Source organism: Haliotis rufescens, unplaced genomic scaffold (assembly GCF_023055435.1).
Source record: "Haliotis rufescens isolate VD_foot unplaced genomic scaffold, xgHalRufe1.0.p SCAF_4, whole genome shotgun sequence".
Lineage (NCBI taxonomy): Eukaryota > Metazoa > Mollusca > Gastropoda > Lepetellida > Haliotidae > Haliotis > Haliotis rufescens.
The window spans coordinates 56,482,251-56,601,733 of NW_025964112.1; the positions used below are offsets into that span (position 1 = coordinate 56,482,251).

General features: G+C 41.4%; 4 protein-coding genes across 8 annotated transcripts; 2 read left to right on the forward strand and 2 right to left on the reverse strand.

The window, feature by feature from the left end:
• Nucleotides 1–35,310: 35,310 nt before the first annotated feature.
• LOC124114586 (phospholipid phosphatase 1-like) lies at nt 35,311–59,440 on the reverse strand. Of its 2 annotated transcripts, none has more exons than XM_046475229.2 (6): nt 59,232–59,440; nt 41,446–41,600; nt 40,449–40,735; nt 39,165–39,222; nt 38,478–38,654; nt 35,311–37,332 (listed from the first exon to the last, which is right to left on the reverse strand). In XM_046475229.2, exons 1-6 carry the CDS (start codon nt 59,290–59,292, stop codon nt 37,189–37,191), a joined length of 882 nt encoding a protein of 293 aa, XP_046331185.1. In that variant the 5' UTR covers nt 59,293–59,440; the 3' UTR covers nt 35,311–37,188. The 2 variants fall into 2 exon arrangements, with proteins under 2 accessions (XP_046331185.1, XP_046331175.1); XM_046475219.2 differs by lacking the exon at nt 59,232–59,440 and adding an exon at nt 52,493–52,750.
• LOC124114578 (uncharacterized transporter slc-17.2-like) lies at nt 53,056–75,511 on the forward strand. Of its 3 annotated transcripts, none has more exons than XM_048381773.1 (11): nt 53,056–53,179; nt 63,386–63,511; nt 64,678–64,904; nt 66,004–66,237; nt 67,233–67,320; nt 68,201–68,296; nt 68,916–69,049; nt 70,672–70,821; nt 72,447–72,579; nt 73,121–73,362; nt 74,925–75,511. In XM_048381773.1, exons 2-11 carry the CDS (start codon nt 63,466–63,468, stop codon nt 75,360–75,362), a joined length of 1,788 nt encoding a protein of 595 aa, XP_048237730.1. In that variant the 5' UTR covers nt 53,056–53,179; nt 63,386–63,465; the 3' UTR covers nt 75,363–75,511. The 3 variants fall into 3 exon arrangements, with proteins under 3 accessions (XP_048237730.1, XP_048237732.1, XP_048237731.1); XM_048381775.1 differs by having other exon boundaries at nt 70,678–70,821; XM_048381774.1 differs by lacking the exon at nt 53,056–53,179 and adding an exon at nt 62,013–62,306.
• Nucleotides 75,512–76,306: 795 nt separating this feature from the next.
• On the forward strand, nt 76,307–79,597 carry LOC125372398 (vesicular glutamate transporter 2-like). The gene is made up of 3 exons (XM_048382303.1): nt 76,307–76,665; nt 77,207–77,448; nt 79,011–79,597. The coding sequence occupies exons 1-3, from the start codon at nt 76,548–76,550 to the stop codon at nt 79,446–79,448; spliced, it is 798 nt and encodes a 265-aa protein (XP_048238260.1). The 5' UTR covers nt 76,307–76,547; the 3' UTR covers nt 79,449–79,597.
• A 5,060-nt stretch (nt 79,598–84,657) lies between these two features.
• Nucleotides 84,658–110,371, reverse strand: LOC124114499 (sialin-like). 2 transcript variants are annotated; one of them, XM_046475144.2, is made up of 12 exons: nt 109,934–110,371; nt 97,742–98,124; nt 96,955–97,208; nt 95,846–96,079; nt 94,410–94,497; nt 93,703–93,798; nt 92,239–92,372; nt 91,354–91,497; nt 89,740–89,872; nt 88,656–88,897; nt 87,342–87,601; nt 84,658–87,303 (listed from the first exon to the last, which is right to left on the reverse strand). In XM_046475144.2, exons 2-11 carry the CDS (start codon nt 98,121–98,123, stop codon nt 87,353–87,355), a joined length of 1,956 nt encoding a protein of 651 aa, XP_046331100.2. In that variant the 5' UTR covers nt 98,124; nt 109,934–110,371; the 3' UTR covers nt 84,658–87,303; nt 87,342–87,352. The 2 variants fall into 2 exon arrangements, with proteins under 2 accessions (XP_046331100.2, XP_046331057.2); XM_046475101.2 differs by having other exon boundaries at nt 84,658–87,601.
• Nucleotides 110,372–119,483: the final 9,112 nt, after the last annotated feature.

Genomic DNA, 119,483 nt, shown 5'->3' on the forward strand with positions numbered 1-119,483 from the left:
TCTTGTTGGGTTTAAAAATTATTTCAAACACTGCTGTAGAAGGAACTCACAGTCATCAATATTTCATCTGCCGGGCAAAAAATACAAGAAATTGTTTTTCGATGGTAATGCATTTGATACGGGTATGGTAGTTACAGTTCTGGTTACTAGTTATAGTAACGTTTTTATAACGTTTTGTTAACGTTTGTACGTTTGTACGTATGTACTCATATTCAATTTTCGAGTTGTTACGTTCCCAAATTGAAACAATATGTCAACCCAGAAATCTGTACCTAACAATATTTAGTGTGAAACCAACAAACAAACAGCAATTAACAATCGTATTACATAATTAACTAGGTTTACAAATCAACACAAATTACTGCAGCAAACAATAAAGTGGTCGTACCATAATCAATGGCAATATATAACATGATGGCAGTGGTCAAATACAAAATACAGCGGTGATAGCAAAAGTCAGTGATAATAATAATTAGTCCCGACATCGCGGCGACAGTGGTCAAGCTTCCGAGATAGGCTAGGGAGGGAATCAGGGGTGATGAATGATCCTTACACGAAAGCTGGTCTTGATGTGAGAACAGGCGTGAGAGAAACGTTAACAACTTACTTACTTACTTACTTTGGAGATTCAACGTGCGCTTTCCGACTGATGCGTATTTCGCACACGGTAAACGTTAACACGTTCTTGTCCCCTTATATACAGCCCGACCAACTACTGGAAATTTCTATACAGTGCCAGTCTACCAGTCTAGCGGCACTAGAGCATCAAAGAGGGTCCACGGTATAGCGGAAGTTAAAACGTCACACTTGCATCTAAATATAGTAACTTCCTGACGACTGCTTACATTAAATACATGTAGTACCACACTCCTGAAAACCAATCACCGCCCATACACAATGCAATGAGTGTCTACCGAATCTTACCAGAAACAATGTAACACAGTTACAAACATTGTTCAACAATAAAATACACTGCCACATAACAGAGTGTATATTTTCTTTTGTCCGGCAGTGTTTATGCGAATACAGAGGTAGTAGCTTACAAGCATCAATATTTCAACTATATCAGGTGTAGCATTCGCTCATCCTTGCGAAGGCCCGGGTTCGCTTCCCTGTATGTTTTTGTGTGACGGGAGCCACTGCTGGGACAGGCTACGCTCACCTCTACGCGAACACCTGGTATCATCACCATTTGATAGTGATTCTTAACTGCCTGATCACGAAATGGTCGGAATCGTATACTCGACTTTGTTTGCGTTTGGCAGATGAATTTCTTATGAATATGGAAAGGGTATGTAGCTTTTATTTACAATGTCCAAAACAAACAAAAATACAATATTTACAAAAGCCCATTACTGGTATCTTCAGCCTTGATAATGCTGGAAAAAGTGGCGTAAAACCATTCTCACTTTCTTTGTGCAGCTCCTATGACAAGTATGGGGTACTGGGGACCTGTTCGGCTCTGGGGTCTCCAAAGCGGAAATATATTTGTTTGTTTGTTGTTTATCGCCTCACTCAGCAATATTCCAGCTACATGGCGGCATATCGAGTCCCGGCATATCGAGTCTGGCAATCCAGTGATCGACATCATGAGCATCGACCCATGCAATTTGGATACGATGACATGCATCAACCAAGTCAGCGAACCTGACCACCCGATCCCGTTAGTCGCTCCTTACGACAAGCATTGTCGCCTCATACAAGCATGGGTTGCTGAAGAGCTATTCTACCCCGGATCTTCAGGGAAGATATGTTCCATGCCGCCATGTCACTGAGCCTCACTACCCGAGACCGCCTCCGTGGCCTAGTGGTAGAGCGTCTGCCCGGAGAGTGGACTGTCGGGGGTTCGACATACCATAAAGACGTTAAAAGATGGTACTTGTTGTTCCCTATATGGCGCTCGGCATTAAGGACCTAAAACAAAGACTGGTCGGCTCGGAGTCAGTATACTGTGTCTGAGTGGGGTATTCGTGTAAAACTCCGGCATGGTATCTCAGTGGGCTAGCACCATAAAATCGGCATCAGTCCAGACTAGTACAAGCAGCCACACACACACGTCGCTATATAGGCGCAATAATCTTGGACGCGACGTTGAACCCAATTTCACCTCACCTCACAACTTATCTATTTTTAAAAATGATGTTGGTCTTTTCCAGTTGGGATTCCTCTTAAAAGTATAAAAATGCAACGCAACAACCGTTTATTTAGGGCCACTCTTGAATATCCGTATTCAATGTATTCGTGGTGATCAACGTGAGGAAATACTTTAAATTTAAAGTCCGAATTTAGAGTGAGTGAGTTGGGTTTAACGCCGCTTTTAAAGTATTCCAGTTATATCGCGGCGTGTCAGCTTAATGTGGGAGGAAAGCCCGAAGTGATGCAGGTCTCAGACGTTTACCACTTCGGTGAAACCCACGAGCACGCTATATAAGTGCATTAATCGTGAACGCGACGTTAATCCCCAATTCACCTCACCCCACCTGACCACCCGATCCCAATTGCACTCGACGCTTTCGACATGGAAAGGCTGTTTCGGATCTTTTCTGTTTGTTTGTTTGTTTGTTTGTTGTTTAACGCCGCACTCAGCAATATTCCAGCTATATAACGGCGGTTTGTAAATTATCGTGTCTGAACCAGGCAATCCAGTGATTAACATCATGAGCATCGATCCACGCAATTGGGATACTATGACATGCATCAACCAAGTCAGCGAGCCTGACCACCCGATCCCGTTAGTCGCCTCTCACGACAAGCATAGTCGCCTTTTATGGCAAGCATGGGTTGCTGAAGACCTATTCTGCCCCGGATCTTCACGGGGCCGGGTCTGTCATAACCCTGAATGTTCACCTGGGTCACTGAGTATTAATACTCGCTCCTAACATAAGGACGTGCACCTTTAACGAATGATAATGTGTTAGATATTTCTCAGCCGTCTCAAGGGTAATGGTTGTGCCTTCATCAGGTTAACGCCAAGTAAAGAGTACAGCTCTAATAAATAACAAATGGAATGAAATTACCATCTTCCTCATTCTAAAAAAGACTTTGCCAAGGTAACACAGTTGCCAAGTTCATGTCTTGTGGGGTCTTTTAATGTCAATGTCTCAACAATAACTGTAACATTGGAACTTTTTAATATATTTTAAGTGTCTAATTTCTCAATTATTCTGTGGACACCTACCTCAACACTTGACAGAAGTGAACTTGTTTTGACAAATAAATAATATTGAATCAAATATCAGTTATGTTTCAGAGAATTTTAGACGTTGGCTCATCGGGGACAACATCGGTGTTTCTGTTTTAAAACAATGATGCACGGAGCGGTTGTCTCTGTTACTGCGGCTGACGAGTTGAGTTTAACGCTGCTTTTAACAGTATTCCAGTTATAACACGGCGTGTCAGTTTAATGTTGGGGGAAAGCTCGACGTGATGCAGGTCTTAGACGTTTACAACTTCCATGAAACCCACGAGCATGGGTATGGTGCTGACAAACCTAGAAACATAATCGGGGCGAACCGGGATTCGAACCCACGATTATAGGTTTCTGGCGTGGGCAAGGGACTCATCTCTGCGAAAAAAAATTTCATTCATCGAGTGATGGAATATTAGTAATGACGTTGATTTTTAGGACAACATTTACCTGTAAGTTGTCAGAGGTAGGTCAGGTGTGTTTTTCAAATGACACCTTCAATTTATTGAAGATTTTGATATCTTAGTTCCAATTACTATCAGAATGTGTGTTGGAATATATATGTAATGTTACTTGAATTTGACCTTGACATGTAAGTTGACAGAGGTAGGACAGGTATGCGTGCACTTCCGGGTTAGAATTGTCCCCAGCAACATATGCTTGTCGTACAAGATGTTGAAATGGATCGGGTGGTATAGCCTGGTGACTTGGTAGATAGTGTCTCATCGTACCCACACGATGCGGATCGTTGCTCATAGCATCAATCACTGGGTTGTCGGGTCTTAATTTCATTATCTACAGGTCGTCGTCATATAGCTGCAATATTGCTGAATGTGGCGTTTAACAACAGCAAACAAACAAATCATCACTGATCTGTGACCAAAGGCTTCATGACTTTTCTGAATATGGTCACCATTTGTAAAGAAAATATATTCTTGTACATGTTCTTCTTTGGATATTGACGTTTGAATACACCATGCAAGGACACGACGACCAGTATGCTCATAACTCGAGGATTGTATTGTTGGGTGACAAGTTTGTCTTTAGGTCATCAGGGAGTGTCAGCTCACCAGCCACGACTAACTACATTACGTCTTCGTTCTTTGACCTTTCAGCCATTCCGGCCGTATTCCCAGACTGGTTGGTCCGACTGTGTTTGGTGTTAGCGATATAGTTTGTCGCTGTCAACTCGAATGCTTAAGTGGAACAATGAACAGAAGCGTTACTGATACGTTAGCTTATTCTATGAAACGATTCTATTGGCTGAAACGTTACTTAGCACTGAATAAAAGCGACAATATTTCATGAGAAATCTCTGCCCAATTGTAGATTCCTACCATGTCATGAGTATGTGTTTATGAATCGCTATCAAATAGTGATAATACCAGGTGTTCACGAAAAGGTGAGCGTATCCTGCCCACAAACCCGTCACAAACACATGCAAAGGCAGGTCAAAGCATTGGAAATTTGGAAATGTCCTCCACGTCTACCATTAAACCTTTTCAAGGGATTTCAGGCGTAAACTCTATATTATATTATACTATCTTAACGTTATATATAATTGTTTTTTTCTCGCAATAGATTTAAAGAGGGGTCAATGAAAAATTAGGAATAGTAAGAGGGAGCTATAAATAAAGGAAAGATAAGAGTGGAAGGAGGATGGAATAGAGAGAGGGTGTGTGTGAAGATGGAAGGGAGATGGAGGAGGGGAGTGGGAGGAAGGATGGCGGTACGGAGCGGGACGTTGTAGCCAAACGTGGAATTGTTGGCGACACTTCCGCCGTGCGGACAGGATGTCGTAAAAAAGCCATTTGAGGCAAGCACTTACGTGATAAAATAGGACTTTCGTCTGGTTGTTCATTAACACAAGTTCAGGGTATACTGCATCATTGTAATATGCTCGTCGTCTTAAAAAGTTACATAAATCCTAAAGAATTATATTCAATATCAGTATACAAAACACCCAAGACACTAGAACCATGAAAAACATAATAATTTGACAATGATTAGGAACTTCCTTTATGGTAAGCTGTGTTTCGGGACAACGGTTGAAGTGTACATTGGGTTTGTCTTAACGATGCATATACAACACTAAACTAGTTTTCACTCAACTTTTGGAAGAAATAAATCGATTGAGCGATTGTATGGCACAGATGCTATTTTTAAAACATCATCCTGTCAGAACATATTCCCCCTTGTTCTGTAAACAGATATGTTAAATGCTCATGTTAATGACAATACAACTGAAACCATTGATGAGAATTCTGTTTAAAACAAACTCATTTATTTCTTTAAAATAACTTCATCCTGAACAGAAAAGTATAAATACACTAAACACAAGTACACTTGTTAATTCCTGTACCATACGAAATCTTAAATGATTTCTCATACATTATATATTAAAATATAATAATTTTGAATAATTTAAACTTTTCGTTGATTAAAAACATATATTTTTAAAGATCAACGACAGACTCTTAATTTTGAAAATACCATATAAGTATCTCATCTAAGTTTCACATTGTTTAAGGAATGACATGAAGTAACTGATATTGCTAGGTTGGTAAAAAATACATTAGTAGATTCAACAGGTTTTATTTTTCTTAATGTGAAACTATTAATAATTTTCGACTAACTGAAACAAAAATCAGTGGCAACAGGAACTGCTTAGTTTACAGAAGTTGTTGTATCTTGGCCCCTATTTTCGCCATCGTTGACTCGATCTAAGTGAATTGAATTTATTGAATTCATATCGTTATTTCAAAATAATTACTATTGAACAGTATACAACGTGTGCGTATTCACGAAATGTAAGTTGTGAATGAAGAACCATATTGTACTGGGCTTTGTTACGCGTCGACTTCAACGCACAATAAGTTAACCCAGAAATGTATGCGCAAAAGAATTCAGTGTGAAACCAACAAAGAACAAAGAAATGCTGTACAATCAACCATTATATTACAAAATTGTTCGACCATTCGACCATTTTCTAAAGGTCACAGCGAAACAATTTGCTAAACTGACTCTAAAAAAAGTCTTTTTTGTATATCCCTCACATCATGTAATATCCACGACAAAGGATTTCTCTATTGCACAATTCCTTCTATGTGTGGCTCAGAACGCATTGGCCACCCCTCGTCTTTCCTTAAACATGCATGTTCCATATGTATTTGTTTGTTTGTTTGTTTGTTTTTGTTTTTTGTTTTTTGCTATATGACGGCGGTATGTGAGGTGAGTGATAACACCAGGTGTTCGCGATATGGTGAGCGTATCCTGCCCCATCGCTGGCATCTGTCACAAACACAACCAAAGGCAATTCATTTGCTTACCAGAGAGAACACGGAGACGTAAGTCAAAATAAGGAATTGCATCGGACATTATTTTTGTCACCGATGCGTTAAATATGGAAAAGTCCTCCCCGTGCCCACCATAAACTTTCTGCAAGCTTTACTGATATGTTGAAACCCTGATCAAAGAACTTGTTAGAAGGGTGCATGACGCGCTTTGACATCTTCATAGAAAGAGTATGCTCGATTGTACCTCAAACGTTTTGGACTGTAAATACGACAGGCTGAAGCTGCAGGAATATTGCTCGACATCAAGAGAAGGTTGACAATTGGAAAGTCGAGAGTTTCTCACCATTCTGAATCTTTACGCATATATCAATATATGAAACACTTGAGGATATTCCACCGGTCTCTTTTATTTCTGGTTCAGGTAGGTAAATCGGTGGAAGGGAATTAGCTATATGATAGTTATATCAGATTATCGATATACCTGAGGGTAAAGCTGAACTTCTTGTATAGATTTCCTTGTTTTAATTTTGTCAATCAAAGCAGAAATAAAGAAACACGTCAGCGTAACCGGAAGCACAATTGGTGGTATGGCCTGGTGGGGATGCCTACTTCGTGCCTACATGTCTTATTCCCTAATTACACATAGATGTTTTCAGTATGGAAGTCCGACTTTTCACAGACTGTTTCCAAGGAATGAAGTTGTGCCGTCAGTTGGTCGTGTGGGACAGTGGTGTACACCACCATAGCGTATCGCGGGGAGCTTTAAGCTACACTGTATAGTAAGGGTGATGCACTTAGTTCAAATGTGAAGTCATTTATTCCGTATAAATGGCCATGAGGCTAACAGTACAACATGTGTAAAATATGGGACAATATAATGATACGGCGCTACTAACATGATTCTATTTTCTTTCACAATACATTCATAGTATTTCTTATTTTAAAGACTTTATCAAGGAAAATACAGAGCTTAAGTAACTTATCATAATCAACCATGTTCAACAAGTTGATAAATTTGTACATATTTAGTTGATAATAATAATAAGTTGGAAGATATTTAAGACGTAAATGGTTATAAGCCGGACATACCAACACGACATGGAGTTCATCTTCAACTTGTGCGTTACAATCATGACAAGATGATGGTGTTTGGTACTTTCTGTAAGATTTACACTGAAACCATGAATATTACAACGTAGCTTTGTCAGGCATCTCCGTAAACCTGCATTATTGATAAATAAGTATTTCTCGGGATTGTAGTCATGTTTAATCATTGAATAGAATTTTAAGTATCTTGATATGGATATTTTATGGCTCCACTCTTGGAAATATACATCTTTACATGCACTAAGTTCAAATGTATTATCTTAATCAATGTTATAATACCACAATGTGCTGACAGCGCTATACGTAGTACCACAATGATCATCCGTGTAATTATACTTTCAGATTGATAGTCAATTATAGTGACTACAAGCCTCCTACTGTGATCAACTTGGATCCTTAGATGCACCACAGACGTTCTATCTGGATTCATACACCATCTGTTCTGTCCGTTATAAAAGGCCAAGAACCGGTTACAATAAGAACATGTGCCCTCCCGCCTTGAAGGCTGCTTCGGGATGTCAGCACCGAACTACTTTATCATACCGTTACCTCTCGCATGAGTGTCTCGGCACAGAATAAGTCGGAATGATATCTGATACTGCATTGTGAACAGGCTCAACTCTACCAAACCACAAGACGTCACGGAACAGTAAGAAAGCTGACCTGTCTGTTAAGGAACCTATCTGGTCTAGACCTTTGCGTCACTGATGAAGTGGGTTATAACTCTACAATAAACAACAATTAGGTTTATCGCCATTACGCTCCAAAAGAGGCTTGTCGGAACCAACATGCAACTCGAGCAGCACTGATAGTCGGCGTGAAGTTCTTATTTCGTAATGATAACGAGTTGGTTTAGGGTTATTTATTAGCTTCTTGTTAGTGTTCGCATTGGCTGTTAAGTAGGGATGTTTTTTAGTGATGTGCTGTTCGTCGATTTCCTGTTGTTCTAGGGCTCGGTTCCATAAAGAGATATTAGCACTACCTCTGGCGTTACGTCCATGCGTCAATACAGACTTACGGTCCTTTAAGTGCAACGGCCGTTTCTGAAACTATGGGAAGTTCTCCGAGGTGTAAAGTTAGCTCAAAGCGTCGTATGGCCAACACTTTATTTCCTTGTTGTTATACAGAAATTATTGCCAGATTGTCTTGACTTCAGATCCACATAAACAACGCGAGGTAAAAGAAACTAAACACTTGAAAATTGAAATTGACCGAAAATTAAAAACGTTATCGAAACGTTACTTGGCTGAACAGTGGCCGAAACACTGCAAACTTAAGATCCAAAACCTAACTGCGATCCCCTTATCACATACATCCGCATCTCATGACATTTGTTTCAGCATTAGCCAGCATCAAACATGGGTGTATTCCTTCTTTCGCCCGGCAGATTATGTTTCGCGATTATATCATCGTATGAAGTCATACATTTACAACTACAGTAAACTACGGTTATAATGAACTCGAAGGGACTACTAATTTTAGTTCGTAATAACCGTAGTTCGTTATAAGCATGCAAACAGCATTTATACAACAAATGGTCGGGACTAAACAAATAAGTTCGTTATATCAGTCAGTTCGTTATAAGCGTTATCGTTATAAACGTAGTTTACTGTATTTGAATTGATTTGTTTCTCTTGGGTTATATGAATAAGTCTGTGAATCGACGATGCTGATAATATGACACACACACGCGCGCGCGCGCGCGCACGCACGCACGCACGCACGCACGCACGCACGCACGCACGCACACACACACACACACACACACACACACACACACACACACACACACACACAAATACACCAGTGTCAGTTTTCTCTTAGTTTTCTCAGGCTGTAAGTTAAGTCTACTGCCTTCTTCACCCAATGTTGTCTTGAGAATCACACAGTGAGTGAGTGAGTGAGTTGGGTTTAACGCCGCTTTTAACAGTATTCCAGTTATATCACGGCGCGTCAGCTTAATGTGGGAGGAAAGCCCGAAGTGATCACAGGTATCAGACGTTTACCACTTCGTTGAAACCCACGACAAACCTAGAAACATAATCGGGGCGAACCGGGATTCGAACTCACGATCATAGGTTTCCGGCGTGTCCAAGGGGCGCAACTCTGCACAGCGAATCGCGGCGCCTTAGACGAATGGGCCACCCTAGTCCTGCACCATGACCGTGGAATATATTTATTTTATGAAAAAAACATAATCTAGAAATGCATACAAAAGCAAGTCTTGCCAGCTCAAGCTAGCTCTGAAATCAGCATAGGGAATTTTATTTTTATTTTTAGAGTCAAGAACGATATTGTGTAATATAAGATTTCAGAGACTAAATGTATGTCTAGGGCAACCCCAACAACCTGAGAATCACACAGACATGACGCAGAATAGAACTTCCATCATGATTCAAACAAGACACACAGAGTTGCCTCGAGACTTCACATGTCTGTTGCGTCCGATCAATCAGCTACATAAGTGTGTTACGTTGTTGAAACGTCCTAACTGGCGACACAATACTCGTTATACGTGCACACGAACATGTTGAGAATGTGTGACAATCAATGTGTGACATTCAGTGATATTGAACAGAAGAAGCTGCATATGGGATGACCATTCGTCATTTCCTGGTGTGGCGAAGATCAAACCCTTTTAATGGACGTTTCTCAGTTGGCATTGCGCGCCTCATCATAATTACAATGGTTCAACGTCTTTCATTGATTGCAGTATTGTTGAATATCAGTCAACATTCGGGGTCAGGGTATGTCCACATTGGCCACCCGGCTTGGGAATATCTTAGAGATATTAAGCTATCAGGAACAGAAGGAGTTAATATAATGTGATATATATGTTAATATATGTGTATTGCACACACTTCAGTAGAAAGTTAGTTCAAGATAAAATCACATAGTGTGTACGTCAGTTACACACACACACACACACACGCGCGCGCGCGCGCAAATCTGTAGAGAGCACAGGCCTATAATCCTTAACGAAGAATAAAACATTATGTATCACTCAACCACTGACCCACTCGCCCACTCTCCTTAGCAACATCTCATACGCTCACTCGCCTATTCATCCATTCACCCACACTACATCTCGTACGCTCACTCACTCACTCACTCACTCACTCTTATTAGGGGTTAACATTTGGTTCGTGATAACTGTTAACTTTTTACTGTTTATATACAATATGGTTTCTCTGTCTCAATGTTGAAAGTATAAGGTGACCTTCACAGAGTTCGAGATACAGAAAGTCGAATAGATGACAATTATTTGGTAAACTGAAACTCGAACTATCCATGTAGAGAACCTTAAGCTTCATCACAGACAGCCCTCTGAAAGATGGTTTACTAAACCTTCGTGTTCCTCACAGTATCGATATTTTCCAAGATTGAAAAATATGCCCCCAAACCATCTTTCATTTCTTGTTTTGACACCTGGATTTACATCGTAATCGAAATTAAACCTCCAGCCACCGATGTTTTAACGAACAAGGCTATTGTGTGAGACTTTGTTTTTGCAGATCGATGGCAATAATAGAGTTTAAGGAACTGGCGTCCAACTGGATGCATCCGTTAATCAAGTTTTCTATAGCGACTAAAAATAATGCGGTTGTTACTTTTGCTTTATCTCATAATTTTCTGCGGCGAAAGTCATCAAAGGTTTACGTGTTAATCCGATTAAACAGCCGGTGTAGAATTATGTCAGTTGTCTTAAAAATCTAAGTCCCCGATACAGGTCAGATGGTACCGGTCAGAAAAATCAGTGGACAACTGTTGTTTTAGAAAGTCAACATTTCTGTCTACAATATCTACACTGCATGCATAGAAAGGGGAATGAACGAGTATGGTGTTTATTCTTTAATTTTATTCGCGGCGTGTCAGCTTAATGTTCAAGGAGAACCCGAAGGGAAGAAAAATTGACGTCGTTCAACAAGAGCACAGAATGGTGCGGATAGACCAAATATAAAGATTCGTAACGAATCTTTGAATCGAAACCATGATCCGCACTGCTAAAGGATAAAAATCGTGATGACGTAATATAATTTAGGAAAGATTAACGTATCTTCCCGAGGCAAGGGAGTTAACTGACTTTTATAGTCCAGTTTCCACCCTTGCAAAAAATAGGCTGGAATTACGGAGTTTCATTTTGGCTGGATTAACGAGTCTATGCATAGTCCAAACAAACGTAACGTTAGACATCCGGTCAGTAAACAACACGGGTTTCGGCCGACTGCAGGATATACAAAGCATGTGTACCGTCAACTGGTCGTCTGCAAATATTTTGTAAACATTTTCTAATGTTTTTAATCAAGGTGTTCAAGTGATTGCATGCACCTCGCGAGGTAGAACTTATCTTATTACAATATAGACCTTGATTGTCGATCAGATCGTCTTGACTGGACACCGCCACAAGTGATATGAGAGATGGAATCTGACTGGTCAATAGGAGAGACATAGAAGGGACATAACTCGTAATAGCCACTAGAGGTGCTATGACGCAGCCTAGTTCGGCAAGGGTGGAGACTGCACTTTTATAGTCAGTTAACACCCTTCACCCGGGAAGATGGATTAATCAGACAATGTTGTTCATCTAACATAGAATATGCACATGTACTGCATAATAGCATTATGTTTTGACGCCGTGCTCACTGAGAAACTGTCGTCAAGTGTCTCAACACCTGCGCCCCGAACGTGGATATGTTGTGTTGTACACGTGGCTGGAGTCCACGCCGTATTGTCATACATTGATGAATGAGAAGCAACTGTAAGGCACGGTAATCATAAAACATATAGCCTCTGACATAAAGCAAATTGGATTTCAGGCTGGCGAAGCTGAGTCCATATAGCTGTTCGTGATGTACGACGTGGCTACTACTAAATGACTTACTCTGATTAATATAAGCAGCTGATGTTGGCTCAGCAAATGATACTAAGAAGCCGATACTGACTACGTACCTGATATTGATTAAGTCTGTTTGTTTGTTTGTGTGTTTGTTTGTTTGTTTGTTGTTTAACGCCGCACACAGCAATATTCCCAGTTATATGACGGCGGTCACTAAATAATCTAGTCTGGACCAGACAATCCAGTGATTGATATCATGAGCATCGATCCGCGCAATTTGGATACGATGACATGCATCAACCAAGTCAGCAAGCCTGAAACTCCGATCCTGTTGCTGAAGACCTATTCTCTTATACGAATGTTACGGGACGCACCATACTGTCAGGAGTGCTTGGCCGACACCGCTGGACCTTTCCCGATCCGTAGGACTCTGTTACGAACGTATACGGCTGCGTCCAGACAATGACAGGACATTCCAGATCATTGAGGATAGTAATCCGACTGTTTCACTTTTCGCGTCGTAGCGCTGTCTGATCTCAAACGGGTGCCACAATCGGCACTGTGTGAAGCTGGCCTAAAGGATTCCTCGACCGCCTGTCCAAGAAATTCTGTAAATACATGACATTGTTCAAATCAGATGAAAAGAAATCAGTGATGGATCTGAATGAGCTTCACACATTGTACCATTGTGGGGAATTAAACCCGGGGCTTCCACGAGACGGGCGAACGTATTAACCACTAGGTTACCGCCCCGCCCCTATATATACGTTATTTGAAGAGTGAGTATGGTTTTACGCCGCTTATAGCAATATTCCAGCTATATCACGGCAGTGGACACCAGAAATGGGCTTCACACATTGTAACCATGTAACTGTACTCAGCCCTTCATTGTGACAAGCGAACGCTTTAACCACTAGGCTACCTAAACGCCCTGTACAGAGTCTGAAATGACATTGACAACGTAAGTACCATTGAAGACAACAGACAACATAAGGAAGCCTTCTTGTTCATCTAATGGGGGTTACAGCATTGTAAGATCTCAGGGGGCACGGGTGGCCCAGTCGTCTAAGGCGCCGCGATTCGCTGTGCAGAGTTGCGTCCCTTGGGCACGCCAGAAACCTATGATTGTGGGTTCGAATCCCGCCTCGCCCCGATTATGTTTCTAGGTTTGTCAGCACCATACCCGTGCTCGTGGGTTTCACCGAAGTGGTAAACGTCTGAGACCTGCATCACTTCGGGCTTTCCTCCCACATTAAGCTGACACGCCGTGATATAACTGGAATACTGTTAAAAGCGGCGTTAAACCCAACTCACTCACTCACTCACTTTAAGATCTCACATACTGAGGGTAACATTTCTTATCCCAAAACCAAGAAAGTTCCAGCTTCGAAGGGCAGCGTCCGTCATCACACTTGTCACTAGGGTTGCGACCGGGTACGAAAACTGAACTCGAGTACCCGTAGTTCAATGTTGTCCCACTTGTTTGTAATGCTTTTGCGAATAAAAGGTCATCAAACATCTATTGATCTATTCTAAGGTATTATGTTTTTTATTAAATGCCTGCATGGCTTACCTAAAACATTTGAACGTTTGTCCGCTTTGTCGTCCATTTTGAAGTGACTTACGAGTTACGAAAGGCGATTAGAGTTATCTCCCCTGAACGGGTACTCGAGTCCTGAAAATTGGATTCGAGTCCTAAGCTACCCGACCCGTTATCGGGTACTCGAGTACCCGTCGCAACCCTACTTGTCACAGGCGTCGCACACCTTTATCTGATTCACCCTGGTTGGGGTGGGGAGGTGTGGAGGGAGGGTAACAGATATTTATATATATGCTTTTGTAACCTCAAATGATATTTCCAAAAGATGGAATAAGAAATAACAGAAACGCCACCACCCGTCACCCCACACCACATAACGTAGCCACACCCACATACACATCCACACGAACTACAAACAAGCGCACCAACAGACCGACGCCTCACTTTGACGTCGAGCTAACCATTACCATATTACACCCGTGAAGATCCGGGGTAGAGTAGGTCTTCAGCAACCCATGCTTGCCGTAAAAGGCGACTATGCTTGTCGTAAAAGGCGACTAACGGGATCGGGTGGTCAGGCTCGCTGACTTGGTTGATGCATGTCATCGTATCCCAATTTTATGGATTCATGCTCATGATATCAATCACTGGATTGTCAGATCCAGACTCGACTATTTACAGACCGCCGTCATATAGCTGGAATATTGCTGAGTGCGGCGTAAAATAACAAACCAACCAATTCATAAAGGGACTCTTTGCAGTGAGTGAGTTGGGTTGAACGCCGCTTTGAGCAGTATCCCAGTTATATCACGGCGTGTCAGCTTAATGTGGGAGGAGAGCCGTAATTGAGCATTGCCGTCATGAGGATCAACCGGATTACCTTCTCGGATTGTATGACATCTATAAAGAAAGGATGTGATTGCTTTTTTGACAGTTCCTCGTAAAAGTAAATTAAATATTGATTATTAGTTTTTAAATATTTACGCTAAGATGACAACGTTATAATGATATCTAAGCGCACACCTTCACCAAGATCTTAATTTAATCATATATGTCTTCCGATTTCCGAAAGATTATTCATGTTAAGAAATATGTGTTTGATACTGTGTGTTTGTGACCTCACCATTTCAGGGTCATTACTAGGAAATACATAATTCAGTTTTCTTGATTTTTTTTGGCATTCAGTCAGTTTCCATTAAATCCAAAACGTGTGAAATTATCGTTCTTTGAGTGAATGGGTGTGGTTTTACGCCGCTTTTAGCAATATATCAGCCACATCACGGCGGGGGACACCAGAAATGGGCTTCACACATTGTACCCATGTCGGGAATCGAACCCGGGTCTTCGGCTTGACGTGATGAGCGAACGCTTTAACCACTGGGCTACCCGACCGCCTCCAGCAAAGTTGAGGGTTCACAACACAACTATGATTCCCGTATCACATACATCATCATCAAATAACCGTCTATAGTTAGAGGACCGCCTCCGTGGTCTAGTGGTAGAGCGTCCGCCCGGAGAGCGGAAGGTCCGGGGTTCGATCCCCGGCCGCGTCATACCAAAAGACGTTAAAAGATGGTACTTGGTGTTACCCTGTCTGGCGCTCGGCATTAAGGGGCTAAAACAAGGACTGGTCGGCTCGGAGTCAGTATACTGTGTCTGAGTGGGGTATCCATGTTAAACTGCGGCATGGTATCTCGGTGTGCTAGCACTATAAATCGGCATCAGTCCGGACTAGTACAAAGCAGCCACACACACACACGTGCATGCACGTCGCTATATAAGTGCAATAATCTTGGACGCGACGTTAAACCCCATTTCATCTCACCTATAGTTACATTTATTTTTATCACCGACATGATCAATAGGGTGGCATCTTCCCAAGAGAAGGGAATTAACTGACTATAAAAGTCCAGTTTCCACCCTTGCCAAACTAGGCTGGAATTCCGGAGTTACAGTTTGGCTGGACTGACGATTCTTTGCATAGACCAATCAAAATCGCGTAATGAACTAGACATGCAGTTCGTAAACAACACGGATTTAACGTGCAGATTTCGGTTGACTGCAGGGGCGGTCGGGTAGCCTTGTGGCTAAAAGCGTGCGCTCGTCATGCCGAAGACCCGGGTTCGATTCCCGACATGGGTACAATGTGTGAAGCCCATTTCTGGCCGTGATGTTGCTGGAATATTGCTAAAGGCGGCGTAAAACCATACTCACTCACTCACTCACTCACGGTTGACTGCAGGATTGGCAAAGCATGTGTACCGTGAGCTGAGCGCTGACAGATATTTGCCAATCTTTTCATGTTTGTGATCAAGGTGCTCAAGTGATTTCATGTACTTCGAGGGGAAGACCAATTTTATTACAATATAGATCTTGATTATCGATCAGATCGTCTTTGACAGGGCTGCCATTTTGTTTGAAGCAAATGCAAGTGATATGACAGATGGAATTTGATTGGTCAATAGGAGGGTCATAGAAGGGACATAACTCGTAATAGCCACTGGTTGCTACGAGCCTTGTTCGGCAAGGGTGGAAACTGTACTTGTATAGTAAGTTAACGCCCTTGCCTCGAGAAGATGGAGGGTAGTGTCGTATCACCGACATGATCAAGATGTAGGTACCGTATCACTGAGGTAATCGAAAGACACATTGCAAAGCTTCCCTGTCAGTCAAACATATCGTGAAGCTCGGAGTTGTGGTTATAGGAGAGCACGTGAATACAGATAATATGAGTCGTGCATATTGTGGCAACTTGGATGTGTGCTTGCCATATTTTAAAAGACATTTAGTTTCCGATGTCAACGTTTTGTTGCCATGACCTAAACTCGCGCCATGTGACGTCACTCCGACCACCTGGTGCAATCATTGTAACCTTTAGGTTCTTTTGTTTTGTCGATTCCTCGCCTTTTTGCATTTTCCATTTGTAACAGACAGATGTCTATTCATTTCACCATGACAATGGCATTCTTACTATTAAATGAAGCAAAAGACAAGGTGGGTGCTGATTGCATATGTTGAAATAAAAACACTGCACCAGCATCAATCACACGACTCGTTAAATGGCCCAGAGAAGTCTAATTCATGTGTATTTTCTCCTCTAATTCATATGAAAAAGTAACTTGTCTGACGAACTTGAATCTGTCGCATTTATCAATGGCTTTCGGCAGGGAAGAACGACCGTGAAAGATAGGGATGTCCAGTCCAAGGGGATACAGATGAGATCTATTGCACATGGATGCACAGTGCCGGTAGTGAGGCGTGGCCCGCTAAAGGCGACGGTCCCACAGGGTACACCAGGCCGATCAGTAACAGGGAGCCACATCCCCTCTCTGAGCTGACGGTAGCCAACAATAAAATCCATTGTGTTAACTCCTTGGTTAGGTGAGTGAGTGAGTGAGTTGGGTTTAACGCCGCTTTTAACAGTATTCCAGTTATATCACGGCGTGTCAGCTTAATGTGGGAGGAAAGCCCAAAGTGATGCAGGTCTCAGACGTTTACCACTTCGGTGAAACCCACGAGCACGGGTATGGTGCTGACAAACCTAGAAACATAATCGGGGTGAACCGGGATTCGAACCCACAATCATAGGTTTCTGGCGTGCCCAAGGGACGCAACTCTGCACAGCGAATCGCGGCGCCTTAGACGACTGGGCCACCCATGCCCCCTCCTTGGTTAGGGCCGTACATATTGTGTGCGTAGGTTCGTGGGCGTTTGGGTGAGTGCGTGAGCGTGTTGTGTGTTGGCATGCGTGTGTAGTGTTTGTGCGTTGGCTAGTAGTGTGTGGGCGTTGGTGTGAGTGCGTGAGCGTGTTGTGTGTTGGCGTGGGTGTGTAGTGTTTGTGCGTTGGCTAGTAGTGTGTGGGCGTTTGTGTGTGGTGTGAGTGCGTGAGCGTGTTGTGTGTTGGCGTGGGTGTGTAGTGTTTGTGCGTTGGCTAGTAGTGTGTGGGCGTTTGTGTGTGGTGTGAGTGCGTGGGCGTGCTGTGTGTGGCGTGGGCATGTAGTGTTTGGCTAGTAGTGTGTGGGCGTTGGTGTGTGGTGTGAGTGCGTGGGCGGTTTGTGTGTGGGTGTTGGTGTGTAGTATTTGGCTAGTAGTGTGTGTGCGTTGGTGTGTGATGTGAGTGCGTGGTCGTGTTTGGGAATGACTCCGTGGGCGTGTAATGTGTGTGCGTGGGCTTGTGGGGGAGTGAGTGAGTGAGTACATGGGCGTGTTGTGTGAGTGCGTTGGGGTGTTGTATATGCGCTTGGCTGTGTTGTGTGTGCTTGGTCATGTGGATGAGCGAGTACATGCTGTTTTTCGCCGCAATCTGCAACATTCAAGGGATCAAGAACAAGGATCCACGATGGCACAAAATAAGAAATATATCATCTACCGGAGCCGATCCGCTCTGACCAATGCTGCACCAACATTTCAATGCGGGCATGCGTGAGGCACTAGACCTGTTCTGCGATTCAATCCCCAAGGGAATACATTTGAGACCTTTTCCAGCCCGGAATCACGGACCCACGTGGGTCTGATGCTGTGTCTCACGTCCGTGTGTGCCTCCCGACTACACGCGGTCTCACACGTGTCTCACAACTCAATATGACTCAGTTCGGCATCCTTGTTGTGAATTTCAGTAGTGTGGTTAAAAGGGAATTGTAATTAGCCCCTCGCCCATGCTGCGTGTCTTCCTGAACAGAACTGTAGACAGTGAGTTCCCCGTAACCATCTATATGTTCAGTGTGTGGCCGGTTGGGATTGGGGTGGCGGTGCTTGTGTGTGTTTTCCTTTAATTAATTATGTATAACAAAAGATAATGGGAAAATAATTTTACCTTAGGTTTTTTAAAAAGAAATGAAATGAACATGCTGGATGTTATTAAAAATGTATTGTGAAAAGAAAACTATCCTGTTCATATTAATCTGTTTTACCCATTGTATAATTCAGGTTCGTGTGTGCACATTAAACTGTTTTATCCATGCTGGCATAACAGAATCTTTCTATCCACACTGTATTTAACAATACCTCATCAATGACCACACAATAACAGTTCAGTTGGTGTTTTGGGGAAGTTTGGAACCTCTTTTCCAGAGAGTGAGTATTACTTTACGCCGCATCAATATTATAGCTATTCGCACTAAAATGATTAGTTATATATATAAGCGTTTGAGCCTCATTATAGAATCACCTTACAATAAATCTAAATCAAAGAATCTTGGATTCCCAAGAAGAAAAAATCAATTTGCATTATCCTAAGATAACATATGTATTATCGACAAGTAATCTCTTCTGATCACCGTGACGAATAAAAGCAGCAAACACATAACTGATCCTAATCTCTGATGATCAATAAGATTATATTGACTAATCCTGTTCTTCCATGATAGCGCATTTATAATGCAATACTGTGTACATGACAATGCTACAAAAACAAATCGAAAACGAGCGTGGGCAGATCATGCAATTGTATGTAATCCTGGTAAGTGACTAATCGTGTTAACACATTGATGTGTCTGCCCAGCTCGTGAGGATGCAACAACCTGCTCGCTGGACACTGCCAGAACCGGCTTTGTCTGTTTTGGTGTCAGATACTATAGGTCAAATAGGATGTATAAAGATTGTTTTCTGTACTTTTTAATTTTTTTTCGTTGATATGTGAGTGAGTGGGTTGTACGCCGCTTTTAGGAATATTCCAGCAATATCACGGCGGGAGGCACCAGAAATTGGCTTCACACATAGTACCTATGTGAGTGAGTGAGTGAGTGAGTGAGTGAGTGAGTGAGTGAGTGGGTGGGTGGGTGGGTGGGTGGGTGAGTGAGTGAGTGAGTGGTCAAAATGTTGAATCGTCACACCAAAGACCAGGGTTCCATTTTCCACACGTGAAATTCTTAATCTCATGTTCCGCCGAATTGAATTAAAATAATTAAAATAGTTTCAGACCGCTCAGACAAGCGACGAAAGACAATGTTGAAAAACTAGTGTGTTTCAATTGCTTCTTAAATTGTTGGAAGGCGTCTTTTTCTGTTGGGCAAAAGTATGCTAGTCGGGGTCAGAATGTTTGGGGTTTTTTTCAGGAAATTACCATTCGTACATGATTCAAGGGGCGGCAATATCTTATTAGATAACTATGCCCTATAGATAAGGTACATTGTATTCCAATTGTCGAGGGGGCACGGGTGGCCCAGTCGTCTAAGGCGCCGCGATTCGCTGTGCAGAGTTGCGTCCCCCGGAATCCTATGATTGTGGGTTCGAATCCCGGTTCGCCGCGATTATGTTTCTAGGTTTGTTAGCACCATACCCGTGCTCGTGGGTTTCACCTAAGTGGTAAACGACTGAGACCTGCATCACTTGGGACTTTCCTCCCACATTAAGCTCACACGGCGTGATATAACTGGAATAATGTTAAAAGCGGCGTTAAACCCAACTCACTCACTCACCAATTGTCGAACCTTTTTATTGTTAGTAATCATGTATAAATATAGAGTTTCACATATATTTTTTAAGAATACCCGAAGAATATCTGAATAAAAACCGAATTGTTTTTATCACCATAGTTGACAGGGGGGTGTAACATGCAGTTTTAGGAGTAAATCTGTACCCCTGTACCAGGCCAAGGTATGAGACGTTCAACCATTACATCCACGCTACATATACAATTCTCTTCAAGTACATCACACATTTTGCTCAGTTCTACACTACTCTGCATATAGATCACATATAGTCGTCACTTGTACACTACTCTGCATATAGATGACATCTATTCGTCACTTGTACACTATGGCTGTAGATCACATCTATTCGTCATTTGTACACTTCTCTGCATGTAGATCACATCTATTCGTCACTTGTACACTACTCTGCATATAGATCACATCTATTCGTCACTTGTACACTACTCTGCATGTAGATCACATCTATTCGTCACTTTACACTATGCATGTAGATCACATCTATTCGTCACTTGTACACTACTCTGCGTGTAGATCACATCTATTCGTCACTTTACACTATGTATGTAGATCACATCTATTCGTCACCTGTACACTACTCTGCATGTAGATCACATCTATTCGTCACTTGTACACTACTCTGCGTGTAGATCACTTCTATTCGTCACTTTACACTATGCATGTACATCACATCTATTCGTCACCCGTACACTACTCTGCATATAGATCACATCTATTCGTCACTTGTACACTACTCTGCATGTGGATCACATCTATTCCTCACCTGCACACTACTCTGCATGTGGATCACATCTATTCGTCACTGTACACTACTCTGCATGTAGATCACATCTATTCGTCACTTGTACACTACTCTGCATGTAGATCACATCTAATCGTCACTTGTACACTACTCTGCATGTAGATAACATCTATTCGTCACTTGTACACTACTCTGCATGTAGATCACATCTATTCGTCACATGAACACTACTCTGCATGTAGATCACATTTACTCGTCACTTGTACACTTTGCATGTAGATCACATATAGTCGTCACTTGTACACTACTCTGAATGTAGATCACATTTATTCGTCACCTATCCACTACTCTGCATGTAGATCACATATAGTCGTCACTTGTACACTACTCTGCATATAGATCACATCTATTCGTCACTTGTACACTACTCTGCATGTAGATCACATCTATTCGTCACTTGTACACTACTCTGCATGTAGATCACATATATTCGTCACCTATCCACTACTCTGCATGTAGATCATATCTATTCGTCACTTGTACACTACTCTGCATGTAGATCACATCTATTCGTCACCTGTACATTACTCTGCATATAGATCACATCTATTCGTCACCTGTACACGACTGTGCATGTAGATCACATCTATTCGTCACTTGTACACTATGCATGTAGATCACATCTATTCGTCACTTGTACATTACTCTGCATGTAAATCACATATAGTCGTCACATGTACACTATGCATGTAGATCACATATATTCGTCACCTATCCACTACTCTGCATGTAGATCACATCTATTCGTCACTTGTACACTACTCTGCATGTAGATCACATTTATTCGTCACCTGTCCACTACTCTGCATGTAAATCACATATAGTCGTCACATGTACACTACTCTGTATGAAAATCCAATGTTCACGTAACGTGTACAATGCCCCGTGGATCATACCCCTGAGTCAGCAGTAGTGATGCAGGACCCCATATTAGATAAACCAACAACCATGGGTGTGGTGCTGACAAACCAAAAATAGTAATCAGGCCTCATCTGGGGTTCGAACCCGTGAACAGAGGACTCTGGTGCACCTCGTGGACGTATAAGGATATTTAGATGGGCCTATAGCTCGGTTTTCAAGGATATTCAGTTTGGATAATAGTTTTTCATGGGGGTGGTAGCGAATATTTACTCTTCACTAGCCTATTGTTGTATGTGTTTAATCAGCGACGGTTGGGAATCTACATCGCGTTTTCTACGTTTAGTAATTAAGAAAATAGCGTTAATAGTTGACATAAATTCTATAATTGGTTTTATTAAACTAGCTTCGTGAATTATACACTTGGGATTGTTATCATTCAAAGCACTGCAATGCTATGTTTAGGTATGAGAGTTATAATCATCTTAGCACTAAGATCACTTTGCGGAACAGGTTCCAGCTCAACTTACCAACATGCGCCTGCAACTTAGGGGATGGTGCACATCCGACTGGGGTATACGTGCGGTGCAGGTAGCAGAGGAACTGTAAGTTCCTATGTGCCCGAGTTGGATATCGTACTAAAGCTTCAGTTTGCCTGGTGTTGTTTCATAGTACAGACGTTTAAGAATTATCCACTTAGCTTTAAATCAATATCTGTAATATGATACTATTGGATATTTTACCGTTCGTTGTTGACACTGTTTTAAGATAATATAAAATTTGGAATGTTCCAATCACAATATGTCTTAAATACGTGGCGTTCCATCTCATCTCACTCAACACAAATCTCTCTCTACATCACCATAGGGTCGATCCATTCAGACACCGGGGATGACATTCATTAAGTACTCACTTATTCAGCATAGCAAACACGGGTTAATATCTATTAAAAATTCATTGTCTTTTATTGTTTTATTTTTATATGAATTTACATTTCTGAAGAATCGTTTTACCGATAAATAACACGGATTGAGAATGCACTTCATGGAAATATCGCATCTAATAGCTAAAAATTCTTTTATCGGGTTTAACTATGAAACAGACCAGGCGGTCTCATTAATCTCCTTATTTCTAGTTCTAGGGAATTGGATATTTGATGGTTATTACATACCTGAAGCTTAAGTTATACTTCTTGGCCAAATTACCTTGATTTGACATTGCCAATCCGAGCAGAAATTCCTATTCATATTCTTAAAGAAACAGATCCGCAAGAAGGGGAGTGTCCATGGTGATACTTATTTCTTGCCTAAATTTCTTACCCCGCATTTCACATATTGTTTTCTCAGTAAACCTCAGATGGCATTGGATATCACTTTTGTCAACATTGCCGTAAACCTCTGAAGGGAGATATAAGACTATCTGTGGTCACTATGCGTTGTAACAAATACTCTCTCTCATACCATCATAGTATTATAACATAGGAAACTGTGAACACCTTTACAGAAGGAGCCCATGAGATATGCATAATTTAATATATAAGCACAGCCTTTACAGTGTGAAAGTTATCACAAGTGTGTTTAGAAATTACAATTGTGTACACTTCAACACTTCCATGTTTTGGACTTTTGTTTTATTTTTTAGGTTTTATGGTGTTTTTAACTTATATTTGAACACGATCAAGTCTTTAACCCAAGCTGGTTGCAAAAGTACAAATACAGTAAACTATGGTTATAACGAACTCAAAGGGTCTACTAATTTTAGTTCGTAATAACCGTAGTTCGTTATAAGCATGTATACAGCATATATACAACATATGGCCGGGACTAAAACATCAGTTCGTTATATCGGTCAGTTCGTTATAAGCGTGTTCGTTATAAACGTAGTTTACTGTACATGGTAAAGATTCATCTTGGGTTACAGACATGATCATAGTTAGATTTAAAATTTGGAAAGTGGCCGTTTTCTCTCATGTAAGCCATTCTTTTGTACTTGGTCATGTAAGCAGTGCAAGACTTGCAGGTGTAAGAAACATGTTATACCTATATTTCAAAGTGGTTTCCGTCACTTTCCGTCATTTGAAAATTTGACATTTCCAGTGGGTCAAATTGGCAAAACGTGCACTCATATATTTACGATTTTTATGACTGTTTATTATAAACTGAAGAGCAAAGAAACTACCTCATAGTTGAGTTTATATGTTTCATTTGTAATCGGAAATATCTTTAGTTTGCTTTATAATTTTCAAAACATGAACTGTATTGGCCCTTAGTCAGCACTCAAAGAATACTTTTACCTGTTTTTTTTTGTTTTAAATATAATTTGATTTCAAACTTTTAAAAATTAAGAAGAAATAGCACAATATACAACTGCTGATGGGTATCTTAGACATCTCATATTTGAAAATATGCTTTTTACGGCACAAGTTTTCAACATTTGAAACATTTTGGGGATCTTGTGGTTGCAAATACATGTTTAACCCCAGTCTTCACTGAACTAATTTGTTTTTACACAAAATTACTTAGCCACATATTACTTTTTATAAACTGTTGCGGGAATGAGTGATGGTCAATCGACATAATCAAATTTAACAACATTTCTTTCAGTTTTCAATTACATAAAAAAACAAATTCCGTATACTTGTGTGTGCCCCCCAGTTTATTAATATTGACAATGTGACTTTAAACTTACTCAGATTCTTCTTCAATCACTAGAACGCGGCGAATGCATACAGCGAGTATTGTCAGAGTGGATGCAGTTATGAGAATGTATATATTTTCCACGTCATCTAACGGCGATGCCTCTTAGACAAGACTGTACCATGATTTAATTTGTTTTGGTGAACGGCTCATATATTAATTATGTTTAGTCTGCAACGCTCTCTTCCTTTATTAATATTTATACACAAACAAAAGGATTTCAGAATACTCGGATCCTAATTGGAATCCTTGGCTTCATCCACACCATAACGACCCCTTACGGCGTCGTGTTCGTGGCTTCACTGACTTTATAACGCACGTGGGCGGGACATGGGGAGGATTGCTGGAACTGAAATTATCAGTGGTACAGCTGAATCTCGCATTTGATTGGCTGTTTCAGCAACTACTATTTGCTGATTGGTTGGATGGTTCCAACAAATTGACGTAATTGTGACGTCAATCATCTGACGTCATGGTTGGAACTCCGTGGTAGCGAAGTCTCGAGTATTGTTACGAGGTTTTGCACAGGTAGATTATTGGGTTATAGAGATTACCAACTCCGAATTATGGATTGTACCACACTCGTTGATTAAAGTATCATTACCCCTCGAGAAATAATCGGTACTCCATTACGAAGACGGGAAACCTATTGAAAATAACTTTCCCGATATCCGTGACGTATAGTGGGGCAACAATACATGGATATCGGATAAATTGCATTCAAAGTTCAAAGTTTTAACGTTCAAAGAAAATTCCGGTTGTTTAACTAATAATTGACGTAATTGTGACATCACAGAGTTTCTGATGGAGGGGTAGATGTTGGGTTTGGGGTTTGCAATTACAAAGCACCTAAAGACATTAGCCGTTGGTTGTTAACACAACCTATACTTATGACAATTTCAAAGCATCAACGCACCCGGGGGAAGACGATCAAGACCAGATTGTCGTAACAGGCGACTGACTAACTGGATAGGGTGGTCAGACTCGGTGACAGGGTTGATTACGTGTCACTCTACCCGGAGGGCGAGTGGAGGCTCTCATGATATCAATCACTGGTTTTGTTTAGCCGAGCCTCGACTTATTACAGGTGTTATTGATGCTATATAGCTGACAGTGGCGTAAATTGATAAATAAAATAAAGTATGCAAACGTAGGTCTGAAGCGGCCTGAATCGATCATTTTACGGACGCTTCGTTTGCCCATCACAAGTATCTCATCACTCAGTGCTTGGTTGGTTGGTTTGTTGTTTAAGGCCGCACTCAGCAATATTCAGCTGTATGACGGCGGTGTGTAAATAATCGAATCTTGACCACACAATCCAGTGATTGACGCCACGAGCATCGATCCACACAATTGGGATACGATGACATGCATAAACCAAGTCAGCGGGCCTGACCACCCGATCCCGTTGGTCGCCTCTATCGACAAGCAAAGTCGCCTTTTACGGCAAGCATGGGTTGCTAAGACCTATTCTACCCCGGATCTTCACGGCTCAGATCTGCACATGTAGGTATTAGATCTGCACATGTTGGCATTAGATCTGCATATGTTGGCATTAGATCTGCACATGTTGGTATTAGATCTACATATGTTGGTATTAGGTCTGCACATGTAGGTATTAGGTCTGCATATGTAGGTATTAGATATGCACATGTTAGGAACACATGTAGGTATTAGATCTGCACATGTAGGTATTAGATCTTCACATGTAGGTATTAGATCTGCACATGTGGGGTATGAGAACTGCACATGTTGGTATTAGATCTGCACATGTAGGTATTAGATCTGCATATGTAGGGTATTAGGTCTGCACATGTAGGTATTAGATATGCACATGTTAGGAACACATGTGGGTATTAAATCTGCACATGTAGGTATTAGATCTGCACATGTAAGTATTAGATCTGCACATGTAGGTATTATATCTGCATATGTAGGTATTAGATCTGTACATATAGGTATTAGGTCTGCACATGTAGGTATTAGAACTGCACATGTAGGTATTCAATCTGCACATGTGGTTATTAAATCTGCACATGTTAGTATTAGATCTGCACATGTAGGTATAAGATCTACATAGGTTGGTATTAGATCTGCACATGTAGGTATTAGATCTGCACATATAGGTATTAGGTCTACATATGTTGGTATTAGATCTGCACATGTAGGTATAAGATCTACATGTTGATATTAGAACTGCACATGTAGGTATTAGGTCTGCAGATGTAGGTATTAGATATGCATATGTAGGTATTAGTTATGCACATGTAGGTATTAGGTCTGCACATGTAGGTATTAGATCTGCACATGTAGGTATAAGATCTACATAGGTTGGTATTAGATCTGCACATGTAGGTATTAAATATGCACATGTAGGTATTAGGTCTGCAAATGTAGGTATTAGATCTGCACATGTAGGTATAAGATATACATAGGTTGGTATTAGATCTGCACATGTAGGTATTAGATATGCACATGTAGGTATTATATCTGCATATGTAGGTATTAGATCTGTACATATAGGTATTAGGTCTGCACATGTAGGTATTAGAACTGCACATGTAGGTATTCAATCTGCACATGTGGGTATTAAATCTGCACGTGTGGGGTATTAGATCTGCACATGTAGGTATTAGGTCTGCACATGTAGGTATTACATATGCACATGTAAGTATTAGATCTGCACATGTAGGTATTAAATCTGCACATGTAGGTATTAGATCTGCACATGTAGGTATTATATCTGCACATGTAGGTATTAGATCTGCACATGTAGGTATTAGGTCTACACATGTTGGTATTAGTTATGCACATGTAGGTATTATATCTGCATATGTAGGTATTAGATCTGTACATATAGGTATTAGGTCTGCACATGTAGGTATTAGAACTGCACATGTAGGTATTAGAACTGCACGTGGGTATTAAATCTGCACGTGTGGGGTATTAGATCTGCACATGTAGGTATTAGGTCTGCACATGTAGGTATTACATATGCACATGTAAGTATTAGATCTGCACATGTAGGTATTAAATCTGCACATGTAGGTATTAGATCTGCACATGTAGGTATTATATCTGCACATGTAGGTATTAGATCTGCACATGTAGGTATTAGGTCTACACATGTTGGTATTAGATCTGCACATGTAGGTTTAAGATCTACATAGGTTGGTATTAGATCTGCACATGTAGGTATTAGATCTACATATGTTGGTATTAGATCTGCACATGTAGGTATTAGGTCTGCACATGTAGGTATTAGATCTGCACATGTAGGTATTAGATATGCACATGTTAGGAATAAATGTGGTTATTAAATCTGCACATGTTAGTATTAGATCTGCACATGTAGGTATAAGATCTACATAGGTTGGTATTAGATCTGCACATGTAGGTATTAGATCTGCACATATAGGTATGAGGTCTACATATGTTGGTATTAGATCTGCACATGTAGGTATAAGATCTACATGTTGATATTAGAACTGCACATGTAGGTATTAGGTCTGCAGATGTAGGTATTAGATATGCATATGTAGGTATTAGTTATGCACATGTAGGTATTAGGTCTGCACATGTTGGTATTAGGTCTGCACATGTAGGTATTAGATCTGCACATGTAGGTATAAGATCTACATAGGTTGGTATTAGATCTGCACATGTAGGTATTAAATATGCACATGTAGGTATTAGGTCTGCAAATGTAGGTATTAGATCTGCACATGTAGGTATAAGATCTACATAGGTTGGTATTAGATCTGCACATGTAGGTATTAGATATGCACATGTAGGTATTAGATCTGCATATGTAGGTATTAGATCTGTACATATAGGTATTAGGTCTGCACATGTAGGTATTAGAACTGCACATGTAGGTATTCAATCTGCACATGTGGGTATTAAATCTGCACATGTGGGGTATTAGATCTGCACATGTAGGTATTAGGTCTGCACATGTAGGTATTACATATGCACATGTAAGTATTAGATCTGCACATGTAGGTATTAAATCTGCACATGTAGGTATTAGATCTGCACATGTAGGTATTATATCTGCACATGTAGGTATTAGATCTGCACATGTAGGTATTAGGTCTACACATGTTGGTATTAGATCTGCACATGTAGGTTTAAGATCTACATAGGTTGGTATTAGATCTGCACATGTAGGTATTAGATCTACTTATGTTGGTATTAGATCTGCACATGTAGGTATTAGGTCTGCACATGTAGGTATTAGATCTGCACATGTAGGTATTAGATATGCACATGTTAGGAACAAATGTGGTTATTAAATCTGCACATGTTAGTATTAGATCTGCACATGTAGGTATAAGATCTACATAGGTTGGTATTAGATCTGCACATGTAGGTATTAGATCTGCACATATAGGTATTAGGTCTTCATATGTTGGTATTAGATCTGCACATGTAGGTATTATATCTGCATATGTAGGTATTAGATCTGTACATATAGGTATTAGGTCTGCACATGTAGGTATTAGAACTGCACATGTAGGTATTAGAACTGCACGTGGGTATTAAATCTGCACGTGTGGGGTATTAGATCTGCACATGTAGGTATTAGGTCTGCACATGTAGGTATTACATATGCACATGTAAGTATTAGATCTGCACATGTAGGTATTAAATCTGCACATGTAGGTATTATATCTGCACATGTAGGTATTAGATCTGCACATGTAGGTATTAGGTCTACACATGTTGGTATTAGATCTGCACATGTAGGTTTAAGATCTACATAGGTTGGTATTAGATCTGCACATGTAGGTATTAGATCTACATATGTTGGTATTAGATCTGCACATGTAGGTATTAGGTCTGCACATGTAGGTATTAGATCTGCACATGTAGGTATTAGATATGCACATGTTAGGAACAAATGTGGTTATTAAATCTGCACATGTTAGTATTAGATCTGCACATGTAGGTATAAGATCTACATAGGTTGGTATTAGATCTGCACATGTAGGTATTAGATCTGCACATATAGGTATTAGGTCTACATATGTTGGTATTAGATCTGCACATGTAGGTATAAGATCTACATGTTGATATTAGAACTGCACATGTAGGTATTAGGTCTGCAGATGTAGGTATTAGATATGCACATGTAGGTATTAGATCTGCACATGTAGGTATTAGGTCTGCACATGTTGGTATTAGGTCTGCACATGTAGGTATTAGATCTGCACATGTAGGTATAAGATCTACATAGGTTGGTATTAGATCTGCACATGTAGGTATTAGATATGCACATGTAGGTATTAGATCTGCACATGAAGGTATTAGATCTGCACATGTAGGTATTAGGTCTGCACATGTTGGTATTAGATCTGCACATGTAGGTATAAGATCTACATAGGTTGGTATTAGATCTGCACATGTAGGTATTAGATCTGCACATGTAGGTATTAGATCTGCACATGAAGGTATTAGATCTGCACATGTAGGTATTAGGTCTGCACATGTTGGTATTAGATCTGCACATGTAGATATTAGATCTGCACATGTAGGTATTAGGTCTGCACATGTTGGTATTAGATCTGCACATGTAGATATTAGATCTGCACATGTAGGTATTAGATCTGCACATGTTGCTATAAGAAGTGCAAATGTTTGGAAATGTTATTGTAAACTAACATTACACTTCTCTCGACAGAAATCTATAATCTAATTTGTTTGTCTGGTCCAGATTGTATTAATTTCAAGATGGAATCACATGGTTGAAATATTGCTGGCCTCCTACGAAGGCAACATGTACATAATTGAGTCTGGACGCACACGCACAAACTATCTAAAACAAGTCCAAATGGATGATCTCGATACCGTGTGTTGTGAACTGTCTGAACACTCAAGTGTTGCATGTTTGTGCTGAGTTTATGTTGAAACACCAAAACAGAAACCATTTGTGATACAAAAAACAGTGTTTTATTTCCAAACCGAAAATAATCAGGTGTGGTACAATCAAAAATGTACATTTCCCCATCACTGAAGTAACCTTGGCAACTGTTGCACTGGATGCCCTCTATTTCAACATCACGATGGGGTCGATCCATTTGGACACCTTGAAAACAATTCATTTAATATTCACTCATTCTCCATAACAAAAACGGGTTAAAATAATAAATGGTATTATCAAAATGGATTTTATTACAGAATAAAATGGAAGTACCGGTACACAAGATACACTCTTTTTCACAGAAAAGAAAAAAGGTGTGTTAGAGGATCTTCATTCAATGTACGAGTGAGCAAATATAGCTCCACGCCACATCAACAATCTGGCAGCTATTCAACAATCTGGCAGCTATTTTTATGAGAATTTAATGTATGTGTGTCTACATTGTACCCATGTAAGGACATCTTAATTTTCTGTATTAAGATTATATTATAAGGGTGTCTCATTTACTTTTTGTAAATGTGTTTTCACTTCTTTTGGAGTTCTAACAAAAAGTAGACATTTAAACATTTTAAGACCAGAAAATATATACCATATTCGACGTAATAAGCGCCCCGCTCTAATAAGCGCCCACGGCAATATTTGCTAATATATTGGCAAGTGAACAATCCCAATTAGCATCCCTCCGATTGATCAATGTACACAAGACATATTTATTCGTGTATAATACGCACCCGTGTTATATGCACCCTTAATTATGGGCAATTAATTTCTGGAAAAATATATCTGTCATATATAAACAGTTCAGACCGTCAGCATAAACCACGAAATTTATCTTTCAACACTGTTTTTTCCACCAAAATAATATTCTAATAAGAGCCCCCCATTTCTAATTTTGAGAGCGCCCTGGGCGCTTATTACGTTTGAATATGGTACTACTCAAAACAAGTCAATGAGTGAGTGAGTGAGTATGGTTTTACGCCGCTTTTAGGAATATTCCAGCAATATCACGGCGGGGGACACCAGAAATGGGCTTCACACATTGTATCCATGTCGGGAATCGAACCCTGGTTTTCGTCATGACGAGCGAACTCTTTAACCACTAGGCTACCCGACTGCCCCACAAGTCAATGAACATGGCTGTGTGTTGCAATACCCAACAGCAATGACAGATTAACTGCAGTCCTATGAAATCATTGGGTGTTTATCATCATTTGTGTCATATCCATATAATTATTGGAAGTAATTACTTACTTACATCTTCAATAATAAAAGTAAGAGAAATGCATCTGAACATGGTGAAATACTATTTCAATATCGAAAAATACTTTTCATCATCGCATACTGATAAAAACAAAGCAGAGGGTATTTGTTTGTTTGTTTGTGTAATGCCGCACTCACTAATATTCCAGATATATGATGCAGGCCTATAAATAATCGAGTCTGGACCAGACAATCCAGTGATTCACATCATGAGCATCAATCCACGGAATTGGGATACGATGACATGCATCAACCAAGTCAGCGAGTCTGAACACCAGATCCTGTTAGTCGCCTTTTACAACAAGCATAGTCGCCTTTTATTGCAACAGAGGGTATTGGAGTTGCTTCAGAAGTTTTTTAGGAGTCAGTTTAGGTGGACCAATTTTCAACAAATATGGAATAAAATTATCTTGGGTCCTTCATGGAAGGAATAAGCTTTTTATTAACAATTAAGAGAAATTGTGTTCACGTCGCCACGTTGGTGATTAATTCCACTGTACATACAGGATCTAAAACAAATTCACACGATCACAACAGCCTGTAAATAATCGAATCTTGACCAGGCAAAACATTTGAAGACAGCATGACCTTTCTTCACAGTTAGTCAGCTTCAGATTCGTTTGAGCTACTGGGTTCTATTCCGTTCTTGAATTTCACAGCTGTACATCATATTTTAAATCGAGTGACAATGATGTGTTACAGATACAAGCATAACCACCGTCAGCTGTTAAGGACATCTTACCGCCATTCTCTAGAAGCTTGCACTGGCTAAACATCTGGGTGTAACCATGCCAGTGGTTGAGTGGACATATCATCGCCACTTTGAACACTATTTCAGTTATGAAAGACGCAGTGTCAGCTTACACGTTTACCACTTTGTTGAAACCCACGACCATGGGTATGGTTTGTCTGATGTTTAACGCCGCACTCAGCAATATTCCAGCCATATGATGGCGGTCTGTAAATAATCGAAACTGGACCAGACAGTCCAGTGATTGATGTCATGAGCATCGATCTACGCAATTGGGATACATTGACATGCATCAACCAAGTCAGTAAACCTGACCACACGAACCCGTCAGTCACCTTTTACGCCAAGCATGGATTGCTGAAGACCTATTCTAACCCGGATCTTCACAGGTCACCATGTGTATGGTGCTGATAGACCAAGGAAAGTAATCAGTTGAAGCCTTTATCCGAGCTCACAACAAACAGATCTGGGTTGGGATAAGGAACGGAACTATGGCCATGCAGAGAACTTCAGCATTTCAGACGAAAAGGTCACTGTGTTACAGCTTGATGAGACGCTGCGCAGACAAATCCCAATAAAGCATAGCGTATCTGAATCTGTTACGTCTTTGGCAAGGTAAGTGACAATGGGTATATTTTCAATAATTATTTCCAGGATGGTCTCATAATTATTTCAGGATGGTTTCATAATTATTTCAGAATTGTTTCATAATTATTTCCAGGATGGTTTCATAATTATTTCAAGAGGGTTTCATAATTATTTCAAGAGGGTTTCATAATTATTTCAGGAGGGTTTCGTCATTATTTCCAGAATGGTTTCATAATTATTTCCAGAGGGTTTCGTAATTATTTCCAGAATGGTTTTATAATTATTTTAAGGATGGTTTCATAATTATTTCAGGATGGTTTCATAATTATTTCCAGGATGGTTTCATAATTATTTCAGGATGGTTTCATAATTATTTCCAGGATGGTTTCATAACTATTTCCAGGATGGTTTCATAATTATTTCCAGGATGGTTTCATAATTATTTCAGGATGGTTTCATAATTATTTCCAGTTTGGATGACATCCTATAAGCATGATAAGAATACATTTGTGTACAAACGTATTTTTGTCAATAATGACTTAGTTTGCGAGGTTGGACAAGATAAAGCGAGGAATATTTGGAGTGCTGTGACAATAAACTGGTTTGTAACGAAATATGGGGTTAGACATACGTCTTTGTATAAACCCATTCGTTAGTTGGTGAACATGCAAAATTAGGGACAAAAACAATAATATTCACATCTCTTCACATATCACAGAAAAGGGTTCAGGTACAAATATATTACCCGACTCGGCGTGATACAAAAGATAATCTCATTTATGTTCTTGAAGTGAATACATACAGAGACCAATCACACACTACAGGGCTCGATTTAACTACACAAAACATGCTCCAGTGCAACCAATTATTGAAAAGTGCAACTGACTATTTATTCTACATGCACCAAGTGCAAAAATTTCAGATTTATGTCTGACCTTTACTTTTCCACACAATGTCGATCAATGAACACATTCAATCACTCTCAGGTTTTAGCACCACACTACATCACTATTCCCCGTGTTATGCGTACTCTGTCATGCTTTCTGGGCTTGACATCATCAAACTGTGGGTACTTCCAAGATTACGTGCACATGTTCCAATGATGTTTTACAACAATACATAAAAAATGTATGTAAGATTGTGACAGTCATCTGAGATCAAAGATTTTTTTTATTAAGACTAGTTTATTCATCCATCACGTCTGTTTCATAACTTTATGGGACCAAGGTGCTACCGGGTTTGGTCAGGTGCACCTGGGTTTTCATGTCAACATGCACCTGGCAGGAGTTCAAAATCAAGTTCCTAAAATCGAGCCCTGCACTAATCTTACGCCACATGGAATAAATTCTGTTTCCCACCACTGTCGTTTACCTCAAAATGAATACTAGTATTAAGGAGAAAGTCATATTTGCTTGGAAACGCTTGAAACTATATAGCCACATGTATGTTTCTGTCATGTAATTGTCGCCACATTGGCCAAAATAAGTTTATTTATCAGTACCGTTACCATGGCAACTATAGTTTACATAGACAAGATTTGAATAAATTTAGAGATACAATTAGTGAGGCATCTGCTGAAACCTCATCTCGCTGCTGGGCTGCAGGATATTGAATACATTATTATTTGGATAACTGTCATTTAACTTTGGTAATAGGCATCCTTATCATACCTGTGTTTGGAGAAGTACTGGCATTAAAACAAAAGTATTCCCTCACACCACAACGAAACGAGGTATGCATTTGAGGGGTTTGAATATTAAATACAAAAAATACAAATACACTATGATTCTTATTGTAGGATCCAGCAGCGATGAGAAACACTTTTATTTGATGTGGCCTTAGGCAACAGTATTTCCTTGTCGGGGTAATAACAGTAACTGAACTGCATAAGGGAATACCAGGGTACCAGTATTGCATATGAGATTGTTACTTGTGAAGCAATAAATTAGGACAGTGAACAAACACAGACCAACAACAAGAGCTTCCTGAAACAAAATATTACCAAACTTTACATACAGCAAAAACCTTTAATGCGAACCAGTTGTCCTGGCATTTACTGTAAGGAAACGGCTGTACACCAAGCTCCTCCCAGTGACAGCCACTTCCTGGATCTCAACATACGGTAATGGTAGCGAAGGTGTCATACACTGAGATGGAGCTTGGTCTATACACCATAGCCCATTCATGGAGCTCTACGGAACTCATGACCATGTCACTGGCATCGTCCAAGGGCAAGGGAGTTAACTGACTGTAGAAGTCCAGTTTCCACCCTTGCTGAACTAAGCTGGAATTTCTTGTGTCATTTCTAGTGCCTGGGGTGGCTATTACCAGTTATGTACCTTCTATGTCCCTCCCATTGACCAATCAGATTTCACCTCTCATATCTCTTGTAATTTCTTCAAATGAAATGGTGGCACAAGATGAACACAATCTGATCGATAATCAAGATCTATATTGTAATAAAACGGGTCTTACTTCAGAAGCGTATCAAAACACATGAGCACCTTGATTAAAAACATGAAAAGATTTTGAAAACATCTGTTGATGCTAATTTACACATGCTTTGCAAAACCTGCAATCGACCGAAATCTGCATGTCAGTTTACTAAGCAGTCGATTTTGTAACACAATTTTGATTGGACTATGCATTGACTCGTTAGTCCAGCCAAAATATAACTCATAATTCCAGCCTAGTTTGGCAAGGGTGGAAACTGGACTTTTATTGTGAGTTATCTCCCTTGCCTCGGGAAGATGGTTACTGGGAGTCATGTGTTGAAAAGGAGCTTGTCTATGCACATGCAAAGGGACATCACTCCATCCTCATGAAGGCATATCACTCTATGCTCATTTTATCAGAAACCTGGTGACAGTATTTCTGTGTCAACCACATTCCACTGTAATAAATAGATACAGAACAATTTCATTAATACTACACGCAATCAGTCTCCATTAATGAAACAATGACACAATATGACAAATCTACTTCAGGATGGGCTGATGTCTAGGTCATCTTGTCTCTGTATAAGAATGTAGGGCACAAGCACAAGGACTTCTCATTAACAAACACATCATAGTTACTTACTAAGAAACATGAAACAGGAACAATGTTATTGATACCTCTCGGATGTAAACACTTACTGGTACAAAATTAGAGTATGAATCTTTCACTAGGGCAGATCAGTTTCTAGCAAACTGGCCACGAATTCTCAGTGTCTGAGTAAGGAATAAAAAGACAAAACAGCACACTCAGCAAGAAAGGGTTCGATGACATGGTACAAGTCATCATTTTAGCACTTTTTCCTGAGACGTGCACAGCTGTGTACTTTCAAAAACATATCTGGAAAGTATTTTACTAATGATGACAGATATAATAAATCAAAATGTAGGAGTTTGTACGCCGGATTTTCTTTTACAATTTACAGTTCTAAATCGGTTTCTAAAATTTGATACTTTTGTTCGAGTGTCAAAAATATAAATGAAGTGTGGCCGTGCATTAAATTGCTTGCAGTAAAAGTGCACGTTATCTGACATGGGTTGATCTTGCTATTGGTATGAAAATGATGAAAGTAATACACAGAAAATAAACAATGCAGAAAATCAAGTATGCATACAAAAAAGACGAAATGTTCTCTCGAGTAGGATTGTTCATTGAGTGAGCAAATATGGTCAACAAATATAAGAAACGAAGACACATACACATGAATTCAAAGTCTGTATGACACATGCCTGACACACACTTCAAGCCTACAAAAGACTTCTCGAATTAAGAATGATATATTGTAGTTGTCCTACATCAGTGTTTGTAGTCTCACAGTTCTTAGTTCAACCATTTGCGAGGTAACTGTTTACATAGTGAAATTGTCTCCCTTTGTTACAGTGTGGGTTACCTCCCTTACACCACTGTTCGTCGTGAAGTTTGAATATCCTCGTATTGTGCTGGCTCTTTCTTTTCGTATTTTGTCAGAGGAACTGGGCTTTTCTCATCAGACATTCCTTCCTCATAGTTAATCCTTTTCACATCATTGACATAGAGAACCTGTAAGGACACAAGCCGGAAACATTTGAGCAACACATTTGGTTTTGACCCAACTAAAGTATATTCTTCTTTGATGGGCATTTAGAAGTCAGAGTACTAAGTACGGATAAGAATTTATGGATGAACAACTTCTTTATTACGTTTCGGTGTTGGGTCGAACATCTTGCTTGATAATGGTGTTAGAACCTACACCGAAATGTCGCTCTTAATTGTAATAAAGAAGTTATTCATCCATAAATTCTTATCCTTACTTAAAGTATATTCCCAAAGCGGACTTACAGAGAATTTCTTGAATGACAGAATAAACAAAATCATATTGTTTTCGAAGATTGAAAGCTTTGAACTCCTTGAAAACATCAATAGCTCATACACTAAGGCTAAAAAATAAAATAGTCTTGGTACTCAGGCACTGCCCGCATCATTCGTTCTTATTTCCATTTTTATTTTTAAATAATCAAAAAATCCTCAAATATTCCAAGTCCAACGGTGGTCAAATACTGTATTCCAGTATTTTACTCATCAAGGAATACATTTATGTAGGAAGGCCCTTTCCCAGGTTGATTGTATATTGATTACACAACTGTTTATTTGTTAGATACTTGTTTGAACAACCAAAAAAAAAAAAGACACCACCCGCCCATATTTTCCAAAAACATTGCCTGAGAACCAATTCTTTTATCTTTCTAAGCCTAAGGGCATGTTAATGCTTTGATATTGAATTTAGATGAAATGATTTGTACATTTAGGAGACTGTATAGTGTGGTCACGTCTTTAGTAATTTGTTTGTTTGTTGTTTAATGCTGCACTATTCCAGCTGTATAATGGCAGCCTCTACATAATCGGGTCTAGACCAGACAATCCAGTGACCGATATCGTGGGCATTGATCCACCCAATCAGGTAGGTTGACATGCTATATCAAGCAGCCTCTTTAGTCGCTCCATACAAGCATCGGTTGAAAGGGATCAAATCTATCCATTAACCTCCAATAATGTGATTTCAAATTTGCCCTCACTGGTAAATTCTCACAAATTGTTGCACTCTCCAATTTCAAATTGGACCATGATTTTGTGGTCAAATCACTTAAAAGTGTGATCAACGTCATTCAGAAATCACTGTGTTGCCTTTGTGTTTATATTCCCCTTACCGTTAAAGCACTTGTGACTATTCCTAGAACAGCGCCACCTAGAACGTCGCTCCAGTGGTGCTTATAGTCGGATATCCTAGACACACAGACATATACACCGCCTAGAACTGCCCCAAACTGGAGTAGAGCTCGCAGCAGACGACAATTCTTCCTCGGCAGACGAATCTGAGTATACATCTGAAGAGCAGACGATAAAAAGTACATCAAATTAATCCAATGTTAAATGCTACCAGTCTTTCAAGGGGGTGGGGTGGCCGACTGCTAAAAGTGTTCGCCCATTACGTGGAATACCTGGGTTTGATGTTCCAAAGGAAACCAATGCTTGAGTGATTGGTTGAAGTTGATTACAAGCTGCATTTCCCAGTATTTCAGCAACATGTATGTGCAGAACGAACACACACAGACACAGACACAAATACATTTTCTAATTCATGATTCCACCTCTGTGTGAGGCAAAAACCGTAATGGAATATTGCTCAAGGCAACGTAAAAAATCACTCACTCACTCACTCATTAGCTGCCAAAGACTGGTACACAGCCATTGCTGCATCAAGCATTATTTACTAACAAGCTCACATCAGTTAAATCGACACAACACCTTTTCTTTACCATGTTTACAGCAAATGAGTTACAAGAGATGATAACATAATTGAAGTTAGCAATTTATATCAGCTAATGAATACTCACAATAATATACGTCATTGCAAAGGCAATGAATGACGAATGACCGGACGGAAAAGATTTCCTGGAAGTAAATAGTCAAATTATACAGCATTTTTATTATGTTTCTTTTTATTTGTTGCTTAACGCCGCACTCAGCTACATGATGGTACTCCGTAAATAATCACGTCTGGACCACACAATCCAGTGACTGACATTATGACCATCAATCTACACAATTGGGATACAATGACATGCATCAACCAAGTCAACGAGTCTGACCATCCTACCCCATTACTTGCCTCTTTACGACAAATTTGCTAAAGAGCAATTATAACCCGCATCTTCACAGGGGTAATTGTTATGGACAACAGTCGCAAATCTAAAAACAAAATAAACTTTACATCTGATAACATTGCACCATTGACTAAGTAAATGCATTTATACATATAGAAAAGAATGAATTCTCATGGACAGGAGGTGAGGTGAGGTGAGGTGAGGTGAGGTGAGGTGAGGTGAGGTGAGGTGAAATTGGGTTTAACGTCGCGACCAAGATTATTGCACTTATATAGCAACGTGCGTGTACGTGTGTGTGGCTGCTTGTACTAGTCCGGACTGATGACGATTTATAGTGCTAGCTCACTGAGATACCAAGCTGCAGTTTAACATGAATACCCCACTCAGACACAGTATACTGACTCCGAGCCAACCAGTCCTTGTTTTAGCCCTTTAATGCCAAGCACCAGACAGGGTAACAACAAGTATCATCTTTTAACGTCTTTTGGTATGACGCGACCTTCCGCTCTCCAGGCGGACGCTCTACCACTAGACCACGGAGGCGGTCCTCATGTACAGGAACAAAAGGAATAACCAGCTGTCAAACTTCAGATGTCAGTTAAAACAGACGGTAATGCTATAAAACTTTTACCGTATTCGATGTAATAAGCGCCTGGCTCTAATAAGTGCCCATGGCAATATTTGCTAATATATTGGTTAGTGAACAATCCCAATCAGCACCCCTTCCGATTGATCAATGTACACAAGACTTATTTATTTGCCTATAATACGCACTTGTGTGTAATATGCACCCTTAATTATGGGCAATTAAATTCTGGAAAAGTATATCTTTTGTATACAAACATTTCAGGCTGACAGCATAAACCACAAAATTTATCTTTGAACTCTTTTTTCACCAAAATAATATTCTAATAAGAGCCCCCTTTTTCAAATTTTGAGAGCGGCCTGGGCGCTTATTACGTCGAATACGGTATATCATTTTATAACTGGTAAACTGTAAGGGCCTCATCTTACTTGGCATCGATGATGAGCGCGTCATTCGTGCCTTGGCACACGTAGTCGACGATGTATCCGGCGCTGCAGTTGATCTTAGAGAAGTCAGGTTTGCAGATATCAAAGAAGTGTGGTCGCAGCCGACCCACCACCAATTTGACCACTTCCGTTGTCAGATAGCAGACCCCTCCTCCGAAAGATGCAACACCTATCTGGGCGAAGAGCAGCTTCCCGTACATATTGAAAAAGGTCCGCACACAGCTGAGGCCAGTCAACAAGTAGGCGTCTAAGGCCTCGATTGCAAAAATCTGAAACATACAAGTCAGTAAGTGAGTGAGTGAGTTGGGTTTACACCGCTTTCAACAGTAATCAAGTAATATCACAGCGTGTCAGATTAATGTGGGAGGTCTTAGACATTTACCACATTGGTGAAATCCTCAAGAATGGGTATGGTGCTGACAAACCTAGAAACAATTGGGGTGAACCGGGATTCGAACCATAGGTTTCTGGTTTAATACCCAGGATCTTGTACACCTAAGTGACGCAACTCAGTACAGCAAACTGCGGTGCCTTACACGACTTGGTCATCCATGCTCCTATAAGCGAGTGAATACCGCTCAACGATGCCTCAGCGATTTAGCAGTTATTCACTTGAAATAAAAAAGGTGAGGTGAGGTGAAATGGGGTTTAACGTAGCGTCCAAGATTATTGCACAGATTTGTGTGGCAGCTTGTACTAGTCCGGACCGATGCCGATTTAAAGTGCTAGCTCACTGAGATTCCATGCGGCAGTTTAACATGAATACCCCACTCAGACACAGTATACTGACTCCGAGCTGACCAGTCCTTGTTTTAGCCCCGTAATGCCAAGCACCAGACAGGGTAACAACAAGTACCATCTTTTAACGTCTTTTGGTATGACGCGGCCCGGGAATCGAACCCAGGACCTTCCGCTCTCCGGGCGAGCACTCTACAACTAGACCACGGAGGCGGTTTGAAATAAAAAAAACATTACGTACCAGTAACACCATGGGGAGGACACCGATGAGGGCAGCATCCACCATGGAGACCGTGTCGTCATGGTAGGGGTACATGAGAGACTGGTCATCGCAGAAGAACCCCCGCCCAAACGGTGTCACGTCAACCTTGAAGATGGCAATGGCAGCCACAAACACTGAAACATAATGGTGCCAGTTAGTGGTGCATGTACTCATGGTAGGCTTGTGGCCTCTGTATCACACTAATCGTGAGTAGTTGTTTTATTCATCAGTCACCAATATTTCACATAACACACCCGCCCCTGTGTGCTACAGTCGACATCGCATGTGAATCCTACATCAAGGTCATATGATCAGGTGACTATGCTTGTTGTAAAAGGCGACTAACGGGATCAGGTGGTCAGGCTCGCTGACTTGGTTGATACATGTCATTGATCCCAATTGCGTGGATCGATGCTCATGATATCAATCACTGGATTGTCTGGTCCAGACTCGATTATTTACAGACCGCTGTCATATAGCTGGAATATTGCTGAGTGCGGCATTAAACAACAAATCAACCAACCAAACCAAAAGCTTTATTGGATAAGTGGGTATGGTTTTATTGCTTTATGCAATATTCCTGCAATGTCACGGTAGGGGACACTAGACATGGGCTTCTCACATTGTACCCAGGTGGGTAATCGAACCCACGCCTCCAGGGTAACAAGTTAACGCTTTAACCACTAGGCTCCTTCATGGGTAGAGGAGATATAGTTTTTATCGCTCAGGGTTATACATGATGCATAGTTGTGTGTCCAAAGTACTCATAAACATATAGAATGGACAGCAGCAAATAATATATATTGCATCCATTGTACCAAATTCTTCACAAGAAATAGGGATTTCCTGTAATAAAAGTAATTATCGTATTCGACGTAATAAGCACCCCGTTCTAATAAGCGTATGGCGATATTTGCTAATATATTGGCTTATATATATTGGCGATATTTGCAATACGTATCACAAAACGCTTATTCAGGGTATTTCAGGGTAGGTTTATGAATCATCATGCATTGAACTGTTTGAATTTTCTGTATGCCGGTAAAAAAGAAAACATTCAACTTTATGGGTAACACCTTCTGGTATATCATGGTATATTGCATTAAGCAATGTTTCGATGTAGGTTAGGCAATCATAACTTTTTTGTATTTCTTAAGTTTACAGTAAAAAATTTCAAAAAAATATAAATACAATTACTCCTTTTATTATTATCGCCGATCTTCATAATGCATAAAAAGTTCAAACAAAAAAGATTTTGTTTCCTTGTTGAGTAGAAAGCAAAGGGAAGTCACTCTGATATTTTTAGCTGAGATCCTTCTCTAGTACCATCAAAGCTTGTCAATGCAAAGCGCAGTGGTGACAAGTTTAATCGTCGCACATGGTGCCAAAATATAAAAAATGTTCTTGAAAAATGGAGTTGTTTTGCTTTCGTTACTCCAGAATATTTTTCTTTATACCAAACAAAAGTCATGCAAAATAAATCCGAAATGTTTTTTGTTTTGTTTCCTACTTTGCCTACCTCACTTTTGAAATGAGTTTAAAGTCACCCGTAAACCAAGAAATAAAAATATGTTGCCTTAAAGAAAAAAAGCAAATAATCTAATTTTGCAGGTGCATCATCTCGTATTGATACAGAAAAAAATCTATCGTATTGTGGCATGAAAACTGGCGATGCACCGGTGCACCGGTCTATCATGTCAGGCCGACAGGAAATGGCTGATTATCCATATTATCATTACACAGTTATTGTTTGATCGACCGTTATCTGAGGGAATGGTTAGCAGCCTACGCAAAATATTTGATCAGTCTGCATACACGAGTACATGAATATCAAGAATAGTGCCTCGGAAGTGCAGCTCACCTGGAAAGTTGAAAATTGCTGTTAGCATTCATATTCAATTATCTTCTGCATTAACCCTAAGGACTAATAATGAACACTAAAATTCTATGATTTAAATAAAATATTATGTCAGTATAACAGGAAACACAATGTCATTGTTCAGCTTCTTCAGAATGGCAATTTCAGGAGAAGTGATGCATTTTGAGCGATTTTTGAGCTATAAATGCAATTTGAGCGATTACAAGAGCATGGTCAAAACACAAAGGTCATACATAACAAGGTGAAAATTTAACATATTGCAAAAATTGGAACATATCTCCGAGTCTTGCTACCAACTTACCCTGACTTTTAGTCAGGTCAGCTATAACAGATATATATAGGTATATAAGATATATCTACGTTATCAATAATTCTTTTATCATTTCGAGATAGGCCATCATTGGTGACATCAGCCTCTGTGTACTCTAAAGAAACATGACGGTACATTGTACTGGCTATATTTCAGCTATAAGACTGTGAAACAGCTTACTGTGAAAATAGGATATACACTCTTCACCTTTGGTCAAATCCCACAAGCAAATTTATGCAACTGACGTAGCAAAGATTATCATTAGATTCAAACATAGAACTGGATCCTGACAAAACTAAGGGACACGACCCTCTACTAAAATTCTTGTCCAATGCAAGTGTTGTAATACAAGATGTGTCAAAGCAGTAATAGCTGTAATTTAAAGTCAGTATTATGCAATCGAAAAGAAATTCCAATATCTCACATACTATCCATACATAACTCATGCCTATTATATAATAGTCTATACCTCATAGAGATCTACCACGGAGCACTGCCCACAAATTCTCAAAGATTGACTACGGCACAGTGCCTTCACCTTCTCCATGATCTACAATATTAAGTCTCTATACCTTTTCACAGACCTACTACGGCACAACACCTACACCACGTACACCTCATAGACCTACACGTAGACCCTAGACAGCAGCACAGTGTCTGTACTTTAACGAAGACCCAAGACAGCAGCACAGTGTCTATACTTTAACGTAGACACAAGACAGCAGCACAGTGTCTGTACTTTAACGTAGACCCAAGACAGCAGCAGTGTCTGTACTTTAACGAAGACCCAAGACAGCAGCACAGTGTCTGTACTTTAACGAAGACCCAAGACAGCAGCACAGTGTCTGTACTTTAACGTAGACCCAAGACAGCAGCACAGTGTCTGTACTTTAACGTAGACCCAAGACAGCAGCACAGTGTCTGTACTTTAACGTAGACCCAAGACAGCAGCACAGTGTCTGTACTTTAACGTAGACCCAAGACAGCAGCACAGTGTCTGTACTTTAACGTAGACCCAAGACAGCAGCACAGTGTCTGTACTTTAACGTAGACCAAAGACAACAGCACAGTGTCTATACTTTAACGTAGACCCAAGACAGCAGCACAGTGTCTGTACTTTAACTTAGACCCTAGACAGCAGCACAGTGTCTATACTCTAACATAGACCCAAGACAGCAGCACAGTGTCTGTAATTTAACGAAGACCCCAACAGCAGCACAGTGTCTGTACTTTTACTTAGACCCAAGACAGCAGCACAGTGTCTGTACTTTAACGTAGACCCCAGATAGCAGCACAGTGTCTGTACTTTAACGTAGACCCAAGACAGCAGCACAGTGTCTGTACTTTAACGAAGACCCAAGACAGCAGCACAGTGTCTGTACTTTAACGAAGACCCAAGACAGCAGCACAGTGTCTGTACTTTAACGTAGACCCAAGACAGCAGCACAGTGTCTGTACTTTAACATAGACCCCAGATAGCAGCACAGTGTCTATACTTTAACATAGACCCAAGACAGCAGCACAGTGTCTGTACTTTAACGTAGACCCCAGATAGCAGCACAGTGTCTATACTTTAACGTGGACCCCAGATAGCAGCACAGTGTCTGTACTTTAACATAGACCCAAGACAGCAGCACAGTGTCTGTACTTTAACGTAGACCCAAGACAGCAGCACAGTGTATGTACCTTAACGTAGACCCAAGACAGCAGCACAGTGTCTGTACTTTAACATAGACCCCAGATAGCATAGACCCCAGATAGCAGCACAGTGTCTGTACTTTAACGTAGACCCAAGACAGCAGCACAGTGTCTGTACTTTAACATAGACCCAAGACAGCAGCAGTGTCTGTACTTTAATTGACACAGCACAATATGTTTACTTTAAACCAAATCCTACACAGCACAGTGCCTGTACTTCAACACTGCAGTGCTTGATATAACTGATGGACAGTTTTCCCATGGCTAGTAACAATTACAATGAGCATGCTGGCTAGTCAAACTAGTGACAACCGGCCACCATTCTGCAATGTTGTGTACAACAACTTCTTAAGCTGCTCATAAATCAACATGAAATGAAGCAAATGGGAGCCAAAATTTAATCTCAGAGAGCAGGAAAAAACGTTTTAGGGGTGAGTAGTTCTAACATTTTCAGAGCACTGCTAGGTGGCTTCCCGGCATCAGGTTCAGGCACTTCTCACCTCCAGCATTTAGTTGTAGGCCAGTTAGTTTGGAGAAGGGCCAGTAACTTTTAAAAGGAGTAAGCCTGCTGACATTGTACAAGTTTGTTGTTAAATCTGTCTGCCTGAACTTCAGTGCAGACCCAAGTACCTATACCATAAATCAGACCCCAGACAGCAGCCAAGGTGTGAGATCCATACAACCATAGTGAGTTTAAGAGGAAATGACAGGAAACGTGTAACGAGATATGATGTTCATTTACTCCTGCGAACATTCTCAGTCCCCTTACCTATTAACACTACAAGTGCGTTCACAGTCCACTGAACATAGAATCCACAGTTTGAGGTTGGAGATCGAATCTCTCCTCTGGCTGTCCCAAGCATAAGTGGTGACACTTCCATCATTAGGATGTGGTAAACCCTAGGATGGGAATTCCTTTGAAAATGCTCCTCTTCAGAGATCGTGAATGCTGACAACAGTTTACTGGTATATTATGTAACTTGTGTATCAATCTCCTTGTGACGTGACAGCTACACCAATGCACATAGACCACATGCAGTATTGGCTAAAAAAAAGTACTTAAGTCCTTCACTCAGTACTTGGCACAAATGGCAACATCCTTTGTTTTCAGAAGGGGAAGAGGTTGTGTTTTTCAACTTAAGCAGTAAGCTCAGGAGGCAGTAAGACAACAAAGTCTACCAGCATGATGAGGAAAGCACTGTGTCCATGGACTCTGAGGATGGTGTGATGCAAGGTGAAGAACTTGACCCTTCCCTCTTGCCATTACAAGCAGAAAAAGTACTGAATCATGCTAATGCAGAGCATGGTGATTAAGATAACACTATTGTGATACATATTTCGTCACCACTGAACACTGATACTGTCCTACTGATAACACTACATGCAGATTGACCAGCACTCTTCCAAAGGCAACGGTCAGTTGATTATTGCACTGGATTACATGACAATACTTATTGTTTGAGCGGGTTACAACATTCATCAAGGGTGGATCCAGCATTCTTGAAGCGGGGGGGAGGGGGGAATCCATAATATCATAAATCCTCTCTCAAGGGGGGGGGGGGGGGGGGGGGATAGACATGTGGAGGATATTTCCAATTTGACACATCAAATGTCCCATGCAATTACCTACTTTGACTTGTACAATATGTTCCTGGGGTCTTTTTCAGCATAATTTGAACCACTCACAGCTTATGTCACAAACCTACTTTTACCCGTATATGTTCACAAAACACGTGCAGTACCAATGAAAGCTTCTGGGTTCGAATCAGGTGGAAAACAACATTGTAAACTATACACATTAGCCAGCTTCACTGAGTGCGCAATAATATGTATGTAAATATGTCAACTGGTTGAACAAGACACAGCCTTCTTGCTGAGGTCAATTTATAGTGACATCCTTAAAAAAGGACTCTGATAAATGTCTGAGAGACATGTTACATTCCCTTTTCAGGAGAGAAAAGGGGTATTTCAACCATGTACAAAACAAATTATTTCCCAAATTTAATTCATTGATCCTGATGTCCATCATAGATTATCCAATGTATCATCTCTCCATTACCTTAGGATAAATTATCTGGTCCTATATGCTATCATAGCTTCATTAAGAACAACTAAAAAAAGCCATCCAATGAGATCGCGCGCATGAGGGAGAGACATGCTGTTCCAATGTGAGAGACATCCTGTGCCAATGTGAGAGACATCCTGTGCCAATGTGAGAGACATCCTGTGCCAATGTTAGTGATTCAAGATGGAGCTGGTCAGGTCACTTCCAAAATCAAAGTTTGATGGCAAATGGGTATCAATCAGTGTTCAAAATACCTGCCTGCCCGACCGCCCGAGACGGGTTGATTTCAACTCGGGCTGCCAGATTTTCAAATCCCCCTGCCCGACGGTCGGGTTATATTTCATATGTGAAAATATTCTAAATATTTCCCGATGATAAGCATTAATTCACATGTAAAGATGAATGATAAAATGTAACCAAAAAGAAACCCTGTTAGCTTTTAGACAACCTAAATTTTAGCGATGCGCTTATGCTACAAGCAATCAGTTTTCATATTTTGAGACAAGCTATTTGATTGTATTATCCCTGACACGACGACCAATCAGTGACCTTGTTTCTGTTGCTAGTGATATTGCAAATGGCGGTGCCCATTACCCACATTGCTCGACAGCATGAGTCTTTTAAAGTTTCTTGGTTTACCTGAAGTCAGTGATGACAAGAAAAAAGACACAGGCTGAAAGAAACAAGATCTATGATAGCACGAAGCGAAAGAAAGATCGTTTCTTCTTGGAAAACTAAATATGAGTCAGACTTCAGTGACCTCGTTGAAGGAAGTGACAATCACAATGACACTGACAGTGATATGGACATTGATTGAAAGTCATGAGGCCCTATTTAGGAATAAGGATATTTACATGATGTATCCTAGGATATTAAATACAAATCTGACCTAAAAAGTGTTTGCTATTTCTTTTCTTGCATTACTTCATGTTCAATGAATTCGATTTAAAGTTTTAATTAAATTATCCTGAGAAACATATGATTATAGTGGGCAGGCAGGTTTTGGTCAGGGCTGACAAGTATTTCAGCTAGCCAGTCCTGTGGTCTGGCTGAAATTTTTGGGAGTTTCATACCCTGTATTAATGCGGTCTATATACAAATAAAATGAAGGTAATATACTGATATAGTGGATGAATCTCCCCTGGTGTTTGTTCTTTCAACCAAATCCTGTAAGTCGCCTCTTATGCCAAGCATGAGTTGCTGAACGCCTATTCTAACCTGGATCGTCACGGGGTGTGGGGGGGGGCTATAGTGGTCTGATGTTAGTATTAAATTACCATAGACTTAAAGCCCTTGTGTAGACATGGTAGACGTGATTAACAGGGTTCTAGCTGTTAACTGAATATTGTCTTACGCTGCTGTCAACAATACTCAAGCCAAAACCACAGAGGTTTCCATAAACGATTCAAACCCATGGTTGACTGTAAGATCAACACCTCACGCTGTCTTGGTTGGATGACACACAATGAGCCAGGTCACACCTCTTGACCATCCTATCACAATGGGTTCTATTCCAACCTGGAGATGCCACACTCAACAGTTAATATACCAACACATTGCCATAACAGACACAAGTGAGTGAATAAGGTTTAATGCCACTTTTAGAGATATTCCATCAATCTTACAAAGAAGGACACCAGACATTAGTAGGGGTCAAATGATATAGCAAGGTCACGATACGATACGTATCACGATAAGATATATATCGCGATACGCATATTTACATTAAATCACATGGAAACTTTCGGACAATAAATATTTCAGAGCAGGTTCAAAAGGAAAAGCTAGCTGTAAACATGTTCATAAGGGCTATTTTTAGTAGCGAACCCAAAACGCTAATTACAACACAATTTGCTATATATGACTGACAAAATCTCCAGAAATCATTAAACGAGTACATAGTAAGTTATTTATTTCAGCAAGTGTATCATCTTGTATCGATACAGAGAAAAACATATGTATCATTTCACCCCTAGAAATTAGTTCCACACAGTGTACCCTTGTTGGCAATCGAACCCAGACATGCCTATGCTTTAACTACTAGGCTACCGAACCGCCTCTCAAAATAGACAGGACATTATTCAGTAATGGAAGTGGTTCATTGTTTTACGCTGCACTTAACAATATTTCTGATATATGAGTGAGGCATGTAAATAATCCATTCTGAACCAGATAATCCAGTGCTTGATATTGTGAGTTGGTGGAATATCAAAGCTATCAACAATGTCACCGAGGCTGACTGACCCAATCCTGACAGACCCACTCCTGACCGAACCAGCATGGATTCATGGCGTCCTATTCTAACCACTGGTGGGGTTATTCTGACTCAAAAGGTTTCTTCCGTTTTTTTCGGGAGGCCATATTCTTGCTTGGAACACCATGTTAGTTTTGTTTGTTGTTTAATGCCGCAACAATCATCCACTTATACGACGGTTAATCATTGAGTGTGGACAAGACAATCCTGTGATTGACATGAGCATCAATCTATGCAGTTGTGATATGATGACATGCATCAGCCAAGTCACCGAGTCTGACCACCCGATCCTGTTAGTCGCCAAGGATGGGATGCTGAAGATCAGTTCTAACCGGCTTCTCTGCGGGTATCACACCACGTGGTTGACTTACGTCACCATTAAACTTAACACCCTGGACATCTTAACTAGATTTACCGTAGATAACCTATAACATACTACACCCACCCAGTTATCAGTATCAGAGAATTTGTTGATATGTATTATCTAGTGCAGAATATCAGTCCCAAAGTAGAAGGACCTACTTGAGGGCATCTGACCTATGCGACCTTTGAACTCCAAACAGTCAACAGTTTATAAGTTTGTTAAGATCCTGGTCAGAATAGGTCTTCAGGAACCCATACTTGCCATAAGAGGCAAGTATGCTTGTCATAAGAGGCGACTAACAGGATTTGGTTGATGCATGTCATCATAACCCAATTGCGTACATCGATGCTCATGATGTTAATCACTGGATTGCGTGGTCCTAGTTCTCTACCTGTGCTGTGCCAACCGTAAAGTATATGTCGCTTTTTTTATAATTTAAGGGCATATTCACATTGATCAACAAAATTAAATACAGTTTTGTCTTGGAAATAATAAGGAAATGTAGGTATCTTTGAGGGTAGCATCTATAATGGTGACAAAGTTTTGAAAAGCCAATTGCTTGGTATTGCGCGATTTTTGTTTACACTATTTTGATTTACAACACAAACTAAATATTTCACCCTGAGCATTGCATTTTATATCCTGTGTATGCTACAGTCAATGTGTAAAATGATTTAAAGTTTCACATAAGCAATTAATTAAACATCTAAATATTCCATTATTTTCAAATTTACTGAAAAATCTGTCCATTTATTTTATCATGATAACGAATTCCAAACATACTGATGTCTAACTACATCACCCAGTGACTGAAAATGATAGGAATAAAAGAAAATCAAAGTGCATTTCTATATTTTTGGGCTTCCAATCCTAGCACTATTGGTCTATTGTGATGTTTTTAATCCGTTTGAACTCCTTAAAAATTATTAGTCAATCTGATCAATAAATGAACAGATTTTTCAGTCAATTGCTAAAATGACTGAAATATTTAGACATGAATAAATTTCCCATAGACGTAATAAGCGCCCCGCTCTAATAAGCGCCCACGGCGATATTTGCTAATATACTGGCTAGTGAACAATTCCAATTATCACCCCTTCTGATTGATAAATGTACACAAGGCTATTTATAGGCTATTGTTATATGCACCCTTAATTATGGGCAATTAATTTCTGGAAAAATATATCTGTCGTTTATAAACATTTCAGCATAAACCACGAAATTTACGCTCTCTGAACTCAAAAATATATATTCTAATAAGAGCCCCCTATTTCTAATTTTGAGAGCGCCCTGGGCGCTTATTATGTCCGATACAGTCACATTTTACACATTGACTGTAACCATGGTAACATATACATGCCTACAAACAAAAAGGGTTGTGAAAACAACAAGTTAGTGTTGTCTGTCTCATATCGTAGAACTTCCCAACGATAACACAGAGAACAAGAATGATTCTGTTCAATGCTACAGCAAAGGAATGAAAACAAAATGCAAATATCGTAATTACAACTGACCAAAATCACCTGCACATTATAAATAACATACATTTCACCCCACTTCAGACATGGATTTATAAGCCAATGTTAGATTGAATAACTACCACAGACATAAATAATGCCAAACGGGAACCATGGCAATCAATGTACAGAAATGCATATAGATAGTGCCTCGAAGTTTATTCACAGTGTCCTTACAGATGGTAGTCCTGTCTCTTGTCATGCTCAGTTCTGTGAGCGAGGCAAATGGCAGCTTATGAGCCCTAACCGGGTAGACGCCAGAGATTAGTGCTAAAGCTGGGACAGGTAACTCGGGTACTCGGGTCGGTTGGGTAATGAGTTTGACCCGGGTACCCACAGGACTACTCGACCCATGGTTAGTCACGTGATAGATTGTTTAACGACAAACATTATCTATAACTCCATGGTTACACAACAAGTCACTAATGTAAACATTTCTTTCTGACTATGCACCCATTCCTTCTGACATTTATATGTTTGTGTAAAGATAAAGCTGAACTATAGATTTGGTTGGTTGATTTGTTGTTTAACGCCGCACTCAGCAATATTACAGCTATACAGCAGTCTGTAAATAATCGAGTCTGGGCCAGGCAATCCAGTGATTAATATCATGAGCATCGATCCAGGCAATTGGGATCGATGACATGCATCAGCCAAAGTCAGCGAGCCTGATCACCCAATCCCATTAGTCGCCTTTTACGACAAGCAGTCGCCTTTTACGGCAAGCATGGGTTGCTGAAGTCCTATTATACTGTGGATCTTCACAGGTCTAGAGAGAGACCTTCAGCAGGTTGGGTAGGGTCAGCAGAGACCATATACCAATATATCGGTATATGGTCTCTGGATTGGGTATATGAGGGGTCGTGCACGGGTAGTAAATTTTGACTTGTCCCAGGCCGGAGTAGTGCCCCTTAAATGATTGATTTATACAAATCTTACTTGCTCCAATGGTGACGAGGTCGGTGGGAAGGCCATAGCTTTGTCGAAAATGGTTATACAGCGAAATGAATATATCCATTGTTTTTCAGTATAGCCCAGGGCCATCACCTGGCCATCACACACGGGGCATCCACACAGCACAAGCAGTATCTGATAGCAAAGTCCAATCTCTTCACAGCCCTGCGGCCTTCCACTGATGAAGAGGAAGCGGGCCAAGCAATGTGTGTCACCTACTAACTGTGTCACTTATCTGCAACCCACGCTGAACACTGCTAAGTATGTATTGGAAAACACGTGCATTCCTTTGGCTCCGATAACGGATATCGAGCTATTCTTTAATTGTCTGTCAACACACATGCGTAATCTCATAGGTTCATAAGTAGCGGTGTTATTTCCGGTGAATGTTGTCCGATGAGGCAATCAAATATTGCCGCAAACATTCAAACTCCATACACGGCATGGACAATAGTGCGGTGTGCGGATACCAAAACAAAATGTCTTTTAGGCCTAACAGTTTTAACAACTTGATCTCATCTGGTGCACACTTGATACTCTTTTTTTTCGTCGACTTGGTTCAATGATTCGGCTGTACAAACGGGTCGATCGCTCGATGTCACGTGTTGCAGGTCTGTCGGCGACTTATCTTTATCACGGCCATGGCATGGATAACAACACCTCTCATGTCAGGTAAGAAGTGCAGAGTTATCTTCTCAAGCGTGACCCAGTCTACGACCACGCCCTCGGAAAAGGTCGGGGCAGCGCTCCAGTCCGAGCCACAACTGCGAGGAGGATGTATGATCCGATTGTTGATGTAACGAATTAGTCACTCGATCGATTCAAACGGTCGTCACATGTACCCCGACCTATGTACCGGAACAAATCACCCTCCACTTCAGTCCGGAAATAATCCCCAAACGCTGAATACCGCAGTTGTGTGACCTCGGGAGTTCAATGCTCACATTCATATACTGCACAAAATGAAGGAAACGACGCACCTCGTAATAAGTCAATGTCCAATACTAGTTGTATTTGGGAATTACAGGTCCGAGTTGTTGGTAAAATCCTACACGTCATTATCGCATGCATGCTGTAAAGTGTCCACAAGGCAGAGCTGTAGTTGTTTTCGGTGCGATTTCTCTGTCAAATTAGGAAGAAACTAATGCCGCAGGTACGCTGGGGTTGCCACGCCCGAGGGCGAGTTGCTTCGCCTACCGTCAATACGACACTGACACAAAGCCAGCCTGGCGTGATCGGCACGGAACATGTGCTGCACTATTTAAAGACCATGCTTACATATACCCGACTGTCGATTCAGACATTATGCCTATCGTTTGCGAGAACGATCGTTATCGGAATCAATATTTCGATATTATTAAGCGTTTTGTTAGCGGTATCGGATGTCGTTATTTGGAAATACCCTGATGGTTACTGTTTAATAAAAAAAGGAAAAAAAGGATCCTTTCAGTGAAGCATTTTCGGATTTCGGATTGTGGTGGATAATACGATTACAAGTCCCTGGTTGTCATCCATGTATCATGGTATAACCTTACACGTGTGTATTTGTCGTTATTCACTTGATGCTCAGTTAATGAATGTATCACAGGTACAAACAGTGGTAGCACCACCCAGATTACCCGAAAAAAATCACCATTTGGCATTTCTTGTGTATTGGGTAATTATTCAATTATAAATCCAGGGGTGAAATCTATGATGTGAAATATGCACGTGGCAGCTCAGCAAGAGAGGAATGATCAGTTGAGTTACAAGAAACATCCACCAAAAGATCAACCGAAAATACGTTGATTGATTAATCAGTGTTAACAGTGTATTTGTCAAAAGTAAGTGTTTAAGTGTTTACATGTGTATGATTACTAAAGCAGACGGAATACACCCATATCTGGGCCGATCTGAAGACAACATATTTCAAAGATTAACCGATAATACGTTGATTGATTGCTCATTGCTATAACTCAGTTGATTTTTTTAAGGACCGTGGATATAATGAAAATAGTTGTCATAGTGCTATCTCTCCCCGTGAAGATCCGGGGTATAATAGGTCTTCAGCAACCGGCCATGCTTATCCTAAAAGGCAACTATGCATGCTTGTCGTAAAAGGCGACTAATGGAATCGGGTGGTCAGGCTCGCTTGACTTGGTTGATGCATGTCATCGTATCCCAATTGCGTGGATCGATGCTCATGATGTCAATCACTGAATTATCTGGTCCAGACTCGATTATTTACAGACTGCCGTCATATAGCTGGAATATTGCAGAGTGCGGCGTTAAACAACAAATAAACAAACGTTGTGCTATCTCAGCTGACCAATGAGATTTGACACCTAAGTGAAACACAGAAACGAACACGAGTTATAACACCCAGAGACGCTATTATATATATTAAATTATTCGTTTGTCACAGGTTTCCTTGAACAGCTGCAGGTGTGTGTGGTATTGTTCCTTTTTGTTGATATTGACGGATACATTGCTTGAACGGATACATTGCCTAATATTACTTTGGTCGGTTGTAATTACGATATAGGTAGTTTGTTTTCGTTCATTTGCTGTTGCATTGAACATAATCATTCTTGTTCTTCTACGTTTTCGCTGTGAAGTTCTTCGTCGTTGTTTTCACAAGCCTTTTGGTTTGTAGGTGTGTATATGTTACAGTATCTGCGTAAAATGTCATTCACTTAGGCAATTTATAAATAATGTCTGAATATTTCAGTCATTTTACAAATTGACTGATTAAAAATTATTAAGACCTTCAAAAAGGCTTAAACATACCACAATAGACTAATTATGCTAGGATTAGCATACAATAATAATATTATTGATCGTTTTTTCAGTCAATTGGTAAAATAAGTGAATATTAAGGCGTTTTATAATTAAGTAATTTTACACATTGACTGTAACATATACACACGATAAATATGGGCAATATTTAGTGTGTAACAAGTTAAAATAGTGTAAACGAAAATGGCGCAATACCAAGCAAGTGACTCTCAAAATTAACTTACAGTTGGCGTAGCACAGGTAGAGAACTAGTCGAAATTTCTGACATATCATCCGTGTATCCACGGGGAAAGAAAATAACAGTCCCGATGATTTGTCAGAGATCAGTGCCCCTTTAAGTTGGAAAGGCGACCCAATGAGATAGGAGTGAACCTGTTGAAAATCTAGACTTGCTACATTTAGCTCTATAGCATTAGTAAGGGCTTGGGGGACAGGAAAAGGATATGGTTCAGGAACTGTAAAACAGACAAAATGTTAACGAACATACCTCTACAAACACTTCAGCTAGAGCCGTCATATGGCTAGAATATTGCCGAGTGCGGCGTTGAATAACAAACAACAAAATTTCAGCAATATCTACTGTACTATGATAACATGTAAATAATGTATCAAATAATCGTAAACAAACAAACCCAACAACAAAAATAACTTTGAAACATTCCTCTTATGTTATAAATTATGTTTTTGTGCATTTGGAAAAAAACCTCAATATTTATTTTATATAATAATCAAAAGAAGGTAAAGAACACCGGAGTTTGTCATATGACGAGTCAATTTGTCATGCGATACAGATCATTTGAAAGAATCGAGTGTTCTTTAACATTTTTTGAGTAGCATATATCATTATAAAATTCATATTGGAAACGGGACTGCGTCCAGTCTGCACCTTTCATCGCATCTGCCGGAATTAATGTACCGTATATCACCGTCTATAAAGCGACCCCGCCTATAAGGCGACCTCCTTGTAAAAGCCTTCAAAATCGAGCAGTTTTTGCAGGAAGCTCGGTGATATCACATTCATACACATCAATGAATTTTTCATCCCAGTTATTCGCCACAGATACAGGTGATACAGCTGTTGTAAGTTATTGGAGAGATAATAGATCCATATAGCAATGCAGTACGCTTATTTACGACCCAGTGAACTTATATAGGGCAGTAGGGTAGGGTCAACGCCTTCGCTCGTCACGCGGAAGGCCCGGGTTCGATTCCCCACATGGGTACAATGTGTGAAGCCCACTTCTGGTGTCCCAAGCCGTGATATTGCTGGAATATAGTTAAAAGCACGGCGCAAAACCATACTCACTCATCTGGTTTGGGTAGCCTAGCGGTTAATGCATTCTCCCGGGTTTCATTCCCCACAAGGGTACAATGTGTGAAGCTCATTTCTTGAATATTAAATGGCAGCCCCCTCCCCCCCCCCCCCCCCCCCCACACACACACACTTTTGAATTATGATAAAATGATTAAGCAAATACATCCAAGAAGAATAGAAGCGTATTCATTCTTGAGCAGCCATACAAATATAACATCGCAGCGACAAGTTTACTATATATCCTTCATAATGTCAACAATGTGTCATTTTCACGACATACGGTTTATAAACGCTCATTACCAGTAGTTATAGTTTTAAAACCAGTTGGTAGTGACAGATACTGAAATTTACCAAGTCATTGCTCGGGAATTGGAGGATTAAAATCGGATTTCAAAATGAACAAGGAATTTCAGTATTTTACTCTGTCATTGATCGCCATAGCAACCAGCTGTATGCAGTATGCAAACAATGTGGGCTGTTATCCGACTGAAACACGAAGAATTTGTCTCAGACTATTCAGGTGAAGGTTCATAAAATGTTTTAAAACGTCATTTTGAGAAGAAATTTCAAATTGAAAATATCCTTATTTTAAGTGATATCAATACAAAATGTATATATACGTTTGTGATATTTCCTTAATGATAATACTGGCTTTGTAAATAAATAGTTGTGCCATAAGTACGTATGTGATATTTGCCTGATGATACTGGCTTTGTAAATAAATAGTTGTGCCATATTACGTATGTGATATTTCCCTGATGATGATACTGGCTTTGTAAATAAATAGTTGTGCCATATTACGTATGTGATATTTCCCTGATGATAATACTGGCTTTGTAAATAGATAGCTGTGCCATATTACGTATGTGATATTTCCCTGATGATAATACTGGCTTTGTAAATAAATAGTTGTGCCATATTACGTATGTGATATTTCCCTGATGATAATACTGGCTTTGTAAATAAATAATTGTGCCATATTACGTATGTGATAGTTCCCTGATGATTAAACTTGCTTTGTAAATAAATAGTTGTGCCATATTACGTATGTGATATTTGCCTGATGATGATACTGACTTTGTAAATAAATAGTTGTGCCATATTACGTATGTGATATTTGCCTGATGATAATACTGGCTTTGTAAATAAATAGTTGTGCCATATTACGTATGTGATATTTCCCTGATGATAATACTGGCTTTGTAAATAAATAGTTGTGCCATATATCGTATGTGATATTTCCCTGATGATTAAACTTGCTTTGTAAATAAATAGTTGTGCCATATTACGTATGTGATATTTGCCTGATGATGATACTGACTTTGTAAATAAATAGTTGTGCCATATTACATATGTGATATTTGCCTGATGATAATACTGGCTTTGTAAATAAATAGTTGTGCCATATTACGTATGTGATATTTCCCTGATGATAATACTGGCTTTGTAAATAAATAGTTGTGCCATATATCGTATGTGATATTTCCCTGATGATTAAACTTGCTTTGTAAATAAATAGTTGTGCCATATTACGTATGTGATATTTGCCTGATGATGATACTGACTTTGTAAATAAATAGTTGTGCCATATTACGTATGTGATATTTGCCTGATGATAATACTGGCTTTGTAAATAAATAGTTGTGCCATATTACGTATGTGATATTTCCCTGATGATAATACTGGCTTTGTAAATAAATAGTTGTGCCATATTACATATGTGATATTTCCCTGATGATACTGTCTTTGAAAGTAAATAGTTGTGCCATATTACGTATGTGATATTTCCCTGATGATAATACTGGCTTTGTAAATAAATAGCTGTGCCATATTACGTATGTGATATTTCCCTGATGATAATACTGGCTTTGTAAATAAATAGCTGTGCCATAATACGTATGTGATATTTCCCTGATGATAATACTGGCTTTGTAAATAAATAGTTGTGCCATATTACGTATGTGATATTTCCCTGATGATAATACTGGCTTTGTAAATAAATAGTTGTGCCATATTACGTATGTGATATTTCCCTGATGATAATACTGGCTTTGTAAATAAATAGCTGTGCCATATTACGTATGTGATATTTCCCTGATGATAATACTGGCTTTGTAAATAAATAGTTGTGCCATATTACGTATGTGATATTTCCCTGACGATAATACTGGTTATGTAATCACATGGCTTTTGCTTGTACGATATATCTCCCAATGTCTGTTTTATCACAACGACATGTATGTTACATATACATATTATGATATTGTAACTGTACAAGCATACAGCAGGTTCATATACAAGCATACAACAGGTTCATATAAGAACTATTCTATCAAGGCAGCGAGCCCACACACACCCACTCCCCGCCTTTTGAAAACCAAATGTAGTATGTTGTAGGCAGTGAAATTATCTTAGTGTGGATTTTGATATTTTGGACCCCTCCCTTTTAACAATGCTGGATCCGTCTTTGCAGTTTTCAGAGTGGTGTTTAACTAGATGTGTACAGTCGTCCTATTTTCTAAATATATACAATGTGAACGGAGCTGAATCGTGGGTTAAACCGTTATACCGACACGTGCCGAGTACTCTCTCTCTTCTCAGTTAAACCGTCCTCCCCTCCCCTTCACTCACCTGTTAAAAGAACGATCACATCAACGACGATCTTTACAATGTGGAGATGTTTAGGATTCATAGTCCCTGGATGTTTGTGAGGACAGGATATTGTCACAAACTGAGCTCTGTATGCCGCCTAGTCTACTCCTGCTGATGTTCGTTGTGCTTCGCACTTCACATAAATTCCCCCTTCAAGCACGTCCCTAAATCATGGCGAGAATATTTACCTCGGGGCATAACCTGGAGAAGTTAGAATATTAACACCTGGATTATTCATAGAGAAGGGAGGTAACTGCTATAGGGACTAAGCATTGATTCGTTTTGCTTGAATAACTTGTACCTGCATGGAAAGAATTTACGCACGCAAGGGAAATAACTCTTTAGCGTCACAATTTCTTCAGGTGAGGTCAGGTTTTATTCATTGAGCGGATCTTGTTTCTCACTACTATTGCAACTCGCAGTCCATTTATTTGCAGTAAGGACAACGTGACATACGCTCCTAGTTTAAATGACGGGAATATATTATATGCCGGCTTTTGTTATAGGTCAGGTGAGTGGGATTTGTCAGGCCACGCGTGGATGGTTGATGTCATGCGTGTATGTGGTAATCTCAGCCACATGCGCACAAGGACACCGCAGGCGGTCCCGTTGTCTGACTCATTTTCCGTGGTACGATCGTCTTAAGTGACGATCAGGCCACAACAGTCATTTTCTTTGGGAATAAATACGTTTGGCTCAAGTCCCGACCCAATAATCTTTTTGCTGTGGGCCTTTGTGTTGTGAGATTTAATTTGTTTGATTCCTCGTTTCAGCTATACACACTTTCATGTTGTGAGTGAGTGGGTTTGTTTAACGCCGCTTCAAGACAGTATGTCTGTAGTATCATGGTGTGTCAGCTTGATGTGGGGTGTGAAGCAGGTCTTGGTGTCCGTGTGTGTGTCTTCAAGCGGTGACCGTAATACCTTTCCCTCACTGACAAAACAATAGGTTTAAAAAAATCAGACAAAGTGACGAGACCCTACAATCGAGTTTTCTATAGTTCAGACAATGCGAAGAGGCACTGAAATCGGAGTTTCTATAGTTCAGACAAGGTGACGGGCTCTAAAATCTGGTTTCCTATAGTTCAGACAAGGTGACGGGCACTGAAATAGAGATTTCTAAAGTTCAGACAAGGTGAAGTGGCACTGAATTTGGGTTTTCTTTCGTTCAGACAAGATGACGGGCACTTAAGCCGGGTTTTCTGTACTTAAGACAATGTGATTAGGTACTGAAATGAAGTGTTGTGTTTCATGTTAAAGTTATAAAGTATTATTTCCTACTATTTACCCAATCAACGAATCTACGAAATTATCTATCAGTTCAAATGGAGGTTTCGGTTTGCGACACTGCGGGGATACTTCAGATATTGAATAAATCAGGTCAGTTTATCTTTGCCTTTTTATAAGGGATAAGGGGGCACGAGTGGCCCAGTCGTCTAAGGCTCCGCAATTCGCTGTGCATAGTGGTTCGCATTGTGTCTCCACATCCAGGTCTGATGTGGTGAATGTACTACATGTTATGTAATATGCACCTGGCAGCGCAGCAAGAGATTTGGTTTGGTTGGTTTGTTGTTTAACGCCGCACTCAGAAATATTCCAGCTATATGACGGCGGTCTGTATATAATCGAGTCTGGACAAGACAATCCAGTGATTGACTTCAGGATCATCGATCCACGCAAATGCATCAACCAAGTCAGAGAGCCTGACCACCCGATCCCGTTAGTCGCCTTTTACGACAAGCATGGGCTGGACTGATATCTGGACTCACGGTGGACCAAGGGATAAAAGTCCAGTTTCCACCCTTGCAGAACTAGGCTGGTGTTATGGGGTTACGTTTTGGCTGGACTAACGAGAACGAGTCTATGCGTAGTCCAATCAAATTCGCGTAACGAAATCAACATCCGCGGTTTATATGAGTGGTGATTATTCAATAGGAGGGACATAACTCGTAGAAGCCACTGGTGGAGCTGCGATGGGACCCAGAAATTCCGGCCCACGTCGGCAAGGGTGGAAACTGGACTTACAGTCCGTTAATTCCCTTGCCTCGGAAAGATGGGGATGGTCGTGATGTAGTCTCTGTTACCTGTCAAGGACAGTGTGGCCTCACGTTGTCGTCCACGTAGGTGGGTCTGGAAGCCAGGTTATCAAAATATTGCACAACGAATGGACCCAGGATCTGTACCTGTCACGCGTCAGACTTCTCTGCATAGTGCGGTTTCCAGGTTGTTGTCGTGCCTGATCCTCCAGCACAGGGGTTTTGGGACGAATGTTTCTGGGCGTTTATGCCGTGTTTCGTTGCCGCCAGACCCGAATACGTCCGTCTGTGACACACAAAAACCTCTTCTCTTCAGATCAGCATCTGACATCTTCCAAAGGCAAAGCTGTACACCAATTCTAAAAGTCCAGTTTCCACCCTTGCCGAACTAGGCTGGAATTTCTGGGCTCCACCGCAGCGCCACCAGTGGCTATTACGAGTTATACGGTCTTACCTCGCGAAGTACATCAAATCACGTGAGTACCTTGATTAACAACATGATGAGATTTGGAAAATAGCTGTCGACGCCAAGATGACGGTACACATCTTTTGCAAATCCTGCAGTCGACTGAAATCCGCACGTTGAAATCCATGTTGTTTAAATCCGGATGTCGATTTCGTTTTGCGATTTTGATTGGACCAGGCATAGACTCGTTGGTCCAGCCAAAATATATCTCCATACATGCAGCCTTGTTAGGCAAGAGAGGAAACTGGACTTTTACAGTCGGTTAACTCCCTTGCCTCGGGAGGACTTGCCTGACAACATAGGACTATTGGTCACCCTCCATGACCTCAGTCCTGCTGATTTGAGCCGATTTCGCAATGTCCGTGATGACAATATATTGTCTAAGGGGCAACCAGTTCTCTTTCAGACAGACGTTTGTGGCAAAGAGGCCTGACCAGGCGGAGCAGGTGGCGATCTCCTCTTGCTGATGTCACACCAGGCTGTCAAGTCCTTGATCGGCCCTTAAGCTCATTACTTGGCGATGTTTCTGTGCCAGTCTGATAATAGCCGAAAGGTATTAAGCGAGTTGACGGCCAACTGCTTGTCCCACATTCCCGAATAAATCATGCATATTGTTCGCCACCTTTCGACGTCAGATAATCTACTCCCCGAGGCTTACTGGTAAAGAATTAAAACTACAGTAGTGCTTGGATTTATCGTCGACTGACGTTTCTAAGCAATCGCGCATGGCTTGCATGTGCACCTGCTTTGTACGTTAGAACGGCTTGCAAATGGTCACATCTTAGCTATGCATAACTGTTCGTGTCATTACCAAAATTATTTTACCAATTGCATTACATTACGCGACAGTGACTTACCTTTGTAGAGGGCGCTTAGGTCTTTTATATTTAAAAGGGAAAATAATTTCACTCATTATATTTATTAGGAACAGATGAGCCTTTATCATATTTATGTCCAAACGCTAAATCCGTTCATCAGTGCGTCTGATGTCCAGTCCAGAATGCCGATATGCATGTCCAGGAAAAGCGGAAGTATTCCTTTCGATTATCTAGACTATGTTGCTCAAACGTGTCTTTGAAAATTAAGAACACTAATGTTCCCGCATCTGAATAATGGCTACTCACCCTCGTGTTAGCCGATGACGAAGACACAAAGAAGTACTTAGTTGAAAATAAGAGCTTTCAATTGTGCATTACGTGAGGCTAATCGTCCTTTTACAAGTGGTTAACTACTAAAGAATTGACGACCCGTGAAGATCCGGGGTAGAATAGGTCTTAAGCAACCCATGTTTGCCAAAAAGGCTACTATGCTTGTAAGAGTCGCCTACCGGGATCGGGTTGTCAGACTCGCTGACTTAGTTGATGCATGTCATCGTATCCCAATTGCGTGGATCGATGCTCATGATGTCAATCGCTGGATTGTCTGGTTCAGACTTGATTATCTACAGACCGCCGTCATATAGCTGGAATATTGCTGTGCTGCGTTAAACATCAATCAAACAAACAAACAAACAAACATACATAAATGAACAAAGACGCCTTGATAGGTTGTCATAGAATTCAAAGTGTTAACATTGCATAGACATGTTGTACAACAGTTTGAGGATTGTATCCCGTTCCACGTCCTACACAGGTGGGGGATCATCCGCTGGGCAGGCAAGGTCTAGTCACGTGGTGTCTGTGAAGAGGACGTAATTTGGGTGACCACGTGACATGGATGCGGGAGAGTGTTCGGTCAGTGCCCGGGAGCTGCCTGACGGTCAGTACAAAACATCATCTAGCACTGTGAAACACGAGGCCGTGCCTTATGAAACACGTCACCATGCATTGTAAAATATGTCCATCATGAATTGTAAAACGCGTCACCAAGCATTGTGAAACACGACGCCATGCATTGTGAAACACAACATCATGCATTGTGAAACAAGTGCCCATGCATTGTGAAACACGTCACCAAGCATTGTGAAACACGACGCCATGCATTGTGAAACACGACGCCATGCATTGTGAAACACGACGCCAGACATTGTGAAACACAACACCCGTCATTGTAAAACACCAAGCATTGTGAAACACGACACCATGCATTGTGAAACACGACACCATGCATTGTGAAACACGATGCCAAGCATTGTGAAACACGACACCATGCACTGTGAAACACGACGCCAGGCATTGTGAAACACCAAGCACTTTGAAACACGTCACCAAGCATTGTAAAACACCAAGCACTGTGAAACACGACACCATGCATTGTGAAACACGACGCCATGCATTGTGAAACACCAAACATGCATTGTGAAACACGACACCATGCACTGTGAAACACGACACCATGCATTGTGAAACACGACACCATGCACTGTGAAACACGACACCATGCATTGTGAAACCCGACACTATGCACTGTGAAACACGACACCATGAACTGTGAAACACGACTCCATGCATTGTGAATTACCATCATCGTGCATAAACGCTATAAAAAGTGAAAAAAAACACCAGTGAATGAATTAGTTAAGAATAAGCGTCGCATCGTCAATATTTCATACCAATATCCAACCATACACTGTGAAACACGACACCAATTTGTGAAACATCACTTTTGCTAACCACAACACTTATGGAACATGCATTGTGAATCACAAGAGTCCATGCATAAGACAAAGCACTAACACCCACTGCCTGCACCGGAGAGTCGTCCATGTCGTGCTGGGGGGGGGGGGGGGGGGGGGGGGGGGACTTGGTCGCCCAGCGGCATCAGGAACCCATCCACTGTTCTGTTGCGTGTTATGATCGACCGACACTCTAACACCCACTCAATCTTCCACGCAAACACACCCATCCGCACACTCACGCACTCACCTACCCAACCATCCGCCCGCACACTCACTCACTCACTCACTCACATTCTCTCTTTCACAGTTCGGTGGTATAAATCTCGTCGCTACCTTATAGCAGTCATCCTGTTCTTGGGATTCTCACTGCAGAACACACTCAGGTCGAATCTTAGTATCGCCATCGTGTGTATGGTGAGGCATGACGTCACAAATACGTCACTGACTGACGTCAATGGGTCGTCGTCTTCGGTTCCTGGAGAGCAGTGCAGGTCATGGAGGAACCAAGGCGTAAATGAGACCGAAGACGAGTTGGTGAGTTTGTTATATTTATCCTCAACAACGGAAACAAATACTCAACATATGTTATCGCTCCCAGCCCCAACTGCGTGGATCGATGCGCATGATGCCAATCACTGGATTGTCTGGTCCAGGCTCGATTAGTTACAGCCACCCATCATAATGCTAGAATATTGCTGAATGCGGCGTTAAACAACAAACAATCACTATACAACCAGTCTTAATTATCCGCCGAAACAGATTCCATTGCGCGTAAAGAGCAAAATAGCTGTGAAAATTAAATTTTGGTAAGATCAGCTCCAGAGATTCCAAGCCATTTTGAGTTTGGTTTGCAAGTACATATAAACATCAATGAACTATCCAAAAAGTATCGAAAATGAAAAAAATACTTTATAGCAGAAGACCCATATCTATCTGCCCCAGAAACGGCCAGAATGTCTTTCTAAGATGTCTTGGTATATTAAACGTCTCCAATATGGCAAAGGATACATGTCTTATTGACGTATCATGCCCCAAACCATGAAATATTCTACAGTTTGCTAAGTTAATTGATATGACATTGATGATGATGGTCTGGAGAGACGCACGAATAAACAACATGTTTGTGTTCGGGCATTGCGATGTTCCACACCTTTATATATGATAACAACCCTATCGACAAGGTTCTCACTATGTAGGGAGCTGAGATTTAAGTTCGAGTGCATATTGATCAATTGACCGGAATACAACACTTTAAGTATGCTTTAGGGTATTGTTGTTTTTGTTGTTATAATTATTATTTCTTCATTGTTTGCATATGTACCCGGGGTAGAATAGGTTTTCAGCAACCCATGCTTGCCGTAAAAGGCGACTAACGGGATCGGATTGTCAGGCTCGCTGACTTGGTTGATGCATGTCATCGTATCCCAATTGCGTAGATCGATGCTCAAGATGTCAATCACTGGATTGTCTGGTTCAGACTCGATTATTTACAGACCGCCGTCATGTAGCTGGGATATTGCTGAGTGCGACGTTAAACAACAAACCAACAACAACAACAACCAGAGCATACGTACCCACTTGCTTCTATTTTTGGAAAGGTTTATATACACACCAGTCTATGTTCGGTATGCAGCAAGGGGAATTCACGTGGTCGAAGGAGCTGCAAGGAGTTCTTCTCGGTGGCTCTTTCTGGGGCTGCCTGGGTATGCTCATTTCCGGTGGCTGGCTGAGCGAACGTTTCGGTGCCACCAAAGTTATCGCCCTTGGTATGATCCCTACTGCCATAGCAACCATCCTGTCCCCGGCAGCGGCAAGGATCAGCCCCTACTTCCTGCTGTTCCTCAGGATCACCGTTGGGTTCTGCTCCGTGCGTTTTCACTCTCTTTCTAAAATATACTACTCAGGAAAATTTAAAGAACACCCGACTTTTTTCGTATGACTATAGTTTATCTGTCATGACATAAAATATTAACTATAGACATGTGATAAAAATCGGGTATTCTTTAACCTCTTGTGAAAAGAATATATATATATATATATATGCATAATTCCATGAGTCTGTTGCAATACTATGGTCTTCTTCTTCCGCGGATGCAGTGTAGCAGCCAAGTGGTTAAAGCGTTCGCTCATCACACCGACCCAGGTTCGATTCTTCACATGGGTACAACGTGTGAAGCCATGGTATTGCCCGCCATAACATTCCTGGAATATTGCTAAAAGCGGCGTAAAACCACACTTACTCAATCACTCATATGTGATAGTATCGCTCCTATCGTGGTAGGATAGCCGAGTGGTTTAAGCGGTGACTAGTCATGCCTCGGCCCGGGTTCGATTCGTCACATGGTTACCTTGTGTGAACACTATCCTTTCTGTGACGTTGCTATGGCTCTAAAACCACACTGACCAAGTTCCTAATAATGTTCCTGTTATTGTTAATTTTTAGAAATAAATTTAGATGAAACATGAGATTATTTCTGAGGTAAATATTTAATATTTGTGGGTTTCGAGGATTGAGGACGCCAAATCACCCTTAAGCTTCGTCGAGTTTATTCTAGTTTATAGTCACATGTTCTAACACTTGTTCTAAGTTGAGGGCGCTATTGCCACAAATGGTTGAAATACTGAAGTAGTGCTGATTGACTGCAATGCAGAAACGTCTGTGAAATATAATAATATTTGGAAACAAGTATGTATATAAATGGCCACAGTACTAATGTCTTACTTATCAGTTATTGAAGTTTTGTTTTTAATTGAATAATTACCTTTTTATAACCCCCACGGTCCCCTGCTCATAACACATGCAGTCTCTTGCACAAAGGGATACAAACAAAACTAAAGCAGAATTACTTCCCTTGTGTTCAGTCGGTAGTGTTCCCGTCTATCCCGGTGTTCTGGGCGAGATGGGCGCCCCCTGATGAGTGGATGAAGCTGCTGGGATTCTCCTTGTCTGGTAAGACCATGGTTCACTGCACTGTGAGCGCAAACAACTGTTGATTCAAGTTTGAATGTCTACCATCATTATCATCAATGTAAGTGGTTGGAATTTCTATAAAAAAAATTGTTCCAGAAGTAACGGAACAAATAATTTGGCCGGCCACTTTATGTCTTGAAGAAGTGGTAGAAACACTTTTATGTCTCTGACTAAACTCCCATCTGTGATTTCGTCGTGATAACAACAATGTACAATGTTTAGATTTGGCATTTTGGTGGTTTTTTTTGTCAATTAATTACTTTTTCATTTACAGTCTGCTAGGTGTTAATATGATATATCGTCAGTAGTGACGTCACATACAATGCGTGTGTTCTAATTACAAACATGTAGAAACGCTGTGAAAATGTAGACACCGCCCAATACAACCCGCCTCAAATCAACACTAACGGACCGAAAGGATTATTAGTTTTATATAAATATAATTCCCTGGAAGAGATGGTATTTTATGCAGTATATTACCGTTCTATTATAATAAATACTGTATTTCCTCGAATACACCCCGGGTCTCGATTAAAAGCCGGGCCTCGATTAAACGCCGAGTAATTTTTCACGCCATTATTATCTTTGCGATTAAACACTGGGGGTAAAGCGTGACTGAAAGAAATATACTTCCGAGCGTCAAATTGAGGAATTATGGTAACTCCCTACAGTAATTTTCTCGCACATGTGTGCTCTTTGATTGGAGGGCCATATTTAGCGACGTGTCTTCGAATCGGACTCAAAACTACTCTGTAGTAGAGAATCGGTCCAAGGTAGTAATGATAATAGAATGGAGATATACTACCCTGCATTAACGAGGATGTACGGACGCCCATTATCCTCTGTGGTCTGTTTTCAGGGGGAGAGACTGGCAACGCGTATGGCCATCTCCTGAATGGCTTCCTCTGTCGATATGGCTTTGCTGGAGGTTGGCCTTCCATCTTCCACGTCACAGGTTGGTATTGGAGTTATATTCAGGCAGTATTGAATACTAAATTCAAAATGTCTTTTGTTTAAAGAATACCTAAAATACAAATAAGTTAACATTACGACGTGTATACATTGTATGGAAATGCATATAAATTACATGCACGATATTTTGTCATGATGATGATTATGATAATGTCGACAAAGGCTTCGCAATTCTCTGCAGAGTTGCGTCCCATAGTCATGACAAATACCTATGATCATTGGTTCGAAACCCAGATTCGCCCTGTTACGATTATTATATGTGTCAGCATCATACCCCTGGCCATGGGATTCTCTAAGATGGTGGGGCGATCGGGTAGCCTAGTGGTTAAAGCGTTCGCTCGTCAGGCCGAAGACCCGGGTTCGATTCCGACATGGATACAATGTGTGAAGCCCATTTCTGGTGTCCTCCGCTGTGATATTGCTGGAATATTGCTCAAAGTGGCTTAAAACCATACTCACTCACTCTAAGATGGTGTTTTCTGCATCACTTCGGGCTTTCCTCCCATACTAGCCTGACACGTTGTGTTGTACTGCTAAAAGCGGTGATAAACTCACTCACTCACTCACTCACTCACCCACTCACCCACCCACTCTCTGTTTAGGTGGGGTGTGTCTGCTATGGTGCATCGTGTGGTCAGTCATCGTCAGTGATTCTCCCGGGCAGAGCAGATGGATATCGGACACTGAGCGGAGGTACATTGAATGGAAGGTCCGAGACAGACTCAAGTCGAAACGGGTAAGACAGAAATTCAACTGACAACATAAAGTCTTCTCATTGGCAGGTAGAAAATAACATTTAATTTATAACATTTAATATTAGGTGAGCAACGTTTTGTGTTTTCAGATTTGAGAGTTTTGTTGAGTATTAGATGCCTGGACAGTTCATTTGAAACCGCCCTCGTGACGATCCTGCTCAGAATTCGTCTTCAGCAACCCATGTTTTTCGGAAGAGGCGGCTCACAGGATCGGGTGGTCAGGCTCGCTGACTTGGTTGATGCATGTCATTGTATCCCAGTTGCATGGTTGTATGATTGACTGGTCTTGACTCTTTTATTTACAGAACGCTGTCATATAGCTGAAATATTGCTGTGTGTGCTTTAACATTTGGAACCGACGACGTCATCATACGAACAAAACTATACATGTAGGATATATGTAGGATCATGGGGAAATCACTCCAATAGATGTATGACCTGATGACAACCACCAGCCGATCATGTGTTACCATTTCAGTGTTGCTTTTGTACACAAACAGATTAACATGTTCTGAGAAAATATTAGTTTTCATTTATATAATATTGCACTAAATTTGGAGTGTAACTAAAGTTGCTCTGTGCAAGAGGCCCGGTAAGTATATCATGACGTCATAATCTTTGATGTGACGTCAACTGACTGTGGTTTCACACACAAATACTGTATTTCACAGAAATCAATTCTTTGCTCGATTGATAAACTCATTCTTGTGTTGGGGGCAGTCGCCCAGTCGTCTGAGTGGCGTCCCTTAAGCCCCTTTACACAGGGATGCGACCTTTGTGCCACGTTTGAGCGATCAAAAACTGGCCAGGACGTTCAATGGTCGCCTTAACCCAGAACATTATGTTTCCATGAAACTGTTCCAGGAGTTGTTCAGCGTCTGCAACCACAATGAAACACTGCAGGTACACGCCCTCTATTCATAGGCAGGCTGAGGAGGCATTACAGGTAGCTCAAAGGAGGCAGAAAAGAGGCAGAAGCATTGCCATGGTGTCTCAAGGGTTACCGTGCTCGCCGAATTGAGGCACGGCTGTCGCTACAGTCATCGTTCAATGCACGCTGTTGGTCGCCCAAAGGCGGCACAAGGGAGGCAGAAGCATCAACCAGATTGACGGGGAAAATTACCTGGCGACAATTGGGCGACCACTGTGCCTTCATTCTGCAACAACGGCAATGCTTGTGCCGTCCTTCTGCCTCCTTTGGGCCACCTTTGAACAACCAATCTCCTTGGCGACCTTTGAGCGACTGTTTTGAACATGTTGAAAAATTACTGATTACGTGATATTACTGGAATACTGGAAGCAGCGTTAAACCTAACTCTCTCGTTACCTGTGTCAGTAGCGAGGTGTTCGGGCTAGTACATCGTCATACAAGGATCTTCAGCAACCCATGCTTGCCGTAAAAGGTGACTATGCTTGTCGTAAAAGGCGATCCCAATTGCGTGGATCGATGCTCATGATATTAATCACTGGATTGCCTAGTCCAGACTCGATTATTTACAGACCGCCGTCATATAGCTGGAATATTGCTGAGTGCGGCGTTAAACAACAAACCGACCAACTCATCACACCAGGAAACACACACCGTGTGTTACCTCTGTTACAGAAACAGAGTACCCCTTGGCTGTCCCTCTTGGGGTCGGGGCCAGTATGGGCTTTGGTTCTCACCCACACCACAGCCAACTTCTTCCTCTATCTCCTCTTCACCCAGTTACCATCCTATCTGAACGAGGTCACGGGGGTCAACTTCACATCGGTAAGCGTTTGTAATATTAGTGGAACAGCGTCTTACGAGTCATTTCCCCCTGAAGAACCGGGGTAGAATAGGTTTTCAGCAAAACATGCTTGCCGTAAGAGGCGACCAACAGGATCGGGCGGTCAGGCTCGCTGACTTGGTTGATGCATGTCAACGTATCCCAATCGTGTAGATATCGCCCATGATATCTATCACTAGATTGTCTGGTCTCGACTCGGTTATTTACAGATCGCAATCATATAGCGAGTCATTAATAGCCCCGTAATATACTCTCCAAAAATATACCCTCCCCCAATCGGGCAAATATTCGTTTATACGGCTCGACATGGTCCGAATCAATGTCTTATCCACTGCTCTTGCAGCGCCTAATCCAGTTCGGCTAACGTAGCGAGCGAACTTTGACGTCAGCGTCTCCCGACCATGACCCAGCTGCATGGGGGATAAGTCAGGAATTATCGCTGGTCATTGCATTCTGGTGATATGATGTTTTTGCTGTTGGGGGTAGTCAGTTACGATACGTGCCAATCTCATTAAAATCAGATCTTAGTTTTCGCTACCGATGAACAAAGATCTGAGGACATCCTATTACGGGTCACGTCAGAACGACCTTTCGCGAATTTTGACCGACCAATGAAATGAAGAAGGCAGCTTTCTCGAGCTTTACGAAACTAGTTTCAAACTGGCGACTACGCCTCGAAACATATTTTGACAAATTCTCGCTTAAAAAAATTAAAACTGACAAGAAGAACATTCTGGAATGGCTTACAGATGGCCTAGATTGTATGGATATAATCATAAAACCCGTAACTGTTGTATGGAATACCCCCATGTTAAATATTTCGTGGTTGCATGATTAGAAAACACATTCCGACTGTCACTTTCATGATCTGGTAAGCGACGCTCTGATTGGTTGGATGAAAGGTCGTTCTGACGTGACCCTTAATGGGATGTCCTCAGATCTTTGTTTAGCATAGCGAGAACTAAGATCTGATTTTAATGAGATTGCGATACGTGCACGGTGGGCACGAGCGTTAATGTCTTGAAAGAGGTGAGGTGAAATGGGGTTTAAAGTCGCGTCCAAGATTATTGCACTTATATAGCGACGTGCATGTACGTATGTGTGTTTGTGTTGCTGCTTGTACTAGTCCGGACTGATGCCGATTTATAGTGCTAGCTCACTGAGATACCATGCCGCAGTTTAACATGAATACCCCACTCAGACACAGTATACTGACTCCGAGCCGACCAGTCCTTGTTTTAGCCCCTTAATGCCGAGCGTCAGACAGGGTACCATCTTTTAACGTCTTTTGGTATGACGCGGCCGGGGATCAAACCCCGGACCTTCCGCTCTCCGGGCGGACACTCTACTAGACAACGGAGGCGGTCATTCGTACACGGTAGGCACGGGCGTTAATCTCTTGAAAGACAAAACGTGGACCAGCATGGCGCGCAAACGGCACAACTAATAGCGCCGGTACTAAGTATGCGCTAGTACTGTCCATTGACCCTTCCATAGACAATATGAGGTGGCGATCAACAAACAAACAAATAAACAAACAAACAAACAATCAAAGAAGCTTGTTACATATTTCTTCAATCCAGCTAATGTGTTTCTCACGTTACAGAACGGTGTGTATTCCATGCTGCCTTACGTTTGTATGATCATCGTCATCAACGTCGCTAGTCACGTGTCTGACTGGCTCATCCACAAGGTCAAGTTCACGGTGCGAACAACGCGCAGGCTGATGAACTCTTTAGGTAAGATTCGCCCTGATTATGTTTCTTGGTCGCCAGTGCCATACCTCTGCTCATGGGTTTCACCAACGTGATAAGTGTTGGAGGCTTGCCCTTCGAGCGTTCCTCCCACGTCAAGCTGACACGCTGTAAATTAACAGATATTTTGTTCAAAGCGGCGTTAAACCCAACATACTCACTCACTTTATTTAATGTGGTTTCAGGTTGTATATTTGTTGCGTCTATGTATCAATATAGATTTTCATTTTGTTTTGGGTCAGTATCTTCGCTTTTGGCAGTCTGTGGGGATCTTTAACCTATCTGCAATATAACTCAAGAAAATTTTCTGGTATACTGCACTGAACATGCTGCAATAAAATACGTTTATATCGAACTAACGGATATAACGAAGTATTTTTTTGTCCGAACCGTTTGCTGTATATAATGCTTATAACGAACTACGGTTATGACAAACTAAAATCAGTGGTCCCTTTAAGTTCGTTATAACCGTAGTTTACTGTATTTTAATCGTGACATATGAAGGGAACGCTCTGTTTACTTGTAGGTATGTTTGGATCAGGAGCTATGGTGATCATTCTTGCGCAGGCGCATTGTGGCTGGGAGGGGATGTCGGTGTCAACACTCTGTCTCACCATGGGGGCATTTGGCTTCTGTTTTTGTGGTCACATTTCCAACTTCGCCGACATCACCCAGGCTCACTCCGGGACACTGGCAGGGGTCTCCGACACAATAGCCATCCTGTCCGGCATCGCTGCGCCTTACGTGGTCTCCACCTTAACACCAAATGTAGGTCAGACACTACCAGCGTTAGTTTTCCTACGTCTCCCACCGTAAGTGACGGGCCCAAGTTCGTTTTCTTTATTTGCGTACTGGGGAGGCCACAGGCATATAGTACAGTTAACTACGTTTATAACGAACACGCTTATAACGAACTGACGGATATAACGAACTTACTTTTTTGTCCCGACTAACTGCTGTATTATTCTGTATATATGCTTATAACGAACTACGGTTATCACGAACTAAAATTAGTGGTCCCTTTGAGTTCGTTATAACCGTAGTTGACTGTACATTTATAATTAGTATATCCAGAGCAGTAGAGTCTAAAACATCATATTTGTCCTGTGTCTCATTGCATGATAAATGTGCATAGATAAAATTTATAAAAGTAAGTACTTCGAGTTATTTAACAGAGATGTGAATTTAAAGAAATTGGGATTGACATAGTAATATTCAGGTATATACTTAGCCCTTAATGTGCATAAAATGGGCATATAAAAAGGATGTGATATTCATCTTCAATGTCATTCAGGGCGCACAATTGAACAATGCGTGCACGCGCACACTCACGCATTCCAGTGTTAGTTTTTCCCTCGTCACACACAGAAAGTACACACACACAAACAAGTGTTCGTTTTTCCTCGTCACACACAGAAAGTACACACACAAACAAGTGTTAGTTTTTCCTCGTCACACACAGAAAGTACACACACAAAAACAAGTGTTAGTTTTTCCTCGTCTCACACTGTAAGTAGAGTAACATATGTCTACCTACTTCTTAAACAAATGCTTGCTTGATAGTTACTCTTTAAGAGGTAAAAATGGCATTTCAATACGTTTTGTTGAAAGGATTTACTGCTTAAACGATTTACATTCGGTCAAACCTACACCTTCTCTGTCTGCAAACGTTTATTATGATTCAATTAAGCAGTTGACCGCCTCCGTGGTCTAGTGGTAGAGCGTCCGCCTGGAGAGCGGAAAGTCGGGTACACGTAAAAGATGGTGTAAGGGTAACGCGCTTTTTCAGGGCATTATCATTTGTAGAAGCCCGAGGTTTTCCATTAACTGCCCGACGAAGGAGGGCAGTTGAAAAGACCGAGGGCTCTTGTACTTATATGAACAAAAACTACACCCCACACATTTCTCCAGCCCGTGACAACAGTTTTTGGTTTGTTGTTTTTTGGTCATATTTTTACATCACACGGTACATAATATTTGTTCAAACCGTGATGAGTATTCATTACATCATATACACCATGTACAGTCTGACAATGCATACACAATTCAGTACATGACAAAGATAGTCATTCATGAGCAGAAATCAACCTTGACGTTGTGATGTAGAAAGATATGGTATCCATAAAGGATGCTGCCGCCGAATATACGGCTATTTTAGTCTGAAATACGTGTGTAATTTGAAACCTCTGATTAACCAATCAGAATGGAGTAATTTCCTAATTCAGTTCTTGGAGACAGTAGGGGGTGTAAATATAAATGTACGTTAATATTTGCACATGTGACAACTTCGGGGGTGTAAATGTGGCATTTTGTATTGATTGCTATTTCAGCGGACGAGAGAGGAATGGCAGAAAGCTTTCTATGTGGCAGCTGGGGTGAGCTTTGCAGGGGGCCTGATATTCGCTCTGTTCTCTGACGGGAAACCCCAGCCGTGGGACGTTCACGACCGCTCCACACAAGCAGTCAAGAGAAGACATGATGGCGATTGTCTCCGGGATGAAGAACTGGATATGTATGAATGTGACGTGGCAGCGGCTGACGATGTTGCTGACGTTGGGGATGGACCTTTGGAGACGTCAGCACGCCTGCTGAGGGAAGGGTGTGTGGTGCTGGAGAGGGGACAGAACATGGGTTCTGGAGACACGGGGCAGAAGGTCGTAAGGGGTCAAGGTCATGGTCGAGGCTTGGTTGAAGAAGACGCGGTGGCCGACACCCTGCTCAATCTGCCTAAAGAGAAGAATGTGTCATGTAGAAGAGGTTCAAAATGAATCTTCGTGAATGTCCGGTACTGATTAGATTTTGGTTTGGTTTGGTTTGGTGTTTTACGCCGCACTCAGCAATATTCCAATATTCCACCAATATTATGACGGCGGTCTGTAGATAATCGAGTCTGGACCAGACAATTCAGTGATTTACATCATGAACATCGATCTAGGCAATCGGGATCGATGACATGCATCAACCAAGTCAGCGAGCCTGACCACCCGATCCCGTTATTTGCCTTTTACGACATGCATAGTCGCCTTTTACGGTAAGCATGGGTTGTTAAAGACCTATTTTACCCGGATCTTCACGGGTCGGTACTTGTTAGAGCAACAGCGGACAATATACTTTAAGGTCAGCTAACGGCGTTGACTCGGACAATGTGCTGGTGTGTCCGGTACTGCATCGGACATCAATAGATAATGTACCGGCATGTAAACCAGTAAAACAGGTGTTTACGCGTGGAACATATTCATAGTGAGGTCGTTATCTGTCACGTTTGACTGACCCAAAGGGAACATTGTAGTGTATTGTAGGGCTGTACCTCATGCTTGTGTACTTGTACGAGCCGCACCTGAACTGGAAGGGATATCAAAACACCAACAAGGGATATCAAACATCAGCAACTGCTTTGAAAGATGAACATGGTGATGACGTCACTTCCGATGCTGATAACTGGAATATCGGTGAGATGGGCGTAAAACAACAAACAAAACACAAACATTCCTTTTCATGTACATAATGAGTTTGGTACATACGTAATTTGTTTAAAGTCACAAGAAACTTGCTCGTTAAGATCGAATTAATAAATTTAAGATTTAATTAGCTCATCTTATCCAGATACTACCTCAAGGGTCGTATTCTCTTATAAAGAGGGGGCAAACCCCGGACCTTCCGCTCTCCGGGCGGACACTCTACTAGACAACGGAGGCGGTCATTCGTACACGGTAGGCACGGGCGTTAATCTCTTGAAAGACAAAACGTGGACCAGCATGGCGCGCAAACGGCACAACTAATAGCGCCGGTACTAAGTATGCGCTAGTACTGTCCATTGACCCTTCCATAGACAATATGAGGTGGCGATCAACAAACAAACAAATAAACAAACAAACAAACAATCAAAGAAGCTTGTTACATATTTCTTCAATCCAGCTAATGTGTTTCTCACGTTACAGAACGGTGTGTATTCCATGCTGCCTTACGTTTGTATGATCATCGTCATCAACGTCGCTAGTCACGTGTCTGACTGGCTCATCCACAAGGTCAAGTTCACGGTGCGAACAACGCGCAGGCTGATGAACTCTTTAGGTAAGATTCGCCCTGATTATGTTTCTTGGTCGCCAGTGCCATACCTCTGCTCATGGGTTTCACCAACGTGATAAGTGTTGGAGGCTTGCCCTTCGAGCGTTCCTCCCACGTCAAGCTGACACGCTGTAAATTAACAGATATTTTGTTCAAAGCGGCGTTAAACCCAACATACTCACTCACTTTATTTAATGTGGTTTCAGGTTGTATATTTGTTGCGTCTATGTATCAATATAGATTTTCATTTTGTTTTGGGTCAGTATCTTCGCTTTTGGCAGTCTGTGGGGATCTTTAACCTATCTGCAATATAACTCAAGAAAATTTTCTGGTATACTGCACTGAACATGCTGCAATAAAATACGTTTATATCGAACTAACGGATATAACGAAGTATTTTTTTGTCCGAACCGTTTGCTGTATATAATGCTTATAACGAACTACGGTTATGACAAACTAAAATCAGTGGTCCCTTTAAGTTCGTTATAACCGTAGTTTACTGTATTTTAATCGTGACATATGAAGGGAACGCTCTGTTTACTTGTAGGTATGTTTGGATCAGGAGCTATGGTGATCATTCTTGCGCAGGCGCATTGTGGCTGGGAGGGGATGTCGGTGTCAACACTCTGTCTCACCATGGGGGCATTTGGCTTCTGTTTTTGTGGTCACATTTCCAACTTCGCCGACATCACCCAGGCTCACTCCGGGACACTGGCAGGGGTCTCCGACACAATAGCCATCCTGTCCGGCATCGCTGCGCCTTACGTGGTCTCCACCTTAACACCAAATGTAGGTCAGACACTACCAGCGTTAGTTTTCCTACGTCTCCCACCGTAAGTGACGGGCCCAAGTTCGTTTTCTTTATTTGCGTACTGGGGAGGCCACAGGCATATAGTACAGTTAACTACGTTGATAACGAACACGCTTATAACGAACTGACGGATATAACGAACTTACTTTTTTGTCCCGACTAACTGCTGTATTATTCTGTATATATGCTTATAACGAACTACGGTTATCACGAACTAAAATTAGTGGTCCCTTTGAGTTCGTTATAACCGTAGTTGACTGTACATTTATAATTAGTATATCCAGAGCAGTAGAGTCTAAAACATCATATTTGTCCTGTGTCTCATTGCATGATAAATGTGCATAGATAAAATTTATAAAAGTAAGTACTTCGAGTTATTTAACAGAGATGTGAATTTAAAGAAATTGGGATTGACATAGTAATATTCAGGTATATACTTAGCCCTTAATGTGCATAAAATGGGCATATAAAAAGGATGTGATATTCATCTTCAATGTCATTCAGGGCGCACAATTGAACAATGCGTGCACGCGCACACTCACGCATTCCAGTGTTAGTTTTTCCCTCGTCACACACAGAAAGTACACACACACAAACAAGTGTTCGTTTTTCCTCGTCACACACAGAAAGTACACACACAAACAAGTGTTAGTTTTTCCTCGTCACACACAGAAAGTACACACACAAAAACAAGTGTTAGTTTTTCCTCGTCTCACACTGTAAGTAGAGTAACATATGTCTACCTACTTCTTAAACAAATGCTTGCTTGATAGTTACTCTTTAAGAGGTAAAAATGGCATTTCAATACGTTTTGTTGAAAGGATTTACTGCTTAAACGATTTACATTCGGTCAAACCTACACCTTCTCTGTCTGCAAACGTTTATTATGATTCAATTAAGCAGTTGACCGCCTCCGTGGTCTAGTGGTAGAGCGTCCGCCTGGAGAGCGGAAAGTCGGGTACACGTAAAAGATGGTGTAAGGGTAACGCGCTTTTTCAGGGCATTATCATTTGTAGAAGCCCGAGGTTTTCCATTAACTGCCCGACGAAGGAGGGCAGTTGAAAAGACCGAGGGCTCTTGTACTTATATGAACAAAAACTACACCCCACACATTTCTCCAGCCCGTGACAACAGTTTTTGGTTTGTTGTTTTTTGGTCATATTTTTACATCACACGGTACATAATATTTGTTCAAACCGTGATGAGTATTCATTACATCATATACACCATGTACAGTCTGACAATGCATACACAATTCAGTCCATGACAAAGATAGTCATTCATGAGCAGAAATCAACCTTGACGTTGTGATGTAGAAAGATATGGTATCCATAAAGGATGCTGCCGCCGAATATACGGCTATTTTAGTCTGAAATACGTGTGTAATTTGAAACCTCTGATTAACCAATCAGAATGGAGTAATTTCCTAATTCAGTTCTTGGAGACAGTAGGGGGTGTAAATATAAATGTACGTTAATATTTGCACATGTGACAACTTCGGGGGTGTAAATGTGGCATTTTGTATTGATTGCTATTTCAGCGGACGAGAGAGGAATGGCAGAAAGCTTTCTATGTGGCAGCTGGGGTGAGCTTTGCAGGGGGCCTGATATTCGCTCTGTTCTCTGACGGGAAACCCCAGCCGTGGGACGTTCACGACCGCTCCACACAAGCAGTCAAGAGAAGACATGATGGCGATTGTCTCCGGGATGAAGAACTGGATATGTATGAATGTGACGTGGCAGCGGCTGACGATGTTGCTGACGTTGGGGATGGACCTTTGGAGACGTCAGCACGCCTGCTGAGGGAAGGGTGTGTGGTGCTGGAGAGGGGACAGAACATGGGTTCTGGAGACACGGGGCAGAAGGTCGTAAGGGGTCAAGGTCATGGTCGAGGCTTGGTTGAAGAAGACGCGGTGGCCGACACCCTGCTCAATCTGCCTAAAGAGAAGAATGTGTCATGTAGAAGAGGTTCAAAATGAATCTTCGTGAATGTCCGGTACTGATTAGATTTTGGTTTGGTTTGGTTTGGTGTTTTACGCCGCACTCAGCAATATTCCAATATTCCACCAATATTATGACGGCGGTCTGTAGATAATCGAGTCTGGACCAGACAATTCAGTGATTTACATCATGAACATCGATCCACGCAATCGGGATCGATGACATGCATCAACCAAGTCAGCGAGCCTGACCACCCGATCCCGTTATTTGCCTTTTACGACATGCATAGTCGCCTTTTACGGTAAGCATGGGTTGTTAAAGACCTATTTTACCCGGATCTTCACGGGTCGGTACTTGTTAGAGCAACAGCGGACAATATACTTTAAGGTCAGCTAACGGCGTTGACTCGGACAATGTGCTGGTGTGTCCGGTACTGCATCGGACATCAATAGATAATGTACCGGCATGTAAACCAGTAAAACAGGTGTTTACGCGTGGAACATATTCATAGTGAGGTCGTTATCTGTCACGTTTGACTGACCCAAAGGGAACATTGTAGTGTATTGTAGGGCTGTACCTCATGCTTGTGTACTTGTACGAGCCGCACCTGAACTGGAAGGGATATCAAAACACCAACAAGGGATATCAAACATCAGCAACTGCTTTGAAAGATGAACATGGTGATGACGTCACTTCCGATGCTGATAACTGGAATATCGGTGAGATGGGCGTAAAACAACAAACAAAACACAAACATTCCTTTTCATGTACATAATGAGTTTGGTACATACGTAATTTGTTTAAAGTCACAAGAAACTTGCTCGTTAAGATCGAATTAATAAATTTAAGATTTAATTAGCTCATCTTATCCAGATACTACCTCAAGGGTCGTATTCTCTTATAAAGAGGGGGCACGGGTGGCCCAGTCGTCTAAGGCGCCGCGATTCGCTGTGCAGAGTTGCGTCCCTTGGGCACGCCAGAAACCTATAATTGTGGGTTCTAATCCCGGTTCGCCCCGATTATGTTTCAAGGTTTGTCAGCACCATACCCGTGCTCGTGGGTTTCACCGAAGTGGTAAACGTCTGAGACCTGCATCACTTCGGGCTTTCCTCCCACATTAAGCTGACACGCCGTGATATAACTGCAATACTGTTAAAAGCGGCGTAAAACCCAACTCACTCACTCACTCACTCTTATAAAGAGGATGGTCTTGATGATGACCGGAAGCTGCGGACATCCTTGGTTCTCCAGACATCCAGTGGAAGCCATTCCATAGAGCAGTGCCAGCTCTGCAAACGGCTCTGTTTCAATACGTTGGAGGGGCGGTCGGTAGCCTAGTGGTTAAAGCGTTCGCTCGTCACGCCGAAGACCCGGGTTCGATTCCCGACATGAGTACAATGTGTGAAGCCCATTTCTGGTGTCCCCTGCCGTGATATTGCTGGAATATTGCTAAAAATGGCGTAAAACCATACTCACTCACTCACTCACTCAATACGTTGTTGGTGGCACCTCCGTTATTTGTTGGCCTGCAGGATATATTATTGCGCCCGTTCAGTTTAGTGACACCTTGTAAGTTCTTGAAGGTTTACATGTGCCAGACCATGGAGTGATTTGTAGACCAATACCAGCACCTTGACCATGACCCCCTGTCTCATTGGCAGCCGGTATGTGGTCGGGCATTCGACATCATGAGATGAGCTTTGCGGCTGCATTTTGCTCACGCTGTACCTTGTTTGTCTTCCTCTGTCACCTCAAAGACCTTCCCATGGGAATTCCTGTGGTCGTTGGTTCCAATACGAGTTTGACCTGATTATGTTTCTAGGTTTGTCAGCACCATACCCATGCTCGTTGGTTTAAACGAAGTGATAAACGTCTAAGACCTGCATCACTTTGGGTTTTCCTCCCACATGAAGCTGATAACCCGTGATATAATTAGAATACTGTTCCAAAGGGCGTTTAACCAAACACATTCAATCAAACTTGTGAAGACAAAATTTATTGTAATCACATTGTGGTTAGTAACATGGGTCATCAAATAAATAAATTACAGAAATTATTAATTTTGAGTGAGTGAGTGAGTGGGGTTCAACGCCGCTTTTAACAGTATTCCAGTTATATCGCGGCGTGTCAGCTTAATGTGGGAGGAAAGCCCGAAGTGATGCAGGTCTTAGACGTTTACCACTTCGGTGAAACCCACGAGCACGGGTATGGTGCTGACAAATCTAGAAACATAATTTGGGCGAACCAGGATTCGAACCCACAATCATAGGTTTCTGGCATGCCCAAGGGACGCAACTCTGCACAGCGAATCGCGGCGCCTTAGACGACTGGGCCACCTGTGCCCCCCTTATTAATTTTGTGGAAGTTAGATACCATACGACATTTTTTATGTTATTGCCAAAAACGTTTTGCCCTTTTGGTTGGATTTCGTTGTTTTCTAGAGTTAATAACCATAATGAAGAAAGATGATTACAGGAATATTGTTTTGTATTGTGTCGGTGAAGAGAACGATGATTCTGAAGTTATGAATTATTTGTTGTTGTCAGCAAAAGTTCCTACATACAGATGTAAAGTAACTGGGCTTAACTGTATCCAATCTAAAAACTGTTCTTGGTGTTAAATTAATAGCATTATTTTGTTTACTTTAAACATGAAAACAATATTCCCTGATATGCCTGTCCACGTGGTGTCGTTGTTGTTGTTTGTTGTTTAACGCATCACTCAGCAATATTCCAGCTATATGAGAGTGGTCTGTAAATAATCGAGTCTGGACCAGACAATCCAGTGACTGATATCATGAGCATCGATCTACGCACTTGGGATCGATGACATGCATCAACCAAGTCAGCCAGTCTGACCGTACAGGGTTGTGAAGACGTGGAATCATGATGTTATAAAATGCTATAAAAAATGTGAATTTTTTTTATGAAGAGATCAATTAACTTGGTTAATTACATGCACAATAAATTGACAAACTCAAAAAGTAAAAGCTTGTTTTTATTTATCTTTTACATTTAATAAAAACGTTCCATTGTAGTCCAGATCTTGTTTTAACTGATTACAAGAAACAGCAAGAAACTCTGATAAGTCACAATAACAACATTCTGAAACTGTATAATTAGGTTTTCACTGCTACATAAAACTAAGCAAATAATCCGAGGATTTCATGAATAGATATTGATCTAACTATCCAGACACAAAACAACCCGTGACAGGCTTGATGCATGCCATCGTATCCCAATTACGTAGATCGATTTTCATGTCAATCACTGGATTGTCTGGTCCAGACTCCATGATTTACAGACCGCCGTCATATAGCTGGAATATTGCTGAGTGCGGCGTTAAACAACAAACACAAACATCAGTATACAACAGTAATGTCCGTATTAACGAGGTTTGACTGTATTTGACCCTTAACACATGGTGGTCGATTATATTAATGAACCGTTGAGACAAAAGATCGCGTTTGTACCCTGACATAACTATTCCAACATAAATGCGCATACAATCCATGTGTCTGGTTAGCACACAAAACCTATCTGTATGAAACGCATTAGCTACAACAAAAAACACATATTCACACCTTTAGAACATTTATTAATAATTTAGTTCCAATGAGTTCACCGGACTACTGTTCAACGTATGCAAACGGGATAACATATGTGACCCACCAGGAGAAAAGGGACCTCATGGTGGTGGGATACAATAGTGTTGTGACGTCATAAAGGCGTTTGACGTCAACTTACTTCAGTGTGCGGACTGTACAAAACTATATTATTCCTCTCTCGTTAGTTCGTAATGTAATAAAAATAATAATTCAAAATATTTCAGCATACATATCCACTTTCAATAAATCAGACATCATATCTAAAAACTGCAATTATTACATAAACAGTTTTAGGTCGGAAATGAGTCCAAATATTTGATGCCATGTATCTCTGTAGTGAGTGAGTGAGTATGGTTTTACGCCGCTTTTAGCAATATTCCAGCAATATCACGGCGGGGGACACCAGAAATGGGCTTCACACTTTGTACCCATGTCGGGAATCGAACCCGGGTCTTCGGCGTGACGAGCGAACGCTTTAACCACGCTACCCGACCGCCCCTGTATCTCTGTAACAAATATGAATTGAAGCTTGAGAATTGACTGTTTGTATTCCTAAGATACTGTAGTTTTATTTGTTTGTTTGTTTGTTGTTTAACGCCGCAATATTCCAGCTATATGACAGCGGTCTGTAAATAATCGAGTCTGGACCAGTCAATCCAGTGATTGACATCCTGAGCATCGATCCAAGCAATTGGGATCGACGACATGCATCAACCAAGTCAGCGAGCCTGACCACTCGATCCCGTTAGTCGCCTTTTACGACAAGCAAAGTCGCCTTTTACGGCAAGCATGGGTTGCGGAAAACCTATTCTACCCCGGATCATCACGGGTCTTCTGTAGTTTTAAAATATAATGAGAAGTCAAAATGTCATTTTTTCACCCATATGGCCCCTTATCCCATGGTTGGTCACATATGTTGTTGAAAGCTTATGGTAGCTATGCCTTAGTAGTTGATTATTACCCTGATTACACACCGAGAACGTCACGCATGACGTTGACGGCAACTTCAGCACCTACACCAGACCATGGACGAGCTTTAGCATCTTTACAAGTTTGGAATGGCTAAGGCCACCCCAGTATGTATATGTGTGTGTTTTACCGTATTCGACGTAATAAGCGCCCCGCTCTAATAAGCGCACACGGCGATATTTGCGTATATATTGGCAAGTGAACAATCCAAATTAGCACCCCTTCCGATTGATCAATGTACACAAGACTTATTTATTCGTGTGTAATACGCACTCGTGTGTTATATGCACCCTTAATTATGGGCAATTAAATTCTGGAATAATATATCTGTCGTATATAAACAGTCAGGCCGTCAGCATAAACCACGAAATTTATCTTTCAACTCTGTTTTTTCCACCAAAATAATATTCTAATAAGAGCCCCCTATTTCTTATTTTGAGAGCGCCCTGGGCGCTTATTACGTCGCATACGGTATACGTACGAAAATACAAGTGTCTATTCCTCAATTGGAGGGTTGCAAATTGCCATCAACAATCGCATACAACTTGGTAGGATGGTATCACAGCGTACACAGACAATGTTATGCGTTCCATGTGTCATTGCCAATGGCACATGTTACGATTTTATGATTACTCTAATAATAAATGAATTCCTATTGGATGAAATAACACCCATCAACTGTAAGGTTATGGAACACTATTCCTGCAGCAGGTAGAAACTGTACATCTACATCCCAATTCAAGACACATACAAAAAGTGCAAGTTATTGCACCTCCATATTTTTCCTATGGTGTTAGAAAGTTGAATATGTATCATACTCGATTAAGATACACGAAAAGCTAGTTAAATTATGATTTATACAGAATACAGATAAAATGTGATCCAATATATCAATGTGGTAATCCATGTGAAAACGCATTTCATTATTTGTTAGAGTGTCCATTGTAAGTCCACCAAAGAAAATCTATGTTAAAAACATTTCGAGACATATTACAGAACAAAAATGTTAAATTAGATTTAGATTAGATTTAAGATGTTAAACGGAAATGAATGTTTGTCCCTTATCGAAAATCAACATATCTTTAAGGCAGTGCAAATGTTTATAAGTCATACAAAGAGATTTGGGTAACACTTTAATGTAAATATACTAGACTCTCATTTGTACATTTCATTAATATCTATACACTCATCTTCTTTTCTGTTTTCCTTGTATATGATTTACTGTATAAGCTTTTGTAAATACCATGGAGAGGGGGTCCTAAGTTGGATAACTTGTTCCCAATCCATTTCAATCTGAATAAAATATGTTTAAAGTAACTAAATAACATCTTGTAAGGTAACAACAAATATTCCCATGTCCCGCTGCCGGACAAAATAAGTTGCTTCGCCTCCTAGACCTTTCTAGGGTTTCGTAGAAAGCAAACTAAGAAACACTTGATGAAGGCAGTAAAACTATCTGAGAGAGTATTTTGATATTTTGGACCCCTCCTTTTAAGAAATGCTGGATCCGCATTTATAATTCATGAAACTGTTCCAACATCAACGGGCTAACGACGACTGTCCCCAAATTGCCTCACCTTAAAGATTAAGGTAAGTTGTTGGCACTGTGCCAACCATTTTCACCGTTAAGGCCGACCAGTCGAGTAGTATGGATATGACCAATCAGATGGCCTGATTCTATGACGACTAATGAGGAAAGATTCTACAGGAGGAAATGTTGGTCTTCCTGTGTGACATACACATACAATGATGTGAGATTCTTCAAGTTGAACTTAATTTATCACATTTGGGTAATATCGTCAATGGGATTAAGACGATCACCGGACAACGTCTTTAACGTAAATATATATGTATGTACATTTATATCCCAAAATATTAACAAGCCTATACAAAATAAACTAATAAACACGTACACGGCAAAATGGCAACAAAAAATATATATCAAAATATATATAACAATGATAATAGATTCTCTCCTCCTTGTATGACAACAGGTAATCTCTCACGACAGGCGCTTCCAATACACATACCATGCACTTCTTTTTCCAGTTTAGATTCTCCGCTCAAAGGGCCACACCCCATTTCTCAGGTAACCCATTTGTGAGATACCTTAAAATCACAAATGCCAACTTAGGTATCTGACAAATGGGGTATGTCTATATTTACTAATTTAAATTCAGCAAGAGGAAAGACGTTTTTGGCAGGAAAATATACACATATTGAACTTCGTTTACATACACGTCATTGCATTTAGCACCAACATGGAGAACACACACGTCGGCTGCAACTTGTTTTTCTTTGAGACGCAGTTAAATGCATTAAATTTTACCTTCATCGTGCGCGTGAGTGACCTTCACCGCAGAATCCTCTAGCTAAGGTCACGTGTTGGATGACCGTTATGTCAATACACTCGCAGATGTACGTTAGTTTCAGGTAAGGTCATGTATATCTTTGTTTATTAATGCATGTGTTTACAAATACGGGTCGGTGGTTGTGTAGAATAGGTCTTCAGCAACCCATGCTTGCCGTAAAAGGCGACTATGCTTGTCGTAAGAGGCGACTAACGGGATCGGGTGGTCAGGCACGCTGACTTTGTTGATGCATGTCATCGTATCCCAATTGCGTGAATCGATGTTTTCAATCACAGGATTGTCTGGTCCAGACTCGATTCTCTACAGACCGCCGTCATTGAGCTGGAATATTGCTGAGTGCGGCGTTAACCAACCAACGGTGGTTGTGTACAATTGTTTCACAAGCGATCTCTTACTTATTGATGTTTTAGTAGTGGCTACATCGAGTCAAGAGTTGCTTCCCTTAGATACAGATCAACTTTGGTCGATCTGTTTATAAACATATTGTTTACAAATATGATAACAGACGCGACGGGAATAAATAGTTGGATCGACTTATCGTAAACCAAATAGTCGGAAAACCCTAACCAGGCATAGGTGTGCCTTTACGTCACGCTTCCGTTACGACCAACGCATGCGCATTGGCTAGGTGACAGTGGACGGTACAATTGTCTGTCTATACTTCAGTGGGCCTCAATAGGGTTGGCTTCGACTAAAAAGACCTGCTATAAATGTCGGAAGGGTGGACAAGGAGATATATGGCAAAAAAATACTTTTGCATGGGGCTAGTCTCTTGTAAATATATAATACTTATGCATTCATATGAAGCTTCTACATGTAGTATTTGGGAGATCAACGTTGGTCCCTTTGATTAATATCTACTTTCGACTGGACGGTGGGCACAGGGACGGACCTAAGTTCCCAACGCAATCCTCAGATATGCTAGTCACCTGTATCCTCAAACACCACCTGTATCCTCAAACACCATCTGTATCCTCAAACACCATCTGTATCCTCAAACATCCTTCCTGTCATTCGTCATGAGCGTCCGTCCCGGGTGGTCCTGATCTCCGTTCTGGCCCTCCTCTGTGATGTCGTTCAGTTTGAACGTCACCATGTTGTCTTGTTCACCGGCGTTGTTCATGTCGCCGGCCTCAGCCCATGGCTGCACGTTGCCCATCGCCATAAACAGGTAGAAGATAGCCCCGAAGCAGTATATAGCCGCGGCTACGTAGAAGGTTGACAGCCATTGTTCTCTCGTTCCCTGTGAAAAGAACAGTGAGTGAGTGAGTGAGTTGGGTTTGACGCGCTTTAAACAGTATTCCAGTTATATCACGGCGTGTCAGCTTAATGTTGGAGGAAAATCCGAAGTGATGCAGGTCTCAGACGTTTACCCCTTCGGTGAAACCAACGAGCACGGGTATGGTGCTGACAAACCTAGAAACATAATCGGTTCGAACCGAGATTCGAAACCACGATCATAGGTTCCTGGCTTGTCCAAGGGACGTAACTCTGCACAGCGAAATGCGGCACCTTAGACGACTGGGTCACCCGTGCCCCGAAACACAGATGAGAGTGAACACCTTCCGGTTACCTGTTCGAAGTGTAACAGACAGCTGTGACTGTCACGGCAGGAGTAACAGGAAGAATGACACTTAAAGAACTTAGGCCCTACTGTTTTGTTTGTTTGTTGTTTAACGCCGCACTCAGCAATATTCCAGCTATATGACGGCGGTTTGTAAATAATCGAGTCTGGACCAGACAATCCAGTGATTGATATCATGAGCATCAATCCACGCAATTGGGATCGATGGCGTGCATTGACCAAGTCAGCGAGCTTGTGGTCCTACTGGAATTTGAAAGTCCCTTTATATGCTGTTGTGAGACTTATCAGACATGTTCAGTAGCGAACAATTGGTCTTTATCTTCCCTATACTTGCAAGTTTTGAAATTCTTACATCATACAACTACACAAAAGTGGATAAAATGAGTGAAAATTAAGGACTATTTTTTAATCAACGAGAAAAAAATTCATAATGCTCAAAGCCATTTTCCGAGATGGATCTTTTACCGTGAGTTTGTACTGTAATTTTCTAGATGTCCTAACAAAATCAGCTAGGGTCAAAGAATTGGTCATATTCAAATATTAGAAATAAATAATTCCCGAAACAGATAAAATCAGCTTTTTCCACACATTATAGAATTACAAACATGTATCTTCACATTACGTAGTCTAATCACCTCACACGAAATTCACATTGCGCAGTGATACGTGGACTTAAAGTACAAACTACTTTTGTAATAGTTACTGCACTTACATCTTTGGTCATGGCTCCGACGATGTAGGGCGCAAGGATACCTGGAACTGTAGCTGCGGTGTTGGTGATCCCGAAAATAGTCCCGGCATACTGTGGCGCGACATCCCCGTGGTTGATGAAGTGGCCGCTGAAGTGGAAGCCGCAGAGTCCCACCGCCAGCGTCACCATGACGACAGCTCCGGCCTGCTGGGTGCAGTCCATATATCCTGTCCCAATCAGGAACATTGCAGGAGCTATTGTACCTGTGTGGATGGAGGTGATGGATGAAGACACAGGTGAACATCATTATCTGAAAACACTGATCGATGTACCATTTTCATTTCATAATACTTGACTGGACATCCTTGATTGTTATTTGTCGAGTCAGGACCAAACAAACCAGTGATTGATAACATGATCACCGATCCATCGCCTCTAGGGCCTATTCTAACACGGGATCCCCAGTCAATAATACTAGATGTATAAACAGTTTCAATCTTTCAACTATAGTCTGTCCCATAACTATTCTCGTTTGAGAATATCGTCACGCCGAAGACCCGGGTTCGATTCCCGACATGGGTACAATGTGTGAAGCCCATTTCTGGTGTCCACCGCCGTGATATTGCTGGAATATTGCTAAAAGCGGCGTAAAACCATACTCACTCACTCACTCGTTTGAGAATACAGTTAATAACATCATATTTGGTGTAACAAAAATCAATTGATTTGAAAAGGATTGATTATGAAATGCCACGAAATACGTTTCATAGTTAGCAACAAAATTATTTCTAGTATATACATATATTCTTTTGAAGAAGTGGTGATTTTTTTTTAATAACGATATTCATGTGTGTATTGTGAGAAAGATTACATAGTGGAAAGTGTTCCAAAAAGGCCACAATACATTATCAATTAGATTTAACTATATGTATCATATATATTATATTTAATTTTTCAAGACATCTGTGTACAATAACTGTCTCGGATGTGTAGGTACAGAGGGCCAATACAATGATGTTAGGTGGGAAGTTGGCCCAGAGTGGCGGGGATGAAAATCACATAATAATTTATTATGGCGTAATGAACTGTACGTGCAGATGCATACCGATACAGGTCATCAGTTTGCGGGTCCAGGCCACACTGAGGATGTTCCGGGATATGAGCAGGTCGGCCAGTGCCCCGGAGACGGTGATCAAGAACCAGAAACACAGGTAGGGCAGCATGGAAAACAGGCCGTTCTGAAACACAGGTAGGGCAGCATGGAAAACAGGCCGTTCTGAAACACAGGTAGGGCAGCATTGAAAACAGGCCGTTCTGAAACACAGGTAGGGGAACATAGAAAACAGGCCGTTCTGAAACACAGGTAGGGCAGCATGGAAAACAGGCCGTTCTGAAACACAGGTAGGGGAGCATGGAAAACAGGCCGTTCTGAAACACAGGTAAGGCAGCATGGAAAACAGGCCGTTCTGAAACACAGGTAGGGGAGCATTGAAAACAGGCCGTTCTGAAACACAGGTAGGGGAACATAGAAAACAGGCCGTTCTGAAACAGGGAGACGGGGAGCATAGAAAACAGGCCGTTCTGAAACACAGGTATGGGAGCATTGAAAACAGGCCGTTCTGAAACACAGGTAGGGCAGCATGGAAAACAGGCCGTTCTGAAACAGGGAGACGGGGAGCATAGAAAACAGGCCGTTCTGAAACACGGGTATGGGAACATAGAAAACAGGCCGTTCTGAAACACAGGTAGGGCAGCATGGAAAACAGGCCGTTCTGAAACAGGGAGACGGGGAGCATAGAAAACAGGCCGTTCTGAAACACGGGTATGGGAACATAGAAAACAGGCCGTTCTGAAACACAGGTAGGGCAGCATGAAAAACAGGCCGTTCTGAAACACAGGTAGGGGAGCATTGAAAACAGGCCGTTCTGAAACACAGGTAGGGCAGCATGGAAAACAGGCCGTTCTGAAACACAGGTAGGGCAGCATGGAAAACAGGCCGTTCTGAAACAGAGGTAGGGCAGCATTGAAAACAGGTCGTTCTGAAACACAAGTAGGGCAGCATGGAAAACAGGCCGTTCTGAAACACAAGTAGGGCAGCATGGAAAACAGGCCGTTCTGAAACAGAGGTAGAAAACAGGTTGTTCTGAAACACGGGTAGGGCAGCATGGAAAACAGGTTGTTCTGAAACACGGGTAGGGCAGCATGGAAAACAGGTCATTCTGAAACACAAGACGGGGTAAACACTGCTTTGAACAGGATTCCTGTTATGTCACGGCGTGTCAGCTGAAATAGGAGGAGAGCGTTAAGTGAATACTTCTTCGGGCACTGCTGCAAGACAATATTTATAAGATGAACGAACATCTTTTCACAACGCACTTACCCTAACAAGGTCTGCTTTCTCAGTTCATCAGAAATGTATAGAATTGTAGGCAAAATATATTGTCAATATTTTCTGGAACACATAAGCACTAATATCGTTCTAACTAACCAGCCGATCGAAACCACATACAGCACATCTTGGTACAGCAAAGGGACGCAACTCCGTCGAGTGAATTGTGCGCATAGGATCTCTAAGTGACCCGTGACCCGTGACCCGAACAGAAGGACTGGCAACGGGCAAACAGAAGCAGTGTTGACGGACATAACAATGTTATTTCGTCGCTGTAGGCTTTGGGCTGGTTTATAACAAGAAACAACTTGTCAAGGAGGTGAAACTTACTGCCTTAATATCGAACTTGAGCACATCTTTCATGTATGTTGGGAGTTGCGTCAGCAACATGTAAATCCCGTAGTTGCCGCACACGTGGGCGACGATGATGGCCCACACGGCACGGGACGTGAAGATAGACTTCCAGGGAGTGGTCTGTGGAAGAAGTATTGAAACCATGAAATCGTTGACATCACTATCTGATAACCCAGGTATAAAACACATAAGTTATCAACAACCAAAATATCAACCATGTATATATATGTAATATATGATTGTGGGTTCGAATCCCGGTTCGCCCCGATTATGTTTCTAGGTTTGTCAGCACCATACCCGTGCTCGTTGGTTTCACCGAAGTGGTAAACGTCTGAGACCTGCATCACTTGGGGCTTTCCTCCCACATTTAGCTGACACGCCGTGATATAACTGGAATACTGTTAAAAGCGGCGTTAAACCCAACTCACTCACCCAAAATCAGAAGCAACCCCTTCACATTATTTACTCAAACTCATTGCGAAATACGTCTAATGTAAGTAGTTCAACGTAAAATCAGAAAGTTCCGTGCGTCTCCCTTCCTCAGAAGAATAATAACGTCACTATCGACAATGTAAACGTTGTATAAAATGCAAGCGTCCATGACACCCAAAAGATGGGTACACTGGTGGCGACTACGACCGAACCACAAAATTGTAGCCTTGTTCGGAAAGGGTGGAAACTGGACTTTTACAGTCAGTTAACTCCTTTGCCTGGGGAGATGGGTCGTTGCTCATTTCAATCACTGGATTGTCTGGCCAGGACTCGATTAGTTGCAGGCCGCCGTCATATGTCTTGAACATCTCTTAGTGCAGCGTTAAACAACAAACACACAACCCTGCAGGGGGTGCGTGGCCCACCTACCCGCTTGCCTCTGTTCAGTGGTCCAACAGAGTACTCGATGTACTTCCTCTCTATCTCCGAGATCCTCGGTGAGTCGGCGGGGGAGTTGCTGGCGAAAATACACCAGAATACACACCAGATGAACCCCACGCTTCCTGAAAATGTCATGTCCTGATTAAATGCCTAGTTACAAGAAAAACTAGCTGTTATGTTTGTGTTTGTTCGTTGTTTAACGTCTCACTCAGCAATATTCCAGCTATGTGACGGCGGTCCGTAAAAAAATCGAGTCCGGACCAGACAATCCAGTGATTGAGATCATGAGCATCGATCTACGCAAATGTGATACGATGACATGCATCAACCAAGTCAGAGAGCCTGACCAACCGATCCCATTAGTCGCCTCTCACGACAAGCATAATCGCCTTATACCACATGCATAGGTTGTGGAAGAAATATTCTAACCCGGATCTTCGCGGGTACAAAAAATCAATTAAGCGCCAAGTAACGACAGTGGTATGTGAGACACGACAAGGAGGTTTTGTTTTTGTCGAGTAAGGTGTTGAACGTGCGAAATTAACCAGGCGCCGGTTGGGTCGGTCCACTTCTGTATAAGGGAGACAAACCAGTCGATATTTTTAATGGATCGATATTTGATATATTTTCACAATATGTTTTACACATTTGTGCCTTATTTGATAGGAAAGCTTATGGTGGCATTAATTGTTTTAATCGAAATTTCTCGTTATTTCAATTATTTTCTCGAAATTTCGTTACATGGATTATTTTCTCGTTATTTCAGTTATTTCCTCGAAATAACGAGTTTGTTTTCGTTACTTCCAAATATTTTCTCGTTATTGCAAGTTTATCTAAAAACTCGAAATTTTGATTGTTTCCTCGTTATTTTGATTATTTTCTCGTTGCTTTGATTTTTTCAAGTAATTTCGATTATCTTCTCGTTATTTCAAGTTTATTTGAAAAATTCGAATAAAATCGAAATTACGAGATATAAAAGTCGAAGTATCGAGAAAAGGGGTAGCGAGAGAAAATATGAAATTACGAAAAAATAATCGAAATAACGAGAAAAAACTCGAAAATAACAAATTATTGAAATAACGAGAAATTTCGATTTAAATATAAATATATATATGTAACCAAAGTGGCACAATTATGCTTTCATAATTTGACGGTATCTAACCTTGATAAAACACTCCTCCTCGGTTATTCATGGTATTATAAACCACAGAGAGTCTCGGGAGCATGACCTCGGTCTTACTTTCTTCCCTGAGGTTTTACAATCCCAAACATAACCTTGAAGTCGATTGTATGCCAGTATGTGTCGATGTCTATCCGTGTCCGTGGGATTCAGCAAATCGTCATTCTGGACTTGCCTTGAACATTAAGCTGACATGCCGTGGTATAACATTAGAACTGTACAAAGCTGTTTGAAAAACCCACCTCACCACCCACAACATCTGGCCGTCTTACCTATAACATAAAACACAGAGGGCCAACCGCCGTCGAAGCCGTATGCACACAGGTAGCCACCGACGGGGAAAATCATGGCGTTGCCAAACTGACCACCTGAAAGATGAAAAAAAAGACTTCGACTTAAAATCAACAAGTTTGAACCAATATACTGAACAAAAAGTTAGGAATCATGAATATTTTTTATTTATTTTTTTATTTTTATTTTTTTGGGGGGGGGGATGTTATAAAATTGTGTGCTCCAACTTGTTTTGTTCAGCATATATATGTGTTATGTCGGCAAATTTTGCTTCAGAAGATGTGGATGTAGGCGTCCCTTTCTCTTTGTTGTTCATAACGTTGAGGGGGCGGTCGGGTAGCCTAGTGGTTAAAGCGTTCGCTCGTCACGCCGAAGACCCTGGTTCGATTCCCGACATGGGTACAATGTCTGGTGTCCCCTGCCGTGATATTGCTGGAATACTGCTAAACGCGGCGTCAAACCATACTCACTCACTCATAACGTTGCGACAGGACGCACAGCATTGCTAGAAGTAGTTTCACGGAAACACTGACCTAAGATTGTCCTAACTTAATTTTCGGCAATATTTATCAATACATGTAAATAAATGTTAATAGATGTATAAACCTGAAATATTTCTCACTATATATCGCCGGATTAACAAGTGTGTAAGTACAGCAGTGAGGGTACCAGCCCAGGGATAACCTACCCGCATACGAGAATCCTATAAGTCGACTTCTTTCATGGGGTGGAGACCATCTCGCCCAGAAGGCCTGTGCTGCTGGGTACAAGACGCCCTGAGACAGAAGGTAAATCATGTAATATCAGTAACTTCAATATGTACTATAAAACACAATAGCAAGGATAACTTCGTTCACGAAACCCAGTGCACATATATAATGTGGTAAATGTAGTAGTGTATTGTTAGTCGCGGCAAACTGAATGAAACGCTCATACAATGTCGAGTGTTCTGATGGTCTGTGGGGATCTGCACTCGGCATTTAGTAAATTAGAGTGATCTCCCTTGGTGGTGTATTCTCTCCCCTAACTATATAAGTCCAGTTTCCACTCTTGCCGAACTAGGTTGGAATTATATATTATATATTTTGGCAGTGTCTTGTTGCTGTCAACGAGGGATGTCTTTATTATCAAGTTACACGTTTTTGTCTCGAAGGAGGAGAATTAACCAATATTTGAGTTGGTCAATTGTTGATGCTAGTTTACTCTGCTGTCAACAATATTACAGTGTTATCCAAGAATACTATAATAAACGAGTTTGGCCCAGGAAAAACAATAGTCGTTATCACGAACAACGACTTACGCCGATTGTTTGCGACACACATAGTGAACACCCGATCCCTATTGCGAACACCAGATCCCTATTGTGAACATCTGATCCCTATTGTGAACACCAGATCCCTATTGTGAACACCATATCCTAATGGTGAACGTCTGATCCCTATTCTGAACACCAGATCCCTATTCTGAACATCTGATCCCTATTGTGAACACCAGATCCGTATTGTGAACACCATATCCCCATGGTGAACGTCTGATCCCTATTCTGAACATCTGATCCCTACTGAGAACACCAGATCCCTATTGTAAATATCCGATCCCTATTGTGAACATCCGATCCCTTTTATAAACACCAGATCCCTATTGTGAACATCCGATCCCTATTGTGAACATCCGGTCCCTATTGTGAACACCCGATCCCTATTGTGAACATCCGATCCCTATTGTGAACACCCGGTCCCTATGGTGAACATCCGATCCCTATTGTGAACATCCGGTCCCTATTGTGAACATCCGATCCCTATTGTGAACACCCGGTCCCTATTGTGATCACCCGATCCCTATTGTGAACATCCGATCCCTATTGTGACACCCGATCCCTATTGTGAACACCAGATCCATATTGTGAACATCCGATCCCTATTGTGAACACTCGATCCCATGTGTGAACATCCGGTCCCTATTTCAGTCGGCGTTTATGCCAAGTATGATGTTCCGGGGACGCGTTTTGATCAGGAATCACCATAAACATCGACAACACTGTCGCCACATTAATGACGAAGGCGAGTTTTTGTCTTGGGAGGCTACGAATATATATAAGATTTATTCCGCTGTTTTTCATCATACCTCCCCTAATCCAACGATGACCCTGACTGCGAGGAAGAGATAGGGGTCAGTCCGCGCAGCAACTGGCGTCAGCAGATTGAAGATGGCCACAGGGAACATTGCAAAGGCCACCACTTTCTTGGAGCCGAACCTCTCGCTGAGCCACCCCCCGGGCACCTGTAGCACGAGGTACCCCCAGAAGAAGGAACCAAGGATGAGACCCTGGAGCTGCTTGCTCCACACAAACTCTCCACCCTGGGGAAATAAAGACAATTGATATATGTCTCAAGTTGACCAATGACTTCCGGAAACAGACCGGCTTGTTTCTAGAGAGTGGGTGAGTGAGTTGGGTTTAACGCCGCTTGAACAGTATTCCAGCTATATCAGGGCGTGTCAGCTTAATGTGGGAGGATAGCCCGAAGTGATGCAGGTCTCAGACGTTTAGCACTTTGGTGAAACCCACGAGCACGGGTATGGTGCGACTGACCTAGAAACATAATCGGGGCGAAACGGAATTCGAATAGTTTCTGGCGCGCCCAAGGGACGCAACTCTGCACAGCGAATTGAGGCGCCTTAGACGACTGGGCCACCACTTGTTTCTAAGGAGTTGACAAATATTATAAAACTAAAAAGACACTGCCCAACCAGTAGGTCGATCCAAGTGCTACATGTTGTTCTTTCTGAAAACTCAAGTGTAAAATTAATGTCCTCTTTCACTATATATTCAACGGGGATTCGGAGTGGATTTTGTCAAGCGACATAAAATTACCATATGTTCCGGCGTGTATTGTTGTTTAGGTGAACAATTGATGTGTTCGTGACGGGTGCTACCGGTTGTGCAGGATACGCTCATATTTTTGCGAGCACCTGGTATAATCACTATTTCATTATGATTCATGAACACATGCTTATGATAAAGTCGGAATCGTACAATGGATCTTTCATCTGAATATGGAAAGGGTTTTGCCACAAGCATGGGATACGTGGGTCTTTTTTTTTCTCCGCAAGATGGCGTCATGTATGACAGGGATTTACAATGTGACGTTTTTAGTCACGTGTTACTTTATATCTTCCAGCCATTTGTTAGGGTTCGATAGGTATCTTTAAATGTGTGAATATGCGTTCCCTACCGTGGTGCTCTTAGAGGAGGAAACCGGACACTGTTCTTCTTCAGATATGTTCGTTGCCGGCGATGTTGCATTGTATGCTGTCCCATTGGTCATGTTTGCGACAGTATAGGTCACCTGCTGCGAGTGTTTCAGGGCTTCGTGGTCGACCATGGAGACAATGGCTATACTGAGGTTCACCCTCTGTGAGTACAGACACAGGAAGCCGAAGAACCACAGAATGGACAACCCAAAACGCTGCGAAGTCCACCATGGCACTGCGGGGGTTAACATGTTTTTGTTAGATTTAGATTTATATCAACAAACATTATATCGCTAAATAGGCAAGACCGTTTGGCCAATTATTTTTGGGGTTCTATCGACTTTCCTACCCAACATATTGCTAAAATGTATCTCTGTTTTGTTTCAAATTATATATTTTAATTTCAGGTTTTCTTATTTTTAACGAAATAGCATTGAATCGTTCCCGGCAACATTTATCTAAAACTAATTTCGCTTCCTGTTTTTGGCTTAATGACCAAGACAAGCAAGAAGTAACATTGGTTTGACGTTAGAAGATTATGATATAAAAGGTATTCACTTGAAAACTGGATTTGACCAAAATAATCGAGTCTTGGCCAGATAATTCAGTGATTGGCATCATGAGCATCGATCTACGCAACTAGGATACGATGACATGCATCAACAAAGTCAGCAAGCCTCACAAACATTCCCTTTAATATACTTTAACGACAAGCATGGGTTGCGGAAGACGGGGGTCATGTTGTGTGCTGATGTGGAAGAGTCTAACCTTTTTCGGGATCGATCTCCTTCAGCTTTTCAGAATGAGGTTTCCTACTGAAGGAGTCGGAGTGGACAAAGTCAAAGCTGGACTGCCGTTTAAAAACTACTCCTGGCTTTGCCCCTTGCTCATCGATGTCGGACCACCGTCGGTTTTCGGGAGGTCGATTGTCGCTAGCTGGGAAGGTATTTCGTTTAGATGATGGCTGCTTCTGGAACAACGCACGACGTTCCACCGCCGCCGAGTTCTGTTCCGTTGGAGACGCTGGTGCGTTGTCCTCGTGAGAATCTGTCTGATCGGACCCCGGATGAGTGTTCCCGGTCTGGTTCTGCATGGCGGAGGGATCCGGTGAATACCCATTTGCCTCTGATGTCACGTGGTTTCCTGACATTCTGCAAACAAAGAAATTAATCATACAGGACATAGGTAAGGCCACATAAATAATTAAATTGCTTCTCGCCACTCTTTAATCACCTTGACATTGGTCAAAATGAGCTTTGTACGTTTATCCATCCGTTAACACTTAACTTAAAAAGTTTTCTCCTTAAAACTCTTGAACATATATGAATCATATTCCAATATAGTTCTACTTGCCTCTGGTTACAGCAATGTTTACATTTCATTTTCAAAAACAAAATGGCCTCCGACACTACTAATGTTAGTGAAGAATGCAACCTTCGCGCCAATTTTTTGGTAATTATGGATATTTTGCTTTTCAGATCTTCCGAGGATGTTCATAAGGGCAACAACAAGTAACATCTTTTAACGGGGCCGGGGATCGAACCACCGACATTCCGCTTTCCGGGCAGACGCTCTATCCACTAGAATGCGGAGGAGGTCGCTACTTATGAAATACTGATATAAACAGGCTTTGATCCCAGTAATTGTATTTAAGGAAATAACCAGGCTTGCTATACATGATCTCTTTTTGGAAAGGTCAAGGTCACCAGAACGCAAAATGGCAATTTAGCAAATCACCCTCTCCATAAAATGGTCATTTGATGACAACGTTCACAGTAACACACTCACACGTGCACACACACACACCCACACACATACACACTAACACACTAACATTGACACACACACTAACACACACACACACTGACACACACACACTAACTGACACACACACATTAACTGACACACACACACTAACTGACACACACACACTAACACACACACACACACTGACATACACACACACACACTAACACTAACAGACACACACTAACAGACACACATACACCCTGACACACACACACACACACACTAACACACACACTGAGACACACACACACACACACACACACACACACACACACACACACACACATACCTACGCGCTGATATGAGACAAACATTTCGTTTTTTTAGCCAATCTTTTCTGACTTACTCCAAAGGTCCTTAGAAATACTTTGCTTCCGTTCGGTTTCCGGGGCAGATCAGATCCTGACCCGAATGCATGACATGTATGAGTGGATTGTTGGTGTTTAATCAGCCTGGACGAAACTTACTATACAACTTGAATATTGATGACTGCATCGTTATAACAATCAAGATCATATCACACCGTTTATATTACTCAAAGACGTAAATACCTATATCTATATACGTCTTTGTATCACTTAAATCCAGCCGCGGGGACTCCGGGTTTGAAAAGGTCTCCAGCAACCTATATACTGGTCGTAAGAGTCGGCTTACAGATAGGGTGAACATACTCATGGACTGGTTGATCGCTTGTCATCGTACACTGACAGCATACACGTAACATCAATGAATGTATGGTCAGGTCTAGACTCGATTATGTATAGTCCGCCGTCATATAGCTGGAATATTGATGAACAAACAAACAAATAAACTGATACTACAGTCGTAACGCTAGAGCTGCTTTATGAAATGAGACATCGACTTGACAAGCAACTATTTAACCATTGTGATACTAAAATGTCCCTATTCCTCCCTTTAAATCAAAGCGTACACAAGTACCTGATCTCTGGTGGCAGCCCCAGCACATGTCTTCAACACTGTGACATACATGCGTGATTGTTTCGTGTAGTCTTTGCTCGACTGGCTAGTCCATACAAAGTGCTCGGGCGGGCAATTCTTACCTCACAGCATAGGTGGGTTTTGGGTCATGCTTTCGCAGAATACATCAGAGAATAGGACATTTTCAATGCAGTGACGTGACATAATGACTTAACTAAACAAGAAACTGATCTCAATATTTCAACTATTGGACGCGAATCCGACATAATACGTCATGTAGGATTTGCCTTTGTATATCATAACCTATCTAACAAAGACATGACAAAGACTGGATTCTAAGGTGCCTTGTGTTGTGGTATAACTGAATGTCGATGTACGATCCAGTCAGAAAAACTACAGTTATACCACAGCGGTCTCTAAGTAATCGAATACATATTTTGTTTTCGGTCGCTGATCAAGAGCGCTATTCGTTCACATATCTTCTTCAAACACATATTAAACACACTAAACGGACGCAATAACCACCATTAGTGTTGAGTCTGTTGACAGTTTTATCTTATCTTGTAAGCCCATATAGCGGAAGGTTCGGGGTTCGATCCGGGCTCGTCACACCAAAAGACGTTAAAAGATGGTACTTGTTGTTACCCTGCCTGGCGCTCAAAATTAAGGGGATGAAACAAGGACTGGTCGGCTCGGAGTCAGTATACTGTGTCTGAGTGGGGTATTCATGTTAAACTGCGGCATGGTATCTCAGTGGGCTAGCACTATGACATCGGCATTAGTCCGGAGGAGTACAAACAGATACACATACATACACACGTAAATGCACGTCGCTATATGTGCAATTTAATTTCCTCTGTGGGGAGCTTCCACAATGTTCCCTGCCAGTGGAACATCCATGATAGAGCTATTGATCTTCATCACAGAGCTGCCATTGCTAAATGTATATCGGTAGCCTCCTATGCAGAATACTGCACTATCGGTAATCTGTTTGGGGTTGAAATCTCAACTGTGTTGACATGGATGCACAGTTTGTGCTGCTATATCTGACACACTTCTACCAAGATATGTGACTTTCCCTACAGGCCCTCAACTCCATAGGTTATCAATGGAGGGATGTCAGTTGCGGAGTGACTATAGATGCATAAGGGATATTGACGTAGGGTTTACCAGCACATATGTGACTGACAGTGATTCTCCAGAACCTTTGTGAGTGCGCATGGTTTTACGCCGCCTTTAGCAATATTCCAGCAACATCACGGCGGAGGTCACCATAAATTAGCTTCACACATTGTACCCATATGGGGAATCGAACCCGGGCCTTCGACATGACGAGCGAACGCTTTAACCACTAGGCTACCCCACCGCACGAGAACCTGTGTGAAATGAGACACATGGGCATGGAGGTGGGGGCAAGCCGAGGTGACCTTGACCACATCATGTCGATGATGAACCTCTGCCAAGTACAAGCAGCCTGCGTATTTCACCAATGCATTAAATGTTTCGGGTTCTCAAATTTGTCTGTGGTAAAATACCATCATCAATCCTCATGGGGCACCTTTCTCTGTGCCATAAAAAAACTGATAATGATTTACTGGCTGCAATTTGTATTATTAAACTTCTGAATAAAGTACAACATCTCAATTACTGATTGTGTTTTATTCCAGAACAATGTGATGTACATCAAACATATTCATTAATGTATGACAACCCCCAAAACGGTATCAGTTGCACAATCTTGGATGGCCACCCACAATTTCGTTAAGCTTTGTGTCAAATTTACACAGTTGTCTACCCCTACCGCTTGTTTTCAGTTTCTTTTTTCATTCCCTGAATGACTTTCTCAGTGTATGCATTCTAATTTTGCACACTTGGCTTGAGTTTTCTTGAACATCACTGATCATGTCTGTTGACATATTGGTACAGATGGATCCCTTGTGTTCTTTGGATCTTCAAGTTGCATTTCAAGGTTTCTCTCACTCCAAGCTGGAGTAGACATTCTGTCGCCTCACCAAACCACTACGCACCAGGCTTACACCTGTTTCCCAGCCATATTCCGCAACAGGTCACCTGCAAATGACTCCAGAGGAACCCCAGTCAGAAGCGTCATATGACTGTCTGGCGGTTTATGCGATAATGCAAGAATGGCCTTTTTCCTGGCATGATGCAATCTGTTTGAATATACCATAAATTTGTTTAAATGACATAAGTATGCTTATGGAGTAAAATACTTAGGGAGTAAATATACTTTTACACTACCTCTTTTGGTGGTACAATTTGCTTCAGGGGTATAAATAGCCTACTCACGTGCGCAAAACCGTTTGCATGACCTATTTACCCACCATAAGTAAATTTACTTATGTAAGCAAAAATACTTATGTAAGTAAATGTGTGCATGTTTACAAATGAGGCTTAGGACATCTGGACTCTGCATATAATTATCCATCTCGTCCAGGTAATCAAAAGCATAATTTTAGAACCGAATTTGATATGAAATTTACTTTGTCCACAAACCCATTCAGGATAGCCGACATCAGTTGTTGATATGTCACGTTGTCCTCCGAGAATGTCAATTACGGCATATTTCCCACGATGTCCGTCTGTGGCTGTCTATTTTGAAGCGAGACGCAACTATTTATTGACCAATCAAGCAATGCTGAATGCTCGTGGCGGCATTAACGATCTCTCCTCGGAGTACTGACACCCTGAAGCCAGAGCCGCGGCAAATGTCAAGGAACACGAAGCATTACCAGCAACACGCACAGCGCGCCTGATAGCACGTGGGCCAGGTCCTTCAATACAAGTGATGCTGAAAATCAGATTTGTTACACTGTACACAAACAGTGGCTGATACGAAACACTACATGTCACAATCTTAATATATTCATATATTTTGAATTTGTCATACAATCCCTGTCTCCTTATTCTCAAAACGAGCTATTGATCAAATACTCTTTTCGGACACCGTGACCTTGTACCATGCAATGTAACGATCAACTTCGACGGAGTTTGTCGCACGTGCATCAGCAGTGGTGAACTTATATGTGCGAAATATTTTGTAAACAAAGTTAGGATAATAGGAGTAAACTGCTTAGCCTTAGAAAAAAATCTTTTTAACTATGTTCAAACTATGCAGGGTTTTACATCTAAAAGAACGGAAACATATCTATCAGGAAAAGAAATGCGTACGTGCATGTTATCTGTGTTGGGCACATGTCAAAAACAGATAGGTTGCATTAAACTCATTGAACAAACATCCTTTGTCTGGATGGGAGAAGGAAGTCCTAAACATGCATACATATACACACTAAATAAATAAATAAATAAGCCCCTCAAGATACGCTGCTACTGATGTACGAAATACACGAAAAGGTTGATTGTAAAGCTATCCTCTGTCATCGATTCGCTTTTTGCATGTGACAGCGGGTAAATACGATGTTTCAGAGCTGTTTGCTTTTGTCTGTTGTTGTTCGTGTTTTGAAAGTGCAAGTGGTAAACACTCGGTTTTGTGGTCGGACGTGATTCAGTAGACCCCTGTACTGTCGAATCGTTTTCTTCAAATTCCGTCTTTTGTACCTGTCGCGACCTAAGAAGACAGGTCCAACAATGTCTTAATTTCATAGATAATTTTATAGTTTTTATAACTTTGACACCTTCGGATTTAGACTTAGCTAAAACATGTTTAGCGCTAAGACAGTTTCTTGAACAGGACACCGGGAGTGAGTGAGTGAGTGTGGTTTTACGCCGCTTTTAGCAATATTCCAGCAATATCACGGCGGGGGACACCAGAAATGGGCTTCACACATTGTACCCATGTCGGGAATCGAACCCGGGTCTTCGGCGTGACAATCCAACGCTTTAACCACTAGGTTACCCGACCGCCCCAGGACGCCAGGAAACAGGGGACGTGGTCTATTGTGTTCGGTTCATAAATTCATAAATTCATAAATTCAAAACATTGCTTGGTTTGCCAACCCAAAGTCACGGAATCGCTTTATTGATATAATTATGAACCACAGCGACCAAACAAATACCTCAATGTACGTATTATTGAATATTTCCCATTTATTAAAAAGCAACCCACACTCAACCCACACACAACACGTACACATACGCAGTGACTCCTCCCGACTTTAAACAGATCTGGATCCGTCTCTGGTATGGTGCTTTCTGAAGTAATACAATTCTTGTATGTGCTACGCGAGCGTTTATCAAGCGAGCCTTAACAACTGGCGCCACTATATAAAACCACCGTTATATGTTGCATCATTAGCAGATGGCCGGGCACTTTCACCGAGGTTCACCCAAGACACGTGCACCGGTACTCCCAGCTTCCTGTTTAGTTGTTTACATGGCTTAACAATGCGTGTTTACTACAGCTACGTGATTACTTGAACGTGCGTGATCTTAAGCTCTTCGATAGCCAGTCCCTCACTATACACGTATTTACATTACATCATCTGGATAATTCAATAACAAGTAAACATTCATGTAACCACGACAGCTATTTCGTGTTCTACCCTGGTGATTAATAGCAATGCTAGTCCTACACAGTGGTCGAGTATATTTCAGTAGAACCACCAAGGGCTATACAATAGTCATGTAAAAATGCAAAGGTAATGTAATCGACACATGTCAAACCACTGTGTAGGCAAGGTCGGATCCATCATTTCTTAAAGGGAGGGGTCCAAAATAAATATCGAAATGTCCTCTCAGATAGGTTTACTGCCTATAACAATTTGGACCCCCACCCCACTCCCATTCACGTTGTGTGTATGGCTGCTTCAACTAGTCCGGACTGATGCCGATTTAAGTACTAGCCCACCGAGATACCATGCCGCAGTTTAACAAAAATACCCCACTCAGAAACAATATACTGATTCCGAGTCGACCAGTCCTTCTTTTAGCCCCTTTTACCGAGGCCTGATAACAAGTGTCCTCTTTTATCACTCCATCACAAACCATTGAGGCGGTCAGGACGCAGAACAACATCGATGAACTCACTAATAGGTTTCATCTTCATTAATGTGCTGACACATACCACATGTTGCGTGAGATGACTGCTATACGTGCCAAGGGTGTACATCACCTCACCTAGGAGCAGGCTACACTGTTATACACCCCCAACCCCGTTGAACTGGTGTAGAGCGTGATGGTTACCATGCATATTCTAAATACTCGACACCGCAACGTCCTTTAGTCATGTCAAGGTGACCGTAAAGCCTCGTAATTCATGACCAGCATTGAAAACCGGTTTCCATAGTATTTCTTTATTTCTTTTCAGTTGTTGTACGCCGCAACAACACTGTTTCAGCTATTTCACAGCGGCCTGTAAATAATCGAATCTGGCCCATACAAACCAGTGGTCTCGGTCGAACCTAATTGTGTTTCAGTTGATGGAAGATGAGCTGGTATTTCCAGAAGACCCCCCCCCCCCCCCCCCACCCCCCCCCCCCCCCCGCCACAACTATCAAGCTAATACACATTTTATTTTTATTTTTTTGCATTATGACTTTGTAACTGCCTTGTAGGAAGAAACCGCCTCCGTGTCTAGTGGATAGAGCGTCTGTGCGGACGGTGAAAGTTCCGTGGCTCGATGCCAGGCCGCGTTAAAAGATGATACTTTTGTAACCCTTATGAACATCCTCGGAAGATCTAAAAGCTGAAATCTCTTCCCAAAGAGCGGAAGGTAGGTGGTTCTATTCCCTGGCCGCTTCACGCTGAAGAACATTAAAAGAAGGCACTTGTTGTTGCCATGCCTGGAGCTCGGTATTAAGGGATAAGACAAGGGATGTCTGACTCGGAGCCAGTATGATGTGTCTTAGTGGCTTAGTCTTAGTGGGGTATCCATGCTACATGGCATATCAGTGGGCAAGCGCTATAAAACCGGGATTAGTTCGGACTAGTACAAGCAGCCACACACACACGTGAAACCATCTTTAATGCGACGCTGACACCATTTTACCTCAACTCGTCGGTAGCTGCTTCCAGTGTCATACTAAAATACATTAAAAGATGGTACTTGTTGTTACCCTGTCTTGCGCTCGGTATGAAGGGGCTAAAACAAGGACTGGTCGGCTGCTGGTCAGTATACTGTGTCTGAGTGGGGTATCGATGTTAAACTGCGGCATGATATCTCAGTGGGCTAGCACTATGAAATCGGATTAGTCCGGACTAGTACAAGAAGCCAAACACGCACGCACGTCGCTACATAAGTGCAATGATCTTGAACGCGACGTTCAACCCCATTTCACCTTATCTCACATCTTCCAGCATTGAGAAATACCACACGGCTCCGTTTTGAGAGGTAGTGAGAATGCTAGCGTTGGTGCTAGTCCTAATGTTAATGCTTGTGTTAGTGTTAATGCTAGTGCTGGAGCTAGTCCTAATGTTAATGTTAGAGCTAGTGTTGGAACTAGTGTTAATGTTAGTGCTAGGGTTAATACTTGTGTTAGTGCTAGTGTTAATGTTAGTATTAGAGCTAGTGTTAGTGTGAGTGCACGTGTTCATGCTAGTGTTGGAGCTAGTGTTAATGTTAGTGCCAGGGTTAATTCTAGAGTTAATGCTAGTGTTGGAGCTAGTGTTAATACTAGTGCTAGGGTTAATGCTAATGTTAGTGCTGGTGTCAATGTTAGTGCGGGTGTTTATACTAGTGTTAATGTCAGTGTAAGAGCTAGTGTTAATGTTAGTGCCAGTGTTAGTGCTAGTATTAACGCCAGTGTTAGTGCTAGTGTTGATAACACGCCCTTGTGCACAGTGTACAGGTCACAAATCACGTAAAGTTAAGCAACGTCGGCCGCTGAGAATTTTCGTATGGGTAACCGCGTTCGGTAGTTTGACTCCTGAGAGTGAGTGAGTATGGTTTTACGCCGCTTTTAGCAATATTCCAGCAAAATCACAGCGGGGGACACCAGAAATCGGCTTCACACATTGTACCCATGTTGGGAATCGAACCCGGGTCTTCGGCGTGACGAGCGAACGCTTTAACCACTAGGCTACCCGACCGCCCCTTGACTCCTGAGAGTTTCTGTGGCTTCTGTCCTGCAACGCACTGAGACACATGCAGCGCACGTGGTATCTCCTTGGGCAAATGACTTTGTTCGAAATGTGCCTCTGTTCACCCAGTAGTGAATGGGTACCCGGTAGGATGAGATGCTAATGTGACTGTTTACCTTCTAGCGCCTCACAGGCAGCTTGGCTTGTATACTCCCCAGGGAGCTGAGAATGAAAATCGAGTACACACTGATCCATTGACCGGGGTAATGTTGTAAGCAGGAGCCAAGCGAAATATTAGTACACATTTTCATTATAGTAAAATACGTTTATAACGATCACGTTCATAACGAACTGACGGATATAACGAACTGGGTTTTTTGTTGTCCCTGCCATTTACTGTATATATGCTTATAACGAACGGTTATTACAAATTAAACTTATTGGTCCCTGTCAGTTCGTTATAACCGTAGTTTACTGTACAGTGTTAATGCTGTAGTGTTAGTGTTACTGTTAGTGAAATGTGGTTGGTTGGTTGGTTTTACGCCGCACGCAGCAATATTCCCGCTGTGTGACGGCAGTCTGTAAAATAATCGAGTCTGGACCAGACAATCCAGTGATTGACATCATGAGCATCGATCCACGCAATTGGGATCGATGACATGCATCAACCAAGTCAGCGAGCCTGACCGCCCGATTCCGTTAGTCGCCTTTTGCGGCAAGCATGGGTTGCTGAAGTCCTATTCTACCCCGAAATCTTCACGGGTCTAACAAATTCAATAGGCTAGATAGATCTATGTTATGGTCTCTGGCTAAACGCTATATATAACAAAATCAGTAGGCTAAACCAGAGACCATAAAATAGATCTATGTAATGGTCTCTGGCTAAACGCTATCGATTGTTTACAGGCCGCCTTCATATAGCAGGAGTACTTCCGTGCTGCGTCAGGCAACAAATAGGCTCGTGCTCTTTATACAAATGGCGTGAATGCTGTGAATGGCGGGTGTTGTTGTGGGGCAGACATGTTTACCCTTTTCGAACACCTGGAATCATCACTGATTGTCAGTGATCCGTTCAAGTTATTGTCACCGACTGTTTTGCCTTTTACGTCGGATGGAATCTGTTTCGACAGATCATTGAGACTGATAAATCTCTGGCAGTGACGTTTTATATTTCCGTTACCCACAATTCAACCTGATGTGTCATGCGCAGGTCAAATTGACCATTAGGATATGAGTGGCACGTCCGTGATGAAATATTGAACGGATTTTGCGTCAGGTTTCCTTCCTTATCGATTCTAGACTGGGTGATGCTGATCGCTAAGTTTGGGGATAAGGCCTAATATAGTGTGTGCATGTTGGTCAACCCGCAGTCAGCGATGTTAGCGTATATCACAGACACGTGACGGCAGACTTCATTCAGTCGCGACCAGGCTCATTAGAGGTCGAATAGCATAAGCAAAGATCGGGGTACGATGGCAAACCTCCTGGTAATTTATCGTTATTCTAGTCCCCCCTTAAAGGTGAGGTGAAATGAGGTGTAACGTCGCGTTCAAGATTATTGCACTTTTAACTTATATAGCTACGTGTGTGTTGGATGTGTGGGTGTGTTGGATGTGTGTGTGTGGGGTGGGGGGGGGGGGGGGGGTCTGCTTGTACTCATCCGGACTAATGCCGATTTATAGTGCTAGCCCACTGAGATACCATGCCGCAGTTTAACATGAATACCCCACTCAGACACGGTATACTGACTTCCGAGCCAACCTGATCCTTGTTTTATCCCCTTGGCGAGCGCTAGGGAGGATAACAACAAGTACCACCTTTTTACGTCTTGACGCGGCCGGGGATCGAACCTACAACCTTCCTCTCTCCGGGAAGGCCCTCTGTCCATTACACCACGGAGGCGGTCTCCTCTCAAAGCAAGGGATTATGGGGTCCTCGTCTGACCCTTGACCCCACGGTTATAACGCTACGAACCGGTATAGTACGTTTCTCACTACTTCCTCATGCGTTTATGGAGATTGAGTCTCAATTTCTAGTTGTTGTTTGTAGTTTAAAGGGGAAGTGTACACGTAAAAATCACTTTCTTTCTTTTTCTAAACAAAACGCAATTTTAGAATTAATTAGTATCTGTGTTTGAAAATATACACTCTTTTTTTTCACAGTGAACGTAGGAAGCTCACAATAGTGTGAAAATGATATGCCGTTATGAGGCCTTCGTTTTTCGAGCTAAACAGGCCTGAGTTATCCCCCTTAGATTATGACGTAATTGGTGCCAATTCAACTGGGTCCCTGTCTATTCTCAACGCAAAAGATATCAAGTACCAGTTTGCAGTAAAACAACATGGCCTACGACACACTCCGGCGCAGTGGTGACTCAGCATAACACTATGCTGGCTGGCATCTGAGACGCTAGAATCACACACCTGGACCTACACCACGTGAAGCGGCTCTAACAAAGCATGATGACGTCATAATGTTTATCAATTGGCACCAATGACGTCATATTGCAAGGGGCATAAGCCATGGTGTTTTTGTTGTGGAAATAGAACACTTGGTAAATGTGAAAAATATAAATCGTTTTAATGCGAAAAATATGTTAATTAATTGTGATATTTTTATATTTTTGTCTATGACACTTCTATGTTAACACTTTTAATGTGGAAAAAGTACAAGAAAAATAGGCTCATTTCCGTGTGAACTTGCCCTTTAACGCAGCACCCACAATACTCCAGCTATATGACGGCGATCTGTAAATAATCGAGTATGGACCAGACAATCCAGTGATTGGCACCAAGAGCATCGATCTACACAACTGGGATAGATTCTAACCCGGGTCTTCTCGGGTGAATTAATTTCTATACACTGGTTTTATTGACATTTGACTGTATGTGTATGTTCGTCCATATGACCCACTCATGATCTGAGTGCTACCTCAAGCAAGCAAGCCCTCTATACATTTACAGATCACCCACTATACACACTGAAAATATTGATACTGGAACCCTTGTGTCAGTATTCGGTTGATGGACCAATAACCTTCAGAAAATAATGATATTAAACATACTAAACCATTAATTTATAAATGTACAAGAAAGAAGAAACTCAAATTGATGGCATGAATATGACATAGTTTTAAATATATTAATATAAATGTAGCAAAAGGTAACACTTCGCCATTTCATGCAGCAGTGTAATGAAATAGTTAAATATGTTTACCTTGTCTTTCAAAATGAACGTCGCCGTCCGCTAATAATAGATCAACTTGATACTGTGGAAATGCTGATATTCATCACTTTAAATATCCACAAGTCCTGTAAAGACACTTCTCCGTTGCTTTTATATGGGAGCACGCGTCTGTATGATGACATAACGAACTGGTATTGAGTCACGCTTGAGAAGCAGGAAATACAAGAGATATTCAGCTACGAGTGTTATTGTGACATACTGAAATTTACTCAAGCTTGACCTTGCTGGAGTTTCAATAACGCAAACATCGGTCTTCTAAACGTCCTTCACCTTCACGGTAAGCAGTCGGGATACATACTCTGGGGGGCATGACATCGGAACTGATGTCAATCGCTGCCAGGGATCGGACAGTTTCTGACATGACGCGAAATAAATGGCGAGACCAGACACTGAGTACCACATACACATACACCATACGTAATGCCAATATGTCACCACGGGAAGAAAATCAATATACGACCTTTGACGATCATTCCTGAGGTGACGTATTCTAGGTTCGTGTCACACAAATCAGTAGCTATAGATGGTGTGCGTCCGTAACGCGTACAAAGCAATACCTAGAAAGAATACATTTCAACCATTGTTGTCTAACAGTAAGACCAATGTCTCATTTTTCTACATGTAACCAATTGTTGTATAACGAGGTGAAAGCGTGTGTTGTATTTTTCATCTATTATCCTTGTTATTAACAAATGGTCAATTGAAGTCTGAATATAAAAAGTTATGGTATATAACCTGCCGTATTAACATCTGTACTGCATACCGCGGTATTATATCATTTATTACATACACGAGTACCCATCTTTGAACAATAACCACCATACAACTATATTCCTCTTAAGCAGATATATTGCCATTGGCAAGATTTTCAATGTGACACTTACATGACGAAATACAAAATAGTCATTACCAATTTCATCGATTCATGGCAAGCAAAACTGATGTCATTTGACTACTCTTTTCATAACATATTTAAATCACAAACATAGAATTGTTATAGTAATATATAAGATACAATAAATACAAAATAGCTTACCTGCCAGACTTGTATTCATCCGATTTTAATAGTATCCTGGTTTATAATGTATGGCTATGTGGCGCCGTTTGATGTTTCAGAGGGAATTCCCCATCACTTAAACCAAGCACATATCACACAGTACATCACACCTATCCATACGTAAAAAAGAGACACTGATTTTCCACCGGGCGCTGCTATAAATACTGATCCATGCCGCTGTCGGTGTTTCCTCTCCGAGTGCTGTCATTGCGCTGGGTATATATAGCCACGCGGGAGCGCCAAGGTGTATTCAAGGTCGTCTCAAGGCTAGAAGCCCCCGTTCAGCACGTACGGCGGAATTCCCCTTCTTGACGTCATTGCTCTTTCCGGGATCCTGCTTTTCAGAGCGTTAATATTGATTGTTTGCTTAAAACATGTAACACGGTGTCGCAGTATAAATCCACTCCTTATAAAATAACCTCCGAAAGATCGTTTAAAACGATGGATAGGAGTTGGGATTAATTAATCGTATATAGATATGATTATAATAAATTCCAAGCAAATCTATATATTACCAAAATATATTGCATAATAATGACAATTATAGTATTAATTCAAAAGGCTTTCGTTTTTGTCAGACATCGGGGCCCAATTATATTAAAATGAAAATACACCTGCATGGTACAAAGTGACGGGCAAAAGAAAGTATACACTTGAAAATCTGATCAGACTAAACATTACAACCGTTATTAAAACTTTACTTGGCTGAAAACAGTCGACGACACACTGCAAATGTAAGCGCCAGAACACAACTATACGGTGGCCCATAAGGGACACGGAGTCTGTTTTTCAATATTTTGATATTTCACTTACTGTTATCGTAACCTTTTGCAAATTAACACGATTTGTCTTACAAATATGTGATAAATCATGTGTAAAGAAGATATTGAATCGCTGAAAAACGAAGCGAAAATGTCAAAAACTAAAATGAAAATGTCAAAAACACAAAACGAAAATGTCAAAAACTAAAATGAAAATACAGAAAACTATTTCCACCTCGGTGTAAATATTATCACCGAGGTGAAAACTATTTCCAACGCGGTGATAATATTTACACCGCGGTGGAAATAGTTTTCTGTATTTTCATTTTAGTTTTTGACATTTTCGTTTTGTGTTTTTGACATTTTCATTTTAAATATTATCACCGCGTTGGAAATAGTTTTCACCTCGGTGATAATATTTACACCGAGGTGGAAATAGTTTTCTGTGTATTTATTTTAGTTTTTGACATTTTCGTTTTGTGTTTTTGACATTTTCATTTTAGTTTTTGACCTTTTCGTTTTGGTTTTTGACATTTCCATTTTAGTTTTTGACATTTTCACTTCACATTTCAGCGACTCAAAAGCTACTTAAAAGTACATTTTCTATGTTTTCGGATGTTTTTATACATGATTTATCACATATTTGTATGGCAGATTGTGTTAATTTGCAAAAGGTTAAGATAAAAGTAAGTTAAACATCCAAATATTGAAAAACAGACTCCATGTCCCTTATGGGCCACCGTGCAACTATGATACCTGTATCAAATACATCACTTTGAATAACCATTTCTTGTTTGTTTCATTTTTAGCCACCATCAAAGATGGGTGTGCAGTATGTATACTTCTTTTGCCCGGCAGTGTATTATTCATTTTTGGACAGTGGCATATACCCTCCCAAATATATACTTAACATATCATCCCCTCTACGTGACATGCGTCATCGTGGTATGCTTCTATATAGCCGTTTTCTATCAGACAGAATGATCTGTTAATTTATCAACATTCGTATAACGATTCTGTACTTTAGACACCCTAGATTATCCAGTGTGGGTTCATCCCGACCTGAATGAAGCTAAAAATAGTCTCCCAATCACATTACGCTCTTGAAAGAGAGTTGATGTAGATGCAGTGACGTCACTTCCGAAACGATGGTATATATATACAGCTCATCTTTGGGCTTTTGTGTTTTATATATACATATATATACCCTGGACCCATTCATATACCAATAAATAAAAACAGATCACACTGGGTAATCGAGGCTGTTCTTCAGATCATATTGATGCTCTGCATTTTCATCACGACTGCTCGATGTTTTTCAAGCATTATCAAAGAATATGACCATCGTAAAAGATGTGGCTCTTCTGATATTCTCCACCTTTGTCGAAAAACTCAACCAGAAAAAGAAACTTTACAGAGACGAATCGTCTTCATTAGGAGTGAGTGAGTATGGTTTTACGCCGCATTTAGCAATATCATGTCGGGAATGGAACCCGGGTCTTCGGCGTGACGAGCGAACGCTTTAACCACTAGGCTACCCGATCGCCCTCTTCATTAGGACTCAAGATTTCTAAAGTATCCTAATTAGTAGGAAAAAACTTCAATCGACATTATGAGAAGAAAAAAACCCCGCCTTTTCTTGTAGGATTGCTGCTAGTTATATATGTTACTAATTACACTGATTTATGCCACTTGTATCTCACCATACATTTTGTCTAATTGTGGTTTGCATAGCCCGCCATACTTGTGGCCTGTGGTTGGCAGGCTCATATCTGAGGTATTCGCTGGGGATTGAATAGACTGGCTGAGCCTACAGCGGGCAGATGATCAAACAGGTTGTGGAGAATCTGATTGCAACCACAAGGTCAAGGGGTTTACTTTTATATGGAACCGAGTAGACTGAGATCCTAAGAAAAACTGATTATAACAATGTATTTTGATCTTCACCGAGTCAATTAAGATAAGAATATTTTTTAAAGTTTTTGTATGAGTTCAGATGTTGTTGTTGTTGTTGTTGTTGTTGTTCATTATATACTGATGGCCTTTGTCTCAAAGGTCACATCACTCCTGTGGCTGAACTGCAGAAAACATCGTGAATTGGTTCATACTACTACTCCTAATTTCACTTGTATTCAGGGGGTGGTGGTGGAGCCTAGTGGTTAAAGTGTTCGCTCGTCACGCCGAAGGCCCGGGTTCAATTCCCTACATGGGTACAATGTTTGAAGACCATTTCTGGTGTCCCCCGCCGTGCTATTGCTGGAATATTGCTAAAAGCGGCGTAAAACTATACTCGCTCGCTCCCACTTGTATACCGCATCGTCCTCTCTACTGTGTGCAGTGCGCTTAGTCATGTGCAGTGAATGAAACAGTGCAGAACGGGAAAACTCGTTGATCGATTGGTCCTGGATATATGTCCTAATAGAATGGAGATATGACACACTTGATAATCGTGCAGCAAGTTGTGTTCGTCAACTACAGCGGAGTACTCCCCTCTTCCAAAACAGACTCTTCCAGTACACGTCTACTGACAATGTATACCATTGGGACGTTATCCCATACCTTGGGTGTCTTCAGTCGGGGTAGAATAGGTCTTCAGCAACCCATGCTTGCCATAAAAGGCGACTATGCTTGTCGTAAGAGGCGACTAACGAGAGCTGGTGGTCAGGTTCGCTGTCTTGGTTTATGCATGTCATCGATCCCAATTGCGTGGATCGATGCCCATGATGTCAATCACTAGATTGTCTGGTCCGGACTCGATTATTTACAGAATATTGCCGCGTTAAACAACAAACAAACAAACTTCAGTCGAAGATCTGCAATGTGATATATGTAATATATGCTAAATAGTTGTAAATAATCTAATCTAAAGAAATATTTACCTTTACGTAGGGTGTCACCAGTTGTGCTATTAATGAGGGTCCGGTACTGCAATGGTTATCCACCATCACCGATGTGGTTGTCAGTTGTTTCAAAAAAGGCTGTGGATGACAAATAGGGAGACGCCGCACTTGCTGAAGAGCAGGTCACATGACAACCCTCTATACAAGTACACATGCTCTTTAATCATTGCTAGGCAACAACCGTCCTTCGTTGTGTTTAACATAGAATGTTTTGTTTGTTTCTTTGTTGTTTAACGCCTCACTCAGCAGTATTCTAGCTATATGACGGCGGTATGTAAATATTCAAGTCTCAACCAGACAATCCAGTAATTGACGTCATGCGCATCGATCCACGTCATTAGGATACGATAAATATGTACTGATCCCGTCAGTCGCCTCTTGCGACAAGCATAGTCGCCTTTTAGGGCAAGCATGGGTTGCTGAAGAGCTATTCTTTACCTTTATTCAGACTTTTCGCGAATACCTGCATGGTACCACCTCTATTTGATTCATAAACACAGGCTTATGATGATGTCGGAATCGCACAATGTATTCTGCTTTTGGAGATATTTTTTTTATGATTTTCGAAATGTTTTTGTCGCTTATATTTTATAATGTTTACCAGATGCGGTTCAATTGAACAAAAACCTCAGCCTGAGCATGGTCTTCCTGCGACATTTAACAGGCAATGAGGTGCTGCTGATGATGTTGGCCATGACGTCATCAGGTGCATCCAGTCCCTGCGGCAGTGAAATAATTATGTGGAACATCAATGGAGCTGACTTCCATTGTGTATGTGGTAGGACCCATACTACATGCGAGGCTTTATTTTAAATTCGCCGGTTTTGTGTGCACTCTCACTTTCAAGTTCCCTGTATTTTGCTTAATTTGTGTCAGGGATCAAAAACGTTCTTTTAAGTTTTCAGTTGTTAATCAGGAAGTGAACTTCCTTTGTTGGCAAAAACGTGGTGATAATTTATGACATTTCCCTTTAACTATATTCATGTCAGTATTTTTACATTTTAATTCCGAGAATGTGTGTATTTTGTTAATTGGATATAACAGTTTTTGCTATAATTGGTTTAGAACATTAAATCTAATTTTAATTGACTGAGATGGTAATGATATAATTTCTATTTACGGAGTATATAAAAGATTTATTTGCATCTAACCTCTCACTCAATACCCCTTCACAGCACACGGTGGGTTGTAAGGATATTTACACTAAGTCACATATTTCACACTAATTCATAAGATGCCATCTACAACAGAAGGGGGTTAGAATAACAACATGGCTAACAGCACGCGGATAAATTTGCCAGAAATGAAATTTTCTTCCATTTCGTTATTTTCCATTCAATTATATTTCGTTGCAACTTTTATATCTCATTTCCATAATGAAGGTAAAACACACGGGTTGTGTTAAAGTTTAATTTTTAACTAAGAACAATATAAATGGATGAATGAAAGTGTCACCCTATAACAACAGGGCTAACTCAGGACATGACCTTGATTTTATTCCCATAATATGTTTCATCCTGGTTCTCACTACATGTTAGAGGGCACGGGTGGTCTCCTCGTCTCAGGCGCTGCAATTCGCTGTGCAGAGTTGCGTCCCTTGTGCAGGCCTGAAATTCACGATTGTGCTTGTGCGTTGGAATTCCGATTCGCTCCAATTATGTTTCTAGGTGTTTCCCGTGCTCGTTGGTTTCACAAAGACTTTGGTAAATGTCTGAGACCCGCATCACTTCGGGCTTTCTTCCACATTGAGCTGACACACCCTTATATACCTGGAATACAGTTAAAAGTGGCATTAAACCCAACTCACTCACTACATATTCGCCAATTTTGACTAGCTTGCTAAAAGTAAATATTGATCACTTTAATTTAAGCATTTCACAAAAAAAGAATGACTCCCGTCAACAAGAAACAAGAAATATGTGCTAACTACAGACCGGTTTACATTAACAATGTTATTCATTCTATATAGTGTTTCTTTTCATATTTGACATTGCTTGGAAAGATTAATATTGTTTTGGAAGAACAATACTGGAAGTAATGTGTACACCCAAAAAATAGTTTAACAACTAAAGGTTTATTAGGGATGGCGTATCAGAACATGTGAGGCTTACCTGTTGTGGTAATGGATCAGTCCTATCAGACATTACCCCGAGTTGGAAAGACCAAATAACTAAGGACCTTTATCTACTCAGATACGAATAAACTTACCACATGGAGACGTGAATACCTGTGAGATTTAAATAATGACACTAAGGTCTCATCCCAATGTGTCTGTATTTACATATTTTCACAAGTTTTAAAACTGTCACTATAATGGCAGGATTGCCCTCTGCAAGGATGAAGTTCGAGGTGAGGTGAGGTGAAATTGGGTTTAACGTCGCGTCCAAGATGATTGCACTTATGCAGCGATGTGCATGTACGTGTGTGTGTGTGTGTGTGTGTGTGTGTGTGTGTGCTCTGCTTGTACTATCCCGGACTGATTCCGATTTATAGTGCCAGCCCACTGAGATACCATACCGCAGTTTAACATGAATACCCTACTCGGATACATTATACTGACCCGGAGCCGACCAGTCCTTGTTTTAACCCCTTAATGTCGAGCGCCAGACATGGTCACAACAAGTACCATCTTTTAACGTCTTTTGGTATGACGCGGTCGAGGATCGAACCCAGGACCTTCCGCTCTCCGGGCGGAAACACCACCACTAGACCACGGAGGCGGTCGGATGAAGTTCTACAGTACTGACAGCAGGGCACACCTTCACTTCCATCCTACTTCACCCTTGACAGCGCCCTTTACAGACACAGAAGCCACACCATTCCAAGATTGCCGCTGACCCTAGCTGAGGTTGAACTGGAAAGATGTGGACAGAAACACTGGACGGTGAGAGGCTCTTGTTGTATTCTAATGGTGATGATGGCAGGATGGTTGTCCTTTCGACTGCTGCACAGCTGCGATCTCTCCAGTCGGCGCCAGGCGTCTACATAGATGGGACATTCACCGCTCCTGACGTGTGGAACCAGCTGTACATTCTCCATGCTAGAGTTGGATCCTCATCCTACCCTTTAGTATATCCCCTGATACCCAGTCTCACTTCTGCTTCATACCGCAGGCTTCTCAAGATCCATGTTCAGGGCTTCCTAAACCAACATTTGTCTCCAGAAAACATCCAGACAGATTTTGAGATGGCAGCTTTCGGGGCTGTCCAGATCGAGTTCCCTGATTCAGAAGTGAAGGGTTGCTTTTTCCACTATGTACAAGCTACATGGCGAAAGGTCCAGGTCCTTGAACTAGACCACAATTGTCGGGAGGATCCAGAGGTCCAGAAATGGGTCCGTCGTGCCTCTGCTTTACCCCCTTCTTCCTATTTATGAAGTCCAAGACGTGTGGATAGATGCCATGAATACGTGTCCTGATGTGCCGTCTTCTGTGAGGTTCAACGATTACGATGTTACTAACAGGGTAAATGATGACTCTTTGTTTCACATACCGTTGTGGAATCACAACGAGACATTCGGACCAAGGACCAAGAACTGCCTCGGGGGCTTCAGCTGTCGTCTAAATGCCAGTCTTTCAAGACGACATCCCAACATATTTCGCCTCATCGAGCTGATGAAAATAAATGGAGAAAGCTGACCCTATAAAGGTCGTACAGTTTGACTTTGGTGCTGACCCTCCTCCTCATAACAGAATCTGTCGCGAGGTCAGCAACCGTGTTAGAAGACTGAAGGAACAATTGGAGCAAGGTATCAAGACTCCATTGCAATATTTGGACGCTGTTGGGAAGCTCGGCTGACCCTAATGTAGACACTAACCTTGTGAGTCTTCTGAAGTTATATTTTTATGTTTTGATGACTGGCGATGAGTGCTTTTTTATTTATACCCGTGTGTGTGCTGAAATACATGAAGTAAATAAAATCATAAAATGCAGTATAAATTCATCTCTGTCGTCCTTTTTGTATAGTACAGTATCTGACAACTGGGGTATGAGTGGGAACAGCCCATTTTTCATATGGGTAACAGCTATTGTAAATATATGTCATCAGACGCATCCACGTGTCATTAATATTTCCTACACCCTTAAAGACCTCATCTGTCAGCTATGCAGTGTCAACATGACCTAGTCGAAAAGCGTCACGAAGTGGCTCTTTCCTTTCTTATTGCAGCCTTGTATAGCATAATATGTCACTTCTTGCTTACACTTCATTGGATTTTCTATTTCATGGCAGCTTAATCCAAATAGTCATTGCAAACAACTTCATCTGGTTTTTTAGCTGCTCTGTAATGTTCCCCCGCCCCTCGTGTGGTAGGTGATAGCATTGTATCACACAGGGCGACAGGAGGTCTTTATATCGATGTGTTATCAGACCCTTATCCTTTGCAACTTTCAAAGGCAATCTTGTGTAATCTTGTGTGATCTTGTGTGATACTTTTGTCCAGCACCTTTTCTCAAGAATTAACTTTTTTTACCATGGCTCCAATTCGGGATGTGTATACTTGCACCACACCCGAGACGGATGAGAGGTTGTTGTTGCAACTCCAGTTATGGGATCGACCTCTTGACTGCATCCATAGGAGAACCACGTGACACCCCTGACCTTCACCTTTTCTCCAGTCTGATCTTTCCGTGGTGATACCATGACAGCATCAGTTGACTTTCTGTTCATGATTCATTTGTGTCATTGCTTTTATTTTCCACAACTGTGAAACACAAGCAACAACTGCCAGATAGATAGTACTTGTTCACGGATTTACCAAAGTTTCGACTTCGTATATACAACACCAGTTTAGGAAATGTTAA

Excerpts from the sequence above, each read along its gene's own strand:
- LOC124114586 (XM_046475219.2), bottom strand. The coding sequence starts at position 52,571 with ATGGATATATTCATTTCGCTGTATAACCATTTTCGACAAAGCTATGGC. Across the intron at positions 41,601-52,492 it reads CCTCGTCACCATTGGAGCAA|TGTTTGTGGCTGCCATTGCC; the intron begins GTAAGATTTGTA and ends ATTATGTTTCAG. Across the intron at positions 37,333-38,477 it reads TAGTCACAAGTGCTTTAACG|GTTCTCTATGTCAATGATGT; the intron begins GTAAGGGGAATA and ends GTGTCCTTACAG.
- LOC125372398 (XM_048382303.1), top strand. The coding sequence starts at position 76,548 with ATGCTGCCTTACGTTTGTATGATCATCGTCATCAACGTCGCTAGTCAC. Across the intron at positions 76,666-77,206 it reads CAGGCTGATGAACTCTTTAG|GTATGTTTGGATCAGGAGCT; the intron begins GTAAGATTCGCC and ends GTTTACTTGTAG. Across the intron at positions 77,449-79,010 it reads TCTCCACCTTAACACCAAAT|CGGACGAGAGAGGAATGGCA; the intron begins GTAGGTCAGACA and ends TTGCTATTTCAG.
- LOC124114499 (XM_046475144.2), bottom strand. The coding sequence starts at position 98,123 with ATGTCAGGAAACCACGTGACATCAGAGGCAAATGGGTATTCACCGGAT. Across the intron at positions 92,373-93,702 it reads CTCTGTGTTTTATGTTATAG|GAAGCGTGGGGTTCATCTGG; the intron begins GTAAGACGGCCA and ends TGACATTTTCAG. Across the intron at positions 89,873-91,353 it reads TCAAGTTCGATATTAAGGCA|AACGGCCTGTTTTCCATGCT; the intron begins GTAAGTTTCACC and ends CCTGTGTTTCAG.
- LOC124114578 (XM_048381773.1), top strand. The coding sequence starts at position 63,466 with ATGGATGCGGGAGAGTGTTCGGTCAGTGCCCGGGAGCTGCCTGACG. Across the intron at positions 66,238-67,232 it reads TCACCGTTGGGTTCTGCTCC|TCGGTAGTGTTCCCGTCTAT; the intron begins GTGCGTTTTCAC and ends CCTTGTGTTCAG. Across the intron at positions 72,580-73,120 it reads CAGGCTGATGAACTCTTTAG|GTATGTTTGGATCAGGAGCT; the intron begins GTAAGATTCGCC and ends GTTTACTTGTAG.